This window comes from Heteronotia binoei, chromosome 4, assembly GCF_032191835.1.
Source record: "Heteronotia binoei isolate CCM8104 ecotype False Entrance Well chromosome 4, APGP_CSIRO_Hbin_v1, whole genome shotgun sequence".
Classification (NCBI taxonomy): Eukaryota; Metazoa; Chordata; class Lepidosauria; order Squamata; family Gekkonidae; genus Heteronotia; species Heteronotia binoei.
The window spans coordinates 39,521,701-39,665,879 of NC_083226.1; the positions used below are offsets into that span (position 1 = coordinate 39,521,701).

General features: G+C 41.9%; 1 protein-coding gene across 1 annotated transcript; it reads right to left on the reverse strand.

Annotated features, from left to right (window-relative positions):
- Positions 1-37,648: 37,648 nt before the first annotated feature.
- On the reverse strand, positions 37,649-90,649 carry UGCG (UDP-glucose ceramide glucosyltransferase). The gene is made up of 9 exons (XM_060237157.1): positions 90,091-90,649; positions 57,736-57,877; positions 50,348-50,450; positions 47,520-47,621; positions 46,496-46,608; positions 44,269-44,447; positions 43,227-43,313; positions 41,357-41,546; positions 37,649-40,306 (listed from the first exon to the last, which is right to left on the reverse strand). The coding sequence occupies exons 1-9, from the start codon at positions 90,186-90,188 to the stop codon at positions 40,136-40,138; spliced, it is 1,185 nt and encodes a 394-aa protein (XP_060093140.1). The 5' UTR covers positions 90,189-90,649; the 3' UTR covers positions 37,649-40,135.
- Between the last annotated feature and the right edge of the window lie 53,530 nt (positions 90,650-144,179).

Consider the following 144,179-nt stretch of genomic DNA (forward strand, 5'->3'; position numbering starts at 1 on the left):
GTTGTGAAGTCTGCCAAGTCAGTTCCTCATAACAACATTTATATGGTCTGAGTGTTCTTTCTAATGGATCTGTATTTGCCGATCTAGATAAGATTATTTTCATGTTGATATATATGGCAGGTAAGAGAACCAGTGCCAATTAAATTCGGACAGATTTTGGGGTAACTGATGTCTGCGTAAGTTCAAAATCTTAAGGTGACTCCAGGAAACACATATATATTCAAATTCAAATGGAAGATATTATAGCACACTATGTGAAATTGTGCAGCTTGGCAACTGATCCTTTTCAAAAGAACAATTAATGGATATTAAAAAATCTAGTTCTACTCTTGCTTTGTAGAAAGGGAAGAGAACACAGGTTCTTTGCCAGAAGAATGGGTGTAGGAAGCTGGGAGTGAAAGAATGGTATAAGGAGAAAACTGGGAAAGAAAAGGAATTTCCATGCAGGAAAGTCCCTTTTCCACAATTCATCTTGATCCCACAGAGTTACACATTCCAGAACTCACACGCCTCTTCAGCTGATCCACTTGCTCGACCACAAGCAGGAAGGAAAGGATTTTCTTGAGTAGGCTAATCTCTTTCTGTTCTAGTATTGTTTCTCCATTCCAAGGCATGTTTTCTAGCTTGGCTTCTGCACACTCCCCATTGGTCTGTGAGGGATGGGATTTGGATCATGTCCATTTTTTAAAAAGATGGGGATGGCAAGAATCCAGCCTTGGTTATAGAGTCACTTATGTATGACTAGTTGCACCATAATAGATAATGTGTTCCTTTCGGCTGCACATTTTATTTTCAGCCATAGTTCTTGATCCAGAAACAATACATTCATGCCTGGATTATTTTACCTGGTCCAGACATTCAGGAAAGCCTTGATCCAAAAGTTGGGCAACCCTGGAAACACTTAATGAACCAATACCACATAATCTGAACTTCTTTTAGCACCATGAACAAACCCCAAAGCTACACCATAGTATTCTCTGCAGTATCATTAGATTTCCATAATCAGATCCAACAGCTGTGGCACAACTGGCCACTCCTCTCTGCTCTCTCATGGGTAACCTGGGTGGAGTTTAGCAGACTCACCACTGTTGGCTGCAAAATGGGCCATCACACCTCACACCAACCATCCTATATGTTGGGCAAAGCAGTGTAAGGAAAATGTATTACTTCTGGCATCTCTGTACTACTGATGTGCTGTCCTGCGGCATTCCTTCGCCATATTTGTCTGACTGATGGGATGACATGGATCCAGTCATCAGCTTCCTAATTAGAATCATATTTCTCCACAAGCAGCCTTAGTTATTCAGTAGCAACTTTGGTACTATTAGAAACATCTAGCCCCCCACCCCCATCCCCTTTTTGGCTTGTTTTTGTTTGCTTGCTTTGTCCTATCATTTTACAGAACACATTTGTTTGTTTATTTTTGCTGAATAATGCCTCCCTCCTGCCTCATGAGGTTCTGAAAAATAAATCCCCACTGGGATTTACTAAGCTTGCTCTCAACAGTTTCCAGTGATGTATTCAGTGCCCATGTTGATTTTTATTTATTTATTTTGTTACTTATACCCTGCTTTCCTCCTCAATGGGAACCCAAAGCACCTTACAACATTCTCCTGTCCTCCTCCATTTTATCCTCATTACAACTACTCAGTGAAGTAGATTGGGCTGAAAAAAGTGACTGGCCCACAATCACCCAGTAAGCTTCTATGGTAGAATGGGAACTGGAACCTGGGACTCTCAGAGCCTAATCCAGCATTATAGCATGAGGAAGACGGAGGAGGAGGAGAAGAAAAAGATGATGATATTGGATTTGTATCCCGCCCTTCACTCTGAACCTCAGAGTCTCAGAGTGGCTCACAATCTCCTTTACCCTCCTCCCCCACAACGAACACCCTGTGAAGTAGGTGGGGCTGACAGAGCTCTCCTGAGAGAGCTATGGCTGACTCAGGGCCGTTCCAGCAGCTGCAAGTGGAAGAGTGGGGAATCAAACCCGGTTCTCCCAGATAAGAATCCACACACTTAACCACTACACCAAACTGGCTTCCCACCAAAATGGCTCAACATACATACAGATATAATACAGAAACATATACAAATATAATAGAGTCTTCCATAAGAGCTGGGCAAAACAAGATATAAGCAATGGACTGGAAGCAACATCATATACACAAAGTATGTGTCCTGCATGCCCACAGACCTCTTCGATAGCAATTAGACACCAGCTACCTAGTTGCACCTTTTCTAGGCAATGGTATTCATGAACGTTAGCACTAATTATTATCGCCACATGATGAGAGTTCTGTGACTTCTAAACGACTATAATTATCACTTTATACTTATGAAACACTTCCAGTCCTTAAAGGATTGCTTCAAGTAACGCTCATAAATTGAATTAACAAGGGTGTTACTCACAGCTCCAAATGCCACTACAAAAAGGGAATGTACATGGCACTGGGACATTTTCACTACAGCATGTGCTGAGCTCTGCAACTCTGCCCAAGAGTGTAACTCTGTATTTTAAAATACAGAACGTTTTGCCTGTTCCTAAAATGGTGGTTGAAAACCAACCCAGAACCCCTAAAGAAGACTGATAGCATTCATCTGATAATATTAGTCTGAGGAACTTCACTCTGTGAGTAATGGTGCAGATAGTTTTAAAAGGGGATTAGACAGATTTATGGAGTCCAACAGTGGCTACTAGCCAAGACAAGTAGCTGTGTCCAAAGGCTATAAACTTTCCAAGTACAGGTTTTACAGGCAACATCAGCAGAAGGCCTTGGCTTCTGTGTCCTGTTTGTTCACCCTTCAAAACAACTGACTGGCCACTGGGAGAAAGAGAATGCTGGACTAGGTATACAGTACTGATTTGGTCCCATAGGACACTCCTTGAAATTTGTTTTCTCCTCTCAGTGCTGACAGGGATTCACTAGGTGAATTTGGCAGGAGTAATCAACTCTCAACCAGCTCTGCAATATAGCAGGCCCCCTCCAGTGCTGAAGTGTCCCAGCTCCAGTGACTAAGTGTGTGGAACAAGGGAATAGACAGGCAAATATTTCATGAAACAAAAAAGTGAATTGCTTGAAAGGCTCCAAGAGTTTGTGGCTGAAGCCAGCAATTAAGTTCCAAAGGAAGCCATAACACTCCACACAGACAAAGAGGGAATATGCATGTAAAAAAGTGGAGTGCTACCTAAAGGATCAGGGTATAGAGCACCAGACAACCTTGCCATACACACCTGAACAAAATGGAACAGCTGAAAGGAAGAATACCTTAGTTGAAATGGCCAGATGCATGCTTCTGGATGCTGGATTGCCAAATAAATACTGGGGTGAAGTAATTATATCTATAAAATAGATTGCCATCAAATGCAATTGATAGCACTGCATATAAATTATAGCATGGATCAAAATGAGCAAGAGAAAACAAGACCAAACAAAGTAGAGGTGGAATTCAACACATACTTGTCAGCAGGGCTTTTTTTGAGCAGGAACGCACAGGAACACAGTCCCAGCTGGCTTGATGTCAGGGTGTGTGGCCTAATATGCAAATGAGTTCCTGCTGGGCTTTTTCTATCAAAAAGGCCCTGCTTGTCAGGATTTCAAGAAGAAACAGAACCAAGCAAAGTTGCAACCCTCAGGTGCTCAGCCCAAGCAGTTAAGTGTATACCACTCTGCAGACTATTGAAACAATAAATAAAATGAAGTGTTCACCAAGAAGGATTCATGAGAGGCAAAGCAGATCCATGTTTGTACACCAGAAGGCAAGATAACCAATGGGCATACATCCTGATTTATGTGGATGACATAATACTTTGTTTTGAACAAGATGAGGACTGTGATGAGATAATACAACATTTGAATCAAAATTCTAAAGTGAAACAACTGGGATATATCACATATTATCTTGGTATTTAAGTACAAAGAGAAGCTGACAGGACCTATCACCTTAGTCAGAAACAGGGGTGGAATTCTAGCAGGAGCTCCTTTGCATAATAGGCCATACACCCCTGATGTAGCCAATCCTCCAAGAGTTTACATCAGGGGTGTGTGGCCTAATATAATGACAGCAGTCAAGAACCATTGTCAAACAATAATCAATCTCATGAGGCAATTGGAAAACTATTGTATTTAGCCACAGGGGTCATTTCATAGAAAAAGAGGTGCTGAAGCTCATTAGCACAACTTATTTGCATAATTTCATTTGCATATGCCACACACCCCTGACATCACCGGAAGGTGTACTAAATTATATCAGCTCAGCATCTACCTTAAAATGCTTCTTGAATTATAATTGTCATAATAAAACCTTACCCCCATCATACTTTTTATATTACTTTCTCCTATGTGGCCACAATGGCATGATAAAGATTTCCATCTGTATATGTTTTGCTTTTTATGTTTTGGTTATTTTCCCATTTTTTTGTGGGGGAAAATATTTGCAACTGTGTCAAATCTTCAGCAAAATTCTCAGGGGGTTTGAACATTGGAGCTCAGAAGCAAGTATTTGGGAGGGGGGTTAAGAAAGAGAGAGCACAATAAATTTTCGAGGTTCCAGAGCTCCGTTCCTGTGAATGTCCACCCAAAATGAGGCCTGAGTTTCAGTACAGAGAAGGAACCATTAGTTGAAAAAGTCAAAAACAGACAATTGTAGTACTTTCTGCAACAGAAGCAGAATATCTTGCAGCTGCACAAGCACAGATGCACAAGTACACATCCAGATGGCCAGTGTGGCACAGTGGTTGAACAACTAGTGTGGGGGAGCTGAGTTTAAATCCCTCATTCTGCCATGGAGCTCACTATGTTGTCTGGCCAGTCCCTGTCTTCTCAACATAACTTAGATGAAAACCATGCTGCTACCCTGGAAGAAATGTGGGATCAGGGCTTTTTTTGTAGCAGGAACTTCTTTAGGTAGGGTTACCAAGTCCAATTCAAGAAATATCTGAGGACTTTGGGAGTGGAGCCAGGAGACTTTGGGAGTGGAGCCATAAGCAAAGTTGTGACAAGCACAATTGAACTCCAAAGGAAGTTCTCCAAAGGAAGTAAGGGGACCACATACCTTTTTAATGCCTTCCCTACATTTGAAATAATGGATAGGGGCACCTTCTTTGGGGGCTCATAAAATTGGACTCCCTGGTCCAATCCTTTTGAAACTTGGAGAGCATTTTGAGGAGACTCATCAGATGCTATGCTGAAAATCTGGTAGATCTACCTAAAAAAACTGCCCCTCCAGAGCCCCAGATACCCCGGGATTAATTCTCCATTATACCCTATGGTCCAGCAGACATTTCCCTCTTTCCCCTCCCCCCCATTTCTAATGACCCTGAAGTTCTGGAGGGCCTTCAAACCGGGGCTCCCCTGCCCCCACCTGGGGATTGGCACCTCTATTCATGAGTTGCTGAACTTTCAAGTTTTTCACAGTAACACAGGGCAACCAAAGGTTCAAGTTTACCTTCACACTATGCAAATGACCTCTGCAAGGACTGTGCAATGAATGGACGGTCTGGGCTCCTTTCATAGCCATGTTGTTCAGCCTCCCCCCCACCCCCGCCCCGCTCCCTTTCAGCCTTAAAGATGCAGACACACCATCCAAAGAGGAAAGCTTTCCAAGTAGAGTCTGAAGCCTCCGAAAGGGGAAAAGCACATGACTGCTGTGGGGGCGGGAAGGAACCTGGGAAAGCGAGAGAACCCTCGCTGGGACCCGGGGATTGGCAAGCCTAATATTAGGCCATGCACCCCTGATGTAGCCAATCCTCCTGGAGCTTACAGTAGGCCCTGTACTAAGAGCCTAGTAAGCTCTTGGAGGATTGGCTACATCAGGGGTGTGTGGCTTAATATGCCAAGAAGTTCCTGACACAAAAAAAGCCCTGGGTGGGATTAAAATCAGATTGTACGTAAAAAACATTTGGCTCAACATAGTTGTGTAAATGAAGGCAGATTAGAAATAACAGCAACTATGAATGTAGGCCCAGAGTGTTAAAGATGCAGTACTGCAGTCCTAAGCTCTGCTCATGACCTGAGTTCGATCCCCAGCAGAAGCTGGGTTTTCAGATAGCCAGCTCGAGGTTGACTCAGCCTTCCATCCTTCCGAGGTCAGTAAAATGAGGACCTAGCTTGCTGGGGGGGAAGTGTAGATGACTGGGGAAGGCAATGGCAAACCACCCCGTAAAAAGTCTGCCGTGAAAACGTTGTGAAAGCAACGTCACCCCAGAGTTGGAAATGACTGGTGCTTGCACAAGGGACCTTTCCTTTTCTTTGTTTCCAGCAGTGGGGAGAAAGAAGCCTTTGAGCGTGCACAGGTACATCATTATGGTGAAGATCTTCCCCAACATTTGTTCCCTGGCTCTGGTATTCAGAGGTAAACTTACTGCCTCTGTCTATGGAGTCAGAGTTTTGTCAAGTGATGGAGGCCTCATCTGTCCTTTCAGATCTTGAGAAAGATAGCAAACGAAAACAACTCCTCCATAATCATTAGCAGTCTGGTGTTGCACAATGGAAAGGGTGAGTCTGAAACAGTATTGGTTCCCTGCCCAAAACTCATGGATACAATCAAGTTTTATTCTCTGTACTTACTGATATCAAATGCTGTCAATGATTGTTCAACCGAGCAAACTGTTAATTTACAGCTCTAAAAGATAAAAGACAGAATCTGAATTCAAAGTACATGCAGCTGGAAAGCTGCCTAAATCTATGCATGAAGCAAAACAAACTCTCTTTGTGGAACAGAGAGGTCTCCCTTGTATTCTATCAGGTAACTGCTTCCTTGCTCCCTTTCTGGAACAGATGCTCCTTATCCCAAGTGAATAATTGGGATTTAAGCCAGTGAACTTTACTCTTTTACTTAAGGGCATATTACATGTAATTCATGTAGTTCCAAATAAGTCCCACAGCTGCTGTACATGAACTACTGTACACCCTGGAACTCATCTAATGCTTAAATGTTGAAAAGGAAAACATAATAACAGTGTGCAAGGTGACATCTTTCAGGGAAAGTTTGGCCACCACTAGAAAGCTCTGTTTCAGGATCCCTGATACGCTTAGGGTTCCCAACGCTGCCTCAGCAAATGCTGGGAGATTTGGAAACAGTGTCAGGGGAGGATGAAATTTGGGGAGGATGTGATGTCACTTCTGGTCAGGGCTTCTTTTGTAGCATGAACTCCTTTGCATATTAGGCTACATCCCCCTGATGTAGCCAATCCTCGAAGAGTTTACAGGGCTCTTTTTACAGAGCATACTGTAAGCTCTTGGAGGATTGCTTACATCAGGGGAGTGTAGCCTAATATGCAAAGGAATTCCTGCTTCAAAAAAAGCCCTACTTCTGGGTGACAATCCAGGCTGCCTCTCCTAATCTCTATGGTCTTTACTCGGAGAAATTTCTATCACATTACTATGTGGAGACCATTTTTTCTCCCAATGAGGGCTGGTAGTTGTGTCCTGTGGGTGGATAAATGGGAGGCCTAAATGTACTGGTCCTTTAATCCAGTTTGAGAGTTAATTTCCTGTTTGCTTAAGTAAAACAAAAATGAAGCTTACTCTGGCAGTGTCTAAAACAGTTTCCAAAACAGGTTACTTGGAATATATTCGGGGGGGGGGGGGGAGATGCCAAACCACTGAGATATATTAAATATGGCTATATTGGGTACATGGATCCTGACTTCATGAAGATCAGACCATCCCTGTGCTAAGAGTAATGTACATTTTATAGAGTAATGGGCAGCTAAAACAAAGCTGAAGATATCAGGAGAACTTGTTCCATATGACAACAGAAACAACCTGGGAAAACATATGTTTCTGCTTTGGAATGTTACCGACAATAAGTCACTGTTGGAAAACATCCTTAGAATGCACACTGTTTTGTTTAAATTAAGCATTCTTTTTTTTTGCTTCAGATAACAGAAAAATAGCTGAGAGACAGGCTGAAGTACTGGCTCTTGCATTTTTGATACCATATGAGGTTTGTTTTGTTCTGATTTTTTGTTTAACACTGGAGACACATGAAACGTTCCGGGGGGGGGGGGGCGGCGGGGAGGAGCCTGCTTCTGCAACTGAAAAGGTACAAGGGGGAACAAGAGCTCCTTATCTGGATTGAGGCCTCACGGCAATTTTAAAGAACTACAAATGCTTTTTAAAATGGTGGCAGTGGCCCACAGGATGAACCGATGGCCTCTATCACTTGCATTTTGGTCCACACTTCTGCTCAAAAAGACGCATATCATCCATATCCATCAGATGCAAAGAATGTGGGCAAGTGTCCTCTTTGTACCTGTGAGATAGCCCAATTAATACTGCATCTCACTACCCCCTTTCCCAGCCATTTGGGACTCAGAGTGAGACTAGGAGCTTTCTGGGCAATATATATGAAGCTGCCTTATACCAGCTCAGAACTTTGGTCTTTCCAGGGTCCAATGCAGTGAAATCTTCCCAGTCCTGTTACCTGAGATCAGGGCCAGCCCTGCCATGAGGCAAACTAGGCAACTGCCTAGGGAGCTAGCCTTATGGGGGTACCAAATTGGGCACCCCCATGTGACTCTGTGGCGTTATCAGTGCAGGGGGTGCCAGAAGTTAGCCTTGTCTAGGGTGCCAGACAGTCTATGGCTGGCCCTGCCTGAGATCTTTTAATGGAAATTTGAGGAACGGAACTTGGGACCTCCTGCATGCACTGAACTAGCACCGAGCTGTGGATCCCTCACTGATAAGGCTGTCATTCCCCAGTGCCTATCAATTGTAGTGTAAGAACATAAGAGAAGCCATGTTGGATCAGGCCAATGGCCCATCCAGTCCAACACTCTGTATCACACAGGGGGCAATATATACACACACACATACATTGTGGCTAATAGCCACTGATGGACCTGTGCTCCATATTTTTATCCAATCCCCTCTTGAAGCTGGCTATGCTTGTAGCCGCCACCACCTCCTGTGGCAGTGAATTCCACATGTTAATCACCCTTAGGGTGTAGAAGTACTTCCTTTTATCTGTTTTAACCTGACTGCTCAGCAATTTCATTGAATGCCCAAGAGTTCTTGTATTGTGAGAAAGGGAGAAAAGGACTTCTTTCTCTGCTTTCTCCATCCCATGCATAATATTGTAAACCTCTATCATGTCACCCCGCAGTCGACGTTTCTCCAAGCTAAAGAGCCCCAAGAGTTTTAACCTTTCTTCATAGGGAAAGTGTTCCAAACCTTTAATCATTCTAGTTGCCCTTTTCTGGACTTTTTCCAATGCTATAATATCCTTTTTGAGGTGCGGTGACCAGAATTGCACACAGTACTTCAAATGAGACCACACCATCGATTTATACAGGGGCATTATGATACTGGCTGATTTGTTTTCAATTCCCTTCCTAATAATTCCCAGCATGGCATTGGCCTTTTTTATTGCAATCGCACACTGTTTTGACATTTTCATTGAGTTATCTACCATGACCCCAAGATCTCTCTCTTGGTCAGTCTCTGCCAATTCACACCCCATCAACTTGTATTTGTAGCTGGGATTCTTGGCCCCAATGTGCATTACTTTGCACTTGGCCACATTGAACCGCATCTGCCACGTTGACGCCCACTCACCCAGCCTCAACACATCCCTTTGGAGTGCCTCATAATCTCTCTGGTTCTCACCACCCTGAACAATTTAATGTAGTGTAGATTTCTTCAGGGAGTCCCTGGCCCTCCAGTTAACATCCCTGGCCACGTATTTCCAGAAAGAAGCAGAAGGAAGGTTACAAGGGGCTTCCACTTGATTTCTGAGCACACTTTAGTGCCTCTCCCAGCACATTAGTGGGCTCTAGGACACAATTATGGAAGCAGGACCAAGTTTGGAAATGCATGGTTTGGAAATACTGATTTGGATGAACAGAGAATTCTCCCCTTTTACATATATTAGTATGTGGTATGGGAAAAGGGCTGCCGGCTTCCAGATGGCACCTGGAGATCTCCTGCTTTACAGTTGCTCTCCAGACAACCCAGATATCTCCACCTGGAGAAATTGGCTGCTTTGGAAGGTGGACTCTATGGCATTATACCCTGGTGATGTCCCTCCTTCCCCAAACCCCACCCTCCCTAGGCTCCACCCCTCAAATCTCCAGGTATTTCCCACCCCAGACCTGGCAGCCTACATGGAAGCAGCTGCTCTGCTTTGCAGGCCTATGTTCTTCTGATAACCATGTGGGTGGGACCAATATTGCAGTTTCTTAAGAAAGCATTTATACAGCAATGTGGAGTGTTTTATTTACCTGTAACATTTATGAGTCGCTTCATGCAGCCCCAAATGAGCACTCAAATCAACTTGTGACACAATAAAATACTCAAATCCACATTCATAATTGAAAACATATAACCCAGTAAAGCAACTTTTTAAGATTCAAGAAGCAGCAGAGGGACAAACTTAATTCCCATGACACCTCAGCAGTTACCAGCTCTGAGGGAACAGTATTTTCATTTGCCAGCAAAAGGCACCTACCAGAGAGCTCTTGAATGCACACTTAAACTGAGTCAGCTCATTGGTCTATCAAAATTCTTGATTCTATCAGTGGTTCTCTGGAGTCTTAGATCAAGAATTTCACATCATCTACTACCAGCTCATATTAAGTGGAGATGCTGTGGATAGGGTTGCCAACTCTCAGATAGGAAATTCCTTGAGTTTTGGGGGTGGAGCTTGGGATGGATGGGGATTAGGTAGGGGAGGGACCTCAGTGTAGGAGGACGAGGAGATTGGATCTGCCCTTCACTCAGAGTCTCAGAGCTGCTTACAATCTCCTTTCCCTTTCTCTCCCTACAACACCCTGTGAGGTAGGTGGGGCTGAGAGAGCTCCCAAAGAACTACTACTCTTGAGAGAACAGCTCTGTTGAGAACTTGTGGCTAACCCAAGGTCACGCCAGCCAGAGCATGTGGAGGACTCCACCCTTCAAAGCTGCCATTTTCTTCAGGGGAATTGTTCTTTGCTGTGTGGAGATCAGTTGTAATTCTAGAAGTTCTCCAGAGACACCAGCTGGAGATTGGCAACCCTAGCTGGGAACTGTGTGTAAAGCAGAGATTTTCAGTCACCCTCACAAAAACCTATAAGGTAGGTAGCATAGTTGGTATCTGTGGCTGTGAGAATCATTGCTGACCTGAGGCTCACCTACTGGGTTCAAGTAGGGTTGATCATTTTTGCTTACAAGAATAATGGCCCTCCTAATGCTATTGCATCTCTGGGTGATTCATCCACAGCAGAAAGGTCTATGGCAGGGCTTGGAGTAGTCTAATTAGTCAATGATGCCGTCAGGAAAATTGAGAGAGTTAGGGCTTGGCCAAGTTAGGAAAGAGGCAGGTTGGAGAAGATCCAGAAGTAAATATGGTAAAGGTTGGCAGAGAGTTTGCCAACCCACTTTGCTCTCATGATTTATTCTGTGAACTGATTACGTTCAGGAGCTATCTTCTATAGCCTGTTCATGGTGCTGCATCACTCTCTGTGCTTGTGCATGCAGGAGAGAAAAGTAATGGGAGCAGGCTGGTGCTCATTGTGACCCAGCAATCATTAATATGCATCCCTCACCCCCCCATGACCAAATCAACTATATATCTTTTCCTGATTCTATAATACAATATTAGCCCAATCGTGGACTGAAGGCTGTTTTCTATACCTATTTTTGGCCCTCTGAAAAATGCTTTTATGTATTGACTGCCTTTCTGTACTTGGGCCTTTTCATTCCTCTCTCTCCTGCTGCTTTTCTACAACCTTCTGCTTATACTCTGCAATTACCATGTACTCTTTAGAGTGCTAAACCAGAACTGAGCATAGGAAACTTCAGAGACGGGCTTGCAACACCAGCTAATTGACTTGCTTACGTATGTTCATATTCAGACACACAATAATTCAGCTTTTTTTGTTGTGGTTTATTTTGAGAACTTCAGTAGAGCTATGGCTATTTATAAGACCAATTCCCTCTCTATTAATATTTTCATAATTGCAGAACATGATGGGAAATTTGAGCATGAGATAAGTTAGACCAGATGTCACAGACATGGGGAGACAGTTTCATGTCATGAGTGTTTATCCAGCAGGGCAAAAAGTGGACAGTTTCAGCACATGAAAATGGCATGAAAGGGGAATGGAAGCCCTTTCTCCACCCGTGTTGCGGGGCCATAATCAGGTGGTGTGTGTGTGAAAATAGAGGAGAACCCACAACTTCCATTTGACTGTTCCATAGGGTGAAGACCCTGGACAAAACCTGTGTATCCCTGTGATGTATAAATGTGTCTTTAGGTGTCATGCCCTGTCAGATTGTCCTTCTTCATGGGGAATACCTGCACTATAAACTCGAACTGATTTTATTCCAGTTCAACTGCCATGGTCCGGCTGCTCTGAATACTGAAAACTGTTGTTTGCTGAGGGTGCTGAAACAGCTCAGCTAAAAGATCTCTAGCTTCCTTCACCAAACTACAGTTCTCAGGAATGGCAGGCAGACAGGCACAATATATTGTTTCAAGGAGCAGTTCCAACGGCTGTGACTACCTTGTGTAAACAAGTTTGGCAGCTTGGGTTGTATCCAGGGCTGTATCCAGCAGGGGGGGGGTAGGTTTCCCAATCCCCAGGTCCCAGCAGGGGATCCCCCAATTTTACAGGCTTCCCCCCGCCCCCAGCCAGCTGGCCGGTGGAGGAAGCCCCTCCCTCACAGTCACCATGTACTTCTAGAGCTCCGGCAGGACCTGCAAACAGGTCCCATTTTAAAATGTGTGTGTGCCTTTAAATTGGAGTAGGAAGTACTTCATGGGGAAGGGTTAGCAACAGCAGACCTCATCAGAGTGCAGCCCCTTCGTTTGGTTTGCTTTCGTTTCTGACAAGTGAGTGTGTGTATAAAAGAGAGCAGCGTAGCCCCTGTACTTTCCAGACCTTATTGTGAAGGCACCAGAGACAGTTAAGAGTGTGTGAGTGAGAGAGAAAGCGGGGGGAGGGGAGGGAACTCTGTATTCCCTATGGAGACTTATTCTCATAGGAAATAATGGAGAATTGATCTGTGGGTATCTGGGGCTCTGGGGGGGCTGTTTTTTTGAGGTAGAGGCACCACATTTGCAGCATAGCATCCAGTACCTCTCCCCCAAATACCTCAAGTTTCAAAAAGATTGGACCAGGGGGTCCAATTCTATGAGCCCCAAAAGAAGGTGCCCCTAGCCTTCATTATTTCCTATGGAGGGAAGGGATTTAAAAGATGTGCGGTCCCTTTAAATGTGGCCAGAACTCCCTTGAAGTTCAATTATGCTTGTCACACCCTTGCTCCTGGCTCTGCCCCCAATGTCTCCTGGCTCCGCCCCCAAAGTCACCAGATATTTCTTGAATTGGACTTGCCAACCCTACAGGGGGGTGGTGCTCCCTATAGAATCTGCCAACATTCCTTATCAGGATAGAGTCTGCCCATGTAGTGGAAGGCACCTTGAAACGGTTGCCCATGTCTTACTTCACTGTGACTTTTATGGGGAACTGCGGGAATGTATAGTCAAACCTATTCTAATTTTTATGGATTACCTGAAGCGAAGTTAGTATTTTTTTCTACTATCTGATCAATGTTCCCATATCACAAGCCTAGTTGCAAAGTACCTTTTGGCTGCCATAACAATCAGGGAACAAAAGACTAGCTCCCCTGCTTAATGTTTGACTGGTTTTTATAGCTGAAACTCCATGTAAATTTGCTATGCTGTACTTTTTATTTCTATGCCAATAAAGGTATTTGGAAATGAAATTGGGCGAAACTGGGTAGGGGTGCTGCAAATTCTAAAGGGGGCACCATCCCTGCATCCCTCCTGCTGGCTATGGCCCTGTTTGTATGGCTTTCTGGTCAAAAGCTGTGTCAGCTTTCAGTCTTGCCTTTGTTCTTGTGCTTCAGGCAAATCAGGGATTTTTTTTTCTCCCTTTGATGGCAGATGTGCTTTTATTTGATTCTATATCCAGGGGTAATTTTGTAGAAAAATAGGTGGTGGAGCTCATCCAGGGATTGTTATGCAGCTGCACTGACTATTCAATGGACAAGGAGGTGGAACTTTCAGAAGGAGGTAGAACTCTCAGAAAGGTTCAGGAGTTGTGCTCCTGTGAGCTCCCACTGAATCTGAGGCCTGTCTATATCCATTTTTCCCCCTTAACAACAACAAAACCCCACAGACTTAAAAAAAATTGCATAGTGGTTCCAGGTGTTGTGGAAGAAATATGTTGAATATATCAATAGGTGGGGCTTTTTGTAGCAGGAACTCCTTTGCATATTAGACCGCACACCCCTGATGTAGCCAATCCTCTAAGAGCTTACAGTAGGCCTTGAAATAAGAGCCCTGTAAATTCTTGGAGGATTGGCTACATCAGGGGTGTGTGGCCTAATATGCAAAGGAGTTCCTGCTACAAAAAAAGCCCTGTCAATAGGTAACATCATACCTGGGTCACCCCATCCCAGCTCTCTAGAAATGTGAAGACCTCACTCTGGAACAGAAGAATGTTTGTTTTAAGGCAGTGAAGAAGTGTCCAAAGCCCCTTTGCTACTCTTAAAATGGAATAACTGTCTTCATTCACTTCACTCACTTCTATGCTGGTTTAAATACCAAGACGTATCTTTTATTGAAACCGAATTTTACAACTTTTACAACATTTCAACAAGAACAATATGAACTGCAAACTTCAAGGAGTTCCTAGATAATAGCTAATGATGTTCAGTATGCCCAAGGGAGACTTTCCCAGACTGCTGACAAAAATAGAAGACTTGTACTTATCCAGGTATAACTGTGTTGGTATTCTGTGGTCCTACTTTAGATTCTTTCTGCCATTTGAGTAATTTACATTGGTCGCTTCAGCCAGCAGTGGCCAAAGATCCAGGAAACCCAAGTTTGAGTGTTGGCCTAAGGTCCAGGAATCCCAAGCTTGACCCCACTCTGCCACAGAAGTTTCTGGGTGACCCTGGACATACTCTCAGCCTAACCGAGCTCACAGTGTTGTTCGTGAGGATAAAATAGAGAACAGGAGTAAGATGTAAGCCACTTTGGATTCCCATTGTGGAGAGAGGTGGTATACATTAAGTAAACAAATCAAATTCTTGTAAGAGAAGGTAATGGGAAGCTTTCAGAATGGAGCAATTGTGCATGTACACAGAACTCGCTTCTGGATATATGTACTTCCATACCCCCCTGTCTTGCACATCCAGGTTCAGGAAGGTTTCCCATGCAACGAAAACTGTTCCTATGCACAGATTGCCTTTTGATGCATTAGAATGTAAACCTTTATTTTTCATCCTGCTACAGCAGTGGGAAACTGTGTGCAAAAGCATCCTTCCTCATTAGAGGCCATAAGTTGCATGTAAGTAGAGGGGAATTGGGACCATTTTGTTTCAGCAGAAGTTTCAACCCACATTATTTATCCTGAGCAGGACTCTCAAAGTATAACAAGCTCTGCTACACTTGCAGAATGGAACTTTTCATCAGTGAAAAAGTGCTGGATCTAACCCTTTGTAAAAAAAAAAAATTAGCATCGTCAGTTGAAAGTTCTTGAGGTATGGATGGGCCTTGTCAGATCTTGGAAGCTAAGTGGGGTCAGATCTGGTTAGAACTTCGATGGGAGACCACCAAGAAAGACAAGGGGTAGCTATGCAGAAGCAGACAATGGTAAACCACCTCTGTCTCTTGCCCCGAGAATTCTGTTAGGTTTCTATAAGTCAGGCGAGTCTTGATGGCAAAAAAGAAAGAAACTATTTTGCCATCAAAACAGAATTCTGTCAAATTTGCCTCTATGTAGGCACTATGATTTTGATAGTTAGAGACCACAACCAGTTAGGTGTGTGTGAAGTCCTATTTATTTCCATTATGCATAACCACACACTGAATTGTGGCCATAGAGCAAATGCAATATGAATGTTGAGTTGCTTAAGTCATTAATCCAGTTAAGGTGAAAATTCTGTAACTCCATCTAGCATTAAGAATGTTTTGTTTTCCATTCAGGGCATGTGTAATTTGATAATCATTTGACTACATGACCAAGTATGAGTTGAATAAGATGACCTGCAGGAACCTTCCAACCCACAAATCCCAGGATTCTGTAGATTATAGCCTTATTATTTCAGGGTGGCTCTTAATGCCCACAGTATACTGCACACTATTGTACAGGAGACCCCCATGTAATTGAGATCATGAAACTTTAGGAATTTTGATAATAGAGAGTGGCTACCTCCATAAAATGGCTCCCATGAAGTCTGAGGCCAGTCACAAAATGGCTGCTCTGGAGTACTGCTTCCAGTCACAAAGTGTTGGGAGGTTGTAAGTCAAGCATTCTCTGATGATGGGAGGCAGTTGTTTCCAAATAAGGGCTCCCTGCAGACACAAAGAACCTTATGGGTTCTTTAGCACCTTCTGCTTCAGTGAGATGGAGGAAAGCCATCTATTTGTTTTAGGGGAAAGATGCTTTGGGAAAGAAGCAAATGGGTGCCAGGAAGCCCATAAATGGGCACCATGGTGCTTTGTTTGGGATGACAGCTTTAGTGTGATTGTGTACTGAATTTTTGTCTGGGGCTTAGCTGGTGGCTAGAGTTCTCAACACTACCTCAGCGAATGTCAGTTTTTTTCAGTGGTAGGGTGCCTGGGTAGGGCAGAGTTTGGGAAGAATGTGATGTCACTTCCAGGTGATATTCTAAACTGCTTCCCTTAGTCTCTATGGTCTTGATTCCTAGAGTATTGCTGTGTGGAGGCCACTTTTTTCCTCCTGCTCCTCCATTCCTTGGGGTAGGGACATGGAGTTGGTTGCTGGTAAGGTATTTTCCTTTACCAGAAAGGGGAGGCAGATAAAGGGAAGGCCTCTTGCCAACCTTTAGCAGTTTTGGTTGGCACATTAATACCTACCCAGGGAAGAGGATCTTACGGACTTGTCAGAATGCAGCAACCTTAAATTTATGATCCTTAGCATTCTCTGTTTGCTTGCTATAAGCATAATCCTGCTATAAACACAATCAGTTTCACCTCTTGGGCAGATCCCATATGAGTGGAGAAAGAACATTGCACAAGAACCCTTTCAAAGGAATGGTGATGAAAGTATGTCACCCTGGTACACAACACAGCCCACATTGACATAATAACGCACTATCCCCCAATACTTTATGGCAGACAGAAGCCTATATTGTCAAATAAGCAAAACAAAACCCAACTCAGTTTCTATGATACATATAAAGACCATAAACTCCACCCTAGAAATCAGCTGTAGTAGTGGAGGATTTTTACTGGGGCTGTGATAGAGATGGAGGTGGAAGTTAGCTCTTTCTCCATGCCATTTGCCAGCTTGGAAACCCCACTCCCTGGGATGCTGTTAAGTCCAGCAGGGAAAAGTCAGGGATTCATAATGAGACTATTTCCCCACACTGGGCTAATGAGGTGCTAAGGCTCAGTGACAGAGCATCTTCCTTCCTTCCTTCCTTCCTTCCTTCCTTCCTTCCTTCCTTGCTTCCTTCCTTCCTTCCTTCCTTCCTTCCTTCCTTCCTTCCTTCCTTCCTTCCTTCCTTTCTATAAATTTCTATTCCGCCCATTTCACTTAGGGCTCAGGGCAGAGTATGACATATAATAATACAATAAAAACATTTATATGCAGCAGTTCCAGGTTCAATCTTTGGTGAGTCCAGTATAAAAGCATTGAGTCATTAGGTGATACCCAATATCTGCCGCCAGTCATAATAGACAACAATAAGGTCTCCTCCTGGCCTTGACCCCCATTCCCCACTGCTGCTCAAAAGGGGGGAAATGGCCAACATGCAATGTTATTTCTGGTGCAAAACCAGAAGTGCCATCATCACAACAGCATAAGACTGTAGGATTCAGCCACGAATTTGGGATGAATCCTTAGCACATCCTAACACATAGAGTTTTGTGTCAGACATGATACTGAAAGTTGGTGTGACGCCAAATCCCTCATCCCCCACCTCCAATTTCTTCCACTGTGGTGCCAACTAGGAAATACTGACCAGGACTGACCAATGGTCTGACTTAATAGAACAGTTTCAGGTGTTCATTTTCAAAGAGAGAAAGATGGAATTTTTTTTTTTTTTTTAAGAACCCTTCTGTAGTGCCACAACACTGATTCATACTGGGTGCAGCACTTTAGGGTCAAAAGTTCCAGTCATGGATCTCTAGTTTCACATACAATATTATTTTTAGTTAAAGGGAACAATAAAAACAATAAGAGAGGCAGGAGACTTTGCCTGCTCAAGCTCATAAGATTTTAAAATAGCTTGAAGGGGAAGGGGTTCTTGTCCCAAGACCGTGGTCTCTCAAGGTTTGCAGAAAATTGTTAGTTTATACTTTTAAAAAAGATCACCTCCCCAAATACAATTTGAGGATTGCATGCACTCACTGTTGTTGGAATAAAAATGGGATGTTCTCTCAATACAACAAAACTGGAGAACCACCAATGGTATGCTATTAACAATTCTCTGCAAGACTGTGTGTTAATTATTTGCAGCCATCACGTTGGCAAAGACTTTTGTAAAGCACTTTCCTGAAAGACATTATAGAGGAGAATTCATAATTTATCAGCAGTTTTCTTCATTTGCCATTTTTTTTTACTAATTAAGTTCTTATGGTCCTTGGTGGTACTGTAACATTTTTGTGACCACAGGAAAAATGGGATGCATAAACCTCTCATTATCAAGGACTATCAAGAGCCAAAACATTCCTGGGAAACAATCACACACCAGATCTTGAGCTTTCATGTGGAAAGTGGCCATCCTGCCTGGGAAGATGAACAAGGAGGGAAGAAGAACATGGGGAATGAGGTTTCATTACATTTTGTGAGTTCAGATGCCTGAGTGGATTTATGCATTTATCTCCTTGCTTTATTACAGTCTTCTAACAAATAAAACTGCTCACTCAATGATGAAAAGGATGGAGACAACTAGATATCTAGGTCATGGTTTTAAAAGAGATGTTCAAAAGATCAGAGGCCCAGACTGGATGGCGTAGCGGTTAGGCCGCTGGACTAGAGCCATAGAAAGCCAAGCTTCAATGTCCTCTCACTGAGGGATAGTATGTTACCCAAAGTGGCAGACTCCTAATTAGTTGAGGGAATTAGAGCGAGAGGGCGTAACTGGGATTCTCCACCTATGTATACCAGGATTTTTCCCTTAAGAGAACTCTCAAATAAACCTGGCAAATGTTTAACCATTAAGGTTTTTATTACAAAAAAGAAAAATAGTAAAAACAAAATGTACACAATAAACACACATAAAAGAGATAACTAAGAGAAACAGGGAGGAGAGGGGAAGGGTGATAATTACCGATCTTGAAGAGGTCCATGGAATCAGTAAAACATCCAGAATTTCAAGAGAGAAGAGAGTCCAACAATGTGGGGTGTATGTGGAGGATCCAAGGCATATATACACACACACTGCTGGGAAGCAGGGTGCTCCTGATATACATACCCTTAAGCAGGTATGACATATTTGCCACAAAAACAATAACTTAATGGGTTTTTCTGAGGTGGACAATGATGTGTGAGAGGTTTGATGACCCTACAGGTACTGGACAGGAAAGGCTAATGGTTTAGGTGAAAAGAATTAAGCGTTGCTTAATTTACTTAAATGATATTGCTTTAACAGCCAACTGGTTGTTGTTTAATTAAGGTAAATGGCAGCAGCAATAGTCCAAGGGTGAGTTAATAAGTTTTTAGGAGTCCCATTGTCTTAAATTATGCATCTTTCTGAGGTGTGGAGAGGGCAGTAGACTGTCAGCTGCTCTTATACTTCTAAGCTACTTGTGCAGGCTTGTTCCTGGCTGGCATCCATTTTGTGTCATTTTCGGCCAGGCAATGTCTTGCACTTACGAATTTTGGGGTGATATTTTAAGAAGGGTGTTCATGGCTTATGGTTATTCTAGCTATAAACTGTCCCTCTGCAAAAGGAGGAGTCTGACTGCTAACAAGTGGGCATGCTACCTTCTCTCAGCCTAACATGCCTCACAGAATTATAAGGAGAAAATTGAAGACTGAGGAAGCCACATACACTGTCTGAGTTCCACAGAGGAAGGGTAAGATAAAACAATGAGTTGATCACTTGAAAGAGGACCCATATTTTGAATTGAATAAGGGATCAAGAACCAGAAGTAGAAGAGCCACTGAATCCCATACAAAGGGAGCTAGCTGTTTAACACATTTAGAAATACACACATGGTAGTCCTGTATGCACACTGCAGTGAACTTGTGCAGTCTGTACACACATGAGCCCTGTCCAGTAGTTACATTTTTGGTGCTTTGGCTTCACATACTGAGAGAGTGCACCACACCTGATCCTTTCATTACAGGTAATTGCTGTTTTGTGTGAATAGGGCAATACAAGTAGTGCTGGAGGAGAGTTTAACAAATACTATGCACTGCCAAAAAAGACAAAAAGTGGGTTGTAAATCAATTAATGCCTGAACTCTCCCTAGAAGAGAGATTCTTTAGAAGAGAGACTCAGTTTAGAAGACTAAATGAAGGCTATTGTACTTATGTACTTTGGTCATATTGGCTGGTTCCAGACCGGCAGCTTGGGGTGCATGGGAGGCATTTGGAAATTAGCCAGCTCAAAAAGGAGTGGCCAAATCCCCCCCACACACATTCTCCCACCTGCAGAGTGCCTTGGCATGGTCAGATGGCCGTAGTGCACCATTGCCTTGGCATGGTTTGGGTTTCTTTTTCCCCGTACATTTTTAGCGGTCATGTGCTCACGTGCTCCGTGCAGTTTTTTAAAAAAAAGAATAGCGGTGAGTGCCTAGAGTGGATTGGCAGGTTCACACCACCAATCTGCCTCGCTTGCGTGCTTCTGTGTCCAGACACTAAAGAGGTGACTGGCGTGCAGCTCAGAAATTTGCTACCACTTCAAAAGTGGTAGCTTTTTGAGCTGCTTTGAGGACGTTGGAGGATGGGGTGAGTACAGGACCAGGGTGGGTGGCAGATGTGCACATTTGGGCACACTTTTCTGATTGTTTCCAAAGCGCCCTGGGTCACCTTAAACTGCTGGCCTAGAACCAGCCATTATGAGAAGACCAGAATCGCTGGAAAAAACAATAATGCTGGGGGAAGTTGAAGGCGTCAAGAAATGAGGGAAAACCAACATGAGATGGATTGACTCAATAAAGGAAGCCACAGACCTCAGTTTGCAAGACCCGTGAAAGGCTGTTAACAAGAGGATGTTTTGGAGATTATTCATTCATAGGGTCACTTGGAAGTGACTTGACAGCATTTCGCAGACATACCCACATGTATTTTCCAACTTGGGTACATGTAATCTCAAGTTTTGTTGTACATACTGGAGCTTGAACATAAACACAGTGATGTATTCACAAAATGGTGATTGCACACATCAGGAGGATTCTGGGTTGCACGTATTCCCAGTCTTCAAAGTAGGAGCACCCAAAATGTAACAGATGATTTTCTTTGTACGACCTAGAATTTAAGGTGTCACCGGTTCTGGATGCGATTGCACTCTCCTTGCAGGAACAGGTCTGTAAACAGGCTGTTCTTGGATCCAGGCCTACTGATAGACAAGCAGATAGCAGCTGTGGCCAAGAGTGCCTTTTATCAGCTTTAACTAGTTAGTCAACTGCCATATTTCTGAGGAAGAAAATATTTAGTCCCTGTGGCACATGCCCTGGTTACAGCCAGACTAGATGACTGCAATGCACTTTATGTGGGGCTGCCCTTAAAACTGTTTGGAAGCTTCAACTGGTGTAGAATGCTGCAGCCAGGATGTTGGCTGGAATGGATTGTAGGGACTATATCAAGTCCTTCTACCCTGTTTCCTGGTTTGTTTTGAAACACAATTTAAGGCAGGGGTCAAACATACAACCTGCAGGCCTGTAGGGGCTCCAATCAGGTCTGCCAACAAGTAGCCGCCCTCTGCTTCCTTCTCCCTCTCTTCTTCCTTCAGTCACCATTTTTAAAATTCCTTTGGTGTGATGCAGTCAAGCAAAGCAGCCTCTTCCTCCTCCTTCTTCTCCAAGGGAGAGGAAACCCCAGGCAGTGGGGGAGCTTGGCTCTGTAGCTCTGCTGTGCAATTGAGAGCCTAACACAGCTAGAGCTCTCTCAATCAAAGCTAGAGCTGTGCCAGGCTCTCTTAATCAAACAACAGAGCTACAGAGCCAAGCTCCTCCTTTGGCTAAAGCTCCTCTTCGCTTGGAGATGAGAGGGGGGGAAGAAGGAAAAAGCGAGAGTCTGCTTTGCTGGACTGTCTCAATAGCAAGGGAGAAATGCAAAAAGCACCTTTAAAACCAACACAGTTTTATTCAAGGAAAGAGCTTTTTGCCCTGCTACCTTGTGTGTTTGCTTTATTAAGCTCATTTTGCACTCTCCTGGGTGCAACTGGGTTTGTTCCACCCTCATGATCCAGTCTTTCTCAGTAGGAAAGCAAGGTGAATTATTTAGATGAGGAGTAACAAGAAGATGGATTAGGCTGAGAGCGTATGTCCAGCTCATTTCCTTTGAAGACGGGATTTTGAACCTAGGCTTCTCAGATCGTAGGCTGATATTGACCACTCTACATTGCTGTCTCTCTAGTCTTGCACTGCCTTATAGGAGCTGCAGTTCTTTTTCTATGGAAGACTATAGTTTTATAGATAAACACATAGCCCTCAGTCTGTGCCATGGTGCCTTCACATGTTCTTGACCAACACACAAAGCAACTTATGTAAAAAAGCTTGCAATGCCCAGTCATTTCATGTTTCCCCCTGGGTCCTATGGCAATAAATCAAAAGTAGGTTTGCAACTTACAGATACACACCTGAAGAACACCTGAACAGCATACTCTACAGTATAGTACAGCACATTGTCTCTAGATTTTGATGCAATAATTCAGAGCAAGAGGTGTCAGTTATTAAGAGACTGTTAAACAAAATATTGCAAGTGTGCTTATGTTTTAAACATGTTTTATTTTAAGTAAAAAAAAATTATTTAGTTGTGTTTGTCTGTGCCCTATAAAGTTTATATCTCCGCTACCTGGCATTACATTTTATGACACATATGGCCCAGCTCGAAAAGGTCTCATTTAAGTCAGATCCGTCCCTCATAACAAATGAGTTCAACATCCCTGATTTAAAGTGCTGGTATTGACTTTAAAAGCCTGATGTGGCTTGGGACCAGCATATCTCAAGGACTGCCTACTCCCTTACAAACCACTAGAGTCATCTTCCAAGGGCCTGCTTCAGGTGCCCTGCCTTCTGATATTAGGTAGATAACAACCAATGTTCCTTTTAAACTGTGGAGTTTTGTGCGCAAAAATTCTACTTCGTGAGCTACCGGAATTAAAGTTGTGAGAGACTGCATACATTAGTTTGCTCTGGGGCCATTTTCCGTGAGCTAAGACAAAAATGTGTGAGCCAAGGGCTACAAAACTGTGAGCTAGCTCACACTAACTCAGCTTAGAGGGAACACTGGTAACAATGCAGGAGAAGACCTTCTCAGACATGGCACTCAAACTCTGGAATTCTATCCCCAGAGAGACATGCCTGTCCCCATCTGTTACCATCTAATATCAGCAAATGAAGACTTTTTGTTTCATTGAGTATTCCTTTGTTAGTTTTATGTTTTTTGCATGTGTATTTGAGCTTGATTTTTGTTTGGTTTAAGTGCTGAAATGTTTTTATCGTGTGTGTTTTAAATCTTTTGCCCACATTGTTGGATCTGATGAGGGCAGACAGGCAGGGTATAAACATTTGTAAAATAGTCAACAATGGACATTTTCTTAAATTCTCATCTTAGATGCTTTGGCAAACTGTATTGCTATTCCAAGATGAGGAAGAACACTTTGCTTCTCAGCTTGTATGGGAGGCTGATATATCAAAACAAAGAGGGGTTCTTGAGCTGAAGGCTAGGTCAACATGGTGTCCTAATGTGGGTAGCCCAGGCTGGCCCAGCTTCATCAGATCTCAGAAGCTAATCAGGGTCAGCCATGGTAAGTACTTGGATGGGAGATTACCAAGGAAGTCCAGGGCTATTACACAGAGGCAGGCAGTGCCAAACCATCTGTCTGTCTCTTGCCTTGAAAACCCCATGATGGGGATTGCTATAAGTTGGCTGTGACTTCCTGATGCTTTCCACCACTACTTTGTCAAGTACCATGCAAAAGTTAATATCTAGGTGAACACAACAGGAATTGACGTTTTATGGAATCTTCATAACTGAGCAGAAATATATTTTTACAGGAAAGTATAAATAAGCTTCTGCCCACTCTTGAAATATCTCCCCTAGCCCCTGTGAAAAAGCAAAACATTAGCTGAGGGTTTAACACTGAGCTGCTGCACCTTCTCTCCTGGAAGGGCCATCCCGAGGGGCATTAGCTGCAGAGGAAAGTATAATAATGCCAGCTCCACAGCCAGCTTCTGCCCTTTCTAAGGAAAAGAGCTTGCTCAGCTGCAGAAACCAAGAGGAGGAAGGGAAGGCAGAGGGAGGCAAAATGTGACAAAGACAGAGAGGGGCAAAAGATGACAAAATGGGAGAGTGAACATGGCAGCCAAGACAGATAATCGTTTTCACCCATACTTTCAAAATATATGGCCCACACACACTGCAGCACATTTCTTAATTTCCCCACACATTATTACTGTAAACATATGTGGAACTTGAACAGGTGAACCGACTCCAAGTTACACATAATCATTTGTAAGCAGTGTCAAAGTTCTATCTTCGATGATAATTCACACATGGAAGTCAGTAAGTGATTATTCTCTGTGTGCGAACAAGTCCTGTAAAAGATAGAAGACCCTATGAAACATCAGTTTTTATAGTACACATGTCTCAGAAGCAAGAGGCAGTTACAAAGTCACAGGGCAGGAGCCTTTCTGTGCGATACTCAGCAGCCAATGACACCTATGCATTTTCTCCAATTGGTCCTACTGGTTCAAGTGGTATATAAGCCATAACTGATTGTTGATAGAAAACAGGAACCATACTTTCTAAATTCCATGTCAACAGGATATGGTAGGGCACATGAATTTTGTTGACGCTCCACAGATCTGGACCTGGTCACTGTCTAGATAGAAAAAGTTCTTCTGCGAACCTTAGGTAAGCCTCCTTGAATTCAAGGATAAAAGAAAGGCAAGATTTAAATGAAATAATGCTGGAGTCTCAAAACATCTAGCTACTAGGTTCCCAATTGTCCAGTGGCCAGAAGGGAACTCCCCAGTCCCAATCTCCCACCTTTTAGCAGTGGCAGAAAAAATGGCCTCCATAATGACAGTAGGAACTTCCCCTAGTGTATATGGTCTTGACCACAGAGGCCAGGGGAAGTCCTATAATGTTATCCAAAAGCAATTTTACATCCTTGCCAAATTTCACCATCCAGACACCACCCCCAGATCTCCTGATATTTTCCTAGGCAGGGTTGAGAGCATTACTAGCCACCTGTCTGAGCCCTTGCTCTTTTTCTCTGCAGCTGTAAAGATTGCTCTCACTGTGTACTTTGCCAACAGAAAATGCCAACTTGTCTTTATGACCTCTAATCCCACTGAGTAATTCTAAGCTTCCACAATGATTTAAGCAGTTTTGCACTGCAATTGTTTGGCGCATATCTAGTTGAGCAGTCTAGTTGCTTTCCCTGCTGCTTGTTTAAGAGAAAGTTGATTGTTACAAATGCCGTTGAAATAGGCTATTCTGATACATCCTATGTCAAACCGAATTCTCAGCTCAGCTGCCATAATAATACAAAAGCAAAAACAGATTTTGGGCCTTAACTATCTTTCGCTGTCCTGACAGCTAAGGACCTAACACTGCAAATCTCATATATGTACTCTAATATAAGTCCATAATAGCTTTTCGTAGGATTGCACGGTAACATTCCCAGAAATAACCACAATTTATCTTCTCTGTACATTTTTTTTTACAAAACTGTTCCCTATATTATGTTCCATTCACCAAAAGAAAGGGACAAATTAAGTTTTCCTAATGGTGCTGAATACTTCCCCCCATGTCAGAAAATGCTTATAATTTACTCTTGTGAGGAGAAGTAAAAGCACTGAATTTGGGAATGGCATCACTGCAAGCAGGGTCACTGAGGGCCAAACGCAATGTGATGGCATCCTAGTGTCTGTCATGGGGCTGCCACTGCCATTTTAAAGCCTAATATGAGCAATTTAAAGAATGCTTCAAGTGCTAATCCTGATCAGGCCTGCAATGCACTTGGGATGAGACACTTTGCTTCAGCCACTGGTGGGGGGGGGGGAGCACCTTGTCCCACAGCACTGCAGGCCCAATCCAGATCAGGGCTGCACAACAGTTTTAAATCTCCTGTTTTAGGTGTTAAGATGGCGGCGATGGCCCCATGATGGACATAAGGATGCCATCATGTCTAGTTTTGCTCTGAGAGGAGGGTAGGAGGGGCAGAATCCCAGAGGCCCTGGAGCTGGGCAAGTCTTGTAGTTGAGTTTCATATGATGTTGGTTAGTTCTGGGAGATGAGATGATGGCAATGTGAAACTTTCTTGGCTTGAGGCCCATGAGGACCCTCAAGAGACCTGACTGCCAACATCACATTGATGGTAGGTAGGTGGCTCAGCTGTGTAGCATCTGTCTACATCTCCTGTGAGTTCTTACTCATTTTTTTAAAAAAATATGACTCAGTGTTCCCTCTAAGCTGAGTTAGTGTGAGTTAGCTCACTGTTTTTTAGCCTCTGGCTCATACATTTTTGTCTTAGCTCAGGAAAAATGGCCCCAGAACAAACTTATTTTATGCACTAGGTCACAACTTTAATTCCAGTAGCACACAAAGTAGAATCTTTGCTCACAAGATTTCACAGTTTAGAGGGAATATTGGACTCATTGTCTCTTTCCTTCCAAGTGGTTTATACAATCTAAATTAAAATACTGCAGTACATTATGTATTGCAATACATAAAAACAAAACAGAAAAAGTCATGGACTAACAACCCTACTTAGTATTTCAGTTTATAATCTTGAGGCGCCACAGATTAAAATCTTAAAAACATAATCATGCTTAAAAGGCCCTACAAAATAGCACAGGCCCTATGAAAGGCTGCTATTGAGGGAACCCTCCTCACCTTCTTTGGCAGCCCATAACACCAGTGCCACAACCCCCAAATCACTAAAGGAGTCTGCTGACAGAATTGAAGCTGGGAGCATGGCTTCATAGAGGGACACGCAAGCCCTCTCTCCCAAACATAAACACCACTTATCATAATAATGACCCCCTTGCTAGTAACAAATTTTGTTTTAGTTTGACGTCTACAGAGCATTTTACTTGTTATTACAAAGAGGCTGTTCTTGGAGTAAGTACTGACGTGGTTATCCTTTGCCCTGCCCTTTTAGGGTACCTCATTTAACAGTTAAATTAATACTTGATAGTTGCCCAGGAATTTCAAGGTCATAGCTCCATCCTCTCTGCCACTCATAAACTTTATCGTCAAAGACTCCATTGTGAAAGGTAGTTCACCACTGTTGACCTGTCTCAGATAGCATCAGTTCTGAAGCTGGTGTTCTCAGTTACCTAAGATTTACTTTGTGTGTGCGATAAAAGCAAACAGCAGAGGAGAGATAACTATTCAGGTTTTAATACCTTCCATTAAATTTGTCATTTAAAAGGTGCTGGCACAAAAAGGCTGCTATGATAACAGTCCTCACCCCTGTTTGCCATGAGTCATTTTGTTTGCATATTCTTGCATATTCTTTAAATCAGGTTTGTAGTATCACTGGGATTAACTATTTTTCACATGTATTTACAGTGCAAAAGAGCAGAAGTCCAGTAACGCCTTAAAGACTAACAAAATTTGTGGCAGAGTAGGAACGTTTGCAAGTCACTGCTCACTTCTTCAGACACCTTGAGTCACAAAAGCTCATCTTCTGCCATAAGTTTTGTTAAGTCTTTAAAGTGCTACTGGACTCTCGCTCTTTTCTACTGCTACAGACAAGACTAACACGGCTACCCATCTTGATCTATCTCTGTGTATTTACAGAACTAAACACGGAAAAGAGGGCATAGGGAACCATGATGTGAGAAAGATCCCTTTTGGCCAATATATTATGGGTCCTGAAATCCAGCCCTCTCCTCTTTTTAATACATCTCCATGCTCTCTTTAGCCATGCCCTCTACTTTAAAGGCATAGCTATAAGTCCTATCATAATATGGGTAGGGAATAGCCTGGGATCAAGCTGTGGAGGCTTGTGAGCAAAAATTCTACTTTGTAAGCTACTAGCATTAAAGTTATGAGCTACTGCATAAGTTACTTTGCTCTGGGGCTATTTTTCCTGAGTTAAAGCAAAATTGTGCGAGCTGGAATCTAAAAAACTGTGAGCTAGCTCACACTAACAGCTTAGAGGGAACATTGCCTGGGATTACTATTCGTTTGACTCAATCATTGCAGATGATCACAGAAATCTTTCAGGTGTCCCCCTCCCTCACATTTGTATTTAATATTAAAATAAGGGTAGCATTAACCACAACAGTAATGCAAAGCCAGGAATTAAAAATAAAATACACAGCATTCCTACTCTCTCTTACAGGCTTCTATTCCCCAGGCATCTCACAACCTTTTGGGCTGAGGAAAAAAGCGTACCCTTGAAAGCTTTCAATGTTTCTGAAAATAAATGCATCTCAACAGCTGGCAAGCATAGGAGCCAGATGTGACATTCAAAGTCACACAAATCTAGAAAGGGAGAGCGCCAGCAAGGTTTCAAGCTCTCTCCAGAAGGCATTTAAGGCCACTCAGCAAACCTACAGTATGAAAACTGCCCAGAAGAGCATTTTTTGAAAACCCTCAATAATGGTAGCATCTTGCTTCATTTCAGAGCTCAAGGGAAATGTTTCTTCTGACAGTTCTTCCAGTAAGCTTATTCAGCTAACTGAATAGCAATGGACACCTGACCTCTGTGAGCAGAGGAGATTCTTCCTTAGCAGTTGCTAGAATGGAGGGTAGGGAGGGAGGTCTTAGAACTGTATTTTGCTCTTGATTACTAGCATGGGATAAAACCTCCCTTTGCCAGGGAAGGGGAAGTTTGCAGGGGAAGAGAGAGGCACATTTAGCAGCCCAAAATGTTGAAGATCTCATCAAGCTGCTTTTCTGATTTCCTTTCAGTAACATGAGAAGTTCTTTTCCTGATTAATGATGCTGATTTTACCGTTCCTAATTGGATTCCTTTCATGTGCCATCTATAGCTGTGAGTAGTTAGTGGCAAAGACTTGTTTTAAATATTCTACAAACGCTTTTGGATTTTCTGTCCTTTTCTGTTGTTTGCGATTATTTTAATACTACTGATGTCACTGATCTGCTTTTATGATTGGACATTCCTAGTTTTGTGCAGCTTTTCCGGCCCTTCAAAGCAGGCCTCTTTTGACTACCCGAAAAGAAATCTTCACTACCTCATCTGTGTGTGGAAATTCTTTCCCTTTGCTCACAGCATTTCTGTATTTAGATAGTCTATCTCACTTTTCTCCTCACTAGGGGACTCCGTAAAGCTTACATCGAAACAGAGATACAAGATTCACAAAGGAAAAAATACATATTAGCTCCAACTCCTGAGATGATTCTGGAGCTTTTGGGTTGGCTCATTCAAACCCACCGATTAGAATCATGGTCCAAGAACCTGTTAGCTCTTGCCATCAGCCCAGTCCAATGGCCCACACTTCTGGCCCGACCCAGAGTAAAATATCTGCAATGGAGGAGGAACAGAACCTCAGCCAAGATCTCACTCAGCTGGCACGAAGATTTCCCCTCTTTTCTCCCCCTCCCCTTCAAACTGTTACTAAACTTATTCCCTGCTTTTCTCCACAAAGAGGACCAAAGCAACTTATATCATTCTCCCTTCCTCCACTTTATCCTGGCAGGTAGGTTAGGCTGGGAGGAGACAGCGCCATGTTTACCCAGAAAGCTTTCACAGCAGAGCTGGGAACTGAATCAAGGTGGCCAAGATGCTAATCCAACATTCTAGCCCTTATGCCATGCTGACTCTCTCCTCCTTGGCATCCTGCTAGAGGTTTATCTTTCACTTTTTAATCTCAGGACTTTTATATTTTTAGGGTGGCAGAGTGATTTAAACTGCTGCTTAGTTCTCTTTTCACTTGTTCCATTTTTTATTTCCCTCAGAGGAAGTGCCAAATAAAAAAAAATCACAGAAAGATTCAGTGTGCAGGTTTGATAAGACGGGCAGGGCAGTCCAAAGGGCAGAGTTAGAGTTGAAAGACTGGTTCTCCTCTATGCCTTGACAGATACTGCCTTTCCAGTTTCCCCGATGGAAAATGAGTTCAGCAGTAACAAATGTCTCAACATCCCTTCAGAGGTGCCAAGCAGTTAACTGTTAAGTTTAATAGCCAAGGCCAACCCTCCACATACTAGCCAACTGTTCTGCCAACAGAACTGGAACCCAAGTATTCTCCACCCAGTCACTGCAAGCGTCTACTGTGGTAGGTAGCAGCTCCCCATCTACCCCATCCTCCCTCCCCATCTACACTGGTGAGACACCCCCTCTACCAATGCTATACTAACGAAGCCCGTACAATGATTTTTTCCCCCATCCATCAAACCCGCAAGCAACTTCTTTGCTGAGATGTAAGAAGGGGCACTATCTTGAAATTACTACTGATGACAGATTTGAGCTTTGGGTAGAGTGACAAAAGTTAACTGATAAACAGGGACATATTTTAGAAAGTGAACGTTTTGGGTCACTGTTGAACTTTGGTACAAACAAAAAAAAGTACACATAGAAGAAAATATTTGCATTTCTGGAACATTTCTGCCATGATTTCAGTTTTAAAAGGGATAGATGCTTTTGGGAAGGAGAGATAGGATTGCAAAGTATGCATTGCTGAATGCAAACTGAAAGTAACCATACCAGAAGATACTGAGAGAATTCTTCTGCCAGCTCACAGAATCATAGAGCTGGAAGGGACAGGAAACAGTTTGAAGGGGAGGGTCATTTAGTCCTGCACATTGCAAGAAATTCACAAATATCTCTCCCCCCCACACACACACACATACATCCCCAGTGACCCCTGCTCCATGTCCAGAAGATGGTAAAAACCTCCAGGGTCCCTGGAGAAAAATTGCTGACTGACCCCAAAGTGTCAACCAGCATTTCCATGGGCATGCAAGAAAGGGCCACGAAAACTATGCACTGATGCAACCCTTCCTGCCCTCCTTCTCATTATCTGCTTAATTCACAGCAGCAGCATTGCTGTCAGATGGCTGTCTAGCCTCTGCTTGAAAACCTCCAAAGAAGGAGAGCCCGCCATCTCCTGAGGAAGCCTGTTCCACTGAGGAACCACTCTGTCTGGAAGTTTTTCCTAATGTTTAGCTCGAAACTTTTAATTTAATTTCAACCCACTGGTTCTGATTCAACCTTCTTGAGCAACAGAAAATGATTTTGCAGCATCCTCTATATGACAGCCCTTCAAGTACTTTAAGATGATGATCATATCACCTCTCAGTCATCTCCTCTCCAGGATAAACATACCCAGATCCTTCAACCTTTGCTCATAGGACTCGGTCTCCGGACCCCTCACCATCTTCATTGCCCTTCTCTGGACATATTCCAGCTTGTCTATATCTTTCCTAAAACTGAACACAATATTCTAGGTGAGGTCTAACCAGAGCAGAGTAAAGCAATACCATCACTTCACGTGATCTGAACGCTATACTTCTGTTCAATTCAATTTTGGGCTGTATCAACAGAAGCAGGGCTTTTTTTGTAGCAGGAGCTCCTTTGCATATTAGGCCACACACCCCTGATGTGGCCAATCCTCCTACAGTAGGCACTGTACTAAGAGCCCTGTAAGCTCTTGGAGGATTGGCTGGATCAGGGGTGTGTGGCCTAATACACAAAGGAGTTCCTGCTACAAAAAAAGCCCTGCTTCTGTTGATACAGCTCAAAATTGAATTTTTCTTTTTAGCCAATCCTCATGTTCACTGTATAGTCCACCAAGACCCTAGATCCTTTTTGCACATAATAGTGGCAAGACAAGTCTCCTCCATCCTATAATGATGCACTGGATTTTTCCTACCTAAGTGCAGAACATATTTATTCCCATTAAAATTAATTTTATTGGTTTTAGCCCAGTTTTCCAGCCTGTCAAGATCATCCTGTATCCTCTCTGTGGTCGTTTTCGCACTCACCTCCAGCCGGCGCGACCCCCCTCTTCACCGCGCAGGATCTGCGCGGATTTCGCACTAAATGCCACGGAGCAGCCTTTTGCGCCGGAAACTCCCATCGCAAAAGCCGCTCAAACGTAAATCGCCAAAAAGCAGTTTGGCGTTTGCGCGGCTTTTGCGACGGGAGTTTCCGGCGCAAAAGGCTGCTCTGCGGCATTTAGTGCGAAATCCGCGCAGATCCTGCGCGGTGAAGAAGGGGGTCGCGCCGGCTGGAGGTGAGTGCGAAAACAACCTGTGTCTTCTACTGTATTTGCTATCCATCCCAATTTAGTATCATCTGCAAATTTAATAAGCATTCCCCCTATTCCTTCATCCAAATCATTTATGAAGATGTTGAATGAAACAGGTCCCAGAACAGATCCTTGAGGCACTCCACTTTTCACTCCTCTCCAAAAGGATGAGGTACCGTTAATGGGGTGTGATCTGTCAACCAGTTACAGATCCACCAGTAACAGGATCTGTAATCAACCATAGCAGCTTGATTCTGAGAGCCCACAGACTTTGTTCAGATGTCTTTTGGTCTTTCTCTTCCAAAATTAATACCCTCCTATATGTACTATCTTACCATTCCACAATATTGCACAGCTTTCCTGTTTGCAATATTTAATATTATACCTACAATAGTTTTACATGGGGGATTTTTAAATAGGCCCTATTTCAACAAAATTTACTGTTGTGGATTGATACATCCTTTCATGTGTTGCTTGAATGTAGGTTTTTCAAAAATATAAGGGATCACTATGTTAAGCCTTTAATTAACCAGCTGTCCCCTTATACTCCAGAAACCCTGGCTCTTCTGCTTAGTGATAAGGATCCTAAATTTACCTTAGAAATTGCAAAATATGCCTCAGTTCTTTTAGGCATCCAAAAAATAAGGAATAAGTATTGCCTGGTGTTCAAGGTTTATCAATCCATGAGATTGTAAGGGAATAAAAGGAAAGGAAAGGTCGCTGTAGCCTGTTGTTGAAAGCACTGTGTGTGTGTGTGTGTGTGTGTACTTTCTTGCCTTGCCACCTTGGGCGGACTCATTGGGGACGCCAGATCAAGCCTACTGTGAATTCTGTTGGCTCCACTAAAACCTCCACAGTCTCCAGTAACAAGAAGGGCACAGTGTTCCTCAGCAAATAGGAAGCCACCACTTTCTAATTCATGGGTCATCATGTTGTGAACGAAAAGAAAGTCTCACTATTAATAAAGTAGGGTATCAAAATGGCCACAGCTAAGGGAAAGGCTCTGAAGGCTTTGATGTGCTCCCTGGGAGACTTAAGGATTAGTAGGAGAAAAATATAGAGTAAAGTAGAATAGATGAGAATACAGATGTCAGAATAGATGCTAGAAATATGAATAATCAAAAGAAATAGATACTAGACGTAGGCAAAGCCTAATTTACATTGTTCTCCCTGTGAGGCAGGGAAAAAACTGAGAGGAAGAGTGACTCCTATGCAGGGGACAGAAAATTAGTTCCTGCCTCCCTGATTGGATGGTCGGAATCACCCAGCAAGATGCAAAGAATAGCAAAGTACCTTTCTCCAAAATGCCCAAGCAACTTATTTTACTCCCATTAGAGTTTACAGCAGACAACTTAAAAAGCTATCAATAAATTCAACAAAAATAGTGTGTGATAGCTTGCGCAGTCAAGGTTGGCAGTCAACACAAAGACTAAGTTGAACAATGGGAAATATCACAGGTATAGAAGTCCCTCCCAGGCTAGCGTTGATCAAGTCTTCTTCTAAACATAGTAACATTTAAGAGTAGTAATTAGTCCTATGCATCCAAACATAAAATACAGGAGGGCAGATCAGAGTAAAAAGCTACTGCAATGTAGCTCATTTCATGTTCTTTCTTCTTCAAATATACCCAGATTGACTGAAAACTCTACTAAAATCATTGGATGACTTTAGGCAAGTCAGTGTGAGAACAACCACAGTACAGTGACAAGTGTGTAAGACTAGGATTGGAGAGATCCAAGTGCAAAACAAAAACAAACAAACAAAAAACCTGAAGAATTATTCTCTTTCAGATGTAGTAAATTGGAGAAGCACTGAAGAGCCCTATTTATATGAGGTTAAGATAATTGCATAATTTTCTTCAGCCTTTAGTCAAATAGACTTTTGATATAGTACTTTTAAAACTAAATTTGGTTTTGTTCCTTTGAATCAAACCCATAACCAGATAAGTCTCACACTATTTCTATGGAGGCCTATTCAGGCTATAGTAATTCTAGATTTTGGAATTAGGAATGTACAAAAATATTACTATGCTATGACTGTAAGGCACTTTAAGAACAGAATTATGCAAAACACCCAGCTTTGATCCTATTATGTGCAGGCATACATTTACAATCAGTGGGTATATTAAGATAACCATATATTTCCATACCAGGCCATCAACTCTACAGATGTAATAATATACCAGGTTCAACTAGATATAACATTCTGAGCCTCCTGGATCAGACCAATGGTCCATTTAGTCTATCATCCTGTCTCACAAAGTGTTCAGACACTCTCAACACTTAGTTTATGAGGTGTTTTACAGATATAGGAATGTCTTGGTGTGGTGGTAAGTGCTGTCAAGTTGCAGCCAACTTAAAGTGCCCCATAGGGTTTTCAAGGCAAGAGATGTTCAGAGGTGGTTTGCCATTGTCTGTCCCTGTTTCATGACCCTGGACTTCCTTGGAGGTCTCCCATCCCATTACTGACCAGGGCTGTCCCTGGTGGGTAGCCATGTTGTCCTAAACAACAGAATGAAGTTTGAATCCTGTGGAACCTTTAAGACCAAGCAGATAATGAAAACGAAACTAGTGCAATATTATATTACCAAGTTGGAGTATACCAGGTATTGAATGGTTGGTTTAATAGTGTGATTACTCAGTGCTCCATCTTGATTGGTCTGAGGCTCCTGCAAAGGCCACCGATGTCAGATGACTGAGCTGGGGATCCCGGTGCTCCTGGGGAGGGGAAAGTATAGCGGTGGGAACAGGCGTTTATGTATGGGAAGGAGGCCGAGATGCATGAATGCTTGACCTCCTTCCAGCCTGCGTCCCATCCCAACGATTGCAAGCAGTGGGTCCAAGTTAAAGCATCCACCTCTGTCATTGGTGCTGTGCAATGCCAGGTCTATTAATAATAAGACCTCTGTCCTGCGAGAATACCTGCAGGAGCAGAATATAGACCTGGCTTGCGTGACTGAGACCTGGGTGCCAGATGGGGAGACAGTTGCTCTCTCCCAAGTAGCTCCTCCTGGGTTCTCAGTCCTCCTCCAATCACAGACCAGTGGACAGGAGGGAGGCAGTTGCAATGTTCATTCAGGAGGCTTACTCCTTCCGGGCACTTCTAGCCCCAAGAATCACCAGTCTTGAATGTGTCGGCATGTTGGTTGATGCGCAAGAGGGTTTGGCTATTTGGCTGGTGTACCGACCGCCCTTTGCACCAGCCAATGCCCTGCTGGCCCTTGTGGAGGCTATAGCAGGCAGGGCATTGGAGCACCCTAGACTTCTGGTCCTGGGTGACTTCAATGTCCATGTCGATGATGTGGGCTCCACATTGGCTTCGGACCTGGTGTCCATGGCGGTGCTAGGATTCTCTCATTATGTAACAACTCCCACCCATCCAGCCCGTCACATCCTGGATTTGATCTTTGTGGCAGGAATGACGGTGGACTGAATTACTGCAGATGCAGTGCTGTGGTCAGACCACTATGCCCCGAAGGCTCGTCTGAATGTCCCGTTCCAACCCTGCTTGGGCGGTGAGTGTATTTTTGCTTGCCCACGGAGCCAAATGGATCCTATGCGGTTTCAGATGGCTCTTTGGAATCCTTGGCCCCCTGGCAATTCCCTAGATGAACTAGTGGAGACCTGGCTAAACAGCCTCACCACGGCCATCGATGAAATCAGTCCCAGGCGCCCTCTGCGCCCCCGTACAAAACTGGCACCCTGGTATACACTGGGGCTATGGCAAATGAAACGGAGGCTCAGACGACTAGAAAGGCAGTGGTGATGAGCCTGCAATGAAGTGACAAGAGCAGCTTATAGGGTATTTATGAGAATCTATGAGATGACGGTCAAGGCCACTAAGGAAGTATACTTTACGACCATGATTGCGTCTGTGAACTTGTGCCCAGCACAATTATTTAGAACAATTCGGTCTCTAACTACCCTACCGATGGGTATACCAAATGCTAGGGAATTGGATATCAGTTGCGAGGACTTTGTGAGCTTCTTTGCAGATAAAGTCCTGTCACTCCGCCGCGACCTCCCAGTCACTTTAGAAACAGCAACAGAACTTGAGGCTCCGAGCACATCTTCTAGTCCAGTTTTGGATTCTTTCACTCCATTCAGCCTGGAGGAAGTTGACAAAATACTCTCTACTGTACGCCCAACTACCTGTAGGCTGGACCCGTGCCCCTCTTGGCTAATAAAAGCTGGCCGTGAGGGGCTACAGGCTCCCCTAAGGGAAATTGTCAACCAGTCCCTTCTTGAGGGAACCTTTCTCTGGCCTCTTAAGGACGCTGTGGTTTGTCCTCTTCTAAAAAAGCTATCTTTGGACCCAGCTGAATTGGCAAACTATCAGCCTCCAACTTGCCGTTTTTAGGCAAGATTATTGAAAGGGCTGTGGCAGTGCTGCTTCAGAGTTTTCTGGATGACACTTCCGTGCTAAACCCACATCAATCCGGTTTCGGTACACTATCGTACACTGATAGTGTACCAAATTCGCTTCAAGGTGCTGGTTATCACCTTCAAAGCCCTATATGGCCAGGGTCCTGCATACCTTAGGGACCGTCTTTCCCCATATATGCCCCAGTGAGCACTTTGGTCCGGTTCTCAAAACTGGTTGATGGTCCCCAGCATCAAAGAAGCTAGGCTTGCATCAACAAGAGCCAGGGCCTTTTCCATCACTGCTCCTAGCTGGTGGAATGAGTTGCCGGAGGAGGTGCTCACACAGTTGCCGGAGGAGAGCTCACAGTTCCGCAGGGCCTGCAAAACGGCACTCTTCCACCACGCTTTTTCATAATGACATCTACAGCGATGGATTGGGCCCAGAAATGCCACCAATGGCTTGTCTGGGACCTCCAGAAGTTTAAAAAATTGACCAGTCTGATTACCACCACTAATATCTTGTTGTCTGGATACATCGAATTAGCACCAGATGTTTTAAATGTTTTAACATTTTTATATTTAATGTTGTTTGTATTTACTGTTAAATGGTTGGGCATGCTGTTGCTCACCCTCATGTTGTTAGTCGCCCTGAGCCTGCCTTGGCAAGATATAAATTAATTAAATAAATAATAAAATAAATAAATAAAAACAAGGCCAAGGCCGAAGGTGCAAAATCAGGTAAAAATTCACTTTATCATTCAATTAACTTTTTAAAAAAAAATCCCTATGCATTTCACCAACTTTGGTGGGGAATCTGTTCATGTTGCAGTACTTCAAAAAGACTTTTACTGATCTTTTATTCTTTTTGAAGAACTACTGCTATACCCATATATTGTCTATGTTTAAAGAAAGGTTATGGAGAAGGCAATAAACAGATCTACTTTCTCAAAATATTTGATTGTATTCAAAATTTATTTTTAAACAAAAACAAGACAATGATTTTAAATAAACATGGTATATTTGACATGTTGATAGACAATTTTATGTTAGCCATTTTGAGACTTCGCTCTGTTCTGCCGCAGTGGCTTCCTACAATATTTTCAAAGTGTTTATTTCCATTTCATAATCAACCTAGATTTCTTATATAAGAAATCAAGTTGCTGGCTTAAGTGAAGCATCAGTTTCCTTTATCATTAAAGGCTTCACTAATGCAGTCCCCCCCCCCAAACTCTAAAGTAATTCTCCATATCTACAAAACATTAAAAAAAACACACACACACACGCACACACATGTGCACAATGAAGTCTGTCCAGCCTTTTTGGTTTTTCAGTTCCACTGCCCTCGTGGTGATCAGCATTAAGCTAAGCTAGCCAAGCTTCACTTCAGCAGCGCAATGAATGGCATCAACCAAACTTCACAAAACACAAACATTTATCAGCAAAATTAAGCTGGATAACAGTGTTGACAACAATGAATATGGTTAAAAAAAAAAAGTTGAGTGGGTCATAACCAGACTGGTTTATGATGTGCAGTTTTCCTCAGGAAGCAGTTCTTCCCGATTCATATATAAAGACCAGCTGATGCATTAAAAGCCTTGTTTATGGGGGAAGATGCCCTTCAAAACAAGTTCTGTCATGTCATAAGGCAAATGAAAGAAAACAGGAATGAAGAAATTTGGTCAGAGGTACACATTTATAGGATGTCTGCACACACACATATGCACACAGCCCCCCCCACACACACACACCCAGCCACACACTCACAAATTACACCATGTGTATACCAGACAGTTAATGGACTGGCTCAGTAAATTGGAAAAAAAAAGTCCTTTTCTATAAATACTGTTATTGCTAATATGCTACACATTATGCTTTTTTTGTCACAGAAGTGTCATAACTCAGGATTTAAAGCTGCCATACTGGCAATATGCACTTAGCAATAGACTTTTATGGTGATAACATGCCATGCCCATTTGGAAGAGAAAGCAGCATAAATACAGTTATAAAAAACCCAAAAGGCTTATGCAGTGTCCTCTCTAAATGTTGCTTTGTGTTTTGAGTTTGTTTTTAAATGTGTTTCAAATAAGTCCAGCTCACCACAAGTTAACAGAGGCCCCACAGACGGGGCTGGAGAACAAGCTAATAGGAATAGAAAAGGTAAGACATCATGCATTTACAACTTGGTTATGATCTAGTCTTTTAGCCATTACAACTTGAATACAAAAACCAAACTGAAATACCAAGTTAACGGTAGAAAGAAAAAAGCCAAGAGTAGACCTACTTTGATAGTTAAAGCTTACAATTGAATATCAGTAACAGCAAACTCATATTGCCTATTTAATGTACTGACAAGTATCTATTGCAATTTGCTATTTAAGGATGACTAGTGAAGAGAGAGAGAGAGAGGCCTATGCCCACATAAAAAAGATATTAAATACCTGCATCATGAAATTACATTCTTAAGACATAGTTTATGAAAATAGCTTGTGTGAAATGTTTCTGAAATGCATTCCCCCTCCCCTATAACTATTGAACATTCATTCACACAGAACAAAAAACACCGTTTAAAAGTTCAAGAAGGGAATGAAGAAGGAGATTAGCTAGACTAACAGCACAGTGATTAAAAGTGGTTCAAGGCAGAACCAATGGGAGTTGGCCAAAAGATGCCCTCTAGGCATAGCTAATCATTAATTCTTCCCACCTGCCCCACCAAACTCTGCTCATTATTGGCTCACTGCAGTGAGACCAAAAATAATAATATGCTAATACACACACACACAGTCTCTCTCTCTCACACACACATAAATACAAATTTCCAGCTTTTTTTTTGTTTTGTTTAATAAGGCCTAGTTACCTATTAGTGTGTATTTGCTCTGCAGCATCTACAAGAGGTAGGCATAGATCATTTTAAAAGCTCTCCTCATTCCCTGCTACATGTGCTTTCCAAAAACAACTGCATTTCTATAAAAATGTTACCCTTTCAACGTGCACTCCTCAAAGCCATAATTCATAGCTGTGTTCTTGCACAAGTTCCATTCATTTTAAACAGATCAGTGTAGAAGATGATCAAAGGACATCATCCAATAGGAACAACAGCTCACAGGACACCATATGACAGAGAGAAAGAGCTTTTGCTATACTGAAAGATACTGTCTTTAGTGTTTGCTGCAGAACACTCCTAAGGAAAATAAATCCTGGAACCAATTCTCTTGATTTGATTTTGTACATTAAAAATGGTACCATTTGGCCAAGACTACAGATGTACTTTTTTCACAGATGCAAGTGCCATGCAAAATAAATTAAAGAACAGATACGAAAACATACAGGTAATAAAACTATTGAAGGTAGATCTTTTAAAAGCATTTATATAAACATAATTTATAATACTTTCTTTTTTTCTCCTTTTTCACTTTTCTTGAAAGACAGTCACAAAGCTGTGGCTATACATCAAGGATCTCCTCTGCAGTGCCTCCACAGCGTAACCTGTAGCGTCCTGTCCTCCAGCTAATAGTAGGATCCCACAAGGCAGAGAGGAAGATGTATATTGTCATAGACTCTCTGATGAACCACGCAACTGCATAGTCAAGTTTTGAAAAACCCAGAGCGCCACCCTGGAGATTGGACAAAACAGATGCTTACATTTAGTGACAATGCTAATAACTGAATTAAGTGTTTTATGGGTACATTATAACTGACTGGGACACTACTTAGCTTAAAAACTGTTAATATTTAAGTTATACAATACTACATTATCAATGTTCCGTGCAAAAAAGGGGACTCGTCAAACTATCTGTTGCTGGATCCTATCATGACTCAATCACATATAGTATACGAGCGTCTCAGAGTTTGTACTGACCCCAGAAGAATGTAAGAAAACTGCCTTACATTGTGAAACTATTGGTCAACTTAATCCAGTTATTGCCAACTGATAGTAGGACTAAAAAAAAGGGGGGGGGGGAGGAAATAGGTACACTTTACCAGGCCCTATGGTTAGCCCAGAAATTAATTACCATAGCAGTCTATTTAGGTCATTTTGGAAATAATTTTTTTTTTCAATCAATGTGATTGTGTAGTTTTTTTCTATGTATGCGATAAGATCAGGAGAGGTTTATTTTGCACAGGCCCTGTTTTCAAGCCCTGCCATAGGAGATCTTTATAACTGAGATTCAGCTTGATTCAATCTGAAACCTTGAGTATGCCTTCATATTACTGAGCTATGGCCCCTCTCAAAGCAGGTCATATCAGCTGAATTTCTCCTATCAGCTGAAAAAGAAACAGAAGGTTGACTGATGCTGCATTTTTTTATTTGTCCCTTTAAGGAGCACAAAAATAGGGACTAAGCAGCTCTGAAGACATCGGTTTTTACAGTTTGTGTGTCCACCTTAGGTCTAACTCTTCTGGAAAAGATTTCCCAGAGTTGAGTGTCCTGTAGCACTTTCTTTTACACCCTATATCCTGATATCTGTCTCAAAAGGCAAACAGAATTCCCGGAACAAAACCTCACAAAAGCAAAAGTGAACTGGGCAAAATTAATGTTACATACTATTTTCATTGATTTTACACAGATTATCTTAAAAAAACATTTCTCAATTTAAACTAATGCCATTTCAGTTAACTTAGAACAGAACACATTAAATAGGAAGTACTGAAATTCAACCTACATGAACACCCCTGAGTTGAATGTAGTCAAATATAAACCATGCCAGACAGTGACACATGAAAAACACCATTATGTCCCATCTGAACACATGGTGCACTGCCCATCCAATAATTAAGCTTGCAACAAAGCACTCTGAGATTGGCTCACAGATTATTGTTGCTGGAAGCATGTTGATCCGTAGCTTGGCCCATCTAGAATTAAAGAGAAAAAAAACTCACTTGAAACCAGACTATACTGTTAAATGTACAGTTAGCTGTTATTAAAAGGGGGCTGGATCCAAAGTACTTCAAGCAGAGCTTCTGAAACAGACACACAAACCTTTAGCCCTCAAGTTCTGTTTGTGGGACTCAGGGGTTCCCAGTCCCTATGGTAAAAAGTCCCAACCATCTGCAAACAGAAGTGCCATCATGTTTTTAATGGTTGTGAAGTTTTATTGTATTGTTTTAATTGTGAGACACTTCAAGCAGGTCTCTGAAGAGGCAGCATAAAAAAGGTTCTAAACAAAAAACTACAGACAGATATTAGATTGGATCTAGAACTGATGTTTCATTATGATATTAAAAATAATTTTTTTAAAAAAATCTGTAATTCTTGACCTAAAGATAAAAGTCACCAAAGTCTCACAAGTAGTACCATGTCTTGCTAGAACCAGAGGCATGAATTTTTGATACTTCAACCTGCAAATATTTGTTATTAGTGAGATTCTTCATGGACTGAAATTATGGGTGGTAACCCTGATATGCTTGAAATGATTTTCAATACATTTCTTTATAATTCCCTCATTTTACCATCAAAAAATTCTACTCGGCTGAATGAAAAAGTGGATCAATTTGTAATTTATACAAGAGTTTAAGGCATCCTTGGTTAAAGGTTATATCACTGGAAGCATACACTGCTATAGTGCTATTCCAACAATGTATAAGGAAAACAAAACCTTTCCAGATTCTGGATAATACTAACTTAAGCGATCTAAACATGGAGTGCTATTTGTGGGCTATCATAAAAAGATTTAGAGGCTAAAAACATAGCTGCAAATATGTCTAGATGAAAGCATACTATGTGACAAAAGAGCCAGCTGTGATGAATTCATCAAAATCCTCTCCATTGTTACCCAGTAGTATTTTAAAATGAAGAACAATAGTTCTCATTCACTCTAAACTTCTGTCTCCTCAGACAGCCTTTTTTCATGCATAGAGTCCTAAGCCATAGCTACAAAGATGTTTGAGGATGTTCTGAAATCTATGTGGGAGTGTTAATTATAGATGTAAGCTACACATGTGGCTCTTTGGTGGCCAAGGATCCGCCATATTATTTGCTATATCACTCACTATGCATACATGTAAACACCTTCTGGAAATTTGTGGGAAAACTGTTGAGATACCTATGTAATAAACAAAAGGGCAGAGTCTTTGTAGGCTGCATCTTGTACCTGTACACTAAAAATAATGGCCCAAAGGTTACAAAATGGCCATATATAGATTTAAATATGCTGGAACTGTATGTTATTTCAAATTGTTTTTATTACTTAGCTGATAACTGGCTATTACGTATATAAAATATACAGCAAATAATGTATGCTTTAATAAAAGTCTGAATATGTATTTATAAGAGAAAAACGACACTAGCGCAAAACCCACAATGCTTCATAATGAATTGGCTATAAATATTATTTAGATTGCTAGGTACATTCATTTTTGGTCACTTGTACTCTCAGTCTCTTATTTTTCTTTCTCCAGGAAAGTTGCATGACACAGAACAAGTACTTTAGTATTTCTAGTCCAATGGGTCAAACTCCTTGACTTTGAAACCAGATGCAACAGTGAAAGAAAACAAAGAGCATGGACAAAAGAGAATCAAGTTAGAACTTTCACCTGATCATTCTTGACTGAAACTGGGAAATGGAATAAGAACCAGAGTTCTGCACTGCAACTTGTGTGGCCATTGCAAATTTCCAGCCTCTGAAAACAAATATACATAATTAATAACCAAGATACATAACAGCAGGCAAAGATTTTTGCATCCAAGGATACTCATTAGTAATTCTCAGGATAACTGCTAAATACTTTTATTATGGACCTCTATTAGGAAAGGTCCCCTGTGAAAGCCCCAGTCGTTTCCGACTCTGGGGTGACATTGTTTTCACGTTTTCATGGCAGACTTTTTATGGGGTGGTTTGCCATTGCCTTTCCTAGTCATCTACACTTTCCCCCCAGCAAGCTGGGTACTCATTTTACTGACCTCGGAAGGATGGAAGGCTGAATCAACCTCGAGCCAGCTACCTGAAAACCCAGCTTCTATTGACAGTTTATTAAAATACTTATCAATGCCTTGGAACATAAATTGTTACCCTAAAAGTTAAGCAACACAATCAGAAGCCTGTGGTTTAGCTCTAGCTGGACAGCTCCAATTCTGCCTGCCGGTGCAAGTTTGCATTTCCACTGACTTTATCCATGAGGATACGTTAACACCTCAAGAAGATTAAAGTAGAATCCAAATCCCACACATCACTTTTCTACAAGCAAAAGAAAGTGTGTCACTAAGTATCTCTAGTCTAAAATAGTGTGTAACACAGCTAGATCTACTCCACAAGAGTCCTCTGTTAAGACAGCCTGGCCAGGCCCTTAAAGTTGCTATCAGATATGAACTGAGGTTTAATTTGATATTATACTTGATGGTTGCCCCCGAGCTTCAGTTTTAAAGAAGACACCATTAAGTGGAATTCAGAAAAACAGAAGTGCTGGGATGTAACAAAAGCTGCCTGGCTATTCTAGGGTTCTACTGGTAAGCTTTATAAATCAACAGACATGAACCACTGTCCCAGGGTTGGGGGAAGGAAAGGAGACTGCTTATGAAATATGTTTTATATACAAAATAAACTAAGCTTCCAAAAGTGTTCTCCAAGGAGGATTTTACCTGTCAGCTATTGCTTTGGCCATAAAGTAATCCTCAGCAATGTATTGTGCAAAGGCTATGAGTCCGCCAGCTTGGTCCAATACATCTTTTCTCATCAAGCAAGACATTCCTGTTACACATTTGAAGCCAGTTACATGGGCAGAAATATATGATCTTGGATGAGAAGTGCCAAAGTATACCTGTTAAGGAAAAAGATATGGTAATTATCCCGCAGCCTCCCACAATACTATATGAGTTTCTTTTACAAAAATTAAAAAAAACACTCATGTATGCTTTTCCACTGAATCCAACACCTGCTCAAATAATCAGAAGATATCATATGCATCATTTCCCAGGAAATATACAACTAGTATACTAGCCATCTGGGAATTTTAGAGACATCGTTTACTGTGTAAAACCAGACAAGAAGCTTTTTGCCCTTTGCCAGGAGCACTGACTATATTTTTTGCTAGCCATATAAAGGTCTGTGCAGGCCTTACAGCACCTTAAATGTGAATTCCTGCCTACAATCCATGAAAGTGAAACATCAAAGCTTACTTTGTTGCTAGTTTATTTACTTACTTTATTTATACCATGCCTTTCTCTCCAATTGGGGACAAACATCATTCCCTCCCCCATTTTATCCTTATGATAATCCTGGCACAAGGTCACCCTTGTGCTTCCATGATAAAAATGCTTCCATGATAAGAATGAAGATTTGAATTGTCTCCTGGACCTCAGTCTGATACTCTAACCATTATGTTGCACTGGCTCTCTTTTAGACTAATACTAGATTAATACTAGCATCTGATTGCATGCCACAGTCAAAGAGAGGGCAATGAACAATTTGTGAGCACATTCATATTGCCACTTTGGGGAGCATTTAAACTCCACAGATCCCAATGAGGCTGTGGAGTGCTACATTTAGATATGGCCAGAGCTGTGAGCACAGCAGTATTCCAAGGACATGTTCTAATAAAGATCGTTTTCTAGAAGGAAATGGGAAGAGTGGCAGTGAGGCATAGTCAATGAGGCAGGAAATAAAAGAGGAAAAGGAAGGTTTCAACCAAAATCCTGCTACAGAACAACTCTTCTAATATAGTAATATTCATCATCTGATAAACCCAGTTATAGCATACATGTGTAATTTAAAGTGGCAAAGCACAGAATTTCAGTAGCAAGTGCTCCACTCAGTGTTAAAGTGTTAATAAGAATATAGCATGACAAAAAAAGCAGCAAGAATGTCAAAGCACGCAACACCTCCCCAATGACCAGTTCAGCTGCTGGCTCAGGTGAACTCTGTTCCTTTACTACTCTGTGCCAGTCCACACAAATTTTAAAAACAGACTAGCATACATTCAGTGAGAAAAATGTGTTCATGACACCAGGCAAGTAAACTATACTGATTTTGCAACACCAATATTGCATTCAACTACCGATTAAGTGAACAACAATGGCCTTTCTGAACTCGGAACTAAAATGCAGGCACCCCCCCCCCAAAAAAAAAATTCCAACTCCATCCTTGCCAGTACCAGTACCAGCGAATTCAGAATTCACTTGCCAGTACCAGTACCAGTGAATTCAGAATTTACTTATATACTTCATTTATACCTCACCTTTCTCCCCAGTGGGGATCCAAAGTGGCTTACATAGTTCTCACCTCTTTCATTTTAACCTTACAATATAAAATGAGAGGTGGGCTGGGATAACAGGGTGTGACTGGCCCAAGATCACCCAGCAAGCTTCCATGGCAGAGTCGGAAGTCAAACCTGGTCTCCCATTTCTTAATCTGATTCTCTAACCCACTATATCACATTGACTGTAAGAAGCCCAGAAGAGGAGGCTGCTCCATATGACTGGCAAATTAAAAGTGCAATCCTAAGAACATGTTCCTGGGAGTAAATCCCACTGAGAACACTTTAATATGATTCTGAGTAAACCTCCTTAGGATTACTCCCACTGAGGACTTAGTATAGCTACTCTGAATTTATAGCTGTTACGATACAGAACGGTGAGAAAATACACTTAGTTTTATCTTATTAAAAGTGTGAAAATATTTTAGGGGGGAAAGAACAAAGAAAAAATCAATTCCAGATTTTTCTTGTTCCATTTTTTTCCTTCTTAAAATGGTTACACATCTCCTGTGCTTTTTTAAGCTTTAAATGTTGCAATTTTGAAGAATATACGTTTACAAAACAAGAGGGCAATTTCACTGGGGAAGAAAGGAAGAGAGCAAAATAGCACTCACCTGTTCTAGAGTGGCAGCAAAGCCCTGTCTATCTGCCACATAGGGCAGGCCATGAACCAGTCCAACTTTCTCTGTCATTTGATTGGCCAAGTCAGTTAGTGTATCTGGTGTTACTAAAAATAAAAACTGGACTGTGGTTAACATGGATCAACAGTTTAATCTCTGGGGAAATGTGATTTCACAATTTCAAACAAAAAGGGACTATTTTATATTGTTAACAAGAAAACACACATGCTCCTTGTAGAAGGCTGTAACATTCTAAGTTGGAGCTTTGGTTTGAAGACAATGGAAGTAGCATCAGAAGACAACTACTTCCCATTTTAAATATGAGGTAAACCCAAAGTCCACAAGCAACAACATGTGTCATTCACATGGATTACACCATGAAGTTTTTAGGTTCAATTAAGAAATGCAGTTCAATGTTGACACCTACAGTATTTCCCAATATTATGAACAAAGTGGGGAAGATACGCTTATTCAGAGTTCTACTGTTGCAGTAGTAACAGCAGCAGGAAAAGAAGAAGCTTGTCATATTGTCCTGATGCAACGTTTATTTATAAGGTATATCCTTCCTTCTACTTCAAAGAGCACTCAGGCTTGTGCTATGCTGAATGCTATAACATAACGATAAAAAACAAAGTCTTCTTTATTAACACCTACTCATCCACTAGCTACAATATCAGGAACAGCAAACATAAGGTGCATGTCTTTGCTTAAGAGCTGAAACAACTACCCAAGCTTCATCTAAGTGCAACATATACAGCAAAGCAGGTAGCGTAGTTACCCCATGCCAGGGTCTTGTGAATGTAAACATTACATTTTTGTCTGCATTTGGGCTGAACCTTGCCTTCTCTACTTGCATCACTTCGTGAAGATCTTTGATTAGTGATGGTATGAATGATATCACAATACCAACACCATTACATTTAACCCAAGAGACTGGTTGGTTTATTTTTTTAAAGAACGCCTATACAGATATAATAAAAAGGTTCTACTATCTCTGATCACACATACAGATGCTTACCTCTAATTCCACTATCGCATATCCATATTAAATCATATTTGGCAACTTCATACGCTGGCATTAAGTTGTTGATCTTTGGATTTATCCCAACCTTTTTGCCACCTTAAAGAACAATAGGTTATATGTAAAAAGGCATACCCCTCTATATAAAAAGAGGTTATATGTAAAAAGGCATACATTTTCAAAATGTACTATTTCTCAGCTAAAACTGAATGATATGAAGGGAAGCTTCTGGACACATAACATTCAGGTGCTTACTGGATTCTGAACCCACATTTAATTGAGAAGGCACAACAGTAGCACCAATTCTTGACCTCTGAACCCAGGATAAGAACAGCAACTGTAAGCTCAGCGACTCAAGAGTGGAGCTCTTGGATGCTGCCTGCAGCAAGGAGCTGAGATAGGGATGTACAAACAACAGAGCATCTTGCAGTTCTGCCCATTTAATTCCTGGAAGACAACACTTAGTAAAACTTTCATTTAGCCTGCTCTAGGAGGTAAATATTGCATTTTCCATTATCCAACCAATTCACTGCAATCTGATGGAGAAGGTTCAGCTAGATGCAGCAAATTCGGGTATATATTTTTACAAGCAACATCATTTGCCTTTGTACTTGCAGTCACTTCACAGATTACAGTTTGGTAACCCAGTACTTGACAAGTGTTCCAGTATATGGATGGGCATGAACCCCAAAAAGGCAGTTCAGTAGGGGGTCCAGGGTGGCTCCTGAACCAAACAGGCCCCACCTGAACTGAACCAGTCCAACAAGTTTGGTCCCTTCCCCCTTTCATTACCTGGGAAAGGACTTCTCTTCCACTTACTCCCATGGCCAGGAGAAAAGGGAAACCACATGGGAAAGGACTTCCTGACCCCCTTTTTCCTGGCAAGGCTGGCCATGGCTGGGAGAAAAGTGGCAGAGATCTCTCTGGAAGGGACTCCCTTCCACTTTTCTCCCAGCCACAGGTTGCCCTGGCCAGGACAACAGAGGAGGGAAAATCATCCTTGAAGGGACTCCCTTCTACCTTTCTCTCAACCGAGTCACCATGGCGAGGAGAAAGAGGGGGGTGGGAAATTGCACTTGAAGGGACTCCCTTCCATCTTTCTCCCAGCCATAACTTGCTGTGGCCAAGAGAAAGGTGGGGGGGATTGCACTGGAAAAGACTGTCTTCCACTTTTCTCCTGGCTGAGGCTTGCTCTGGCTGGGAAAAAGGGGGGGGGGAATTGCCCAGGAAGGGACTCCCACTTTTCTTTCAGCTGAGTCTCTCTCTGGCTGGAAGAAAGGGGGATTGCCTAGGAAGGGACTTCCTTTCTCCCTTTCTGCTGGACATGGCTTGCCATTGACAGGAGAATGGGGGCAGGGATTGCCTGAGAAGGGACTTCCATTCCACCCTTCTCCCAGTGGTAACTCATTACAGCCAGGAGAAAGAGGGAGGAGATTACCAGGGAAAGGACTTCTTTCCATTTGCTGCTGGCCATGGCTCACCATTGCCTGAGGAAAGGTGGCAGGAATGACTCTGGAAGGGACTTTTTGTTTATACCTTTCTCTCAGCAATGGCTCGCCATGGCCAGGATTAAGGGGGGACTGCCCTGGAAGGGACTTTTCTCCTTTTCTGCTGGCCACAGCTTGCCATCACTGGGAGAAAGGGTGTGGAGATTGTTTGGGAAAGGATTTCTTTTCTCCTTTCTGCTGGCCATGGCTCACTGCCACCAAGAAAAAGGGGGCAGGGATTGCCCAGAAAGGTATCTGTAGATACCAATGAACGTAGTGCTAAACAATTACTAATATCAATGACATCTTGGATTTTTAGGGACTGCAACTTGTATGACATGGTTTTTATTGTATATATTTTTAATTTCTACGTTGTTTTAAACAGTTGTTCAAAACTGAGCTCATCAGGGGAGGGTGGGATATAAATATGATAAAATAAATAAATTTACGGTAATCCTTCAGTTTTGCTCCCTGCCCCATCAAGGGTGGAGGAAGAGAGCAAAATTGAAGGGTTGAACGGCTGGCCCTGAACAGCCAAACGGAACCAGCCAAAAGTCCAGTAAATGTTCAGGGAATGTTCCTTCCATGAACATTAGTTCCCAAGTTTGGCCCGAATTTTGGCTCATGAATTGGTTCGTGCCCATCCCTATTGCAGTATACTACATGTAGTGAAACAAATGACATCACCTGCATACTCTCCAGCTTAACAGATGCACGTAAAAATATTCTGTGGGCATACGAAATGAGCTAGGTAGAGAAAAGACAGAAAGATCAAGCTTCAGCTGAGACAGCAGCTGTCATCCTCTATTAGGCCTCCATCCAGCCTGGGTCATAATTGTTGAGGCAGAGTTGTTATATTGAAATTTTAATCTTGTTTTTAATTGTTTCTCTGCCCTGAGCCTGCTTCATGGGAAGAGCAGGATATAAATTGAACAAAATAATAAATAAATGTCCTTTCCTTTGCACTTAAGAGAAAACAAGCTACAAGAAGTTAAAGCTGCAAGAGTCAATGCTCAGAAACTTTCAATAAACATCTGAGGACCTCATTTCACCAGAACAGCTGCATAGATAGTCTTCTGGAAGAGAAAAAACACCACACCCAATTTAGCCTGTTTCCATTTGGAGTCATTTATGTCAGAAATATGTTTTGAATTGTAGGAATCTAGAATTACCAGATTTCTACAGGTCAAGTATCATGGAGACACTTTATACTTCTGTGTATTTAAGAAAAATATCCATAAGGTGACCACCAGTAATCTGCAGTTTAATATATTAACCAGACTAATTTTTCATTTTTAAAAATTGATAATAGAAATAATAAAGTTGTTCTTCACTCACCTATAAATAGTCTTGCATCAATATTGGGATATTTGCCAAGGAGCTTTTTACATACATCAATGGCAGGATCATCATGGTCTTGTACACAAAGAAGCACTTCAAACTGAGGAAAAGATTTGCAGTGCAAATTGTTATGCAGTTTATAACATAGAATAGTTTTGGCCGAGGTTTGATTTACAAGAATCAAGGTGCAAACTGTTATTTATATAACACATGTCTTGTTGCAACCATAATCTGCAATTGTTTTCCAGCAACAAGGGTGTTTTGATAACACACAACTGGAACGCCAAAATTTTTTAAATAATATGTCAGGAGGACCATTTTCAACATGTGCCATCATAATCTGCTTAAACTAGTTTTTTTTTAAGGAATTAATTTGATTAAGTAGTTAAAGAGCAGTCATAAACATCTGTTTTACATGCCCAATGCATTGGAGATGTTCTGGACAAATAATATTCAAATCTCAGAAACCATCTGTTTTAGATGACACAAAGCTTTGCTGCCATTGGTTTCCTTTTCATAGAATCATAGAATCAAGAGTTGGAAGGGACCTCTAGGGTCATCTAGTCCAACCCCTGCACAATGCAGGAAACTCACAAACACCTCCCCCTAAATTCACAGGATCTTCATTGCTGTCAGATGGCCATCTAGCCTCTGTTTAAAAACCTCCAAGGAAGGAGAGCCCACCACCTCCCGAGGAAGCCTGTTCCACTGAGGAATAGCTCTAATGGTCAGGAAGTTCTTCCTAATGTTGAGCCGGAAACTCTTTTGATTTAATTTCAACCCACTGGTTCTGGTCCTACCTTCCAGGGCCACAGAAAAAAATTCAACACCATCCTCTATATGGCAGCCCTTCAAGTACTTGAAGATGGTGATCATATCTCTCAGCTGCCTCCTCTCCATGCTAAACATCCCCAGCTCCTTCAACCTTTCCTCACAGGACATGGTCTCTAGACCCCTCACCATCTTCGTTGCCTTCCTCTGGACCCATTCCAACTTGTCTATATCCTTCTTAAAATGTGGTGCCCAAAACTGAACACAATACTCCAGGTGAGGTCTTACCAGAGCAGAGAAAAGCGATACATGATCACATGATCTGGACACGATACTTCTGTTCATACAGCCCAAAATTGCATTTGCCTTTTTAGTCACCACATCACACTGTTAACTCGATGTTCAGCGAATGATCCACTAAGACCCCTAGATCCTTTTCACACATACTACTGCTAAGACAAGTCTCTCTCTACAAGCACTGGTGATTTGTTTATATTCATCCTTGGTTATAAGGCCCTCCTTCCAATTCCTAAAGGAGTCTTTTTTATTTCTCAAGACTTTAGAGAGCTGTTTATGGAGCCACTTTGGCTTCTTTAGGTTTTTTCCATTTTTTCTTCTCATAGGAATCGTCTGTGATTGTGCTTTCAGTATTTTGCTTTTAAGAAACTCCCATCCCTCCACTCCAAGGTAAAGTACCTAGGGGTGGAGATAACAATGAAAAATATTGATTTGTTTAAGAATAATTATGAGAAGTTATGGCGTAAAATGGAGGAAGATATGCTAAAATGGAACAAGCTCAATTTGTCATTGCTGGGTAGAATAGCTGCAATAAAAATGAATATTCTGCCAAGGATAATGTATTTGTTTCAAACTATTCCTATTGTGAAAGACGCTAAACAGTTTGATAAATGGCGAAGGAAAATCTCAGAATTTGTGTGGGCTGGGAAGAAACCAAGGATTAAAATGAAAATTTTGACAGATGCAAAAGAGAGAGGTGGATTCCAATTACCAGATCTAAAATTATATCATGAAGCAGTTTGTTTAGTATGGCTGAAAGAATGGAAAACGTTAAATAAAAAACTTTTAGTGTTGGAAGGCCACGGAAATAAATTTGGCTGGCATGCATACTTGTATTATGGTAAAAAGAGGATGGATGGTCTTTTCTCTCACCATTATATAAGAAGTAATCTATTAAATACATGGATAAAGTATAAGAAATATGGTGATGAGAGGAGACCTTTATGGATAGTGCCAGCCGAAGTGATAAAGATAACGGCTAAAACAGCCGAAGAAAAATGGCTATCATATAATCAGCTCTTAAAAATACAAAGTGGAAAAATAGAACTGAAAACTGCTGCAGAATTGAGTTACAAATATGATTGGTTTCAAATGCAACAAATAAAAAGTTTGTTGGAGAATGATATTAAAACCGAAGGAATAAGGAAAGAACAAACAGAAATGGACAGAGTTCTGCTCAGAGATAATGAGAAATTAATTTCAAAAGTATACAAATTACTTTTACAATGGTCTACAGAAGATGAAGTAGTGAAATCTCAAATGATAAAATGGGCAATTAATGTAAATAAATAAATAAAGATGGAATCTTGGGAATATTTGTGGAAGAACTCTATGAAACTCGCAACATGTCAAAGTATTAAAGAAAATTGTTTTAAGATGATGTATAGATGGAACATGACTCCAAAAAATGAGCAAAGATGAACAACAAGATGCCAGACAGGTGTTGGAAATGTAAAAAGCATGAAGGTTCTTTCTACCATATGTGGTGGACTTGTGAAAGAGCTAAAATGTTTTGGCAAATGATTCAGCAAGAGATTTCTAAGATTTTGGGATATGAATTTAACAAAGTTGCAGAGACTTTTCTGCTGGGATTACAAATGGAAAAATTTCCAAAAGAAGATAGAACTTTAATATGGTACTTGCTCTCAGCTGCTAGGACATTGTATGCGCAGCTGTGGAAGCAAGAAAAAATACCAGAGAAATGGGACTGGATTATAAAAGTTATGTCATGGAGTGAAATGGACAAATTAACAAGAAAATTAAGAGACTATGATTTGGAGCTTTTTAAGTTGGAGTGGAAGAAGTTCAGAAGATACGTAGAAAAAGAGTGGAAAATAAAAGGACATTGGACAATTTTTGATAATGATTAAGGTTTTCATTTTTTTAAACACAAAAGTATAATTTTTGGTTTTTTAATAGTTAAAGGTACCTTTAATATATGTTTTTTTAAGTAAATAACACTGGCGGGGGTCAAGTAACGGGGGGAGGGGAGGGGGAAAAGTAAGATATGGGGTAGAAGAATTTCTCTTTTTTAAGTTTTTATAAGATGTAGATATAGTTTTGCTACAATATGTTACTAATAAAAATTGTTTATTACCAGAAGAAACTCCCATCCCTCCTGAACCCCCTTCCTCTTAAGTATTTCTGACCATGAGATTTTACCCAGCACAGTTCTAAGTTTATTGAGGTTTGCCTTTCTGAAGTTCAACCTATAAGTCTGACTACGTATAGCTTTTCCCTTCCCTAAGACTGTAAATTCCAAAATCACATGGTCGCTACTGCCCAGGGTGCCCACTATTTCCACTTCTTCAATCAATTCTTCCTTGTTGGTAAGAATCAAATCCAAGATAGCAGATCCCCTTGTTTCCTTCTTCATTTTCTGGAAAAGCAAGTTGTCAGCAAGACAAGTCAGGAATCTATTTGACTTTTCATTTTTAGCAAAGTTGGACTTCCAACAGATGCCCGAGTAATTGAAATCTCCCATGATCTCTGTATCCCTTCTCTTGGAGAACTTTGCAATCTGCTGTAGAAGTATCTCATCCAAGTCCTCTGCCTGACTTGGTGGTCTAAAGCAGACCCCCACAATAATATCACTGTTATTCCTTACTCCTATTTTTACACCCAGAGACTCTCAACTGAGCTGCCATGCTCAGATTCACATATTTCCTCACAAGTAAGGTACTACCCAAAGTTTTTCAAAGGCAGGCACTATGCAGTTGCTGATGATGCCAATATTTAGTCCCTTATCCCTTGCTCTATGCAAGCCAACGGAATGAATTCATTTAGAATGGAAAAGAGGAGAGAGAAGGAACCACAAACAGAAATACAGTGGAGAGATTAGAGGAAAAACAAGACTTTTACCCAATCTCTTCTTTCATAAATAAAAGCAGGTTAACGTATGGGCCATTTAATCCAGAGTTCATATACACAGTTTCTAAAATGAGAAGGCTAAAGCTATCAAAATATCTAACTCTCAATATGGCCAAATGTGTGGATAGTTAAAATCCAAAAAACTGGAGCCATAAACAAACAAAACATATTTCTGCAAACTTGAAAAATGCCACACCTTTGCAGAAAAATCCCCCCCCCCCCCCCAGTAACAGAAGCAGCACCTGTAGGCTTTAAGAAACAAATGCCCAGTGGCCATTTTCTAGGCCACCACAACAGTACTCAAAATCCTTAGTTTCTCTCAACAAAAGGCAAGTGGAGATGACAGGGCCCTTTCCACTGTGTTTTGACCCTTGAGGGAGGGCTCATGGAGGCCAAGACTGTCAACAACCACTAGGTGACTTGCTACCATGCAACTTAGCATAGACTGGCTGCTTGCTGTTGTTCAAAAGCCAGTGTGATGTAACAGTTAGATTAGTTTCAGATTAGGATATCAGAGACCCATGTTCAAATCACTGCTCTGTTGAGCAAGCTCACTGGATAACCTAGGGTAAGTAATACATTCTCAACCTAACCTACTTCACAGGGTCATTGTGAGGAATCAATAGAGAAGAGAATGATATAAGCTGCTTTGGGTCCTCATTGTGGCAAAAACAGGGTATAAATGAAAGAGTAAATATAGCTAAAAACAGAGGGGAGGCAAATAAAAGTAGGCTTGCTGATGGGTGGGAAGGGCAGAAGAAAATGGGGAAGGGGAGAGGCTTTGGGGGCTTTCAGAGAAAGGAAAGAAGAAAAAGTGGGGAGAGAGATCCTCCCCTCCCCCCCCCCCCAGTCTTTGCAGGTCCCCTATTCATGTATACATATTCTAGGAAGATAGTTTACAGTATGCCTCTGATGGTGGTGGAACATGTCATCAAGTCACAGCTGACTTATGGTGACTTTGTAGGGTTTTTAAGGCAAAGGATGTTCAGAGGTGATATTCAATATTAAATTAAATGGAGCTTTTAAAACAATAATGGGATTACCAGAAAGTTAGGTTAGAATTAAATGTGAGATTTCTGTTGATGGGATGACAACCAGGGCAATCTCTCTGCATTTATTTATATACCACACTTCTGTTAAAATTATGAAAAATAAGGAGCAGGTTTTATGGTGGCAATAATGACAAAATATAGTCATTAATATGAGAAATTCTGAAAACTCAGTAATAAGTCTGGCTCCTAAACTTCTGGTCTGGTTTACAGAGCCAAATTTTTTTTGTCAAGGTCTGGGTTATACACAGTTGAATTAGGTCGAAGAAACAAAAAACTACAGTGTTTAGAACACCAGCCAGATGTTCCAGCATAATGGAAGGGCTGCCTGCCTTTCCTAGTACGAACCCATGCCATCATCTCAGATCTCCTCATCCTCATCCCCTCCTATTGGAGCCCTCCATCAGAGTCTGGTACTCTGGTTACTACAGAGATTTGCTCTTTTAAGGGGCAGCTAAGACTCTCAGGAATGGTTTGACAAAAAGAAGTGAGGTGGGCTCTTATTTTAAACCAACTCCGTAGCCAACATGAAGTCGCTTTACATTTTGTAAAAGTTTTAACTTTGCATGCTGCCTTGAGTTGCTGTTTATGACAAGACATGTGGGATAAAAATGTTTTAATTAAGTAAATATCTTGCCCATTTGTAAACATGGGCTTGTGTTCAGCACAAAATTTCTATTTGCACTACAGCAGAAATGCAGAAGAAACACTATGGCAGCTGCTTGCACTATCAAACTTATGGCATCTCATTTGTGTTTCTGCTTGCACAAGACATTGAGCAACAAATTCCCAGGCCCTATTAACATGTTTAGGGAGCAAAGCACTAGATGTTGCACAAGATTTTGTGCAAGCAGAACTGTGCCAAGTCCATCTATGTTTCCAGTTGCACATCACTGAATTCAAGGCACATTCTACATCAGCAAAACTATGTGTGAAAACCAAAAGAATTAAGTTTGGTAGTAAGGTTAAGGAAACAAATTTGTTTTTTTTTAAAGACACTTATTTCCTTAACCTTACTACCAAACAACACATTCAGATGTCCATAGAGTAGGATAGTGAAACAAGTTTTAAAATTAACATATTATTTGTCTTTACTACGGAGTTGGCTACAAATCATAAACTCTTTTTTTATCAACATCAGAAAATGGCTGAACACACAAATTATCAAGTCCATCTTAATCCTGTGCTCACTAATAGCTTCACATGAAAGTAAGAGTTAACCTAGATATTTTCTACTTCGCAACATGCTGGAAAGATGATTAAAACAGCAATTCATTCATTCCATCAACCAATCAATCAATCAATCTCTCTCTCTCACACACACACACACATTATAAAGAGTTCTCTTGTGGTTCAGCAGCACTCAGAAGTTCTATCTGAAAACTAAAACCTTTGGACTCTAAATAACAGTTTTGTGCCTGTTCTCAGTTAGTCTGGTTTCAATAGGAATTTCATTCTCAAATGTATTTCAGCAAAATATATTTCTTATGCGTCACCTTACATTCCATATTTTGGACTTGCCAAACCAAAGACTTATAGTAGATACACAGGCAATGCTTGTAAGCAACTGCTGCCAATTTGTCCCCTTCCACATTCATTAAGCCTAAATGCAAGCAAGAGAGTTTTGCCTATAGCGAGAAAAGGATCCTGTACAAAAAGTTGCCAAACCGGCAGCTCTCAGGTCTCCGTACATACTAAATTTTAAGGACACTAAAAGATTGTCTTCTCTAAGTAAGCAACCAATTGCTGCATCTATAATTCAAACGCAGGAAAGTTGACCAAGAATGCTACTGGCAAAAGAGTGCAGATGACACCAAGTGCGTATCTAGGTTACCACTTAGCAGCCTAGATGATGAATCACAAAAAAATCTAAGAAGGGTATTATTGCCATATCTGCTATAGAGCTTAATAAATCAGGGGAAATTCCTAATGACTGCAATTCACATGAATTCTAGCAACTAAGTGAAGAGTACCAATCAGTATAAGAATGCAACCAACAAGTTACAATTCAGCAGCTGCTTGGCAGGTTTGAAGTTATATACACCAGTTCCTTGCTAATGCTGTAGTCCCAAATGATCCTGAGATGTCCCACAGGAGCAGCTTTTCAGGGAACATTTGGGGCTGCAACAGGGAAGGAAGGAAAGAGTCACACTTCATTAGCGGAAGTCCTTCTGTAAGTTTCTCCACTGTACAGTAAGCAGGTGAGATGGACATTCAACTCCTGTGCTAAAAGCTATTTTAGATATTTTTTCTGTTTTTGCACAGTACCCAGGCAGTAAAAAAAATATAATAGTTTACATTTGTACCCTCTGCACCATCAGGCATTATAATACTCTGCTGGACAAGATACCCATTCAAGAGACTTGCTTTGATCCAAAATTAAAATTTAATACATACTTTTGGATAATCCAACTCAAAGAAAGTTTCCAAGTTGTTGATGAGGTTTGGATCAACACCTTTTAATGGTTTTAGAAGTGACACTCCTGGAAGCTTGCTATATGGCTGTTTGTCTGATGCTTTTTTGTTGAGGTGTAGACGCCTGAAAAACATAATGTCCTTTTATTAGTAACAGTGTCATAAACAGCCAGTCTATATTATGCAAGACAACAATAAAAAATTTCTTCATCTGGTTCTAACAGAAGTGACAAGCATGCTGGAACAGCACTCTCCAATCCTGTCTGGACAGAAGTACAAGATATTGCATGAGAAAGTCCTTATCCTCCTGCATGGTTTTTAGTAAGGTCTGTAGAAAGGCTGTCTTGGCAGCCTAGTCTGAAGCCCTTCACAGCCTTTGTCTAATAAGGGAGGCAAAGAAAGAGGGATGTGTGCAGAGGCTAAGTCTCAGTTGTGTTCCCCTAAGCTCAAGCCCAAGAACCAACCAGGATAACGTGAGGCATTTATGCTTCAGCCAAAATAGTTCTGCTGGGATGGAGAGCCTTTCATATGTTAGGGGGTCTGCTAGGACTATGCAGTACAAATTGTAAAGTATTTTGGCACACAGAAAGTGTATTTTAACAAAAAGATGTAATGACTGAAAAGTTAAATGTGGCTGTGAACAAGGTCAACCCAATACAGTAAAGATGTACCCTAACAGTGAAAGGCCAGAACTCCATGCAGGTAACAAACGCAGTATAATTGGGGGGGGGGGGGGGAGGAGTTCTCCATGTAGCTTTATGCAGACCAAAATGCTGTCAAATTCACACTGAACGCTGATCATTTATGTGCTTACTCAGAAAAAAAAAACTGTCCAGTTCAAGAGGGATTTACTCTCAAACAACTAAGCTTCAGCTTCACATTCAGAGGAACTTTGTATGACAATTTTGTAAATCAGTCACTTGTACTAAAACAAGGAGAACCAACTTGAGAATGACTGGACTATATTTACCATGAAGTTAGAGAGAAATGATGATGTGCTAACCGAATGGTTACAGGAGGGTTTATCTGAAATGCACACCCAATAAAGGTATTCTGGAAACATTTTAAAGAACCTGAATTACAGGGCCTTACAACAATAGTAATGCACCTTAGCTTCTAATTATTAGGTGCTTGCATAGCAAATTTCCCAAAAGATCTGATAGCAGAAAGTTTACCAGAACACAGAACTGTTTGATGAGGCTTGAAAATTATACTAGTAAGTTAATGAATAGATGCATTAAGATAAAGTGAAAAGAGACACATCCCTACATTAAAGGTATGTTTCATAAAACAATTTTGACATATTTTAGTAACTTTAAATATAGCTACAATAAAACATACTATAACTTATTTAACACTGATGAATTGTTGATTCAAGTGATATTCACAAAAAATCATCACAGCTTTAGATAACCTGCATGTAAAAAGCTCAAAATTCTGTCCCCTGTCAAGTCAGTCGTATTTTCCTACACTTATGCATTCTGCCTACTCAACTTCTGCTTTTTACTGGGAGCAGCAAAGATCAATGCAGGGCATTTCCGTAACGAATCGTATGCTATTCTTTCTGGATGACCAGAAACAGAAAGCTTCCACTTTTTAATAAACTTTGAGGTTTTCAGAACACAGATACTTGACTCCAGTGATAGAATCCACACTTACGCAATACAGTCGCAAAACTGTAGCATAGCACAACTCTGGATATAATCCACTGAAGGCCATTGTAGTCTATCTTGTTCTGCATCACTGCAACAAAATTTGCACAGCACTTTGAAACCAATGCAGATTGAGCACCATCTCTCTTTGGGGAACTGTTCCCTTTATGATCTACTTCAATGTATCATATTTTCCTGAAAAATTGCTTGTACAGTTAGGTAGGAGTGCATACTGTTGTATATTTTTAATTTCTTTGGAAATAATCATGGCACAAAACGGAGTTGCACTTAGCAGTAACTGTTGTTCATAAATGTCTTCTGGGCAGACACACACTGGGACTGCACCTGTGTAGGCCAGCTGTGGACAGCTTTTCTTCCAGTTAAAAACCCTCTGAGGGGTCAACCCCCCCCCCCAGAGCAGATGCAAATAGATTTTCCCGCCCCAAAAGTCACATGTTCTGGAGGCAGGCACCCCCTGCTAGGACACTACAAGCAAATGCACTACTAAGCACGATCATACAAGACCTCACAGAGGGGCAGGAGAGAGGGAATGTGTGTCTGCACAGAAGATGATGATGAACAATAGTTACAGGTGGGTGGGGGGGCGTGACGTCGCAGAAGAGAATGGATGCCTAAGGCTTTAGCTCTCCTAGATCCCGGCGAGAAAATACTCTAAAATAGTGATTCCTTTCAACAAATGGAAAATAAAACGAAAGAAAAAGCAACAGTACCAACCCAGAAGAAACCAGAGAAACAATAACGCCTGGTAAGCCATTATTTCACAAAAACACTGCCGATGGAGGTGGAGAGAGGAAGCCGCGGCAACACTAAAATGGCGGAGGGGAAAATGGAGACTCAGGAGACTCAAGAACAAAATGCTCCCTACTAAAACAGACTTATCTGAACTAGAAAATAGCTTATTACAACAGATTAAAGCTATGCTGAAGCCAATCGCAGTTAAATGAAATAAAAATGACACTAACAGAAGTTTAAAAAACTGCAGACATGGCTATGACGCTGGCAGAAACAGTTCAGGAAGAAAATCAAATTCTGCAAAATGAAAATGACTCTACTGCTCTTAAAATTCTTACCTTAGAAACAGAGCTCAGACAAAATAATCTGAAATTCAGAGGTTTTCCAGAAAAAGAGTCCGAAATGCAGGAATTACAAATGTTTATGGCCAATTTGTTGGCAAAGGAACTGAACTTTGAGGACGAAGTAGTGCCTATAGTAACAAAAGCGTACCGATTGGACTCTCTTTTCAATACAAAAAGGAAAGATCCTCGAGACATAGTGGCAACGCTTATGGACTACAGAGTCAAGACAAAAATAGTTCAGCAAAAAGGTGCCTTTCAATATAAGGAAATTAAAATCGTTTTCCCAGACCTACCTCTGAAGCAATCAACAAAAGACGTGACATAAAACCTATACTGCAACAACCGCAAGTAGTACGGCAAAAATATAAATGGTCTGGCCCAGCAACCCTACAAGCGATTTACAATGGAGCAAGACTTCAAGCAACTGCTATAAAGTCAGGACTGAAACTCTTGAATACTGGGACTTAAAGAACCATCGGACATGGCTAAGAAGATCACCCAAAAGGAAACTGTTTACTCAGTCTTCTCCCCCAAAGAATAAGAACAGCAGAATTCCTGTTTCTTCATCTCCAAGAACAACAATATTTAAACATTCTTTCTCAGAATGTACAAGGTTTGAATAATGTTGTTAAAAAGAAAAGGGTGTCAATTAACCTACACAAATTGAAACCTAATGTTTTATTGCTACAAGAGATGCATTTAAAAAATTCTGTTAATTTGATTTTTAAGAATTCATGGTTTCAACAGCAATTTCAAGCTTCAGGAATGTCAAAGTCATGGGGAGTGGCAATATTACTCTCTAGAAATGTAAGGTTTAATTTAATTGATACTATGAAAGACCCCCAAGGGAGGTATATGTTTATAAAAGGCCACTTGGAAAATAAGTTAACTACAATTGGTTCAATTTATGCACCGAATAAGGAACAAATTCATTTCTTAAAGGAAACTTTTCAAAAATTAGACCACTTCAAAGAAGGAGATGTTATTCTAGGAGGGGATTTGAATTTTATAATTGATTTCAACCTAGATAAAACTAAAACTAACAAATACATCTCAAAAAAGCAAGCAAAACATTTAACAGAACTAGATGCATTAATCAAGGAACATCAGTACTTAGATGCCTGGAGAGAGTCTCATCCACAGGAGAGAGATCATACCTTTTATTCCAATAGGCACAATGTATATACCTGTACAGACTACATACTGGTATCAACAAAAATAACGGAAATGATTATTTCATAGTATATTAAGCCAGATCAGGTAGGCTTCATGCCCAATAGGGATCTAATAGATAATACACAAAGTACTAAATATTCTGAAACTAACTGAAAAAACTAAAAAGCCACTTATATTGCTTTCCTTAGATATAGAAAAAGCATTTGACTCTGTTAGTATATCATATTTAAAAACGTTACTATATAAAATGGGTTTTGGAATGTATTTTTCAAATATTATTTCAGCACTATATGAAAATCCACAGGCAACCCTGAAAATAAATAATTTGTATTCCACAACATTCAATTTAAAAAGAGGCACAAGGCAAGGTTGACTGCTCTCCCCATTGTTATTCGCAATAGCAATAGAACCTCCAGCATCTATTATTAGAACTTCAAATTATATAAAAGGTGTTAATATGGGAGAGAAAGAAAATAAGCTTACCATGTTTGCAGACGATAGATTATTGTTTCTATCAGATCCCTACCAATCATTGCAAAAGTTAGAAAAGATACTTAAAGAATTTGGTGAGGTCTCTGGACTATTAATAAATCGAACAAAATCAAAATAGTTACCTATAAATTTTACCAGAACTCAAATACAGAATTTGCAAAAACATTTCAATTTTAATTGGATTACTTTGTCTCTAAAATACTTGAGAATACAAGTACCATCTAATCTTCAAGATACATTTTGGTTGAATCATTGTAAAATAGTGCAGGAAGTTAAAATACAACTTCAAAAATGGAATAAAGAAATATTTAATTTGATAGATCAATACCATTTAATAAAATCCTTTATTTTGCCTAAGTTTTTATTTTTATTTAGAACAATACTAATTTTTATCAAAAAATCTCAAATTTTAGAATGGCAAAATATGCTCTTGAATTTGTTGTGGAATAATAAAAAACATAAAATTAAGGCTAATACATTGTATAGGAAGTCCCACTTAGGAGGATTTCAATTCCCTAATCTATACAATTACTATATAGCAACCCATTTAACGAGAACATTATGTTAAAATTGTTTAATATACCAGATTGGGTTTTAGAACTTAACAAATTCACAGCACCTTACGAGATAAAGGAAGTAATATGGCAAAATAAAAATGATAGACCAAAAAATATCCAAAAAAATGACTTTTTACTCACTACACTAAAAATATGGGATTTATATAGAAAAAAACTTGTACCAGAAATAACCCGATTTCCTCTTTTTTAAGGACAGAAATGGTATGCTCCTGGACTAGACAGAAATTAATATAAAACTTGGAGAAAAGCCAATATAAATACATTAAGAGACTTAACATATAAAAATCAAATTACAGAAAAATTACATTTAAAAAAAAGATTAGGGAAAACTGTATCCTGGTATCAATATCTTCAAATACAAAATATGTGCAAGAAAATAAAACTACCAGAAATGAAACAACAATTAACAAGTTTTGAAATAATGATTAATTTGGTTGGTGAGAATAAACAAAGAAATATTTCTAAAATTTATCAAATATTGGATAATACTGCAAAGAATTCAGGTCTTACATATAAAGCTAAATGGAAAAAAATATGTACATCAATTACATCAGAAAACTGGGAGAAAATACAGCATAACAAGGAAAATGCAACTTCAATTATTTCTTTACGCCTACAAGCTTTTAAAATTCTATCTTTTTGGTATATGACTTCCAAGAAGTTAAAGCGTGCAATGTTATTCAAAAACGTATAATGTTACTTATATTTGCAGCTAGATCAGTAATAGCGAGTAATTGGAAAAATGAAAAAAACATTAACAATCAACCTCTGGTATAAAACCATTTGGAATATATATGTCATGGCTAAACTGAATGATCAAATGAAACCAATAACTAATGCGGAAAATCAATCTGATTTTATAGCAATCTGGTTACCAATATTAGAATATTTACATGTACGGACTGAGATACAAAATATTATAGAAGTATTACAGCTTTATTGAACTAAGTAATGAGATATTTGCTTAAGATATTTAGATTATATATTAATGCATGAAAACTACACCTCCTTAAGTCTCCTAGATATATTGTATTATAAATGTAACTGTAATTTTTAATTTTTAATTATATGTTAATAAAAGTATTTTGTACAAAAAAACACAATAGTTACAGGTAAGTGCAACTCTGTTTTCAACTTCCATCTTCCGTGCAACCCCACATTGGGACATTAGCAAACTACTCAATGAAGGAGGTGGGGTGAAGCTTTCATTGGAAAAGCGACTGGAGAACTTTCTTGCCCATGTTTTCCTTGCTTTCAGGTCCAATGTGTAATGCTTGAAAAAGTTTCTTCCACTGACCACATTGCAATTTTGCAGATGTCTACCAGTGGTATCTTCCAATGCAAACACCACCTTTTCATTGAAAAACTTCAGAAACAGTGGGGGTCCACCCTCAGAACTGCTAATTCACTCATTCTCCTAGCCAAACAAACCACTACCAGGAAAACTACTTTTCTGGAAAGCAAGGCCAGTGGGCACAAAGTCAAAGGCTTGAAGAGAGGCTTCATTAACTGAGACAGTACCAGGGAGAGAGACCACTGCAGAACAATGTGAGGAAGAGAGGAACACACTGAGCAGACCTTTGAGAAAACACTGTGACAGAGACACTGCAAACAGAGAAGAGCCCTCTACACTAAGTGGACCTTTACAAAAGATACAGCTAACCTTCATCAGATAGGGAAAGCAGGTATTCAAAAACTAACTCAGGGGAGGGACGGTTGCTCAGTGGTTAGAGCATCTGCTTGGTAAGCAGAAGGTCCCTGGTTCAATCCCCGCCATCTCCAACTAAAATGGGTCCAGGCAAATAGGTGTGAAAAACCTCAGCTTGAGACTCTGGAGAGCCGCTGCCAATCTGAGTAGACAATACTGACTTTGATGGACCAAGGGTCTGATTCAGTATAAGGCAGCTTCATATGTCCATAAAGGTAATGGGCATGTAAAGAGCAATAATTCCTTGCATTGGGCCCAGGACTCAATCTGAATCCACTTCCTAGAGTACCTGGTTGAAGATTCTAGCCTAAATTACGATATCACACACCTCAGGCAAGAACTGCAATTCTACAGGTGTATCCACCATGTCGTAAGGTGTAAGCGAGCTATATCATTGTGCAAAATAAGCTCCCTTATCAGCAAATCCAGGATTGGGGGAAGGGTGATGTACTCTGACCCTGCAAGGCAGAGGAGGTCAGAGAACCAAATATAATGAGGTCAAAAGGGAGCTATAAGAATACAGCCTTCTGCTATCAACTTCCTGGTAACCTTGCTCAGGAGAGAAAAGGGTTGGAAGATGTAGAACAGAGTCCCTACTCAAGGGATTTTGAATGCATCTCCCAATGAGGCCAGACCACTGCCTGTGAGGGAACAAAACTGTGGTGCCATTCTCATCTTGGATGTGGCAAAGAGGGGTCTCACACCTCTCAAAAACTCCCTGAAAATATTTTGGCTGAACTGACCACTTGTGGTTTGCTAAAACTCTGCTTAGGTTGTTGGCTATGATGTTCAGGATTCCCACTATGTGACTAGCCCTAGGGAAAACTGTGGTCCATGCAGCCACCTCCTAAACTACAATGGCTTCCATATACAACCTCTGAGAGCCAGTACCTCCCTGTTTGTTGAGGAAATATATGGTGGATGTGTTGTCCATTTGAACAAGAACCCTCTTGTCTTGGAGGATATCTGCAAAGAAGGTAAGGGTGAACCTGACTGCATGTAGCTCAAGAATATTAATGTGAAGGCCACTACTGTGTGCTGACCTCTTGCCCTGAACAGAGTACAGTGGGCACCAATGCTCCCTCTAAGCTGTGGAGTCTTATGAGCACAAATCTTACTTTGTGAGCTATTGGCATTAAAGCTGTGATCTACTGCATAAATTAGTTGCTCTGGGGCCATTTTTCCTGAGCTAAGACAAAAATGTGTAAGCCAGAGGCTAAAAAACTGTGAGCTAGCTCACACTAACTGAGCTTAAAGGGAACACTTAAAGGGCACCCCAGTCTGGATTATCCACTGCTGCTAATGTGGGGAGGCAAAGGGGGGAGTGAGGTGAACTCAAGACTATCACGAACAATCAACAAAACCCAAACATCAGAACAAACAGAACATCATGCACTGTAAAAAGAGGCTAACTTATCCCTGAATATGGGACCATCTGAGGACATCTGAATGGAGAGTCAGAACTTTGGGAACTGCTGACTCCGGTCCCTAAGAGGAGGTTGCTGGCCTACAGATTTATGTCTTGGGACACTCTTTCTCCTTTGGAAGGAGGGTGGCCGATATTGATGCTGAGGACACTGGTAAGGCACTTGTGAAGTGTTGCTTTGGGCTGGAAGGTGAAGAAAAAACACTAAGGGATTATGTTGTTTGACAATTCTTTTTGATTGTAGATAGGAACTCTCTTGAAGGCAAGGTCCTCAACCTTATACCATGTCTCTAAGAGAGAACAGTTGTACTCAGTCAAGAATGTTTTATCAGGACAACAGCTAATGTTATGGACCTTGGTGCCACGTTGGCTGCATGCATGCATGCATGCCTGTGTTTCTCTCCTGTTTTTAAAGCCTAACCACTTTATATGGTTAGTGTCCAGTTATTGTATTAAGAGTGTCCAGATATTGTGACAGGTTGTCCCACAGGAAAAGCTGGTTGCCATCAATGATGGTTTGGTAATTTGTGATCCTGAAGTTCAGAGCTGCAGAGGAATATGACTTTCTGCCTAACAAATCTAAAAGTCATCCCTCTCTATTAGATGAAGAGGAGAACTGATCAGGCTTCTGATGCACTTATATGCTCTCAGTAACCAACAAAGAAGGAGGCGGAAACTCACATGAGTCCTGCTTCATTTTCTATAGATTCTTTACCCTATGAGAAGTAACTGGAGCAGATACCAATTTCTGCCAAATTGGTATTGTCAAGTCAGCAACGTCCTCCAAAATAGGAAACACCACAATACCAGGTGAGTCAGGATAAAGGCAACTCAAAATCTTATCCCTTGACCTATTATCAAATGTGGAGACATCAATGTCAAGCATCTTCAACATCCTGACCATCTGCTCTCTCTAAAGTCTGAAATCTTAATTTGGAGAAAAAGGAGTTCATCTGGAAATGGTTCCAATGTGGTCTCCAAGTTACAATGGGGCATCACTGTCCCTACATACTCAGGGATATGCAGGAGAGCAAACATCCACGTACCCATGATCACCTCAGCCATGATCAAAAACCAGTACAGGGGGAGGTGGAATCTGAGATTACAGGGAAGGTGAAATCTGAGACCACAGGGGGAGGTAGAATCTGAGATCACTGCTGAAGATATGCTAGTGACATACAGTATGAGGGCCACTGAGATAGACCAGGTTGTTGCCATGACAAGGATGTGGTCAGTTAGATAATACTTGTTGCCTTACTGGCAGACTGGAGTGCTCCTCTTTGGATCCTGACAGAGATCTGACTGGGGAACCAAAATAAGGTGATGGGGTGTGCAGAGGCACCGATAACATCTTGCTCCTCAGAGGACTTCTTCCCAAACATTGTAGCCAGCCTTCTCTTTCTTCTGCCCCCATGGCTGGTGGTTCCAATGAGGAATGGGCTGGGATAAATTGGGATGACTGAAGACATCTCAGTTCTGAGGCAAGGATAACTGATGAGTGAAGCCTGGTTAGACGTCAGAGCCATTTGAACTGATTGCATGGACAGTGGTCTGGAATGGGACAGGGGCTGGAAAGAGGGCAGTTTCAGAGGTTCCAATCCTGGAACTGACCTGGATGGGCCTGGGGTCAAAAGCGCTTTTTCCATAGTGTGGCCTTCTAACTAGAGGCTCTGTCTAAAAGTGCCTTTGGGGTAAAGCCCTGACAAATTTTGAAAGCAACTACATTATGTGATTCTCCCAGACATATGAGACAAAGTTCGTGCTCAACACTGTGAGTCATTTTGGTCATGTATTTTATACATTTCTGTTAAAAGTGCATTGGACGCCATGCTAGGCAACAAAAATGAGAGTGGTGAGGGAATCCAAGGGTAGGCTGATAAGAGTCACCTCACCCACGACAAAATGATCCCTCACAAGGAAAAAATTCTGTCAAAAAGGAACGACCCTCAGAAAGCTGAAAACCCCCCATCAAGTTTGGTAAGCATACAATCAAAAACAGAACAGCTACGATAGGACGCTCCTATCCACATGGTGGCAAAAAAGAAGATTTTGGATTTATATCATAAGAACATAAGAGAAGCCATGTTGGATCAGGCCAACGGCCCATCCAGTCCAACACTCTGTGTCACACAGTGGCAAAAAAAATTTGATACACAAATATATATACACAAACACTGTGGCTAATAGCCACTGATGGACCTGTGCTCCATATTTTTATCTAAACCCCTCTTGAAGGTGGCTATACTTGTGGCCGCCACCACCTCCTGTGGCAGTGAATTCCACATGCTAATCACCCTTTGGGTGAAGAAGTACTTCCTTTTATCCGTTTTAACCTGTCTGCTCAGCAATTTCATCGAATGCCCACGAGTTCTTGTATTGTGAGAAAGGGAGAAAAGTACTTCTTTCTCTACTTTCTCCATCGCATGCATTATCTTGTAAACCTCTACCATGTCACCCCGCAGTCGACGTTTCTCCAAGCTAAAGAGTCCCAAGCGTTTCAACCTTTCTTCATAGGGAAAGTGCTCCAGCCCTTTAATCATTCTAGTTGCCCATTTCTGGACTTTCTCCAATGCTATAATATCCTTTTTGAGGTGCGGCGACCAGAACTGCACACAGTACTCCAAATGAGACCGCACCATCGATTTACACAGGGGCATTATAATACTGGCTGATTTGTTTTCAATTCCTGCCCCTATACTCTGAATCTCAGAGTGTCAAAGCGGTCACAATCTCCTCTACCTTCCCCCCCCACACACACACAACAAACACCCTGTGAGGTAGGTGGGGCTGAAAGTGCTTTTACAGCAGCTGCCCTTTCAAGGACAGCTTCTATGAAAGCTATGGCAGACCCAAGGCCATCTCAGCAGGTGCAAGTGGAGGAGTGGGGAATCAAACCCAGTTCTCCCAGATAAGAGTCCGCACACTTAACCACTACACCAAACTGGCTCTCATAAAAGGAACTGAAGGAAAGGGGACACCCTCCTCCGGACCACGTGATGGTTTGGGTGAGCGGTATCTATCCCTTATTTTCTTCCCCAGGTTTACAGGAAGGTTTGGATAATGAGGGAGGGAGGGAGGGAGGGGGAGAGAGAGAGAAAGAGAGAGAGAAAGAGAGAGAGAAAGAGAGAGAGAAAGAGAGAGAGAAAGAGAGAAAGAGAGAAGAGAGAGAAAGAGAGAAAGAGAGAAAGAGAGAAAGAAAGAGAGAAAGAAAGAGAGAAAGAAAGAGAGAAAGAAAGAGAGAGAGAAGAGAGAAGAAAGAAAGAAAGAAAGAAAGAAAGAAAGAAAGAAAGAAAGAAAGAAAGAAAGAAAGAAAGAAAGAAAGAAAGAAAGAAAGAAAGGAAGAAAGGAAGGAGTCTTTCACACTGTTGCCTGCTTCTTTCAATTTTAACATCATAAGAAATGTTATTTTTTTCTTAAAATGTGAAGCAGTTAGTAAGCAGTGAACTCAAAGGCAAATTTAACATATTTTATAATAATGTTTCCTCCACACCCTTTTTACAGCTAGCCTTAAGTTATTTACATTGTCTCGATCTACACTTGCTAACAGAGCCAGTGCTAGGTCATCTTTTCAAGAATTTCCCCGATACACTGGAGGTTCTTACCATTCAGAAGAATGCTTTACTCCAATAATGCATAGTACATTAATGTAATGCATTTTGGTTTTATGAAGAGCTAAAATAAAAGTAGAAAAATGGTATCTAAAGTTTAAGATGTGAATGCCAAAAAGTTTTCAAAAACAGTAATACTAATACTAGTGCAGTGCTAACGTTTATGGAACTTAAAACCATATGATTCTGTTCAAATCTGAACATGGTCTATTCAAAGAATTTTTAATTTGCAGTCAAGCCCCCAAGATAAACCACATGCATTTTACTAGCCTGCCTATCCACAATTTTCCTGTGCAACTTTATTTGTGGCCTAACAAAGAAAAATGCCTTTGCCTTGCTGCTCAGAGATTTACAAACAAACAAACACACAGGAATTCAGGTGAAATGGTTAGTTATGGGCCCAAATTCAGCATGAGCTTCATTTTAGCATTGGTATATGTTACTTCAGTCCTATGACAGAACATCTGATCATATCCGATCCAATGATTAAGTTCTCATTTGGACATGATGCTTTTCTTTAAAAGAGAAACTATGCAGTGCTTTTCAACGCTCTTAATAAACACCACTTGTGTATTCTTGTAGATTGACACCTCAGCCCAAAAGCTCTGCAGGGATCAAATGCCCATACAGAGATTAAATTCCTCCGTTCACTTGAACATTGGGAAATACTCTGCCTGTATCACCAATGCATGCCTAAAGCTTACAAGAGTGTGTAAGCCAATATATCAATGACAAAGCTCAACTCAGTGAAATAAAATGGGAGGTATCCAAGTTTATCATACATCTGCAACAGCACAATCAGAACAACTTACTTGGAAAGCCAGGTGCTTGGTGCCTATTATGATAACCACAGTAAAAAAATGAATACAGTTATTTCATGTGCATGACAGCAGACAATATAAACTTGAATAATCTCCTTTAATGAGCAAACTACTCACATATCTCGGTTTACTTGCATTTAAAATATAGTTTCTACATCTTATCTCAAGTGGAGAGGCACCCACAATATAAAGTGCCATATTCTCAGCAATATTTGAGGGTGTGAGTCAATATCCAGTAGATCTTTTAGGTGAAAAACCATATGGAAATCACAGGCTATATACATTTCATTAATTCCACTGTTTTGATCAGTTTCTTCTCCTCAAAATACATTAATTGCTTTAAGGAATTGAGATCATTACTTCTGGTCCAATTTTTTTTTTTTTAAATTGACTTCAAAATATCTACAATAATTACCTAAGAGATACCTCACACATCAAGTTGTCTAGTGCAATTGCCACAGGATCATCCCAAAAGGGCTGCTACCGCTGTCACCAAAATCTTGATTACATGGGTGCTGTCCATACAGAGGCGCTAATTCACATAAAAGGCACCTTGCCATAAGCGCAGTCCGATTAGAAACCTGGTGCCAGCCCACACATTCCTGAAACCAGTATATAGCAGTCGCAACATGCTAATCAGCCTCAAGGCAGAGAACTATGGGAATTTTAGTTCTTGTTTTAGTCCCATAATATTCTCCTGAGTGCACAGTTCTCAAACTCTCCTACCACACAAATATACACACCCTACCACCACCTGTTTTTGCGGTTTCACTGTCAATCACTACATTGTTCAGCACTTTTGCAACCAGATAACCAGGTCAGACTGTGAACATCTTTCCCCAAAGAATACTAATACAACATGCAGAAGATGCAAAAGAAAAGATTCAGCTTGTGCTTATGAAAAACTGTTCAATGTGAAAACAGGGCTGCACTTACCTGTAACTGCTGTTCAGTTATCTTCTGTGCAGGCACACATGGGGACTGTGCATGAGCAGCCCTGCCATTGGAGAGATACTACAGCTAAAAGCCTCCAGGAGTTGCTACATGCTACGTGCTGGATCCAGAAATTGTTCCTGCCCAGGGACCACATGTTACTGTGCAGCAGCACACCTATCCTCAGTACCTCTAGGGCCTCTGAAGCAGAGCATAAAATTTATCTTCTCTAGATAAATTATATTGACATCATTTACTCAATTGTTCTTCTAGCGCCTGAAGGTCTTTAAGTACTAATTTCTCAAACACTGATATTTCTGGAGCAAAATTATGGGCATAGAGCTATATTTGGGTTTAAATTGTTTATTGGTTACATTGTCAGAAGCACCAAAAATAAATGTAATTTAATCAGATGAGTCAACTTAAATAAATCTATACAAGATTGAAAGGCATTATAGTAAGGAACCGGAACTAAATTCAAGACTAAATTAAGTACATGGAGTTCAGTGGAGGACAAAGCATCCCCCCCCCCGCTTTTCTGGGTTTTTCTTTAACAAAATTTCCTTTTTTCATTATAATAAGTTTCCAAATGGAACAATATATAGCAGGTAGTTCTTTATATATATTGGTGTTATAATTTTGAGTTCCATACTGAACCGGTGGTCGGAGTATTTTCAGGCTCTCTTCAGTGCCAACCACGTAGTTCAAGATTCAGCAATCCACGTCACCCCACTTCAACCAGTGAAAACAGAGTTGGATGAGAACCCCACCCTAGAAGAGACTGTTAAAGCCATCAAGCAACTGAAAAGTGGCAAGGCAGCAGGAGTTGATGGAATCCCACCAGAGATCTGGAAGCATGGGGGCACAGTACTACATAGCACACTTCACAAAGTACTATCACCTGCTGGGAACAAGGCAAACTACCACAGGACTTTCGCGATGCAATCATCATCACTCTATACAAGAACAAAGGAGAAAAGTCAGACTGCTCCAACTACCGGGGGATAACCCTGCTCTCCATCGCAGGCAAAATCCTTGCCAGAATACTTCTGAACAGACTGGTGCCCACCATTGCAGAAGAACTCCTCCCAGGGAGTCAGTGCGGCTTCAGAGCTAACAGGAGCACCACCGACATGGTATTTGTTCTCAGGCAGCTCCAAGAGAAATGCAGGGAACAGAACAAGGGTCTATATGTGACTTTTGTCGACCTTACCAAAGCTTTCGATACCGTTAGCAGGAAAGGCCTGTGGCAAATCTTGGAACGTTTAGGATGTCCCCCGAGATTCCTCAGCTTGATCATCCAGCTACATGAAGACCAGCGAGGCCAAGTCAGACACTGCAACGACCTCTCAGAGCCCTTCCCAATAGGCACAGGTGTAAAGCAAGGCTGCGTTCTCGCACCAACTCTCTTTACGATCTTCTTTAGCATGATGCTTCAAAGAGCCACAGTAGATCTAGATGATGACGATGGTGTCTACATCCGCTATCGCACTGATGGCAGCCTGTTCAACCTGAGGTGACTAAAGGCTCACTCCAAGACAATGGAAAAACTCATCCGAGAGCTACTGTTTGCTGATGATGCTGCACTCGTCTCCCACTCGGTATCAGCTCTGCAGCATATGACGTCCTGCTTTGCAGAGGCTGCCAAGCTATTCGGCCTAGAAGTTAGTCTGAAGAAGACAGAAGTTCTCCACCAGCCTGCACCCCAGGAAGATTATCACCCTCCCTGCATCACTGTGGGTGAATCAGTACTGAAGACAGTCCAGCAGTTCAGCTACCTGGGGTGCATCATCTCCTCAGATGCCAAGATTGACAAGGAGATCGACAACAGGCTGGCAAAGGCAAACCGTGCATTTGGCCGACTGCACAAAAGAGTATGGAGCAACAAGCATCTGAAAAAAGGCACAAAGATCAATGTTTACAAAGCGGTTGTGTTGACAACCCTCATCTACGGCTCCGAATCGTGGGTTTTATACCGTCATCACCTGCGACTCCTTGAGCGCTTTCATCAGCGCTGCCTTCGCACCATCCTCAACATCCACTGGAGTGACTTTGTGACCAACACTGAAGTCCTCAAGAGGGCGGAGGTTACAAGCATCGAAGCACTGCTGTTGAAGACGCAGCTGCGCTGGGCAGGGCATATTTCTAGGATGGAAAACCACCGCCTTCCCAAGATTGCTCTGTATGGCGAACTTTCCACCGGCCATCGAAATAGAGGGGCACCAAAGAAGAGGTACAAGGACTCCTTGAAGAAATCCCTTGGCACCTGTCGCATCAACCATCACCAGTGGTCTGACCTAGCCTCAGATCGCAAAGCATGGAGGCACACCATCCACCAGGCTGTCTCTTCCTTTGAGAACGCACGCATAGCTGGTCTTGAGGACAAAAGAAGATTGAGGAAGAATCGCACTGCTACAGCACCAACCCCAAATCAGACTTTTCCCTGCAGCCACTGTGGCCGGATCTGCCTGTCCCGCATTGGTCTTGTCAGCCACCAGCGAGCCTGCAGCAGACGTGGACTACTGCACCCTTCTTAAATCTTCGTTCGCGAAGTCAAGCTGAGAATTTTGAGTTGTTATACAATGGCAGACTGCCCCATAAAAAGTCTGCCAAGAAAACATCACGATATGACATCACCCCATGGGTCAGTAACGACTCAGTGCTTGCACAGGGGACTACCTTTAGCTTTATACAATTTTTGCTGGGTGTATTATTTGTATATTGCATTTATTTATAGATGTGTGAAGCCTTTAGACCTGAACAGATGAACAGAAATGGGAACCAGTAGCAGCTCCTATAATCTGATAGGCTTCTAATTGTTATTCATCAATTGTATATAACTAAAATATTGCTGTGAAGACTATTGACTCAATCTTTCATTTGTGGATGGGAAGGTATATAATACAGTTGTAAACTCTTTAAGATGTGAGGTTTATTCCCTTTGTCCAAATCTTGAACGTATTAGTATTAATAACAAAATTTGTACTGAGAAGCAACTTTGTATGAAAACCTATATAAATAGGTAAAGTGGTACCAAATGACATTCTAGTGTATTTTCTAATATTGTTAGAACCAGTTTTTGCACACTGTGCTATTCTGTTCCAATCATATAAGTAGCTTGATGACATCATATATGGATGCGGCAGCCATCGTATATGTGGCTGAGGATGCGGCCATGGAACTGTAGCCACCAGTTCTGTTTTGGAGTCATGCTGTATTTGACCTGCAGGTAGGCCCACATCTACTTCTCCATCCAAACTGACACTGGAGGAGACCTTGGCTGGGGGACAGGGTGCCCTAGGTTTTTCCTGTAGAGCTGAGGTGGGCTCCAGAGTGCAGAAAGGAGTCCGCTGTTGTGATGCCAATTTGCATTTCTCCTCTTTAGGTTTGTTCTTCGCCCTCTGAGCAGGTAGCTTTGATGAGGCACACTGGGTTGGAGGGGACTGTGATCCATTGTGATATATATCTGGGAGGTGGCGCCAATCATGTTGGTTCAGTGGATGCTGTGACGGACAATTTTTCTGGACCTGATGTGGACAAAGGATCCAAGGTTTTGAGAGCTTTCTTCCACAATGTTGCTTTGACTTAAGACTCCCTATCCCCACAAGCCTTGGGGATGAAGTGTTGGCAGGCTTTACATGTGGGGATGTTGTGCCCTTCACCCAAATGGAACACACACAGATCATGGGTCATCTTCACCTCACAGCAGCTACATTTTTTGAAAAGGGCTTTTTGAGCTAAAACAAGACTCACAATTGAAGTAAACCAGATGAACCAGAAAACAATTCCTTCAACTCAAACAACAGGAGGCTCGAAAGAACTTCTTCGGCAGCAAAAGAGAAATTGAGAGTATGGGTACTGCAGTGCAGGATGTGTGGTCTCTGGGAAGGAACAAGTTTTGGTTCCAGTGCACAACGCCCCTGGAAGCTTTCAGCTGTAAAACCTCTCTGATGGCAGGCCTCCTCATGTGCAGACCCCCACGTGGAACTGCATTAAAAATAGATGATTAATTTCAAATTCACTTCAACTTTAGTACTTATCTGATGACTCCACATAACTGAAAATACAGACCAGAAGCTAAAGCAGCAGCTATACCAAGAAGATTACTGTGTGCTCATCACAGGAAATAATCAACAAAACCACCAAAATAATTACTATTTATAGAAGGCAGACCTAACTCCCCTACCAAATGCACAACTCCAAACAGAAAGGAGACAGTCATCTCTAAAACGGCTAGAATGCACTAACAAACACTTGTCATCTGAGTTTAACCTTAGCCTGCTTTACTAAATGGCTATATCCTACTACTGGGTTTAGCAAAGTGTGAATGCTTCCTCCAGTCTAGGAGCAGCAACTCTTCCATCTGAATAGATGGGGAAAGGCTTCAAACTCTGCTGAGTGGAGTGAAAAGACAATTGCCAGAATGTGATTATTTCTATTAAGAGGACAATGGTAAGAGCCTGTCACAACAATGATTTCCTCTTTAAAGCTTACATATATTAAATAATGAAAAGGTGTGAGAAGCAGGAAAAGAAATATCTTAGTACAAGTATCACTACCATTTACTACTGTAATTTAATTACTACTTTAATTTTATTAGGTGTGCCCCATTAAATTCCCTTAAGAACATCAGGGAAGCGCAAAGCAGCAATAGCCTCAGCTCTTTGCGACCATCTCCAGGACTGACAGTCCAAAATGCTATGTAGAGTTACTTCAATCTAACGCCATGGAAATAATGTGCTTAGATTGGAGTGACAATGCACAAGATGTGCATGAAGAAGCTGCCTTACAATGAATCAGACCTCTTGTCTATCAGGGTCAGTATTATCTACTCTAACTGGAAGCAGCTCTCCACGCTCTCGGGCAGAGATGTTTCACATTACCTGCTGCTGCCTGATCTTTAACTGGAGATGTTGGTAACTGAAACTGGGATCTTCTGCAAGTCAAGCAGATGCTTAACCACTGGACTACAACCTCTTCCAGAAGTGAAGTGGTGCATTATTTTCTTAGCTTGAGAAAGCAGTGCAAGTTTTATTTATTTGCCAACAATTAAGAAGCACAATAAGGCTTTGGGGATATTTGCATGTCTGATACAGTAAAAAATGTATTTAACATTGTTGCTTTTATTATCTTATTGTTAAGATTTGTCTTGTATGGGGAAAGAGGTGACTTTAGTCTTGTGGGGACCCTATTTCATTCACCCCTTGAACATACACAAATTTTGTACATTTTAGATCTTCAAGGAATTACTACTGTATAACCCAACAAATACATAAAGAGAGGATCCAGTTACAGATTTTCTTCATTCAGAAAAGTCTAGACCTACCGAACAAAACCACAGCCTTCAGGGCAAGTAATACAACATTATTACTTAAGGTTAGGTAGCTTGACTAAAGATACATAAGCTCCTTCTATTTACGAGAGGTCTCTGTACAATCCGTAGCAGGCAACTAATACTGCTAGAGGACCAGTTCGAGCAGTCAGACAGGAAAGACTTCAATCCTCAAAGCAGCCTACAGAGGGAAAAAAATACACCAGCCAGGCAAATTTAAAATATGCATGTAACATCTATCCCACCTTCTTATCCAGAAGAATCCACAAGCCTGTTTACACAATATAACTGTACAATTAAGTACATTAGCAATCTCACCCAATTCTTGATTATTTCCAGTGCCTTCAAACCATTCTCACTCTTAACTGCTGCCAACTAGGACATACCTCTGACTAAACAGGCATAGAATCACACTGCAATATAGCTCCACTTGGCACCTAATTCTCCGATATATCCAGAAAGCGACAATAAAAGGATAACCACTGATGCAGCAGTAATTTGCATTAGTTGGTACAAACTAATATTAATACATGCCAGCATCTCTTTAAGCACAGCACAGTGCTTCTTCCTAGCACAGCTGTATTTCCAGTCAATTTTCCACATTGGGCTCATAAGAGTGTTGTGTGATCACATCAATTTGAAAATTGTTTCTCATATAAACATGTGAGCTTTACTGTCTGTAATGAGATATGTATTTATTTGCTGCTTGGTTAATTTGAATTTCTCTCCTTGAACTTTCTGTAAGAAGCTGAAATACAGATGACATCTGCTCCCACAATACATACCTATACATTCCACAATATATCCCACAATACATACCATGCATGATGCATAGTTTGTAATCATAAGGAGACTGCAGCAGATTTTCTGTCCACTGTGCCCCATCTCCTGCCCTATGTCAGTAGATGATGCATGGATTTGTTTATTTTTAGATACTGATGCTTCTACAACTACAATTGAATTTACAACAGGATGTACAAAAAAGGAATTGGCAGTCTTCCTGTTGTATTCTATGCATGCCCTCCAACTGGTATGCCATAGGAGGTGCTGATACCAGCTTGTCCCATGCACCCTTTGTCATCCACAGTAACATTGGAAACACCGGTAAAGCCACTGGAGCCTGAGACTGGAGTCCACTCCAGTCTGCTGTACAGACTGTAACTTGTGTTGGTGATCTGTAAACTCAGGGAAATTCTGCTTAGATGGCTGAACTTCCAAATTTTTAGTCTAGCTTGTTTCAGATGCATTGTAAACACTACACCTTCATACAGTGCTCCAGCAAAATTATCCTCTCAATTTTGAGTGCAGCTGCCTCCTCAAGGCCAAGGAACAGAATTGCCTTGCCTCCTGGTCCCCCGAGCAAGACTCCCTGCAACACTGCAATCAACCTCTATCTCTTCAGTCTATCATGGCCTTCCATATATCTCTCTGCATGAGCTGGCCCTATCAAAGCTGTGATGACTGCACATCTCAGACTGTACAGTCAACTTCCTCACTGGGGAGTATGCCCAATACTGAGAAGAGATGCAGCTGCTGCCTCATTGCATGTCATGATATCAATTACTTCTCTGATACGGAGAAGTATCAGAGACTGTTCTTTATCCCAATGTGTAGGCACATCTATTGTTCTATCCTCAATCTGCCCCTCTGGAAAGAAATACTGCCAATGATCTTAACTTCTCCAGCAACTGACTCCTCATTTCCCAGTCCTTTTGGAAAACTTCCAGAACTGGTTTTATGACTTCTGTGCCCTGCATCAGCATTTATTTGTGAGGTTCCACTAAAGTGCGGGGGGGGGGGGGGGAATTTGATTTTTTTTATTCTCCCCCCACCTTTTTATGATCACTTACTAACTCACTGAAGCATGATATTCAGCAGCCTTTGATTTCTGCTTTTGTGCCTTAAGCTCAGCAGACTTTCTTGTCTGAAAGCTCTGTTTCTGCTGATTACATTGGCAATCATTAGTTGGTTTTGGATCACTCCATACCAATACCATGGAGTCTAATGTTGTGAGAACTGGCAATGTCAGGGCCGTGGGCGAGGATGCAGTCATTTATCTGTGGCATTCTCCCACAACAGTCTTTTGTCTGTTATCACAATTATGCCTAGCTTGTTTTGTAAACTTAAGGCAATGCTGGCATTAGTCCACTTTATGTTTTTCCCTCATATATTAAAAAAGCCTACGTCCATCTGTGGATGGGATGTTTTCCGCAAAGGAGAACAATTCTTAAATGTTGTGTGCTGCACCATAAGCATGCCACCCAACCTAAACAAATAAACTTATTTGCTCTTTTCTTTCATAGTATTTGAATAGTTGGAGAAACTGTCAAAGAGAAGGTTCATCTAGAGGCTGCTGTAGTGATTAAGGAGTAACTGATGGATGAATGCAGCTCCACTGTTGCAGATGGGAAAGCTCATGCCTAAGGTTTGATAGCTTTCTATAGGATCTGAGGTAGGCTCTTAGCAAACTCAATATCACATGTGTGAGATGCCCAAAGACCAAAAAAAGAAAACATGCCAGTACCTCTTTAAGCACAGGTTTTCCAGCCTTTTTTCCCCCAAATGGGCTCATAAAATGTTGAGTGATTGCATCAGTGGAAGAACCTCTGCTTGGCATGCAAAAGGTCTCAGATTCAATTTCCGGGACCTCCAGTGAAAAGGATTGGGTAGAAGGTAATGTAAAAAGGCCTCAGCCTCAAATGCTGGAGAGTGGTGCCAGTCTGAGTAGACAATACCATCCTTGGTGGACAAATGGTCTGATTCAATGCAAGGCAGCTTCATTTGTCTCTACGAGGGTCCAATCAGATAAATGGTTCTCATGCAGCCATCCTAAAGGCTTCTAATTTAAGGGAAAGTTTTGTGAAGATTTTATATGTTAACTATGTATTGTTATACCCTACAGTTATTGTATATTCCCTACCTGAGATATCCTTGGCATGATTCCATGAGCTCTTTGCCTAGGCTGAACAGGGAGGAGAGGCAGAAAATTTTCATATGCTTTATTTTTCCATGGAAAATTTTCCACCTCACGTAAGTAATCTAGTCCATGTTTATAATTGTCAGGCCTGTTGTTCTGCAAATCAATTATGTTAGACTAAATGTGAGAAAAGAGCCCCGTGGCGCAGTGGTAAAGCTGCAGTACTGCAGTTGGAGCCCTCTGCTCACGACCTGAGTTTGATTCCAGTGGAAGCTGGTTCAGGTAGCCGGCTCCAGGCTGACTCAGTCCTCCATCCTTCTGAGGTTGGTAAAATGAGTACCCAGCTTGCGGGGAGGAAAGTGTAGATGACTGGGGAAGGCAATGGCAAACCACACCGTAAAAAGTCTGCTGTGAAAACGTTGTGAAAGCAACATCACTCCAGAGTCGAAAACGACTGGTGCTTGCACAGGGGACTGCCATTACCTTTTTAAATGTGAGAAATAAAACATGGACAAACTCCAGTGACTTGTACATAGTTCAGGCTTTTTTACATGCTGTATTTGCCTTCTTTTTGCTAAAATGATCTAATTTTTTCAAAAAATTGTTTGAAAATTGTCCCAGAAATCCACATCACTGGCACTGGGTGGGGGGGGGGGGTGGAGAGGGTTTGAAAGATGCTAAATATATACACCTTCCCATGCCTCTCTGATGGACAGGAAGCTATCCTGTCCCTGAAGGAAAAACAGCCATTGACATCCAGTCACTTTTCAGAAGGTGGATGGATTGTTGGAGGGAAGCACAGAAGGAGGGAATTCAGATCCCTTTTGTTGTGCAGAACAAAACAGCAGCCAATTTTAAGGGTAGCTCTGCCTGGTATCAGCAATCCCAAAAGAGTCACATGGACTAGAGTGTAGAAGATAAGCTGTGAAGCTCCATGCCAAAAACTGAAGGAAGGACAATGGCCTGGCCAACCTTGTTCTGCCTCCATCTTAAGACTCAGAAGGCAGCATTAAGCTTCCATGTACCTTGACCTATGCAAGAATGCTGAGGGTCTCAGAATGTGGTGCCCTTTCACCTTCTTCCTGGAATCCACACTTGGGGTTACAAGCTTATGTAAACATTGGTCGTTTCATTCTGCACGTTGTTAGTCAATGATTGTGTACAGAGGAATGTATAAAATAAAGCAACGCAACCACTGTCAGAGAGACAAGACACAAGCAGCATGGACAGACTGGTGCGTGAACCTCATCTCTGAGTCGTGTGTCCATTACTACAAAAAAACACCTCTTGAGTTTGTTGTAACTTGTGCAAAGTTATTTATAATAAAGTTTCAAAATGTTGAAACAGTTTTTCACACACAAATCCAATTTGCTCACGGATATGAAACAAACTGGGAACCAGCAATCTTTGTATAGAACAAAGTCCACAAAATTTCTAAAGTTAATTAGCACTGGTCCCAGTGTGATGAGTTACACAGCTATATTACAGATCCACTTATCCCAATGCAGCAATAGGCAAAACCGGTATGCAGGTCCTGTTTTGCTGGCTGCTTTTTCCAAGATCAAATCCCAAGCAACTTCACCATTCAAAACCATGAATTCTCCATATTCTTCTGGGTTCAGCTGGTAGAAAAGGCCTGTCACATTCCAGAACACTTCAGACTGCTGGGGGCTACTGGGGTTCCTAAGGTAATGGAACAACTGTACAAATTCTTCCAACTCCCTTTTATTACAAGGCTACTGCGCTATATGACAAAAGAGAAGCAAAGAGCCATGCCTTCCACCTAGAAGGGCTGCAGAGTTCTTGCTGTGCCTTCTGGGGGCCTGAAGAGCTCCTTGAGAGCTGCCTGCTTGGAGCCCAGCTACCTCAGACATGAGACACAGGAAGAGATGAGAGGAGCGACAGAAAAAGACAAGTGTGTTGAAGGTAGACACAACTCGGTACACCCTCAAAAAACAGCAATCTTTGCAGTGCAGAGTATGCAGACTTCAAGATTTTTAAAGTTACCATCCACCTGACTGAGTGAAATGCTTTGCACTGACATCTAGAAGGCCTGCTGTGTTAATTTCTTATGGGTTTACTGTGGGTGATTTAGGCCAGAGCTGCACATTATTCAGCTGCCTTACATATGGAACCCCAGATGCATACCCTCCTTTAAATGAAGTGGAAAAGAGTCAAAAGGATGTGGCTTGCAGTGAAACAACAGCAGCAACCAGGGAGAGCACTGAACTCTCTTCCACATACTGCTTTCCCACTAGAAATGCTTGAAGAGTGGCAATCATAAGAACTGAAGAGTTAAGTGTTGCCATCACTATGAAAACATGTTCTAAATAAATGCAGCTCTTGGGAATTCAATTCAAAATTTAACTGAAAAGTAACCTTACTCAAAAGCCACTTATCTTCCTAGAAATGGTTGAAGAGTTGGTTAGGAAGAATTATCAGATTGGAAGAGAGCTAAACAGCTTTTATGCTGCTGTTCTTAAACAAATTCCATTTCCTTCCTTGTCTGGTAAACAGGTATATAATCAATAACGGCATGCACTTTCAGTCCACAGCTCCCCAGATTCACCTTGGATGGCGAAGACTTCCTGATCGCACCCTTAATCTTGTAAGCAAGGTTTCCTGAAAAGCACAGAGATTCAGGAGTAGGTAAAGAAATCCCATTACTTGTCTACTATCACAGGTTTGTTTTAGGATGAATGCACAAACAGATATTGTTTGCATCTTGAGTCTAACTGGTCGTTCCTGGCAACATCCTCCTCACTTACTACGTATATGTAATGGCTGGGTATTTCTTGTTCTACATACCTGAAGAATTGTGTGTGCACACAGAAGCTTATATCCAGAATAAATCCAACTTATATCCAACTTTGTTGGTCTTAAGAAAAAGACAGCAGATTTATACCCCACCCTTCTCTCTAAATCAGAGACTCAGAGCAGCTTATAATCTCCTATACCTTCTCCCCACCACAACAGACACTCTGTGAGCTGGGTGGGGCTGAGAGGGCTCTCACAGCAGCTACCCTTTCAAAGACAACTCCTGCGATAGCTATGGCTGACCCAAGGTCATTCCAGCAGCTGCAAGTGGAGGAGTGGGGAATCATACTCAGTTCTCCCAGATAAGAGTCTGCACACTTAACCACTACACCAAACTGGCTCTCTTAAAGGTGCCCACTAGACTCAAAGTTTGTTCTGTTGCTTCAGACCATCATGGCTATTTTCCTGAATCTTTGTATCCCTGTTACTTTTACCTAGTGTCACACTAAATAGCAGATGGGAGTTTCTTTCTAAAGCAGTCTACCAATAAATTCAGATGACAAATTTCCTATCTCCATTTTGCACTACCTCAAGAGAAAAAGACTACGAAGTACATTTCAGCTTCCCTTTAAGCAAGTTATCAAAGTAAGGACACAAGGGAAGAGAAAGTCTTGAGCTTAAAAGAATGTTCCAGCTATCTCAGGTCTGAGCTCTTCCTTATTTCAAGAAGCAATGGAAAGGGTGCAAGTAGTCTGCAAGCTGAATCCAGTCTTTTAAAGCTGCATTTCTCAGATTTTTGGCCCAAATTGGGTCACAAAACCTGTGAAAGTGAGCCCCAGGCTTTTGCAGTTTTACTGGTTTGTACACACTCTGTTTTTAAGTGGTCCAACATACCATACCAGAAAGGCCAGGAATGACTGCCTTAAAGTATAAGATAACTCACTAGTTTCTATTTTACACATTTGGAATAACCAAAGCCTAGACACCATACAACTACTGCTGCTTACCACCTTTAAGATAGTGTTGTCCAAAAGTAAACTTCCTATTAATATTCTCATGAGTTGCTCATAATTACAACAGGTATGTTTAAAACATTTTTCTAGCTGAAGCAGATAACTAGAGCAGACTAACGTACTTGGTGACAGGCTGTGGCTCAGTGATCGAGCATCTAATTTGCAAGCGGAAGTTCTCTGGCATCTGTTAAAAGGATCAGGTAGTAGGTGATGTGAAAGACCTCTGCCCAAGATCTTGGCATTCCACTGCTAATCGAAGCAGACAATATTGATCTAGATAGATCAATGGTCTGACTCAGTATAGGCCAGCTTCATGTACACAAAGAACAGCAAAGTCTTAACATTTAGAGGTATTAGGAGGTTAAACTTCTCCCTATAAACTTTAACTTTTAGAAAACTTTAGAAAAAAGATCTTAGCAACTGATCATAAAATAAGGAATTGTAAATTCATTAGAGTCCCAACCATATGTACCTATATGTCAAAAGGTTCTCATGGAAGAGCCAATATTGTGCCCCTTAAGGAGGGGAAAATAGGACAAACCCAGATTCAAAATGTCCATGTGTTGCAAATGTATATACTTTCTCCAATACTTTCCAAGGTATAAAAAAATCATATTAGTGAGAAAGCAGTCAATGTGATTCTATGAAGAACAAGGTATTTTAACTAATGGAGGAAGATTATTCAATTGGCTTTGAATCAAAAACCAACTTAGTAGATGTACATGAATTCCATCAAGTTTTTTTAAAACCTAGCTGCACTGATAGACTCATATGAAATCTTGGAAAACACAGACTTTTAAAAAAATGATGTAAAATAGGTCTAATGCACACATGATTGTAAACCATGCACTCTGCAAAGGTAACATCATTGCAACCCTGAAATGAATGAGAGTTGGTTGCCCAATCCTTGATCTACTCATCTGACTCTCCTCCAGTACTCTCCTCTCCTAAAGAGAGGCACTGAAACAACTGGCTTACAATTTTTTTAATTCGGCTTTAAGAGGTGTCTACCTCTTGAAACAAGCCAAAGGGGAGCTAGGAGGGAAAGTTAGTGAATAACTGATTTGGAGACTGAAGAGAAGATTTCATATTCTCTTTCAGATACAGCCAGAAAGCAAGCCCTAACCAGAATTTTTTTTTGTTCCTTTCAATATAGTAGAACAACAGAACCGCAGTAGTCAACTTTGCAGCATTTGCCAGGCAGATTAATATAGTATATGTGCTGCCGAAGATTAATATAGTGGGGATAGCTGCCTTGCCTTTCTGTTCATATTGTAGGAATAGAAAGATATGATATATCCAGCCAGTTGGCACACTGTTCTTGACAGAGCCCTGTGTAAGCGAAGGCTCTGTTCTGGAAACATTGTGTGGGACTATTCTATTTGTCCCAGAACTAAGAAAACATCAGCTCAGTGTACACCTTTCAGAACTGAGCTGTTTCATGCTTGCAAGGATGCAGAAATAGTAAAATGTACTAACAAATGAACACAGCTCTGTGTTACAAGACCCTAGGTGTTGTTTGTGCGTAGAATTCCACAATGGGCCATTCCCCCTTTTCTGAAAGAGGGTTATTGAGAGCCTTCACAGTGGAAGCTCTGCACATAACTGTCTCTCTTGAGTCAATTTTTACTCACCCCAGAAGACTAAATTATCTTTCCTACTTACATTTCCCGTCTCCACAGACATTTATTTTTCCTAATGGTAGCAATTACATTACAACACTGAATGTAAGAGATAATAGAAAGAGCAATCCATGTGACAAATAGCATTATAGCTAAACTACGTTACATCCAACTGGGTGTGATTTTTGCCCTCAAATTTTGGAGGCCACAGACTTGAGTGCCATTGAAGAAAAGAGGTGTTAAAGCTTTAACTCTAGCTCAAAATCCTTCCCCATCCCCCTGGGTGCTTCCCCCCCAAGGGCCCGTGTCTTCTCTCCTGTAGAAGAGGTATCAATTTTGTGCAGAAAAATTGCTGGAAAGGGTACCACCAGAGTTCCACTCAATAAGGTGCTTTGCAAAAGGTATTCTTGAAAGAAAAGTCAAGGTATGCTCAAGAATTCTCAGTGGATCAGATAAACATTCATATATACCAAAGGCTATAACCATATTGTAGCCCTAGAAATAAATCTGGTATATAATGAATGACTGAAAATGTCCCCCCACCCCTGTGAAGAATCATGTTAACTTGCCGTCAGGACCTCTTAGGGTCAATTTTAAAATCAGCATAAAACAGGTGTATCTTAATAATTGGTTTATTGACCTTCATTAAATTTATAATTTAGAAACAACTGCTCCCTAAATTATTCAGAACTGAATGCACCTAAGGGATGCTCAAGTGCCTCTGTTTAAACAAGATGCTGTGTGAGTGCAGAGTCCCATTGGAGAGTGCATTTGCCTTGCCAGCATCACATTTAAACCAAGCGTCAGTCAGCACTGGGATGTGGAGTCGTCAACCACTGCTGACATGATTGCCTTAGCTTCCCTGAGAACTAAAGTGCCAGAAACAGGCCATGTGGGGAAGTCACAGAGTTACCAGCTCTTTCTTTCCTAGGCTTGGATACCAGATACCCTAGGGCTTAACTTCTCTATGTTTCCATATGTTGCATCTGTCTGGGATGAGCTCAGACACAGAATAATCTGAAACCCTGTTTCTTTTTCTCTCCCATTCAAGATCCCTTAAATTCTACCAAGATTTAAGCAGCAAGTGAGTACCAGAAGACAAACTGGTGAATGCCACTGGCACTAAGGCTACCATTTGTACACAATGTGCATTTTTAGTTCCTCTTAGTGACACAGAATAAATGCTGTATAAGTAGAGGTCTAGTTCGGACTACACAAAAGCTGACATCACAACACATACATGCACCCCAATAAGCAAAATTGGTCTTGTTAGACATGGTTTCTACTAATCATTAGTTGCTGTAAAGTCTGAATTCACAAATCACAGTTTGTAAGGTAGCACTGCCTCTTGCAGTCACTTGGTCATAAAGACAACAGTACAGGAAAGATGCTCCTTCTCCTAGGACAGGAGGCAAGAGGCAGACAAATTCTACAAACACACGAGTTCTACAAAGAAACTGAGCTCTGCCTCTTGAGTCTGGCTTATATAGATTCACAAACAACAATCTGACTGCACTCACTAGTAGCTTTTTTTTAAAAGGACAATAAGGCCTATACATAGCATTACATCAGCTACAAATATAGTCTCCTATCATGCCATTTAACAAATCCATGCACACTTGCAAAATGCAGTATCAAACCCATAAAAGAGGATACCTTAAAGGATCAAAATTACTGCCAACTTTCTTAGTGGGCCACAAAACAAAGATATATGTTTTAAAAGTATTTAAAGAGAGTATTTTAAAACCCCAAGTGGCCCTATGTGGTTTAGAAAGCAATCATGTCCATTTTATAGCACAGAGCCATTAAACATTAAAGAAGTTTTACTTTCTAATTCTAGGGTGTAGTAGACCAGGAATTATCCTGAAACCATACAAATTACATATGAGATACAATCTGGCTCTGTAAGGCAACAACTAGTGTGCTGTAAGAATTGTTGCAATAAGTATTGAATCCTGATTGAAACACTGTATGTATACAAGTTTCCTTCTTATGGAACTTAAAACACACAAGAATAGTGTTGTTTGCTTTTAAAGCTAGATGATAAATGCCATAAAGAAATTATCTGCAGAGCTTAACAAAATATTATTGAATGCATTAGTGGCAAGAATTCCGAACCAATACTGAGGTATACAATAAGATCTTCTATATCCCAATGCTTATTTTTTAGTCTTCGCTCCAGCTATGATGATAGCAACTATCAGTCCTCATGTAATAACCATGCATGGATTAAGTTGTTTTAGGTGTAGTGCTTAATGAAACTTCCAAGCAGGCACTTGTACTGCAAGAGGTGGAAGCAGCACACTCAATTTCCAGCAGCACAATGGTATGGCAGATGGTGATGACATCTCTTGTGGGCTACTTAATTCACCCAAAATGATTTCTCTTGTTCAGAGTACTATAGACTGTTGGGTTTCTCTCATCCTAGTAGTAAAGGAATTGGTTCCTGAATCTTGTTTGTTGCTTTTTTTAGTGATTAGCAAGTCTTGATAACACCTTACAGTCATTTTGTAGTTTCAAGAATTTCAAGATTTTGGTGTGCAAGAAATATTTCACAGGATGTTTATTACATAGCATGAAAGTATGCTCCTACTACATAATATTCAGACAAGAAAACAGTGGGGGGTGGCACACCTATCTTTGAAGAGTATAAGGGGGGAAGAGGGAGCTGTTAGAGCATTAAGTGTCAATCAAATTATTAAGACTCATAAATTGGCTCACATAACAACTGCTGCCACGCCATTCCTATCCCAAATTCATTAGTAGTTTTATTAGCTAAAAAGTCTACCTTGGTCCTATATACCTGCAAGCATAAGCAACTAAAATAATTGCCAGGACACAGGCTGCAAATGTTAAAGTAATTTTAAGAATGACACTGAATTCATTTTGTAACATGTTGTGCAGTATCTTTTGCAATATAGAGCAGTCATGAGAAATATGGGCACTAATTGAAGCAAGAAAATGTTAACACTATGTGAGAGAGAAGTTCCCTCTCCAAATCATTTTTTACTTTAGACGTCTTACTTTCTACAAACACACCACCCACTGTACCAGAGTGAAAAATATATTTACCTAAAACACTTTCCCATGAAACTGTCTTCTCCAACCCCAGGAGTTTAATTTCAGTATTTAAGAATACTTCAACAACCATTGCTGTCTTTTTATTGTACCATAGCTATGTACACAGTCTGCTTTTTAAAATGACTATTTTATATCCTACTTCAAACCACACTATTAGCAAAGTCTAAAACAGGAATAACAGGACAATGTACATTTGGGTTCCTGAGTGAGCCTTAAAAGCGATCACATTGAATCTACTTGAGGTTATACTTGATATTTATACATAAGCAACATAAGTAATTGTTGAAAGGTAATTTTTGGACTAGAAAATAATTTCAAGAGTGCCAATGAATTCATTTCAACTAAAGTTTACTTGAACACTAAAAATATTGTAGCTTTATCATAATTCAGAGCAAGGAAGATAAATAATTAGCATTAACACAAGCTATTAACATTAAGCCTGTAACAAGCCATTGCCTCGATATCATTTAACTACAGAATATGCATAACTACATTGTGGGGCATTAGGGCAAAGCTTGTACTTTAGCATCTATTGATAACATACCTTAACTGAGAGCATTTATCTTGTTTTATATATATATATATATATATATATATATATATATATATATATATATATATATATATATATATATATATATATATACACACACACACATATATATATATATATACACACACACACACATATATATATATATATATATATATATATATATATATATATATATATATATATATATATATATATATATATATATACTGCCTTTCCACAGTGCCCAAGTAATTACAGCAGGGGTGGTCAAACTGTGGCTCTTTCAGGTCCCATTACCCCATTGCCTGGCTTGGAGAAGGCACGTGTCTCTTTAAATCATTTTGCCAAGCCAGTGGCTTGGAGAATGCATTTAAAGTTGCTTTCTTTCTACCTCTACCTCCCCCATCTATTTGCCTTCCTTCCTTCAAGCTTTCAAACATCTGACATTCATGTCTTGCTGTTCTCAAACACTTGACATTTATTCTATGTGGCTCTTACATTAAGCAAGTTTGTCCATCCCTGGACTACAGAGTGGTCACTGGCCCAAAACATATAAGGTAGGTGCAGGAGGATTTCACATCAATTCAGAACCCACATAGGGAACTCTTGTATCCTGGTCCACATACACCAATTCTCCAGAAGAACAAAACACACTGTGCTGGAGGCAGGAATGTCTACAGGCATAAGGATGAATACTGTGAGGAACAGGTTCAAGAACAGCTGTACACTGAGACACCAAACTGAACTCCAAAAAAGGGAGCAGTTTCAAGCATGCAGATAATCCACAGAAAGCACTAGAGTGGATCTATGGGTTCAAGTACAATAATAGGTGTTCACAGATATTTTAAAACCCTGCCACTGTTAAAAAGTTGAGTCAAAATTTTCAGAAGTTGTAAGTTAATGGCATTTAGCTGTTGATATTTTATCCACATTTTTATTTACACACACACGTAAAATAAAAATACGGGTAAAATATCAACAGCTAAACGCCATTAACTTACAACTTCTGAAAATTTCGACTCATCTTTTTAACAATGGCAGTTGTTACTCTGTAGCTGCATACATATTTTATATATGTGTATATATATATATATATATATATATATATATATATATATATACACACACACACACACTTCATAGAGAGGAAGGAACAGAAAACCAAGCTAATGACACTAAGCTAAACTAATAAACAAGCTATACAGTCTCTGCAGTTTGGGGATGGGGAACACCCCAACTGCTGGATCGGGGAGGTTTGGGAGGAAGAGCTCAAGACTGGAGAGGCGGGGGCGGGAGCACGCCTACACCAGCACCAGGGCGTTGTGGCCCAGCCTTCGCGCCTCATCAATTCTGTGGACAGGGCAGGGCAGGGCACGGCAGGTGCCTCACCTATGCATGCCATTAAAGGGAAGGAGGAAGAAAGCAGGGGAGCTTATAACGGAGGTGGAGGTGGAAAAGCGTAATGAAGAAAGGGGGGGGAGTATCGCCTCCCTCCCCCCAAAAAATCGCATCTCTATGGAAAGAACGAGAGGCAAGGGACCGGGGGTGGGGGGGGGGAGGGAGAAAGCGAGCAAAGAGGCCTCACTTACGTGTAGATGATGGACATGAAGTGCATGAGCCACAGCACCAAGAAGAGGATGAGCCCGAAGATGGCGAGTCCCTCCAGGGCCAGATCCAGCACAGCCATCCCCGCCGGACCGAGGAAAAAGGGAGGAGGGAGCGAGGGGAGGAGGGGGGGTCCTCGCGGCGGCTATACACTGAGGCGCAGGCGAAGCCCCGCCCACTCGCCGGCTGCCCTCACGTAGCCCCTCACACTGGCGCCCGCCTTCTTGCTTCGCCCCCTCCGCTTCTCTCTCGCGCTCTCGCCTTCTTAGGCGCTCCTCCCCTGTCGAGCTCTCCGCTCTCGCGCTCGCCCTCTAGCTCGCTCGCTCTGTCTGTCTCTCTCTCTTTCTCTCTCTCCTGCCGCCGCCGCTACCTTCCCACTTGATTCTGCAGCGATGCCCGAGCTCACGCGCAACCGCTCTCTGGCACACTGCTGAGCCAAACCGACTCTCCTCGCGCTGAGAACCCCGTGGCCGCCCCGCCCCGTTGCTGTCACCTACCGAAGCCACGCCCCCTCCGCTCCCTTCTCCCTCCCGGCACCTTTTCTTTAGCTTCTGTTCTAGCCGCTTGACGACAAGCTTCCTGTTCTGGGAAGCCCCGCCCCAGGGGTGGCTGCCTGCATGCGTGGAGCGAAACACACGCACAAAGCCCGGGTGGGGGTGGTGGGAGTAGGAGGGAGGGATTGAGTCAGTCACGGTGGGCGGGAAGGCGAGCGGGGCGATGATGTCATTAATATAGGGAGGGGAGGTCAACCTCTCTGGCGTTCGTTGCCTCGTGAGGAGGCAGCAGTGCCCCTGTTGTACGGGAAGGGATGACCAGCATCTGAGGAGGGAGAGAAAAAATTTAAAGCTGTTGGCTAACTTTATGTCACAGGACTATTTTAACTCCATGTTGCATTTCCCCTCACAACCTTTTTCGTCACAGGAACTCCATAGCTACGTTTTTTTTAAACTGTAGCGACACCTTACAGACTCAGATTAATTCCCAAAATTCCATGCTTACTGGTTTTCTTATCTATGGCATTTATAGCCCACCTTTCTCCAGTCATAAGCTCCCAGTAACAGAAGTCTCGTTGACACTTAGCATTGGCCACTGAATCAGAAACTCCACAACACAAACTGCTGGGTCAAAATATCTGAAAAAGTATCTTGCATGAAAACTTGAATAAAATTTCGTTCTTAAAAGTCCACTGGACTAAAAACTTTATTCTGCTGCTTCAGACTAACATGGCTACCTGCCTGAATCTATCTGCAGTGGCAAAGTTGCCAGCTCTCTCCCAGTCACTGGCTGGGGTGGGGAGGGGGGTTGCCAAATCCAGGCTGGGAAACTGCTGGAGATTTCATAACGGAGCCTGGGGAAAACAGGGTACAATAGGATTTTGGGTACAATGCTGTGGAATCCATCCTCCAAAGCATCCTAGGGGATCCCCAGGTCCCACCTGGAGGCTGGCATCCCTAGGTTGCCATGGAGGGCCAACAAACAGAACATAGAGGCCAAGGTTTCCTCCTGATGTTGACTCCTAGGCTAGCACTGGTATTCAGAGTTTTACTACCTATGAATGAGGCTCCTTTTAGTCTTATTCACTAAAATTTTACTTTATTTATTTTGCCTTCTCTCTAGTCAGTACCCAAACAACTTACACCATTTTTTCCTCCAAAAGTCCTTCTAATTGGGTTTTGTAGGGTTGCCAACTGGCAGGAGTCAAGGGGCCGGGGACATGGGAGGGGGCAGTCTTGGCTACAATACACATCACTTTTGGGTTTTCCCAGTAAATGATGTAAAGCCATTGCCGGATGATCATTTTCCACCCTTCCCACCAGCTGTGGGTAAGCAATGGGAGCTGAGGCTACTTTTAAAGCCATCTGTGGTAATGGCCATTACTATTCCTCCCACTGTCATTTTGAGACAGATGTTGGAAATGTAAAAAGCATGAAGGTTCTTTCTACCATATGTGGTGGACTTGTGAAAGAGCTAAAATGTTTTGGCAGATGATTCAGCAAGAGATTTCTCAGATCTTGGGATATGAGTTTAATAATGTTGCAGAGACTTTTTTGTTGGGGTTACAAATGGAAAAATTTCCAAAAGGAGATAGAACTTTAATCTGGTACTTGCTCTCAGCTGCTAGGACATTGTATGCGCAGTTGTGGAAGCAAGAAAAAAATACCAGAGAAATGGGACTGGATTATAAAAGTTATGACATGGAGTGAAATGGACAAATTAACAAGAATATTAAGAGACTATGATTTGGAAGTTTTTAAGACAGAGTGGGAAAAGTTTAGAAGATATGTAGAAAAAGAGTGGAAAATAAAAGAACATTGGACAATTTTTGATAATGATTAAGTTTTAAAAAGAAGAAGAATATAAATTTTTGTTTTAATAGTTAAGGGTACCTTTAAATATTTGCTTTTTAAGTAAATAACACTGGCAGGGGTCAAGTAACGGGGGGAGGGGGGGTAGAAAGTAATATATGGGGTAGATATAATAATTTTTTAAAGATGTAAGATATAGATTTATTACCATATGTTACCAATAAAATTGTTTTAATAAAAAAAAACAATTCCTCCCACTGTCAATGAATTCCAAAATTTAATTTCTTGGTATGTAAGGAAGTACTTTAAAAACATGTTTTTTTTTTTAATTTAAGTTGCATGATAACCTTATGTTCTGAGTAAACATTATTACAAATAAAGTAATTACCATAGATGTTGATCAATGTGTTCTCTTAGTTATGTAATGTCCCTGTTCTGGGAGGCCACCTAAAATGAAACTGAAATTTTATCCTAGTGACACAAACACAATGGCAACTTCTACTAAAACTATAAGAACACAGAGATTCCAATTGGAGGATTCCTCCCATATTGGAACTAGAACTAGTTTCTGATACTTATTTCCAAAATATTAACCTCATGAGTATATTAACAAGTTGTAATATCCATTAGATGTTTCAAGAAAAATGCAATTAAAAATAGACAAACTATTAGGAGAAGGGGGGGACACTTCAGAAAGTGAAGCTGGTAGATCATTCTCTGCACTTTAGACCAGGGGTTAGCAACTGGGCTGCATAAGGAGGTGAGTGGCGGAGGAGCAAGCCCTTAGTTGCAGGAAAACAAGCTCACTGATTCTGCATTATGGTGAGTTGTACAATTATTACATTATATATTACAATGTAATAATAGAAATTAAAGTGCACAATTGTATCCTCCTGAAACCATCTCCCCCGCTCCCCGTCTGTGGAAAAATTGTCTTCCACGAAACTGGTCCCTGGTGCCAAAAAGGTTGAGGACCACTGCTCCAGATGATGGGTTGCACTGCAGAAATGCCACCATTGCTCAGCAGCCATGAATGGGGACACCATTGCAGAACTTTTAGTAACAGAAATCTTGCGAATTCATAGGACTTGTTACTGGGACAGAGGTTTATATGAAACTGACACCCCAATCTTAGCAAAATATATGGATGAAACATTTTTCTGAAACTGTAATTCTTCTCCCCTCTGTAAGTTGCCTGGTTCTGCTTGCTGTGTGTGTGTGTTTGTTTATTTTTGGGAGAAGAGGGTATTAAAGTTTTTCAAATAAAAAATATACTTTCTGCACCGATAAAAGTATGGTTCTATCCATCATCAAGGACATACTGAACTGCATACGAGTGCATAAACTTATTTACAGTAGTGCCATGCAGTTTCTCACTCACATAGCTAAACAGGTCACTACTACAGACAATCCATAATACCAAAGAATAAACCTTGCATGTAGGATGGTTAAAAAATAGGGGTGTGAATTTAATTCCAGATTGCCTTTTTTAAGCAATTAGCCAAAACAATGCTCAGAATTATGTTATTATTAGGGAATGAAATTGGATGATATGGTGCTGGAGGACTTCCCTTCTCAGGTAATTACTAAGGATGATGCAAACTTTGCAGTGAGTGTGATTGTCAAACAAACATACACTTTTCAGCTGCCGTAGCCACTCAGGACTGGTGGCTGTGTCTTCTGAAAACGCTATATTCACCTGTCTAACATGTTCATTACAAAGTATCCCTATTTGTGAGACAAACCTTGGATTTTCTCCAATTGCCACTGTTCCACTCAAATAACTGCCAAACAGCTTTGCTGCTATGCAGAAGGTGTGGTCTTCCTTGCAAGCTGCTTTTGCATCTGAACAACAGGTGAAACTGATTCTCAACCAGGAACTCGGATTGTTGGATGAGGTAATTAAATGACACAGGGAGGGACACCCAAAAGACTATGCAAAACTGCTCATGTGCAAAAAATAACATTATTATAAATGCATTCATATAGAAAAATCTTATGTTATCTCTCCAAGCTGCCGAGGCAGTTTACAAATAAAGCATAATGAAAACACAAAAAACATTAAAAGTTAATCTCCAGCATTAATAACCTAGACAGAGCATGAAAACAAACCATTGCACTGCTTAAAATTAATGTACCCATTTTTAAAGTTTAAAAGCACACTATAAAAATGATGTTTGGAGATCAACCACTTAATTAAAAGCCTAGTTACACAGAAATATTTTGGCCTGGCATCTGAAACAGACTAGCATGAGCAGCAGACAAGGCTCAAGAGGGAGGGTATTCATAGGTGAAGGGCTGCTTCTCTGGTTACCATCTGCCTCACCTCTGACAGCAGGAGAAAGATATTAGCTAGCAGCAGGGCTTTTTTTTTTTTGTAGGAACACACAGGAATGCAGTTCCGGCTGGCTTGGCATCAGGGTGTGTGTGGCCTAATATGCAAATGAGTTCCTGCTGGGCTTTTTCTACAAAAAGAAAGCCCTGACTAGCAGTCTGGACTGAATGGCAGGACACAGTCCTTCAGATGTTCTGGCCCCAAGCCATTTAAAGCTTGGGGGTGGGGGAGGGCAGCACTTTGAATCTAGCCTAGAAACAAATGGGCAGTCAGTGTACCACTGGACTGATATTATTTCTGTGTTCTACCACTGACAGTAGCCTGACTGCCACATTTTGAACCAGGTGAAATTTCCAGATAAGTTTTCAACATAAACAGCATTTTATTTATTTATTTTTATCCCACCCATTCCGTGAATGGGCTTAGGGTGGGTTACAATATTGTTTATAAAACATAAAAGCAGCATTAAAATTACAACTCCTAAACTCTAAAAGTAAAGACTATTTCATACTCTATCCCTGGTGTCCCAGTGTCAGTCTTGGTCACGTTCTGAGCAGGTTGTCAGCTCAGTCCTCAGGAGGTTACAGTTCTCATAGTTAGTTAGTAATAACAAATAATGACAGATAGTGGTAGATAATGAAAGAAGAAGCCAGATGCTTTTTGACATCCGCCACCTCATCCAAAAGTCTGGCAGAACAGTTCCATCTTGTAGGCTTCATAAGGACAAGATGGAACTCTGTGGGACCCCATAAGGCAAATGCCACAGGGCCAAACAGCATTCTCCCAGAACAACCTTCTGCAATATAAACAACTGGAGATAGGATGCCAGCCTCCAGGTGGGGCTTCGGGATCTCCTGAAATTACAGGTCATCTCCAAACTACAGAGATCAGTTCCTCTGGAGAAAATTAATTCTTTGGAGAGTGGACTATCTGGCATTGTACCCCATCAAAGTCCCTGTTCTCTCCAGGTTTCATCCCGAACCTGGATCTTGTAACCCAACACACACACACACCGCCAGTGGCCAGGGGAGACCTGGCTACTCTAATGGGGAGAGCAATGCTGGGAAAGGGATGATTAACCTTTTCCCAGAACAACTTCATGGATAGGAATTTGCTTTTTTCCCTACCAGAATGAATCAGATGAAGGAGAAAGGATTTTTGTCCAGTAAATAATGCTGGGGGACAGGATTAAGCCACTGGTGCCATAGCCTCAATCACATGAGCACATGAAGCTGTCTTATACCAAGTCAAACCATTGGTCTATCAAGGCCAATGCTGTCTTTTTTTACTGCCAGAAACTCTCAGGCAGTGGTCTTTTACTATAGATGTTGACGACAGAACCTGGGACCTTCTGTGTGCAACACTGATGCTGTGCCATTCAGTCACAGTTAAAATCAGGGGCCCATGGCTGCTTTTAAATAAAATATTTATTTTTTTAATCCATTATTTTTCTCTCTGGATTTTGTTAAGCATACAGTTTTTCACAGAACCTCCAGGACTGCACCAAGACATTAGGGGGATCACCTTATCCATTCATTTCCTAGTTAACACTGAGAGGATCTACTTATTGGTTTGGTTCCCCCTTTAAAAAAAATGCTGTTTAAAAAACAGTAGTTATATTTTCCCCTACCAAACATGCTTCAATAAATCATCCCCCCCCCCCCCCATTGCAGCTGCCATACCTACACAGTTTCTTTTGTTCTTGCGTTCCTCCTTGTACTGTTTTAGGTCTCTAGCATGTGAATCCATCTGCCCAAATATCTCGAAGAGTAAAGTGATTTCAGATGCCAAATGATAATAGCAGGCATTGGTAACAAGATATGAAGTCCAGGTCTCAATTCAGTCCAGGAGGATGCATTGTCTTGAGCTTCAGAATCAGTTGCAATTCAGCAAGCTCTCTAATTTCCCTTTGAATTTTTTTTGTAAGAGAACTGAAACTCTGAGGTCAGCAGCTGAATGTCCTGGAAGGTTAAAATGTCTCCCACTGGTTTTTTTTATGTTGTGGCTTCTAATAATAGTAGAAAGAACAAGAGTCCAGTAGCGCCTTAAAGACCAACATGATTTGTGGTATGGTATGTGCTTTCATGAGTAATTGGGTGGCATATAAATCTAAGATAAATAAAATAAATAACTGCTCACTTGTTCAGGCTTATTTCAATTTATTCTTTGCATCCTCCTGTACTGGTACTGGTACTTTCCTCCAGTACTGAAATGAGACCTAGGTTTCCCATCTCATTACCAGTGTGGATATCTCTACTCCTAGTACTCCTCTGCATATCACACCTTAACATGCCTGCTATTGTCATTCAGTATCTGAAATCATCTGTATAAAGTTTATATCTCTAGTAACTCATGTTACACTTTACGGCACACATGGCCTGTCTTGATAAAGTGACATTTATATCAGATCTGTTTGGTGTAGTGGTTAAGTGCACAGACTCTTATTTGGAAGAACTGGGTTTGATTCTCCATTCCTCCACATGCACCTGCTGATGTGACCTTGAGTCAGTCACAAGTTCTCACAGAGTTGTTCCTCTCAAGAGCAATTTCTGTAAGAGCTCTCTCAGCTCCATCTACCTCACAGGTTGTCTATTGTGGGGAGGGGAATGGAAAGGAAATTGTAAAACGCTCTGAGATTCCTTCAGGTAATGAAGAGTGGGCTATAAATCCAATCTCTTCTTCTTCTCTTTGTAACAAATAAGTTCGACACCTTTGCTTTATTTATTATATTTCTACCTTTCTTTTCAACAACAACAACAAAATTGGCTCCCAAGCTAGTTATCACAATTAAATAGAAGGACAAATTTTAGTTAAACCTTGGTTCAAGTATAATGGAAGATGACTAGGCTGCTGACAGCTAGGAAAAATCAGAACGATTATAACTTTTTTAATGCCCATGCTGTTTTACACCTACACTATCCCAACCTTTCTTTAGCTATACAGCCTATTTCTCCTGGTATCTCCTTTCCACATAAGGGTATTCCTCAGTTTCATAACAAGAGACCTATATTGGGTCCATCAAGTCCAACATTCTGCTTCACGAAGTAGTCAACCAGAGCAGAAGACTGGGACACTACCAGCCAGGGCTGCAAGGGCGGTTCCAGCATTGCTTCTTCTTACAAACTGACAGCTGTACAGGCCACAGTTGGTTAGCTGACACCAATTACCATTGCTGATTATCACAGCCAAGCAATCCCTGAGGCACTGGCAGAATTGCTGAGTCTTGCTGGTGCATATGTAGGTAGGGTTGCCAAGTCCAATTCACGAAATATCTGGGGACTTTGGGGATAGAGCCAGGAGACATTGGCAGTGGAGCCAAGATCAAGGCTGTGACAAGCATAATTGAACTCCAAAGGGAGTTCTGGCCATCACATTTAAAGGGACTGCACACCTTTTCAATGCCTTCCTTCCACAGGAAATAATGAAGGATAAGGACACCTTCTTTTGGGGCTCATAGAATTGGACCCCCTGGTCCAATATTTTTGAAACTTGGTGGGTATTTTGGGGAGAGACACTAGATGCTATACTGAAAATTTGGTGCCTCTACCCCAAAAAACAGCCCCCCCAGAGCCCCAGATACCCACGGATCAATTCTCCATGATTTTCTATGGGAATAAATCTCCATAGGGAATAACAGAGTTCCCAGCAGGCATTTCCCTCCCCGCCCCCCCCCCCCACTTTCTGACGACCCTGAAGCGGGGGAGGGCCTCCAAACCGAGGGATCCCCTGCTCCCACCTGGGGATTGGCAACCCTATATGTAGGTCACTAGAGGCCCATAGGTCAGTGACTCACCTGGAAATTTCCCTGTAAGTTAAATGGCTAGTCCATCCCTGCCATTTGTTTACCACTGGGGGGCCAGAACACAAGGCATAGAGGCCAAGCCCTTCCCCTGATGTTGCCCCTTACTATTGGTTTTCCAAGGCTTACTCCCTCTGAACATGGAGGTTCCCTTTATTCACCATAGTTAATAAGCATTGATGGACCTATCCTCCATGCTAGTGGCCATTGATGGACCTGTCCTCTATTAATCTGTTTTAAACCCTTTTCAAAGCCATCTGTGGTGATGGCCATCACCACATACACTTGCAGTGAACTCTATAATCTTGAATCTGCTTATTTGGGTGCTCCTGAGTTCTAGTATTATGGGTAGGCTTGCCAATCCCCAGGTGGGAGCAAGAGATCCCCCAGTTTGGAGGCCCTTCCCCCACTTCAGGATAATCAGAAAGCAGGTGGGGGAGGGAAATGTCTGCTGGGCACTCCATAATTCCCTATGGAGACCAATTCCCATAGGGTATAATGGAGAATTAATCCACAGGTATTAGGATGAGGATGTTGTTTTTTGAGGTAAAGGCTCCACATTTTCAGCATAGCATCCAGTGTCTCTCCCCAAAACACCCCCCAAGTTTTAAAAGGATTGGAGCAGGGGGTCCAATTCTATGAGCCCCAAAAGAAGGTGCCCCTATCCTTCATTATTTCAAATGGAAGGAAGGCATTTCAAAGGTGTGCAGTCCCTTTAAAAGTGATGGCCAGAACTCTCTTCAGAGTTGTTATGCTTGTCACAACCTTGCTCCCAACTCCACCCCCAAAGTCCCCAGATATTTCTTGAATTGGACTTGGCAACCCTAATTATGAGAGACGGAGAAGAGTTTTCTCTGTCCACATTCTCTATCCCATGCATAATTTTATAAACCATGATCATGTCCTCCCTCTTAGTCACCTTTTAAAAGTGAGTGATGTGGAATTCGGTGCCAGAGGATGTAGTGTTGGCCATAGGCACAGATGGTTTTTTAATGGGGACTGGACAGATTCATGGAGGTTAGGTCTATCAGTGGCTACTAGCCATTGGCGACTAAAGTGAATCTCCATGTTCAGAGGCAGTAAACCTCTGAATACCAGTGCCAAGAGGCAACATCAGGGGGAGGCCTTGACCTTTATGCCCTGTTGTTGGCCTTCCAGGGGAAAGGGTTAGCCATTGTGTGTGAGATAGGATGCTGGACTAGATGGACTGCTAGTCTGAGCCAGCAGGCTCTTATTTTATTTTTATTTTTACATTGTTACACTACATCCTCTTCTATATGGTCTCAGTAGGATGCCACACCTCCTGGTCCTGCAGGGGTCCTCTGGTTTTTGGAGCTCCTCTCTGCCATCAGCCAGTTGGCTGGTGGTGAGAATTACCCTCCCACAAAACAGGCAAGAAACTGGAAATAAACACAATGGGTCTACATCCCCAGGAAGTGACATAGGCACATCAGTGACATCAGGAGGGTGATGTTCTGTTTTTTGGGCTCTATGGTAGAAAATAATTCTACCACAGTGGTTTTGTCCATAAACCAGAGCATCGCTTTCAACATCAATGACATAGCTACATTACATCTACGTGATGTAGCTACACTGTGTTTATTTCTGGCTTCTGCCCTCCCCACTCGTGTTACGTTCACTCCCATCCCCTGCCAGCTGATCCAACAAACCTGGAAACCTACATCTCGGAGTGGTTTACAATAAAATATTCCACAATTAACATTCAATAAAACTTGTCTAAACATTAAATAGCATCAGCTAGTCAAATATAATAAATTAATAAACATGAATCAGTAAACCAATGCCAAGAGAGTAAACCATTTAAAAATTACCAGGTACAATTCCAGAAAATCTAGCCAAAGGGCTGATGAAATAGTGTGGCTTTACATGCCCTATGGAATGCAAGAAGATCTCTCATGTTCTTATATTCTTATCTTGCTTTCTAACTGAAAAGTCCCAGACCCTTAAAACTTTCTTCACAGGGAAGCTTCTTCAAACTCTTAGAAGTTTCCCTTTAATACTCCTTCCAAAATGCTTATATTTTCCCCATACATACCTTTCTAACTTCTTGTCTTTCTACTCCCATGTTAATTGGAGGAGGAGGGGTGTTGCCCTTTCATCCATTGTCTTTCAAACTCTTTCCCCTTTAAATTCTTTGCTTATTCCTATCTTAAAATACCAGTTTAAATTATTGAGGGGTAAGTTTTTACCTTACTATGGATCTAGGGGTGTTGCACTCATTTCCATTTCTTCTCTTCTCCCGCCATGTTTATTATTATTTTCTGAACTCCAACTTGTTCCATTCACCCATTATTCGAAGTCTGTACTGTTCAATAACATCTATTACTAACTTCCTAATTTTCTTCTGGTTTAACAAGGGTTTTAAAAAGATATTCCAAATCCAATAGATTACAGTTCAGAATACCCTATCAAAAGCTTCAAGCAGAAGTGAAGTTCAATCAAAACATCATTTCCTGCACAATGCTTGTGTTTTGTCAGAGATTTCTAATGTCATCCTAACCAGATGTATGTGGACTATGAAGCACTGAAACCCACTGAAACAAAGGCTTGCTAGCCCTGACCTGGATAGCCAAGCAAGCCAGATCTTGTCAGATTTCAGAAGCTAAGCAGGGCCTAGTCAAAAGCAAGTGAACCGATTGCGGAGTTAATAAGTGGCAGAATTAATCAGGGAGCAAAGCAAAATTATTCAACCGTACAGTTCATTAATTACAAAACAGACCTATTACAGAGGTTCTCTGTTACAGAGTCTATTGATTACCTAACAGACAGAGTAAGCAGCATCTTTTGATAGCAAAGGATATGAATCAATCCCACTATTCTCAGGTCAAAAGGAAAGATGTTCATCCAGCAATTACATATAAGACACAATACAGAAGAACCACCACACTGTTGTAATAACACAAACCAACATCCAGTCCAGAGGAAGATTAAAGACAGGCATAATATGGTTTGAGCATATGCCTTGTTAAACAGGATTCCCCAGTTTGAAATCCATGGGTATCATGGTCACTGCAGACAGTTCTCCAGGCACTCACACTGCTTCAGGAAAGTAGGTGGGGTCTTTGTGAAAGTAGAACCAGTGTCTACGGTAGCTGCCTCCATACAACTAAAGGGGCTTTTTACTTTTGGAAAAGGATCCTGTAAACAGGACCTGCAGATCAACTGTGAGTTGACGGGGGCTTTGTCACTGGTTGTCTATGTTTTTATATTCTCTATCCTCCTTCTTATGTTTGTATATGTGCTTGGCTCCACCTCCTGTGGCAGCCATTTTGCTCTTGGCTCCACCTCCTGTGGTGTCCATCACCCCACCTCAAAATTTCCGAGGTTTCCACAAGCTCAAAAATGCTGGGGGCCCCTGTTATACGTCCTTTCAGAAAAGCTGCATATGTAGGAGGAACGGGAGGAGTGTATCATAAGTGAATGGGACTTTATACAGGTCTCTAACACAAGGGTAGTTGGAGACAGGGATAATGGGAAGAACACTGTATGAAAATTAAAATATTTATTTTGACATTTATTTAAATAAAAATTCACATCAGAATACAACTATCAAAAGCTTCAAGCAGAAGTCAAGTCCAATCAAAACATCCTCTCCTGTACACTGCTTGCATTATGTCCGAGATTTGTAACATCATCCTATGGACTATTTAAGCACTGAAACCCACTGAAACTAACTAGCCTTGACCTGAATAGCCTAGGCAAGCCTAATCTTGTCAGATCTTAGAAGCTAAGAAGCTCTGTCAAGTACTTGGATGGAAGACCTCATTAGAATACTACAGCCAGGAGGCAGGGGCAAGTTTTATTCAGCCACCTGTCTGAAAATCCTACATGCCCCCCGTAGGGGTCAGTCACCAGAGGTTGCCATGACTTCCAGGTGCACACACACCACTCACAAGCACACACATACATGTACATAAAATACAAAACAGAGAGAAAGAAACAAAGGCTTGCTGTGCTGAATTGTAGCCGTTGTACAATGAAATCCCCAGATAATTACACTAGGAATATTTCTTTTATTAAACAAGGCTTCTCTTTTTCATTGTTTCCACTGTTACCATTTAACACATTCAGCATTACCATGTACCCTGTGCCGAGGGTTGTAGAGAACAATGAGATGACATAGGAATCTACATGGGGGGGGTAGGAGAAGAGATCAGGGTGGAAAGACAGCAGATGAAAGGAGGAGACCAAGGATTCCCATGACCGCATCACACATGAATACATGAAAAATGAAGTGAGAAAATTGAGATACCATAAAGGGAGCCATGAGAGTAGAAACAATCAGTGGCAAAGGCTTTGAGTTTGCTCACTTTTGAAGTGGAAATCATGAAATTTCTGAAATGCTGTATTGGCATACCCTGATTGCACAACTTGTATGCCATAATGACTTCCTCAAGCTACATTTGGCACATGCCTTAAAATAGAAACTCCTGCTTTAGCAGCTCCTTTTTCTCAACCTGCCTTTTTTCCATCATAAAGTTGGAAAGCCATCTGGAGCTGTCTGCCTGCCTCAGGGAAGGGCCATCTACCCATGAATCTCTTATAGAAGAGAATACAGGGTGTCAAAAGAAGACATGCAATTCAGAATGTTGCATCCTTGATTACTAAAGTGAGCCAATATATACAGCTATATGAAAGCAAGCTTCCCTCCTATTTAGCCTGGAGTATTAACACATTTCTTCTGGGGATTTTCCTTTCTCATTCACAAACATGGGAATCAACCAGTTTCCTAACTCTGATCCAAGTTCATCAAACATTAAACATGAATTTTGAAGGCACTTTAGTGATTAGCCATTTCTATTCCAGTGTAAATTTGTGTGCGTTTATAAAGAAAAAGAGGCCATGAAATGCAAGAGATTCAAACACCACTAAAGAAAAATGAGCAGAGACCATTCACTCTCTCTAGTTTTGTGACATTTAATGCATAAGGAATCCCAAATCTTTATTTAATATTTTTAATTAATTCAAATCCAGCAGTTTCAGACTGGAGTTATTTTTTTGAAGCTCATTTTGCAGAAGTATGAAGTCTCCCACATCCTCAAAGCACTAGCCCAGAGATGACCAAACTTGCGAACATAAGATCCACATAGAATAACCATCAGATGTTTCAGAGCCACAAGACATGAACGAATACTACACACATGCAGGACTTTTTTGTAGCAGGAACTCCTTTGCATATTAGGCCACACACACCCTGATGTAGCCAATCCTCCTAGAGCTTACAGTAGGCCCTGTAAGAAGAGCGCTGTAAACTCTTGGAAGATTGGCTACATCAGGAGTGTGTGGCCTAATATGCAAAGGAGTTTCTGCTACAAAAAAGCCCTGCACACATGGCTTTATTACATCTCTTAATACTTCCTTTGCACAGAAAGATAAAACATGTATGTATACACTTTACAACATGACCATGCTAAAAGAAAACTTCTTTTTAAAAGTTGGGAATAACAGTCCCCATAAAACCAGCATAAGGAAAGGTTAGGGCATTCGTTTTTGCACCAGTGAGAGAAAGAAACACAGGTACCATATGAATCACTGACCACCGCTTGCATCATTATGCTTCTCTCTTTGCCTTGTCACCAAGGTTAGTAAATATAGCCCCTACAAGAGCTATGAAACTAAGGAGGAACCTTGCACTGACGTATTTAAGAGAGCCGGTTTGGTGTAGTGGTTAAGTGTGCGGACTCTTATCTGGGAGAACCGGGTTTGATTCCCCACTCCTCCACTTGCACCTGCTAGCATGGCCTTGGGTCAGCCATAGCTCTGGCAGAGGTTGTCCTTGAAAGGGCAGCTGCTGTGAGAGCCCTCTCCAGCCCCACCCACCTCACAGGGTGTCTGTTGTGGGGGAGGAAGGTAAAGGAGATTGTGAGCCGCTCTGAGACTCTTCGGAGTGGAGGGCGGGATATAAATCCAATATCTTCTTCTTCTTCTTAATTCTGTCCCTCCTTCCAGTGGTTCCCTCAGCTCTTGCACTCTCTTTCCCAGCTCTAGGTCTCTGGGCAACCTCTGCGATGGAGAAGAGCTTGCAACCTTGCCTATTTCCCCCTCCTTCCCCACTTCACACATGGTGGAAATAGCTGCCTTCCTATGGGTCAGTGCTCAGAGGCTGACTGAGGTCCCATTGCTAACCATCGTTTAGAGTAAGCCTGCATTGTTCCTCTTTGACCTCCAGGACCTGCACAATATGTGTGAAAGAGCCACATGTGGCTCCCTGCACTTTTTTAAAGCAAAGGGAATAAACAGTTGATCTGAAATAGGGAAAGAAGAGCAAGAAGACTTGCAGTGGTCAGAAGACACACATTGAGGTGAAGTTATGACATGTGCATTATAGATTATAAAGAAGAGAGACAAGAGGCACAGGGTTACAGCAGCTATATCTTCCTTACTGCATCTGTTTTGCTCCTTAGTTAACAATCTGAATCCTCATAAGCAGCAATGGCCCATGACAAGAACTTCCTTAGGTGATATTATCTGAATAGTTCAATATACTGACAGTCTTTCCTTGAAAGACCATTTAGTCATGTTGTGCCTTTGCTTGTACATTAGCTGAGGAAGCAGGGATCCTTTTTGCATTTGTTTGTTTGAAGTTATTTATACAATAGTCACTCATTAGGCATCACTTTGAACTTGGATCTTTTCTGCAGTTTTATGCTTCCCTTCCTCCAAGATCTTCAAGATGGTATACCCCCTCCCATGTTGTTCTCATGACAGTCCTTCTGAATTAGAGAGTGAAAGAGTGAATGGTGCAAGAATTCCATTGCTGAAAACCTGGGTCTACTAGATCATAGCTCATCATTCTTATCTTGTGATCCACAACATGGTGCCCATGGAAAGCACTTAAGCATTACCTCCTTCTTCCTTCCTTCTTCCCCACCTCCTTTTTCCATTCTCATCTTCTTCTCCAAAGCAAAGACCCAACCATGTTGAGACTTAAGACTAGTTCCCATATTAATGTTCATCACTTGATGACTATAGTATTAAGTAACAAAACAAACATGTACTATAGGGGTTACATCAATGATCCCCAACATGTAGGCATCAAGGCACCAAACCTTGCTTTTCCTGGCACCCACTTCAATCTTCCCCAAAGCAAAAAGCCAACCATGATTTCTTCCACATCATTGGAACAGGATGTACTTCAGAAGCAGCAGCATCTTTTGGGTGCTACTTGGCTTGGAACCTCCCAGCATTTTGTCCAGAGTGGTACCTGGGGGTGCCTCGGTTCCAGCCAATTGGTGCCTATTTGCTTCTTTCCATAGCAAAGAGCCAAATCTGGCTTTCTACCATCTCATTGGAGCAGAATGTGTGTAGGAAGCACCCAGGAGAGCCAGTGTAATATAGTGGTAAGAGGAGCTGTCTCTAATTTGGAGAACCAGGTTTGGTTGCCCAGTCTTCCACATTAAACCTGCTGGGTGACCCTGGGCTAGTTACAGTCCTCTAAGAACTCTCTCAGCCCTTCCTATCTCACAAGGTGCCTGTTATGAGAGAGGAAGTGAATGCAATTATAAGCTGCTTTGAGACTCCTTAAGGTAGAGAAAAGTGGGATATACTTTATCTTGCGTGTGTGCAGGAAGCACCTATTTGGAAACAGCTATAATGTGAGGATTTTAGGCTTGGGACTTTTCACATTTTGTGTAATCTACCAACATTTTGTTGTTGGCCTCATTCTCCATAGCAGCCATTTTGTTGTGGTGCCTACTATTAGTTTCCATAAAGTCTCTAATAGGGTTGCCCGGTCTCCCCTGTTCACTGGTTGGAGATGTAGGGATGGAATTGCCAGATCCATGTTGGGAAACTACTGAAGACCTAATGATGGAGCCTAAAGAGGACAGGGTGGAGCCTAAAGAGGAAATGGGATACAGTGCCATAGAGTCCACCCTCCTAAGCATCCATTTCCTCCAGGAGAACTGATATCTGCAGTCTGGAGATAAACTGTAATTCCAGGGGATTCTCAGGTTTTACCTGGAGGCTGACATCACTATTGCAGTACTGATGATCTGTGATTAAGGAATGAAGTATGAAGCCCAGATATAATCTCTGACACATCGAATTAAAGTAGTGCTGGGTTGAAAATCTATTAAGACAATATTCAAAAATATTTTAACAAGGGGTCTATTGAATATTTTTGCATGTCAAAAATACATGGCAAGATCCAGGGTGGATTTAATTCAGATTTCATAAGACTTCTAGGATTGCATGTCTTTGCGATGTAATCTAAATATTATGTATTGATTTTGTCATATATTACTAAATTCGTGACACAGAGAGAGAGAGATCTTGCACATTATATTCTGTTTGTTTTGATGTGGAGAAACAGGGGTATCTTCTTGATTATATTTGGCTTTCAGGTTTCTAGTTTTATTTATTTGTTTATTTAACCTTAGATTTCTATCCTGCCCTCTCCACAAGCAGACTCAGGGTGGCTAGCAATCTTTTTAAAACAACAATTTCAGGTTACAATTTTAAAACAATAAAACTTAAACAATTAAACAATTAAAACTACTTATATGGTGCTACTTAGAAAATTTTGATATAGGCGGATCACAGCTTTCTTTCTTCGGCAGTCTAAATTATACTGGTGTCATCATTTCTTCTCTTTTTTTTTCTGACAGTGGCCCTTCTGATGGTCCTAGTTCCTCGTAACCAGTATTGCTCAGCAGCATGAAAGTGGCAGCCCTCTCCCATTTAGATATTATAGGCCAATCAGAAAATGATTACCGGCAGGCAGGCATAAGGTTATAGAAAAAGCATGGTGCACAGTCAGATACATTTACATGCAAGATCATAGACCAGGAACCTTTTCAGCTACAGTCCTTGATCTTGAGATGGAAATGAGTCCTGTTTATCCCACCTTTATATTTTGGCCTTTTCATTAGGTTTTGTTTTGCCTTATGTACAGAACTGTACATTTTTTCTCTAGACGATGATGATGATTTCAACTTAATGAATTGCTCCATCCCAGCTAATGCCGAGCCCTGGGCAATGTACAGCAATATATAAAAATACAAACAGTTGAAACCAATAAAACCAGTTAAACAAAAGCAATTGTAACGCCTGATGGTGTTCTAATAAAATTATTCTAATCCAGACTACCAGATGTTGCATTGGGGCAGAGGAGAGAGGTGCCAGCTCAGCAATCATCACTGTCCTTAATCAAAAGTTTGGCGGAACATCTCTGCCTTACAGGGTTAGTAGCTTTTGCTCCATTAAGCAAAGCCCTGAACTGCTGTTGGATTTACCAATGTTATGTCAATACAATGAAATGGTTTCGAGTGCTGAGCTACAATGGGAGAGACCCAGGTTCAAATCTCTGCTTGGCACGAAATTTACTGGTTAACAGTGGGGCAGTCATTCTTTACTAATGTGTTTAACAAGCTTATTATAAGAATAACACGAAGGAAGAGAGATCCATATGCACTGCCCTAAACTCCTTGGTGTCCTGAATGGGATCTTGTCAGATCTTAGAAGCTAAGCAGGGCTGGCACTGGCTAATAATTGGATGGGAGACCTCCTAGGAATATCAGGGTCATGATGTGGAGGCAATGGCAGGCCACCTCTGGATGTTTCTTGCCTTGAAAACCCTATGAAGTTGCCATGAGTCAGCTGTAACTTGTTGGCAACAACAATAACAAAGCTCCTTGGAGGACCAATGAAATCCAAAGAAGCTTGGGAAAATTAAGGTATGGTCAGTATTTTATAGGCCCTCCCAGTTTTTGCCCCAACACCCAGGGTGAGGCAAAATAGGGAAGGTATTCAAGGGAAAGATAAAGTTTCTTGGTGTTAAAACAATTTTATTTGGTAACATATGGTAACAAATTATATTTCTTGCATCATTAATAACTTCTTTTATCTATCCCATATATTATTTTCTACCCACCCCTCCCCCCACCCCGTTACTTGACCCCCGCCGGTGTTATTTACTTAAAGTACTAATGTTAAAAGGTACCCTTAACTACTAAAAACAAAAATTAATATTCTTCTTTTTTCTAAGACTTAATCATTATCAAAAATTGTCCAATGTCCTTTTATTTTCCACTCTTTTTCTACATATCTTCTGAACTTTTTCCACTCCATCTTAAAAACTTCTAAATCATAGTCTCTTAAAATTCTTGTTAATTTGTCCATTTCACTCCATGTCATAACTTTTACAATCCAATCCCATTTCTCTGGTATTTTTTCTTGCTTCCACAACTGGGCATATAATGTCCTAGCAGCTGAAAGCAAGTACCAAATTATAGTTCTATCTTCTTTTGGAAATTTTTCCATTTGTAATCCCAACAGAAAAATCTCTGCAATTTTCTTAAATTCATATCAAAAGATCCTAGAAATTTCTTGTTGAATCATCTGCCAATACTTTTTTGCTCTTTCACAAGTCCACTACATATGGTAGAAAAAACCTTCATGTTTTTTATATTTCCAGCATCTGTCTGGCATCTTATTATTCATCTTTGCCAATTTCTTAGGAGTCATATACCATCTATACATCATTTTAAAACAGTTCTCTTTAATACTATGACACGTCGAAAGCTTCATGGAGTTCTTCCACAAATATTCCCAAGTTTCCATCTGTATTTCTTTATTTACATTAATTGCCCACTTAATCATTTGAGATTTCACTACTTCATCGTCCGTAGACCATTTAAAAAGTAATTTATATAATTTTGAAATTAATTTTTCGTTGTCTCCAAGCAGAAGAAGTCTCTCTTTACCCCTATTTCACACAGGGCTCTATAGCGCCCCCTATTGGTGGAACCAACTGCCGGAAGAAGCAAGAGCCTTGCGGGACCTTGTTCAGTTCTGCAAGGCTTGCAAGACAGCTTTATTTCAACTTGCTTTTAATGGATAGCCACATATGAGGATACTCAAGAAAACTGAAATTACTGGAATGTATTATTATTATTAGCACCAAACTGTTTTTTAAATGTTTTAATTGTTTTATTGTAAGATTTTATTTAGTTAATGTTTAACCTGTAAATGCTTTTACTGCTGTGAGCTGCCCTGAGCCTGCTTCAGCAGGGAGGGCGGGATATAAATCCAATAAAATAAATAAATAAATAAAAGGTAAAGTTAGTCCTCTGTGCAAACACCAGTTGTTTCCAACTCTGGGGTGATGTCGCATCACAATGTTTTCATGGCAGACTTTTTATGCAGTGGTTTGCCATTGCCTTCCCCAGTCATTTACACTTCCCCCCCAGCAAGTTGGGTACTCGTTTTACCGACCTTGGAAGGATGGAAGGCTGAGTCAACCTTGAGCTGGCTACCTAAACTCAGCTTCTGCCAGGATCAAACTCAGGTCGTGCGCAGAGTTTGGACCGCAATACTGCAGCTTACCACTCTACACCACAGGGCTCCTTAACCTTTACCCCTCCTAGTACAGGCCAAAATGCTGCTCCTGGAATATGAGGAACTACAAGAACAGCAGGAAGGGAGATAGAGGGCTTCCATGGGAGGGGGGAGAGGAGAAAATTGCCCTCCTCCTGCATGGAGATGATGAAGAAGAAGAGAGAGCCAGTAGCAGAGACTTGAGCATGTACGCGTTGATCCGTGATTGAATTCTTTGTACTGTGGCTCCAGTTAAAACAGCATTGAGAGAAGACTGATGAAAGGTAAAACCAACGAAACCGTAGGAAATCCTGGAAATACGGTCTTTTGATCTCTTTGTGAGAAGTTGTGCAGAACGACGCCCCTGTCTCCACCCAGATTCTGAACTGCAATAAGCGGCTGAAGGCAGTGCCTCTAAGACGTGACTTTAGAAAACAGTCTGAGGGAGCGTACTGTGGGTGTTCATTTTATTATTTTGCTGTATGGACTTAATATAAACTGTGCACTACATTTTTGTTTACACACTTTTTGTGTGTGAGTGATAATTCAACCGGTGAGGTTTTGAAGGATATATTGAGAGAACTTGTGGCTGACCCAAGGTCAGATCAGCAGGTGTATGTGAAGGAGTGGGAAATCAAACCCAGTTCTCCCAAATAAGAGTTCACACACTTAACCACTACACCAAATTGGCTCTCCAAACCATGGGATCCAAACCAGCATTTGATACTGCTTCTTAACTGCTACAGGCATCGTCCTTCAATATGTGCCCTAATTGTTCAGAATGACTCTGACCAAGCAAATAAAGGACTGTAAATTACACCCTGCAATTGTGCCTCAGTGAGTCAGTGAGCTCCCAGAAACATCATGGCATCAAGTGCAGGGCTGCAATGAGAGGGGAAATTAACAAAAACCACTCTCTTCCTCTTTTTTCATAAGTGTGATCCATGTCCCCTTCCCCTACAGCCTCTCCAGTCCTGATCTCTACTCTAGAAATGACTGTTCCAGTTTTAAAAAGGGCACCAAGATAGTGTGGCATGCATCTAAGTGTGGCTGGCATAGCAGCATGGTCATAGAAGAAAGCACTAAGCAGAAGAAAAGTTGCAACCCACATCCTCTTGAAGCCAATGGCAAAACTACTATCAATGCATCTGGATCACTTCCAAGGCTATGGTCTGATCTGAACTCAGAAGTGTATTTTCCTCCAAACAAGTTGGGCGGCTGAACCTAGTCCATTACGTTTTACGGTCATGAGCTAGCTATATGGATGACTGTATATAATCTGAGTTTAATCTCACAATCTATGGACACAGTCTCTCCCTTGTTCTATTGGTGAAACTGCACTGATGGAAGAGAAAAAACAATTTTGCCCTCTTCTCTCTTTCCACTGCAGCCTCCCAACTCATGTGGCTAACTGACTATGTGGGTCCCAGGCCTCTGAGAATAAACCTTCCATGGATCAGAGAAGGAAGGCTGGAGGGGGGTGAAGGAAAGGTCCATGATTGTCAGCCCCTTCCACTGGCGCATCACTGGATCCATTGCATTGCCTTTCACTTACTTACTACAACAGTCATTTCAACACAAAGTACTATTTTTCTTGTGTCTTCCTTAATACTATATATGAAACTTCCTCTTTAATATAGGCCAATAGAGATAACTAAGTTCCTTCCTTTTACGATAGACATAGGATTACAACAGAATCTCTTGTCATTCTTCCGTGACTGTAGTATCAATGCTAATGGCTCAAGAGAGAAGAAAAAAACAGAAAAGGAAGAGGATGCAGATTTTAAAAGATTTCTAAAGAACAAAAAAAAATTGAATAGGAAACTGCTGTTGAACACAGAATTGCAATGTTGTTTTCTTCCTCCCATTCAACAGTGTGTAGTATCACTGACATACACTGTGTTGACCTGACATTGTCCATTTCCCTGTCTAATCTGTGATGGAACTAGTGGCAAGCACATACACAACACTCAGCCGCCCTGAGCCTGCCTCGGCGGGGAGGGCAGGGTATTAATAAAATTTTATTATTATGGTTATTAGTAGTAGTACAACAGCTGGTGGTGCTACACGTAAGAGAAGCGATGGGGAGAACTAAATGCAGAGATGCCACTTTTGATGGTGACTTCATGTCTCATAATATGGAGTTTCCACCTTATTAGGGTCTAAAGGAGGACATTTGCAGTGCTTTCCAAAGGCCTGCATCAAATAAATGTGGTCAATTAAAAAAAATCCCTTTGATCATTTTGTCTTTCTCCAGATCTGTTGTTGAAACAACTATTCAAACATGCATAGAAGGTCATTCCAGCTTACTGCTTTCCTGTGCTCTTTTTGAGGAACAAATTGTGTAATGAATCCCTTAATTAAGATGTCCTGACTGATGACTCCTTAATTGCGGCTATATTAAGACTTAAGTGCATAGGTAGATAAGTTACCATTTTTAAGAATTCCTTTGTAAAAGTGCGCACATTCTAATACAACATTCACGTTTCACGGGATTAAATGTTAATTGCAGCATGCAGTGTACAATATATTTTGACGTGAATAGAAATAATGTAATCAGTATTATCTATTCTCCCTCTCACTTTTCTCAGCCATCTGCCAGATAAACAGCAGATTGCAGGAAGCATAATTCCTTCTCTGCCAGAAGAAACTGTATCCATTGGCAGTTGCCATGAGGCTGCAGCAGTGGAGGGAAGGGCATGAAATAAGGAATAGTTGTACCAGTTTTCTCTAAGCAAGGCACTAACCAAGAAATAAGGAATAGTTGTACCAGTTTTCTCTAAGCAAGGCACTAACCAAGAAATAAGGAATAGTTGAACCAGTTTTCTCTAAGCAAGGCACTAACCAAGAAATAAGGAATAGTTGTACCAGTTTTCTCTAAGCAAGGCAACTCATGAGAGAAGATCAATCTGGCACAATCCTTATATCTAGGTATAGTTATATAATCTCAATTCTAGTATCTCAAAGGCCTGGCCTCTGTTATTTGCCCCTGTGCCAATAACAAAATTAGCATAATGGAACTGTGCATATGGAGGGTGCTTGCAAATCTGGAGAAGCCCTCAAGGAAGCAGAAAAATGAATCCCACCACCACTTATCCCTCTAAATAAAGGCCACAAGAAATCAAAAAGGCCTATGTCTATGTCTTTTGCTTCAGCAATGCTGCAGTCTCAGATACAGATCATTTCCCAGGTCTACAAAGAGCAGACTTGCTTTTCACTGCAGAATTTTACTCAAGTGATCCAAGACAAGGAGAAGGTTTTGCAACCATTCCTGTGGTGGTTCTGAGTGTACTGCCTGAATGTCTCTTTCATAAGTGAATGGCTGCAATTCATTTTCATGAGGGGAAAAAAGTAGTGAGCGACACTGCTGAAGTGAAGGGTAAATCGCAGTGACGGTAGGCCACAGAGGCTGGGTAGAGAACCCAAGCTCTCTGGTCAACCATACTAATACAAATATGTCAAACTTCTCTGTGCTTAAAATGTTTAAAAAAAAAAAAACAACAAATGGAGAAACCCCTCTGCCATTCCCAGTGTAGCAGGAAAACCCCTGCAGTAAGCAATGGATAGTTGGTTCAGTGACAGACGAGGCCTGAGGCAGGATTATGAAAACAACTTTCTCTTTATTGCAATAACATGCACATGGATCAGGCCCATGTGGCTCATGCCAAAAGCTGTGGGTCTGACCCCGATTACAGAAAGAACACAGGGTTTTATACTGCTTAAGGTTACACATCAGCAAAATCAAGCAAACTGGAAACATGTCACGACACAGGCGGGACACAATTGGGGTTTTTCGGTACTTTCCATACATGGCATTACATGGCAGCATTATTTGCAGTCATAACACAAGCTAAACCACAGCTTTCCAGTTTAGTAAACAACTTTCTTTGGGGTTCTTTATAGTTTTAATTATTGTAAATTATTGAATGTGTTTTAATATTTACTAATTTTTTATTGTTCTGGTATTTTATGTTGTGAACCGCCCTGAGCCCGCCTCGGTGGGGAGGGCGGGAAATAAATGAAATAAATAAATCATCTCTCGGGGTGCAATTACATATACTTCTGTTTCATCAAGCTGCATGTTGTAACATCAGTTTGCTAGCTAGCTAACCACCCCGCGTGCTCGCTCTGTTGCAACGTGCTCCTAATAAACTATGTTGCCCTACTCTCGTCTCCGCTTCGAGTACGTTACACCACAGTCCCATTTCCTGGGGCCCTTTGAGACTTTCCAAGCAAGGACAGCTTTTCGCAACACCACAAACATATTTAACATGACTTGAAGTGCCTTTTACCCTGCCCTGCAAGCCTATTTGCTTCCCTCTGGCCTAAACAGTTCTAATCTCAACCTTTTACCTATCAATAGCCAATTTTATTTTGATCCTTAATTAACACCTGCCACACCAACACCCAAACAAGTCCTTAAAGGTGAGTGTTGATAAGTCTGTACTTCAGTGACCTTTGAGGCAAGACCCTTAGTTTTGCCTCTGTTTGTGTGGCATAGTGTAGTCCAGAGGTGTAACTCATTTGTTACAATGGCTGAGTCTGACATAAATGTCACTTTGTTGGCCTGGCCGCGTGTACCATAAAATGTAATGTCAGGTACCACATTTACCACTGACTGTGTTACCCAAATAGGCTTCTTGCCTGGCATACCAATGCCCAATGAAGGACACAACAGGGAGATTCCAGAAGCAGGCAAACCTTAATGCAATAAAAAGGAACTCAGTAAGAAAGTTCTGAGAATTCTGTCAATAGGGCATTACCAAAACCTTTTATACAGATTTGACAGTTTTTCAGACATGCACAGATATAATTAGCAATTATATTTAACTTTCCTCCTACATAAAAACATAAGCACATTCATTACACATATACATCAACTATATTTGCCTTTCATCTCTTATTTGGAATATATATGGTTTTCTGCAGACCTATCAAAAACAAGATTAGAAAATGAGCCCACCTCGGTGGGGTAGGGCGGGATATAAATCGAATAAAGTAAAGTAAAGTAAAATTCCCCTTTATCCCCATATATTAGCCATTTCCACTTTATTCAGCTATACTTGCAGACATCTTGCCCTCTTACCCCCTTCACCATATCCTGCTTCCCAAAGCAGTCTTTCACACAACTCAGCTAAAGTTAAACTTATCTTTTAAGCTCAACCTATGCACTTTCAGAATGGTGTTAGTCTTGTTGGTCCTGCAACCCTGCCAATCAATTGTGACCCACACCTCTCCTCAGCACCTAACCAACCACCCTTTGCTTGATATGCACAAGAAGTTTTACAAAGAACAGAGAGCTCTTTCCTGACAATCAAGGTGCAACAACTAGACTAACACATTTCAGAAGCTTTTGATGAGCTGGAGCATGAAGTGCTGCATTCCATTACCACAGGTGCAGCAGCCAAATACAGGTGGCCAAGTGGTATTCATCAATGGAACCCAACAAGCCTTGCCTTAAAGAAACTATTATGGTCAACAGGCTTTGGAGATAGGAAGGGGGTGAGGCAGCCACACAAACCCACACCTCCCATAAGTGGAACTGCTTTGCTCTCTAGCATCACAAGCAATATTCAAGCATTGCCACTCTCCAAAAATGCCAGCTCCACTTTAATTGCCAACTTTTATTTCCTGCCAGCTCCACAGTATTATCCAGCCACCCAAAATATTATTCCCCATAAGCAAGCACACAGATGCACATCCAGTAACTGCCTCTGCCATATGCAAACCCAGTGCACTTTTCTAAATGTCTGCTCCTGTCCCTGACCTTTGCCTCACCCCCATCCCTCAATTCCATTCAGACTGTTACATAAGGCAGCACTTGCATGCAGGAAACCTGGGGAACATGCATGAGTTTCAGCTTTGTCTCTGATTTAATGCTCCCCATGTTGCCCTTAGCCAAGTGTGGCATAGTGGTTAAGAACAGCCGACTCTAATCTGGAGAAATGGGTTTGATTCCTCACTCTTTCACATTAAGCCAGCTGGGAAAGCTCTCTCAGAGTTCTCTCAGCTCCACCTACTTCACAGGGTGTCTGTTGTGGGAAGAGGAAAGGACGGCAATTGTAAGCTGCTTGAGACTCCTTCAGGTAGAGAAAAAGTGGAGTATAAAAACAGGCTCTTCCTCCTCCTCCTCCTCCTGCTGAGGGAAGAAGGCAAAACTGCACACATTTTGGCCAGGAAGCTAGCAGATGCTGCTCACCTGACATGGCAGGCCTCCTCCACCCCTGCCTCTCAGAGTTCTCCACACATTATGCCCCTTACATAAGCACTAGGCTATTCTCTCTTGCCTGTGCCTGGCCTAGCCAGTCTGTCCATTCACATAGTTACATATAAGCAGGCACATCTGGTGACCTGGGCAGTGCCTTTCCACAGGTATCTGTAACTGCAGGCATTTTCCCTGGGCTGCTTGCTAGAAGCAGCCTGCAGCAACTGAACTGCCCGCAGCAACTGAACTGCCAGACATATTTCCAGCAGCCCAGGTGGCAGAGGCAGCAGCCCAATGTGCTCTGTCCAGCAGAGGAGGCAGTGGCAAGCAATACATCCTAGCCCAGCGTCTTGGCTAAGGGCGGTAGGCAGGCACCAAGGGGACTGACTTCACATAGCTTGGGGCCAAACCAGCCTGCCTCACCCCTGATGGTTGCTGGCTCTGGGTTGGGCAATCCCTGGAGATCTGGGGGAAAATCCTGGGAAGGGCTTGCATTTGGAGAAGGAAGGCACCTCAGCAGGGGGTTTAATACCCTAATAGGCCCTTCTGGTCCGCATTCTTACTGGTTCCCTCCCCACAGTTGCTTGAGGGCTAGATAAAAGCCCTGAATCGGCTGGTTCAGCCCTGGATTGTATGTTTGATATGTCTGATGGTCTAAATTGGCACTTCCCACTGATTCTTCCTCCCCCCTGCAGATCTCTCTCATGCTGTGCCTCAGGGTTCCATATGCCCCAGTAACAGCATTTAATTGACATTAGTGGACTACTGTGTGAGGTGGAAAGAAGGAATGTTCTGTTCCACTGATGGAAAATTTAACCTGGATCCAAGCCTGTGGAAGGAATGGCAAATTACCAAGGAACAGTACTTACAATACCTACAGGTTGCTAAATGCTATAGGGTGATGGTTAGAGTTGTCAAAGCTTAGAAAGAGCTAAGATTGACCAGGGAAGCTCACAATAATAAAGGTTTTTTAAAAAAAAGTGATGTGAAGAGTAAACAGCAGGAAAGGAGATGATAGATCCACTACTGGGTGGAAATTGAGAAATTCTGATGGAGGATAAAGCAAAGACAGAGAGGCTTAATGCCTATGTTAATTCAGTCTTCCCTCTTGGAAGATGGAGTAGAAGCCCACTTGACATTTGGTGTGCAGGATTGTCATTTGCAGGTGGATATAAATACAGAAGTAGTTCAGAAGTATCAGGATTCTCTGGATGGGTAGTCTAAACGGTGCCCACTTGAGAGTGCTCTCCTTAGAGTGCTTGAAGAACTAGCTGGTTAGTTAGCAGAGCCATTATTCATTATCTTCAAGGCTTCTTGGAGGATGGTTGACAGATGATGACTAAAGATTGCATGTTCTGACAGATGACTAGAGAAGATTGCATGTTGTTCTGATTTTTAAAAAGGGGAGGATGATCTGGGAATTTACAGGCTGGTCAGTTTAACCCCTGTCCCAGGGGAAATCAATGGGTGGATTTTAAAAGAGCTGATTTGTAAACATCTAGAGGAGTTGATTTGTCTCCAGTGGGTCTTGTCAGACTAATCTCATTTCCTTTTTTGACTAGGGGACAAGTTTGGTCGATTGGGGGATGCCATGGATATTGTACATTTGGATTTTAGCAGGGCTTTTTTTGTAGCAGGAACTCCTTTGCATATTAGGACAAAAATCCCTGATGTAGCCAATCCTCCAAGAGCTTTCAGGGCTCTTAGTGCAGGGCCAAATATAAGCTCCAGGAGGATTGGTTACATCAGGGGGAGTGTAGCCTAATATGCAAAGGAGTTCCTGCTACAAAAAAACCTTGGATTTTAGTAAGGCATTTTATAAGGTTCCCCATGATGTTTTGAACAGCAACTTGTAAGGCTGTGTGGATAAGATTTTAGGACAGTTAAGTGGATATATATGCCCAGGAGGTCATTATGTTCGGCCTCCCAACATCGGTTGGCCATCCTCAGCCCAAGAGATGCCTGTCTTGCCTCAACTAGGACCAGGGCTTTTTTGGTCCTGGCCCCGACCTGGTGGAATAAGCTCCCTACAGAGATCCGGGCCCTACCAGGCTTATTAGCCTTCCGTAGGGCCAGTAAAACGGAGCTATTCTGCCAGGCTTTTAGTTGAGGCTGTGGGTGTCTATTCTTGATCTGGTTGGCCTCCTTTTGGCACTGTCACTTGTGTTACAAAATGGATTATCATTTGCCATCTCTATTAGCTATCATGATGGGAGACGGCCAGGCTGGGCAATATGTGATACGATAATCTTCTCTGTGGCAAGTCCTTAAAGGGATGGGAGTACCAGACCACCTCACATGTCTCCTGAGAAACCTGTATAAGGGTCAAGAAGCAACTGTCAGAACGGGATATGGTACAACTGATTGGTTTAGAATAGGAAAAGGAGTTCGACAAGGATGTATATTGTCACCCTGCTTATTTAATTTATATGCAGAGTACATCATGCGGAATGCTGGTCTGGATGAAGCACAAGCCAGAATTAAGATTGCTGGGAAAAACATCAACAACCTCAGATAAGCCGATGACACTACTCTAATGGCAGAAAGTGAGGAGGACCTAAAGAACCGCTTGTTGAGGGTGCAAGAGGAGAGCACAAAAGTAGGCTTGAAACTCAACATCAAAAAAAGCTAAGATCATGGCATCTGGTCCCATCACACCTTGGCAAATAGAAGGGGAAGACATGGAAGTAGTGACAGACTTCACATTTCTGGGATCTAAGATCACTGCAGATGGTGACTGTAGCCATGAAATTAGAAGACGTTTGCTCCTTGGGAGGACAGCTATGGTGAGCCTGGGCAGTATAATAAAAAGTAGAGACATCACCCTGCCAGCAAAAGTCCATATAATCAAAGCGATGGTATTCCCAGTAGTAATGTATGGCTGTGAGAGCTGGACCATAAGGAAGGCTGAGTGCAAAAGAATAGATGCTTTTGAGCTGTGGTGCTGGAGAAGAATCTTGAGAGTCCCTTGGACTGCAAAAAGATCCAATCAGTCAGTCCTAAGGGAAATCAACCCAGACTGTTCCCTGGAAGGTCAGATGCTGAAGCTGAAGCTCAAATACTTTGGCCACCAAATGAGAAGGAAGAACTCACTGGAGAAGATCCTGATGCTAGGAAAGTCAGAAGGAAAAAGAAGAAGGGGATGGCAAAAGATGAGATGGCTGGACAGCGTTACTGATGTAACAAACATGAATTTGATCATACTTTGGAGGATGGTGGAAGACAGGAGGACCTGGCATGACTTTGTCCATGGGTTCACAAAGAGTCGGACTCAACTGTGTGATTGAACAACAACAACAAATCTGGAATGTTCCCTTTTCCCATGGATGGTATCTACGTAACATCACTTGACAGTCATAAAACTGAATGCCTTTCAGTACAATCCTAACCAAGGACACAACTTTTGTTGTCAACTGAATGGGCTTAGAAAGTTGTAACTTGGTATAGGGTTTATTATTTATTTATTGAATTTATTAAGCACCCTCCCCAGCAGAACTGAGCTCAATTCCACTGTTATTGTTCCACAGTTCCATGGTGCTACATGCTAAGAAATTTCTCCTTGTTTATTTACTCTCTTTTTTTTGTCACCAGCCCCCCCCCCCCAATATTACATGCTATCTTCTCCAGTGCTCAAGCATGTAATCTCCAGCATTTTTTTAAAAAAACCACCAATAGCAAGGATCACTCAATCCTCTTCCAGTATATGGAGATAGAAGGTATCAGGTTTGGCACACCACCACAAGCACCTGGCAAAAGCTTAATTCTCTGCATAGCAGTAGTGAACACAATTTGGGTCAGGGGCTTTGTGAAGGAAAGGGCAACGATCTGGCAAACCGACCTTGTCCTGAATTCATCTATAGACTTAGAAGGCAGGCTTAAGCCTTTATGTACTTTGCTCTATGCAAGAATGCTGAGGGCCTCAGAATGTGCTGCCTTTTTACCTCCTTCCTGGAATACACATTTGGGGCAGACAGCTAAGGTAAACATCTGTTTCCGTATTCTGTATACTTCTAGTAAATGATTGTGTAGAGCAGAATGTATAAAATAAAACACCACCACTGTGAAGAAGGCAGCAGAGACAGACTGGTGCGATGAACATCAACCCTGAGTCGTGTGACATTCCTACAGCTTTGAGTTGAAGGCTAGCAGGGCTTTCTTTTTTTTTTTTTTCTGGAAAAAGAGGTGCTGGAACTCTCAAGAGGAACGTGAGGGAGAAACACACCAATGCCCCTCATGAATAAAAGGGTTTTTTTTAAAAAAAAAAATCGTTTCCACAAAGAGATTCCAGAACTCTGTTCTGCCATGTTCCCTAGGGGGGAAAAAAGCCCTGAAGGCTAGTCATTTTCATACAGCTGTTAGAAACCTACATTTTGAAAACTGACTTTCCCTTACTTGATTCCTGAGTTAATAGGGGCAGCTGTCAGGTTACCCCTCACTGAAATTGGCCACCACATTGTTATTCTCCCTCAAATATTTTCCAATATTCATATCATACTAGTATATTCTTAATAAGTTATGAGACCTGGAACATGAGGTTATGTTGGGGGGGGGGGGAATCCGGGATGCTCAGTCACCTGCCAGTCTGGTCTGTAGCCCATCTGCAATGTCAGACATTCAATAAACTGTTCATTTGTGTGGTTGTGTGGCTATGCACTTGCCTCTGTGGTGTGGAAAAAAGGGGTGCAGGGAATGTCTCTAGAAGAAGGCAGGTCACTCTTCAATAAGAATCCTGAACTGAAGTCATACGTTTCTACTGTACAGTATTTCCTCCATAGGTAACAAACATTACTTCATCCACATAACTGAACTGCATATTTGGTGATTCACAGTGATATACATTTTGCATCGCCACTGTGACTCCCTACAAGATCATGGAACAAACTGATGGTTTTGCTTTTCTGGTTGGCAACTCAGTTTTGACCTTTGATCAGCTGGCAGCATCAGCTTCACCTGTGCAGTCTTATGCCGAGACACAGACCTATCTACACAGTAAAAAAGGCAAAGGTAGTCCCCTGTGCAAGCACTGAGTCATTGCCATCCCATGGGATGTCACATCAGGACGTTTTCTTGGCAGACTTTTTATGAGGTAGTTTACCATTGTCTTTCCCAGTCATCTACACTTTACCCCCAGCTAGATGGGTACTAATTTTACCGACCTTGGAAGGATGGAAGGCTGAGTCAACCTTGAGCTGGCTACCGGAACCTAGCTTCCATCAGGATCGAACTCAGGTCATGAGCAGAGCTTCGACTGCAGTACTGCAGCTTACTACCCTGAGCCATGGGGCACATTGATCTACACAGAACATGCAAACATTTTTAAACATGAAAAGCTGCTTCAGGAGGATATATTTAACTCTTTCTCCACCCATTTTTCTTTCTTTATTGAAAATGTTCATATGCTTGTCTTCCTCCTGACCAACCCAGGAGTCAAGATGGGTTACAATATATAAATAGAATAACCACTGAAAAGCCCAATCCCAGGTCTTTGCAGAATGTGCTTTAGACTAAGGGTACTGATGGTAGACCTGGCTGGGAAGAATGACTCTGTCTCACAAGAACACACAGGGAGGGGTGGTCCTTCAAGTATGTGGGCCTCAGGTCATGAAGACCATTAAAAGTAAGCACTAGCAGACCCGTAGATACAGTGGGCCCCAGAGGGACCAGGCCCATCCTTTTAAAAACCCCTTCCAATTGTATGGCCCTTCCATTGGAGTGCCCCCAGTCTTTCCCCTTTGCTCACCACCACTCTGAACAAGTAGTAGCATTAGGGTTTGTAGAGTCTTTCGGGATCAAGTGCCGTGTTCTACTGGAGAAAGTTTTCCTTCCAGACGTTTCGTTCTCAGCTGCGGAGAACATCCTCAGTGGCTTTGCAGCCAGAGCAGGCGCTCAGACCTTCTTGGCTGCTGTGCATTGAGTGGGTCTAGGTTACTGTCTAGGTTACCCACTCAATGCACAGCAGCCAAGAAGGTCTGAGCGCCTGCTCCGGCTGCAAAGCCACTGAGGATGTTCTCCACAGCTGAGAACGAAACGTCTGGAAGGAAAACTTTCTCCAGTAGAACACGGCACTTGATCCCGAAAGACTCTACAAACCCTAATGATGTTACCAGCCGTGAAAACCTGAAATCTTTGATAAGTAGTAGCATTGCTGCAGGTCTCTCTGTGTTGCTCAAAACACTTCCTCAAAGCCTTTCCCTTTCACTGTCTTCTCTCCCCTTCCCTAACACAGTGTGCAGAGCAAGGCTAGGGGGGAGACTCTTCTTGCAGCCAGCCTTCTGAGCTCCCAAATTTGGTTTAAGAGGTCTCTGACTCTCTGAGAGAGGGGCACATAAGAAAGGGGTGGGGGAAGCAGAGCTGCTGTGACTGCCCAGGTGAAGGGAGGTTAGCTTGTGGAACTCCAGACAGCTTACAGTGTCAAGAGCCCAGGGACGCCAAACCAGGTAGCCCCTCACCGCCCCCCCCAAAAAACCAACAACAACAAATGCTGCTATGGTTCCCACCAAACATGAAATTCTGGCACTAGCACATTGAAATAACCCAGATATAAATACACAGCCAGTGATGAGATCTCAAAAGCAGAATATTATTGCCTCAAACACTGGCCACTGAATACAAACAGGCTACTACATTTTACCCAAGCCAAAGTTTCTGGCTCATCTTCAAGAGCAGCCTCATGTAGGGCACATTACGATAACCTAGACTTGAAGTTATTGAATTATGGATCACTGTGACCAGAGTGAGCATCCGCAAATGAGCAGCCAGCTTCCCCATCTGAAATGAAACTTGTTTCTCCAACAGGAGATCAGGATCCAACAAGAATTCCAGCTGCACGCCATCAGTCGTAGGAAGAACAATTCCATTTATAGCTTCCTTTCAGGCAACATCAATCATATCTGTCTTATCTGGATTAGAGTTCAGTTTTCTCTCCCGCAGGTATTAGGCCAGGCCAGGGCAGAGATAGCAGAAGCTGAAGGGTTAGTCAAAGTGATATGTATTGCTGAGTGTCTTCTGCATGTTAATGACACCAGCATATTGATAGCATCCCACACCAAAGCCTTCGACAATCTCATTGAGGGGACCTATACAGATATTAGAGATAGTACAGAACTCTGTGGAACTTCTTATGTCAGCTCCCAAGGGGATGATTCAACAGCCTTCACGGCAACTGTTTGCAGTCGGTCTGATTAAAAGGACCAGAAGCATTCCAACGACTTTCTTTACTCCAGATTGCCCTCTATGCAGCTTTCTTCTCCATTAAGATACAAGGAAATCCACCCAAGCAGAAATTGTTGGGGCTTTGGAACCCAAGGGCCACTAGAGCTGCCAACCTCATTATGCCACTTTGGACTGAATGCATTAATACTGCATGAGTCTCACCCTGGCATACTAGGCTGAATCAGCGCCACTGTGTTGCAAACAATAGCTGCTACCATGCCCTGTTTATTACAAGGAACAGGACAGACATGTCCCCATCTCCTGATGTGCAACTCTGGAGCTCTGGTATTTTTTGAACATGTTCCTACAGCTCACCATTAGATAGGCCAAGTGATTTCAAAAACTTGCAACAGCTCTTTTGAAAGGACTCTGATGCATCAGGGTGTGAACCATGATGTAGGGAAGGATGCTGCACAACCCTCCTCGCTTAAGCAATCGCAGGTAAATGAGTTGTAACCATTACTGCTTCATGTGCTCATTTGACAGAGGATTATCTGTTCTGGAGAAGATTCTCCCCAGCAGGTGCATGTGCAAAATGCAGCTGGGAACAGGAGCTATGGTTTAATTTGCCTGAGGCTGCAGCTCTGGGATCCAATTTCAGGGCCAGGGGGTTAGCCCTAGAATATAGAGGCAACTGGATAATCCCCCCTGGGAAATCAGGGGGAATTTGATCCCTTCAGGACTACAGGACAGAAACCTGGCTGGCTTCGTGATATGCCCTTTCTGTGCAGTATTTACTCTTTTAGTATGGTGCAAGGACCTTAGTTATACCCCTCCCATATACTGTGGCATTGCTGTTTTGCTCACCATTACCTGATTCTTTGTTTACAGAAGTAGACAAAAGAAGTAGCAGCTGAATGGGAGATTAGCAGAGCCCTTCTAAACAGAGTTACACCCTAATTCTGTTGACTTTAATAGACTTAGAAGGAGGTTAATTTGCTTCTGATTTTACCATAAAACAAATCCCTTGTTTGTATATAATTTAAAATGCCCCATGCATGCTCTGTTCGCTTTCTGTACTTGAAGATGGTGCCCCTGTTGTGTTTGTGTGTGCATATGAGCGCCACTCCTGTGAAATTTTTTAAAAAGTTATACATACCCCACACAATCCTCTCATCACACTACACAAGAATACAGACAACTTCAAAGATATCAAGGTACTATTTCACAGTTTCCGTCCAACTTCACCCCCCCTCCTTAAAATGACATCAATGCAAAAATGAACATAAAAACTCACAAAAATTACAAGTATTTAACATGTTGTAAGTTTGTGGTATTTTGAAGTTTAAAACTACAGAGGAAGAACTGGAAATACTGTAATAATTGTTTCACAAAAAACAGGAGGATGTATAGATTGAAGCAACATCTTCCAGACTCAATGTTATGACTCACAAATGACAAACCATGGGGTATTCAAATGGGGAAGCCCCCCATTTGATAAAGAACCCAGTATTTACTACATAAAAGATGTGTGGTCACTACAAGACCCCTGGGCCCCCCTCCACTGCAATTCCAACACAAGCATCATATGAAAGTAAAACACTGGCACAAATCCAGGTGTCTCCAGAGTGACCAGCATTCCTAGAATATTTATCCCCTTACTCCCCCCCACACACACACCTAGACCTGGATGAGGCAGAAAAAATTACTCTATATTTGTAGAAATATAGCCTACTAAGCAACCATTAATCCTACTGCATGTAGTACTAGTTATCCATATGCTGAGAATCTTTCTGAGTATATATTGAGTGATTTTCCACCACTTGAGCAACAACACACAGTTTGCAAACAACTAGTATGGAGGGAGGAATGAGTGCACAGGGCAAAGGCATGGATTCCTGGTTGGCCTAACAAGCATAATGTCAGGAGCCATAGCATGTCTCCTGTCATTTTTTGTTTTTCTTCCTGAGCGGTTTTACATATAACATAATAAGAACATAAAAGAAGCCATGTTGGATCAGGCCAATGGCCCATCCAGTCCAACACTCTGTGTCACACAGTGGCCAAAAAAATTGTATACACACACACACACACATTGGCTAACAACCACTGATGGACCTCTGCTCCATATTTTTATCTAACCCCCTCTTGAAGCTGTTTATGCTTGTAGCCTCCACCACCTCCTGTGGCAGTGAATTCCACATATTAATCACCCTTTGGGTGAAGAAGTACTTCCTTTTATCCGTTTTAACCTGATTGCTCAGCAATTTCATCGAATGCCCACGAGTTCTTGTATTGTCAGAAAGGGAGAAAGGACTTCTTTCTCTACTTTCTCCATCCCATGCATTATCTTGTAAACCTCTATCATGTCACCCCACAGTCGACATTTCTCCAAGCTATAGAGCCCCAAGCGTTTTAATCTTTCTTCATAGGGAAAGTGTTCCAACCCTTTAATCATTTCTGGACTTTTTCCAATGCTATAATATCTTTTTTGAGGTGCGGTAACCAGAATTGCACACAGTATTACAAATGAGACAGCACCATCGATTTATACAGGGGCATTATGATACTGGCTGATTTGTTTTCAGTTCCCTTCCTAATAATTCCCAGCGTGGTGTTGACCTTTTTTTATTGCAATCACACACTATCTTGACATTTTCAGTGAGTTATCTACCACGCCCCCAAGATCTCTCTCTTGGTCAGTCTCTGCCAGTTCACACCCCATCAACTTGTATTTGTAGCTGGGATTCTTGGCCCCAATATGCATTACTTTGCACTTGGCCACATTGAACCTCATCTGCCATGTTGACGCCCACTCACCCAGCCTCAACAGATCCCTTTGGAGTGCCTCACAATCCTCTCTGGTTCTCACCACCCTGAACAATTTAATGTCATCGGCAAACTTGGCCACTTCACTGCTCACTCCCAACTCCAAATAATTTATGAACAAGTTAAAGAGCATGGGACCCAGTACTGAGCCCTGTGGCACCCCACTGCGAAGACTGCCCATTTATACTCACTCTCTGCTTCCTATTAATTAGCCAGTTTTTGATCCACAAGAGGACCTGTCCTTTTACTCCATGACTCTCGAGCTTACTAAGGAGCCTTTGATGAGGAACTTTATCAAAAGCTTTCTGGAAGTCAAGGCAAACAACCTCTATTGGGTCTCCTTTGTCCACATGTTTGTTCACCCCCTCAAAGAAATGTAAGAGGTTAGTGAGGCAAGATCTTCCCTTACAGAACCCATGCTAAGTCTTCCTCAATAACCCGTGTTCATCAATGTGCCTACTTATTCTGTCCTTGATAATGGTTTCTACCAACTTTCCCGGTATTGAAGTCAGACTGACTGGCCTGTAATTTCCTGGATCTCCTGTGGAACTCTTTTTAAAGATGGGGGTGACATTTGCTACCTTCCAGTCCTCAGGAACGGAGGCAGATATCAATGAAAGATTACATATTTTTGTCAGGAGATTCACAAGTTCAACTTTGAGTTCTTTCAAAACTCTTGGATGTATGCCATCCGGACCTGGTGACTTATTAGTTTTTAATTTGTCTATCAGTTGTAGGACCTCCTCTCTTGTCACCTCAATCTGACTCAGGTCTTTCAACACCCCTTCCAAAATAAGTGGTTCTGGAGCGGGCAAACACTTCTCGTCTTCCACAGTGAAGACGAAGGAAAAAAATGCATTCAGCTTCTCAGCCATTTCCCTATCCTCCTTCAGTAATCCTTTGACCCCTTGGTCATCCAAGGGCCCCACTGCCTCCCTGGCTGGTTTCCTGCTTCTAATATATTTGAAGAAATTTTTATCATTGGTCTTTATGTTTTTTGCAATATGCTTCTCATAGGGTGCGGTCACACTCACCATTAAATCGATCTGCAACGCGCCTCTATTATAATCCGCACAACCAATTTCCCGATCAGACAACAGCTGGGCTCCTGTTCTATCCCATGGGGGTCCCACTGCTGGTTGATCAGAGTGCTCTACCAGACCTCGTTTCATGAGATGTCAATCTGCATTAGCGCAGGTGCAGTGATGCCCGCTGTCTGCACTATCGAGCAGATCCAGTGTCTCCTCCCTTCTCCACGAGAGACCTCGCACACCCACCATGACCTCGTTCTTGAGGGCGGGGATGCGCATCGCTTTTAAATGGGTCGGATCACTAACAGTTTTGCTAGTCCGTTGGCACTACTTTTCCAGCACGAGCACTATGCATGCAGAAAAAAACCCAAGAATTCAAATCAGTTCACATATAGTTCACATCTAGTTTCAAAAGTGAGTTTTGTTTCCGGACATAGGGGCGGGTAAATGATTTATCGAGCCAACATTTGCTCGCTCATTCACTGGCGCAGTGATATCACTTGCAGGGGGCTTTGGATGGGAAGTGGTGGTGCGCTTCCGACGAGTCGCCAATGATGGAGCGTTCAAACAAAGAAATTCTGCTCAGGAACCGTCAGAAGAATTTTGTTCCGGATTTAAAGCAGTATCAAATTAGTCCACGCCCCAGTCGTCTCAACGCAGGACTCGAACGAGCTAACCACCATTCGCAGATGCTGACGTTTGGACAACCGCTTAAAATCCGACATGCTTCCAGACTCCACTCATGCCCGTAGCGGGATTTTCTGAACGTCTGACCTCACCCATAGTCCCTTTTTGCCTGCCTGATCACAGTCTTGCATTTGATTTGCCACAGCCTGTGTTCCCTTTTATTAATCTCACTTGGACTAGCTTTCCACCGCTTAAAGGAGTCCTTCTTACCTTTTACAGCTTGCATTACTTTGTTTGTTAACCATGCAGGCTTTTTCTTATACCTGTTTGTGCCTTTCCTAACTTGTGGTATATATTTTATCTGAGCTTCTAGGATTGTAGTTTTAAATAGCCTCCAAGCTTCCCCAAGGGTTTTAACTATATTTACCTTTCCTTTCAGTTTCCTCTTCACATGCCTCCTCATCTCAGAGAATTTACCCCTTTTAAAGTTAAATGTGGCTGTGCTGGTCTTTTGGGGCAACTCTCTATTTATGCAAATGGTGAAATCAATAACGTTATGGTCACTGCTCCCAAGTGGTGCAATCACTTTTGCATCTCTCACCAAGTCTTGGGCATTACTTAGGACCAAATCCAGGATCGCCCCACCCCTAATAGGTTCTGAGACCATCTGCTCCATAGCACAGGTTCTGAGACCATCTGCTCCATAATAACAGCCACTGTCTTGCTATATGATATATCATGGGGTCACATGTACTGTTATTGGAATGGTTTGTGCAAGATTATTTTGTGAGGCCATTAGTGGCTGCTTGAGAACGTTGTCCCACCCCCCCTCTTTTTGTACAATCTGGAGACAGAGACTAGGAATGAGATAAGGAGATTGACTCACTGTGAATGGTTTCACGAAGAATTATATCTTTGAAGGTCAGGGGTGGCAAGCCTGCACTTTTCTAAAATTACTTAATGTAGTTTCGTTTCTGGCAAGACATCTGTATGGAAAGGTCTGAACTAGTAACATATCAATAAAGCTTTATCTATGTTTTCATAAACCAAAGTTTATTTGGGTGGCAAAATCTCACACCTGAAATGTTTCCTAAAATCCTTTTCTCAGGAAGTCACCACTCCCTTAGGAGCAGGATTTTGGGGAAACATTTTGGGCTGCTGTGAGAGGTCCTTGATTCCATGGAAGTCCTTGATCCCGTGGAGATGCTGCACTGGATCCATCACCTAGAGTCAGTCTCTCTTTTTCTGTCATTCTGGAGTCTAACATGGCTTTTAGAAATTAGTTGTGGCCTTACACTGCTTCAGTTCATCCCTTGATTTCCATAAGAATTTTGTGCCTTCAGTTTTTACTCCCCCCCCCCCCTTCGGTTTCTTTCTGTTTCTTTTGAGACCACTTTTACGTCTGGAAGCTGATTTTGATTGGCTTTTCCCTCATCCTTATTGTTTCATTGATTTTCTTTGTCTTGCTCATTCCCACTCACCTCCAGCCCACTTTTTGATGACTGGATACTGTTATCAAACCACTCCCTTTCCTCAGCACCAGGGCTCCAGGTTCTGCCACCTTAGGCCCTTAAAGGAAGCTAAAGAGAAATGTGGAGCCATGCTTGAACCCTGGAGATAAGCAGAGCAGAGCCAAATTGAAACTGTATCCCTTGGTGAGCTGCCTGAAGGATTCTCTGAAAGTGGACAGAACCAGCAGTCCAGCTTCAGCCACACCTGTTTGGGAACGACAATCACACCTGCATTGGTGAATTGGACTTCAGGAAGTCCTACAAACGAAGAAAAATATTATATATTGTAAAAGGGACTGTAAAATAATTTCAAATTAATGCTTAAATATTGTGATTTAAAATGTTGTTTAAAATATTGTTTTCAATATATATTAGTTAAAGCTCTCACGGAGTGTTCTCCTATATACCTTACTCATACCCGTGAGCTCTCTGGTTTCACCATCTGGAAGGTTGGCAACCCTACAACAGGCCCATTGTGAAAACAGGCCTTACTTGGTCAGTTGCCAACCATTGAGAGCTGTGAGGGGGCCCTCTCCAATTGCAGCTACTGCTAATGAGGGAGGGAGTCTCCCTACCTCCTCCCACCTCCTTTTCCATCTTTGCCAACAAGGGAAGGAGTTTCTCTTTCACACACCCCTCCAGCTTTCTCTTTGCAGTTTGCTTGATGCACAAATGTTCTGCAGACTCTGAAGCACATGGTCCAGTCCTTTTCATGCCTTGTTGATTGTACTATGTGTAATCTGCCTTGAGTCCATGTAAAAAAGGCAGACTATACATAACATACATAAAATAAATTTCTAAGGTTTTATTCTCTGAGGTGACACTGCTTCTGAAGACATTTTAGAAACATCAGCTGTTCCAGGACATGACAATCAGACCCCTTACTAGGAACACATAGCAAGGAATGTATTTCTCTAGTATGAAAAGAGTGTCACTAGTTTTCAAGTTTGTTTCTGGATGTAACTCAATGTGCTCGTTTTGACCTATAAAGCCCTACAGATTCTGGTACAAGGTTTACTCAAGGTTTACTCTCACATGAATCTGCCTAACAGCTCAGATCTGCATCATCAGCATGGCATGTACAGACCTTCAGAGATGAGACAGGAGACTGCTGGAACAAGGGAATTTTCTGCAGTGGTGCCTCACTGAGGAAACTTCCCTCCCTTCATCTAGTACTCACTTTATCATCCTTTGACATCAGTTGAAGCCTGCCCTGCTTACCTATGTTTTTAGTAACATTGATGCTGAAAGCGTTGCTTCTTATGTTGGTTCATAATGTTTAATTGGTGCCTGCCTGTGCTTTTTAAATTGGATGTCTTTGATGTCATGGTTTTAAAGTGTGTTGTGTTTTAGCAAAAAAAAATGCTGTAGTATTAGCTCATTTGTTTGCCTTGTGCAGCATGTGGAAGAAAAGAAACTGCCCATGCAAGCAGGACTTTTGGAGCATCTGGAAAGAATATGCATCTTTAATCTGTGTGGAAGGAGTTGGGTCCTATAGATTAAGTGCATCACAGTTTTCTGCCTAGGTAACTCACAGGTCAGCAAGCAAACCTCTATTTTTTCATATACAATAATGTATTTATAGGTCAAACTGGCATCTGCTTCTTTCACCTGTGATATATAAGTGTAGTAGTTGATTGGAAAGGAATGCCCATATGGTGTGTTATAGAACATGTGGCCCAGGTTCTTCTGAGCTCCTCAGTAACTTCTATTGCCATCCACTGTTCTGTAGAAGAGTTTGAGGAGGGCGTACAAGTTAGGTCTTCAGAGTGGGGTCTGCCAGACACTGGTTCTTGCTGTGGAAGCTGACTGGATGATTTTAGACCAGTCACAGACTTCCAGCCTAACCTGCCTCACGGGGTTGTTGTTTAGATCAAAGAGGGAAGAGGAGATTGATGTAAGCTGCTTTGGTCTCCCACAGACTATGAAGAAAGACTGTCATTTTCTTATGTAGAGGTTGTAGGGAGGGCGAAGGCGATGGAAATGTGAAGTCAGAGCGGCAGATAAAGAGGAGATAGGTTGCCAACTCCAGGTTAGGAAATTCCTGGAGATTTAAGGGATGGGGCCTGGAGAGGGTTGAGTTTGAGGAGGGATAGGATCTCAGACAGGTACAATGCCATTTCCTCCTGGGGAACCACTGGAGATCACTCACACTTACAACTGCTCTTTTAATTGTCATCATTATTATTTTTATAACGCTGTAGTTGTTGTTCATATATTTTAATAAATACAAACAAACAAACAAAACGACTCCACAGTTTAGAGGGAGTATTGCCTATTGGCCATGGGATTTTCACTGAACCTGATGTAATGCTGAATTCTTTGCTTAGCAAGTCAAGAGTAAAATCCGATCAAGTGACTTTAACAACTATAAAGAAGGTGATACTCCTAATCTCATCTGGTTAACTATCCTTTGATTTCACACATACATCCCAGGTTGCAATCTTATGCATATTTATTTGAGAGCAAGCCACACTGAACATTATGAGACTTCTATCAAGAGCAGGCATGCACAGGATCTGGCTGCAGTAATCCATGGGATACAGAATTGCATGGGTGCCATGTAAACACTTGGTGATTTTCTCCTCCCTTTTCACATTCCATGTTTTGTTCTGTATCAGTCGTTTCAAGTGTCTGCAGGGTGTTTTTATTGTATGAGTCCGTATTTGCTCTTTTCAAGTATACCTTGAGCACTTGTCAAATGAAGTTATACATAGCAATTTAAATCACAGTAGACTTGATCCAGTCAATGTCAAACACTTTAAAGACCCATTAATTTAAGTGATAGCGATTAAGAGGATATGTACATATTACCTGCAAATGCATATAATGCAGCCCTGAAGTTTTGAACTGAGAAGCCAAGGGACAGGCTTTCTTAACCTTACCTCCACTGGCCATTTTTCCTCACAAAAGCCCTTCCCAAGGTTATTTCCCCCTCCTGCAAGGTATCAGATGCATCATTATCCTTGAGAAAAAACAAATTTGAAACCCTGTGACTGGGGTTGGCGAAAGTTTCGGAGAGGACAACTTTGAGTAGGAAAATAGCTGGCGGGGAAGGGGTTTGGCATTCCTCTGTCATTCCTCAGATTAAGACCACAGCCACTCTGAAGTGCATAACAAAAAACAGCGCTGTGACTCAGTGGTAGAGCATGTGCTTGGCATGCAGAAGGTCCCAGGTTCAATTCTTGGCATCTCCAGTTAAAAAATATGGCAGTAGGTGATGTGAAAGACCTCTGCCTGAGAACCTGGAAAGCTGCTGCCAATTTGAGAAGACAATACGGACTTTGATGGACTGAGTCTGATTCAGTAAAAGGCAGTTTCATGCATTCATTTCCTGTAGAAAATTCCGGATCCCATCTAGTGTTGCCAGGTCTGTGTTGGAGTCTTTGGGGGTGGATTCAGGAGAGGGTGGGGTTTGGGGTGGGGAGGGGAGGGGCCTCAGCATGGTACAATGCCATATAGTCCACCCTTCAAAGCAGCCATTTTCTCCAGGAAAGCTTGTCTCTGCCAACTGGATATCAGTTGTAAAAGTGGGAGATCTCCAGGCCCCACCTGGAAGCTGGCAGCCCTACTTCCACCTCTCCACTCAGAACCACATGGCTGAAAACACGGAGTTAAAATGGGGACTCCCAAACCCCTCAGATCAGGTCAGCTGGATCTAATCATCACCTGCAGCAGATCAAAGTGGTAGGATCTTAATGTGGCAAATAGGCTGCAGATGGGGAGGTCACGTTTTCAATCCTTCCCCTTGTGACACTTCCCTGCAGACATCCGTTGAACACATCTGGAAAGAGCCAGGGCTGGCCCTAGGATAAATAGTGCCCTAGGCAAAGTGAGCTTTTGGTGTCCTCCATCTGCTTTGCAATATTGCCAACTTGTGTGGCTTGTGCAAGACTGTAAAACCTAGCAGAGTATTAGACTGTACAATGCCCCTCAGGTTTTTCCAGCAATGACTGTGAAAAAGACTCAGAACAAACTACCTACCCTTTGCTGCTTTTCTTTCTGTGCTCCCTCAGGCTATTCCTTCTTAGTTCTTCTTTCCTCTTTCTCCTCCCATCTCTTTTTAAAAACCAGCTTCATCCTCTAGAATGAGCCTGGAACCTCCAGGAGACTACTGAAAGCAGTCCTTCTGAAAAAATAAACACTGACCGATTCCCCACTAGCCTTACCCCACTTTCACTCTCCTCTTCTCCGTGGGGCTTCCGTCAGATTTTGCACAAGCTGCCCTGAGTCTGCAACTCGCTCCACCTCTTTCGCACAGCAAGCAAGATCCTCTAAAAACCGGTTTCTGTTTGCCACGCAAAAGAGGCGAAGCTAGTTGCAGCCCTGGGGCAGCTCGTGCAAAGTCTGAGGGAAGCCCCACAGAGAAGAGGAGAGTGAGAGCGGGGTAAGGCTAGTGGGGAATCGATCACTATCACACTATGGGAATTTCCAACATATCACTGTTGGGGGAAATGTAGGAATAGCTTTAGTCAAAATTAGCACCCCTGCTTCCCAATGGAAGAGCATTTCTTTTTCCAGGGCAATATGTCCTCCCAACAGTCTCTGAGTTCAAGCTAAATGGAATGTGTATCTAAATGCACATAACCACTGCAGATGGACTTCCAGTGGAATGTGCAATCCAGGTACACATTTCAGTGCACCTGGATTTGGACCCCCAAATGTGCACCTGCAATCCAGGTACACATTTGGGAGTCCAGGTGCACCCCCAAATGTTCCTGTAGTCATGACGGTAGTATATGCAGTTTCTAGAGTTGCCAAGTCCAATTCAAAATATACCTGGGGACTTTGAGGGTGGAGCCAGAAGACTTTGGGGGTGGAGCCAGGAGACATTGGGGATGGAGCCATAAGCAAAGTTGTGACAAGCACAACTGAACTCCAAAGAGAGTTCGGGCCATCATATTTAAAGGAAATGCACACCTTTTAAATGTCTTCCCTACATTAGAAATAATGAAGGATGGGGCACCTTCTTGTGGGGCTCATAGAATTGGACCCCCTGTCCAATTCTTTTGAAACTTGGAGAGCATTTTGAAGAGAGTCACCAGATGCTATGCTGAAAATTTGGTGCTTCTACCTCAAAACACAGCCTCTCCAGAGCCCCAGATACCCCCAGATCAATTCTCCATTATACCCTATGGGAATCCATCTCCATAGGGATGCAGTGCCCAGCAGACATTTCCCTCCCCCGCACCCTGTTTCTGATTACTCTGAAGCGGGGGAGGGCCTGCTCCCACCTGGGGATTGTCATCTCTACTCATGAGTTGCTGAACTTCCAACTTCTTCAAAGTAACACAGAACAACCAAAGGTTCAAGTTTACCTTTCCTATGCAAACAATCTCTGAAAAGATTGTGCAACCAATGGGTCTGGGCTGCTTTCACAGGCACTGTGAGCAGCCATATTGTTCTGCCTCCTCCTCCTGCCCCCATTCAGCCTTAAAGACACAGGCACACCATCCCAAAAGGAAGCCTTTCCAAGCAGAGTCTGAAACCTCCGGAGGTGGAAAGGCACATGACGGCTGTGGAGGCGGGGCTTCTCCCCACCAGCCAGCTGACTGGGAGTGGGAAGGAGTCTGGGAAAGCGGGTTTTTTTCCTTCTATGGTGGTGAATTTGGCCTATGAATGAATGCCACTTCAGACAAATTAAACCTATTCTGTGACCCTATTGTATCAGATAACTCTTAATTGTTATGCTTTGATTTCAACAACAAAAAGAATCCCCAAAAGTTGAGAATTACATTGATGTTTGATCATGTTTTTCCATTTAAATTTTTGTCATATTATTAAATATCAGAGAGAGAGCCCTATACTTGAGGATTTCATAAAAATATTTAACTGGTCACCATGATTCATTCATAGAAAAACAGAAGTGCCTTACAATGCCATTGTATTATTTACTGTATTTACCATCCTTTTAAGAGCCCTGTGGTGCAGAGTGGTAAAGCTGCAATACTGCAGTCCAAGCTCTCTGCTCACGACCTGAGTTCAATCCCGGCAGAAGCTGGGTTCAGGTAGCCATCTCAACGTTGACTCAGCCTTCCATCCTTCCGAGATTGGTAAAATTAATGCCCAACTTGCTGGGGGGGGGGGGAGTGTAGATGACTTGGGACGGCAATGGCAAACCACCCCGTAAAAAGTCTGCCGTGAAAACATCATGATGTGACATCACACCAGAGTTGGAAACAACTGGTGCTTGCACAGGGGACTACCTTTACCTTTTTACCATCCTTTTAGGTTTGCTCTGCTATTCTTGTTTGTAGGTTCCAATTGGAAGCAAGACAGTATTTTCATTCTCCAACTTCTTTTTACCAAAATTTCTCTTTGGATTTTTATGCTTCAAATGACATGTTCTAATTTCCAAAGTGAAATCAATCCACTAACATGCAGAGGATCTAAATGAACACACTGGGACAAAATACATATACTCTAATTACAGAATTAACTTCAGGAATTCTCCTGTGTAACACAAGAATTTAGGAGGAATGAATGAGCCAACGCCCTGTAATCCTGTAAGTTACATACTCCTTCTCCCTGGAATGGTTTCTTTTTATTTGCTTTGATAGCACTTCCGTCAGATATGCAAACAGGTAACACACCAAAGTGTTTCATACTGAGCATGCTTTCAATTCCAGGCCTATGAGATTCCATCTGGAAGATGTAAGAGGCAGATTTTTAAATGCTAGAGCCAGCTGGGGGCGGATCTTCCCATACCAGTCTCAATGGATGTAGAGGGACTCTGCAGCCCAGTGAAGTCAGGAAGCAAACAGCACAAGAGGGGGGCAGCTTCTCCCATACCATTCACAGCACAACGCAGAGGGACCCTGCAGCCAACCTTAAACCTAGTCTGGGAGTCAATTCAGAGACCAAACCTATTGCCTCCTCTACTCATGTACCACCCATGCTCAATTTATCACCCAAGAAATTGTTTGGATAGACAGAGCAGTGAATCAGCAAAGGACCAGCAGTGAGTTTTTAAAGAGCGCCTTCCCAAATCTGATAATCATGAACCTAAACCTGCAGTATGAAATGTTACAATCCATTCTGTCTATCACTTCAGGTCCCTGCCACCCTATTGCCACCTTATTCCCTTACATTTGTGAACCAGGATTAAGGTTTTCTTGACCAAGGATCTCCCAGATTCTGGAACCATACATAGAATGTAACTATATGTTTGAAACTACATGTTAAGTCATGGCTGGGTCCACCACAAGCACTTTCAATCAGACATGTGCTGCAAACAGCATGTTTAGACTCAGTTCCCAGGTATCAAAGAGTCCAATTCAAATTGGGGTCATGGAACATGGTAGAGGGAGTTTAAACTTCTGCCAAGTGCTGGTTTTCCACCATGAAATGACCCTGAAGAAGGCACTATTTTGCCCCATAGGGTATCCACAATATACCAATGCGGTACATGCTGCAAGAAATGAAAATATTGATACTGTGACTGAACTGTTTCTTTACATGTGTTGTTGTTTGAAGTGGATGTCTTTTTTTCTTGCACAATCAAAAATATATGAACTGCTGGAAGACAAGCAAACAGTTTGTCAAAGGTTTGATGTTGTTAATCACAACGTGCCTGACTGAACCAGTGGGTGGTAGAACATCTGTGAACTTACCCTGTGGTCAACACATTCATTTCAGTATGTATGAATGAATAAATAACAAAATAAAGAGTTTTCATTTGACTCTCTTTCCAAAACAGAGCATTTTAAAACTTTGGCAAGTACAAAGCCTGCCACAGGATCTACAAAGTTCTGTGAATCAGGTGACAAGAGGATGACAGGTTTCAAGAACGATGAGGAGGGAGATAGGAACACATTTGGCTGGAGATAAGCATCAGATGCTTAGTAGAAATGAAAAGGATTTGGCTGGAGATAACCATCAAATGCTTATCAACAGAAAAATTAGCTAGAGATCACAGTGGCAAGATATCACCCCCCCTCCCGAAACCATTAGATAAATCCATGGGTGGATTTGCAAACCCTTTTCTCACGCTATAAAGTGAATTTCAGTTGGGTTTTTTTTTTAATGGTAGGCACTGAAGTAAATATTTATCCTATTAATGTCAGCAGACATTCAGATCATAAATCATTTTATATGTGGACATGTTTAAAACTGGGCAAATAACATAGTGTAAGTAAATACAGCCAAGAGGGTAAGACATCCAATAAGTCAGGGATGTCAAATATGTGGCCCGGGGGGCAAATCAGGCCCCCATAAGGCTCCTATAAGGCCCCTGAGCAACTGACTGTCATCTGCTTCCTTCTCTCTCTCGCTTCCTTCTGCATCACAGCTTGCTTTGCCAGGCTCTCTGAATCACACAGCAGAGCTACTGAGCCAAGCCTCTTTTCCTTCTATTGGCTGAGGCTCTTTCCCCTCCTAGCCCCCTGAGGAAGGAAAGGTCACTGGATCCCATAGGAGAGATACAAGTAAAGCACCTTTAGGACCAACACATACTAATGTTTTAATCATGTTTTATTTTAAGTTTAAAAAAAATTAATTGTGTTTATCTGTGTCCTTTATAAAGTTTATATTTTTGCTACCTAGCATTACATTGTATGACACACATGGCCCAGCCCGACAAGGCCTCATTTATGTCAGATCCATCCCTCATAACAAATGAGTTCAACACCCCTGCAATAAGTAATGTAATAGAATTAGGATTACAGAAATCTGAAACCAAAAGAAATCTGAAACAAAGCATAAGTATTAACACAATATGTTAAACAATGCAGAAATTATACAGTAGGATAATACTAGGGTTGCCAGGTCTGACTCAAGAAATATCTGGGGACTTTGGGGGTGGAGCTAGGAGCAAGAGTGTGACAAGCACAATTGAACTCCAAAGGCAGTTCTGACAATCACATTTAAAGAGACTGCTTGCCTTTTAAAATACCTTCCCTCTATTGAAAAAAATGAAGGATAGGGACACTTTCTTCTGGGTGTCACAGAATTGGATCCGCTTGACAATCTTTTTGAAACTTGGGGAGCGTTTTGAGGAGAGGTACTTGATGTTATGCTGAAATTTTGGTGCCTCTGCCTCAAGAAAACAGCCCCCTAGAGCTTCAGATACCCACAAATCAATTCTCCATTATACCCTGTGGGAATCAATCTCTATAGGGTATAATGGAGTGCCCAGCAGACATTTCCGTCTCTCCTCCCCGCTTTCTGATAACCCTGAAGCAGGGGGAGGGCCTGCCCCCACCTGGGGATTGACAACCCTAGATAATACACTGGGAAACTGATAGTACATACTACACAAAGTAGTATAGTCTTTTCTTATTATTAAAATATTTTTTTCAACCATGCTGTTATAATGTAGCCCTGTTATAATATAGTGTAAAAATGTTCTCCTGAATTATTCAGTTTTCCATAGTAGGTAGAATGCCAGGAGCCTTCCTGACCTCAGCAGGGAGCCCAGCCTATAAGGCAGGGAGCACAACAGGAAATGCACACGTATGGGCAGTTGCTGATCTTGCCCATTTATGGAGTGGTGCCTGCAGAAGGCCCTGCTCAGATGAATGAAGCTGTCATGGCGAAACTTAGGGCAAGAAACAGTCATGCAAATATGAGAGCCCAAAACCATGAAATGTTTATATGTGATTGCCAATACCTTGAGCTGAATGGTGATGGTGTCCACTGCCATTTTACAGTCCTTTAAAAATGTTGTGAAGGCCTGATCCTGATCAGGCTCTCAGTGTGCTGACTTTGCACCCCAATGTCTTTCCAAGTGCTAAAACTGCCGTGGGTGGGGGAGTCATTTCAGCACTTGATAATTTGCAGGGGGGAAACACAAGTGCCTCAGCTCATTACACTGTGGTCCCAATCAGCAGTGAGCCAACATGGCATTTTAAAATGATTTTAAAACGGTGGAGGCAACCTTATGGCAGCCACAAGGAAGCCATCACATTTTTTTGGCTTTGATGGGCAGCCAAAGTAGCCACTGAAGAATGGAAGCAATATGCATACTCTGCATAGCTTCTGATAATAGATAAACTGCTGTATTCTGCAATAGCTGGAGTCATCAACCTGACCTTGAAGGAAGGCCTATGTATGTATGTATTTATTTACAAAATTCACACCTCACCTTCTAAGGCCGATAAAATGAGCACCCAGATTGCTAGAGGTAAAGTGTAGATGACTGGGGAAGGCAATGGCAAACCACTCCATAAAAAGTCTGCCAAGAAAACGTCATGATGTGACGTCACCCCATGGGTCAGTAACGACTAGGTGCTTACACAGGGGACTACCTTTACTTTTTTTTTTCTGCCCTCAATGGGCCCATCAAGGTGGCTAACAGATTTAAACATATGTAATAAATACATTCCTTAAAAGCCATAAAACCAAAGAAAAGGCACATTATTTAAACCAACACTTAAATACAAAAAGATAAAAACAATTAAGACATTTGGCAGGATGGATGAAACACTAAAAAAAAAAAAAGTCTTCTGTTTCCCTGAGGAGATAGTTCCAGAGTTTTAGACCCATGATGAAGGCCTTTTCCTGATTTTCTACCTACCTAATCTTGGAAGGTGGGGGCACCCAAAGCAGGGCATCAGAAGATGACTGGAGAGGTGCAGTAGGTTTGTAAGGGTGGCTCTGTGCTATGTGGAATGCATCATAGGAGTCTAGTCTCAATGGCATGGATCAGATGGGTCATTTTCTGGACTAAATTGAGTTGGAAGAAATCATTTCTTGCAACTGCATTAACTTGCTTCTCCAGCATTAATGCTGCATCCAGTATAACCCCAGTGCTCTCAACCGAGTTAGCAAAGGTCAACTGAACTCCACTGAAAGTGAAAATGAAGCGTCCTTCAACATCTCTGACTTCCCAACCAGCATTACCTCTGCATACCATCTATTCATCATCATCATCATCATCATCATCATCATCATCATCATCATCATCATCATCATCATCATCACCATCACTATTACTATTATTACTATTTTATTGTTGTTGTTATTATTATAATTAATTATTATGATTATTAACATTTGATGAATTGCCCTATCCCGGCTCAAGGAGATGTACATTTAAAAACACACACACATATATATAAAGTTACATAAAAAAAATTAAAAACCCTGATGGCGTCTTTAAAATGCTCTTATTCAGTCATTACATCACATCAGGGTGGGGGGACTGCCTCCAAGAGGGGGTGGAGAGGGAAAGGTGCCAGCCTGGCAACCATCACTGTCCTTATACAAAGGCTTGGCGGAACATCTCTGCCTTATATGCCCTGCAAAACTGTAAAAGATCCCACAGCGCCCTGATGTCTTCCTTTCTTTCTCTTCTTAAAAACAGCAACAACAAAAAGAACATTATGACTCTATGGGTGGTTTCACACAAGAGATTTGGCTGAACCTAGCCCCACCTCCCATTCAGATTAAATGTGCATGATTACATGAGTACATCTGACCTCTGAACCGCACCCGTTCTCATCCCATCTCCAGATGTCTCCCATCCAGATTAAAAAGCCACCTGGATCTTCCTGGTAGTTTCCCCCTGAATTGCATTTAGGTCGCTGTCTGAACACCTAGGTGCAACTCATAAGTGGAAGAGCTGTGTGATCACGCCAAGCCATTTCCTGCACAGTCGGGGTTTCCCCGCCCCCCATCCCTCTCTGAGGAGTGCTTGTGCACTTCTCTGCTTGAGTGCACACACCAGGGGGGGGGGGCTTTAAAAAAAACTCTTTCTGCAGTGGGTCCATGGTTGAGGTGCACTAGCAGTGTGAATAAACAACCATGGACCACTGCTGGGATCCTGGCACTTCAGCAGACAGTGTCTGATTCCTCTAAAACAGATCAAACTCAAGTGGGTTTTTTGCTGATGGGATAATATTGTGTAAGTTTCACAGTGTGAAGCCACTCTATGTCCCTGCCTTATGCTGAGGCATCCCATTGATCCATCTAGCTTTGTCAGTCAGCAGCTCACCAGGATCTCAGGCCTGGGATTTTCTGTGGGCACAACAGGTTCATTGCTATTGAGTCAAAGACACACACAACCCATGATGATGGTGCTGCAAATGTGACATTCCTTATGAAAAAGTGTGTATCACAGTCCACCAGTTGAAAACCATAGTTCATTTGCCTTGAGGTTGTCAGGAGGGTTGATAATATTATAGAACACTCCATCCAGATATGCAGTTGTAGGCAGGGCTTTTTTTTTTTTAGCAGGAATGTACAGGAACACAGTTCTGGCTGGTTTGGTGTCAGGGGGTGTGGCCTAATATGCAAATTAATTCCTGCTGGGCTTTTTCTACCAAAAAAGCCTTGGTTGAGGACTTCTGGGGGGCGGACCTTGGAGGCGGCTGCTTGTTCTCCGCTCTCCGTGAGATTTTATTTTGCCTTTTGCCTTTCTCTCTTTTACACTCCCTTAAGTTTGTTTTGGCAGGGAGTGGACTTGTTAAAGGTTAAATGGTTCTCTGCTTTTTGGTCTAATAAGATCCTCTGAAGCTTAGGAGCTGCTGTTTTCGCCTTATTTACTGAGCCCTAACCGTTTTACCCCACTTGGGGAGCATTCAGACCCACCAGAGAAAGAGGAGTGCGGTTGCTCACCTCAGCCAGTCGGAAGGGCAGCGGCTGTAGATGATTCTGGGGCGTGGCAGCTGCCCAGCAGGAATCTGACTGAGGGGGACTGTGTTGCATCAGCAGGCAGCAATCTGCTTGACTTAATTGCAAGAACTGTTGATTGTATTTTCCTAAGGTATGGAGGAGATTACGAATCAACTTAAATCTCTCATAGCAGCGATAGCAGGATTGTCCCCTCCAGAGAATAGTAACCAACATATGCCAATCAGATCATTAACTTTGCAAAATTTTGGCAGTGCATGGAGGTCTGGGCAATTCACACCCCAGAGAGAGAAAGATGAGAACCGCCAGCAATTGATCCTCCAGTCATGTAAGATCTGCTTGTTGGTATGTAAGTATAGGGGATCATACCCATACTGGGGAAATAAATTCATGGCTAAGAGCCGGCTTAGCGAACTTTTGAGGACTAATCCAGCTGCAATTGACCTTATATCAATAGAGCCGCTCAATCATCAGAGCCAAGCAAAGAAAGTTTTACTTTCCTTCCCCTAAGATCCCCACTTTACTCCTCAGACAAAAAACAAAATTGAGTACAAAAGGGGTTTTTCCGGTACGTGTATTTCAAGACAACGTTGTACGGGCCCTTTATCCCATGAGGCCTTGTGACAACACTTGTTCTAACAATAGACGTGGAACGCAGAATTTAGCTATTCCCCCAAATGCAGATCAGAGGAATCTTTCCTCTGCTGGTGTACCAGCCTTCTGTAAGCAAGTTGGGAGTGATTCCCACGATCTGAGGATGGAGTCCGAGGGTGTTTCATTGGGACGGACTATGGAGGATATTACTCCTCTGGCTTGTCAGATGGGAGATGGAAATGGTTGGCTTGAGAGCATTGAAGAAAAAACTCTGCTGCAAGATTTTGCATTCCTGCCAGCGGGGGATCAAACAGCCATACTGTTCAGACTGGGCGGGGTTTATAAAAGATTGGAAGAAGTTTACCAGGCCTGTCTGGAGAACGAGGCATCAGTGGACAAATCGGTAGCAAGAGCTGATAGCTCAGGGGAGATTAACCAGAGAACTGGGGCCGCAGGAGTGAATTCCTCCTTGCCCACAAACGCAGTCCAAATCTCAGGGAGGATAAATGAAGTGAGCCCCACCTTGGAAAAGGACTGCCATTATGGATCTTATCCCCATCTGTCAGATAATCCCGAGGTCATCAAGCAAAAGGTCAAAGAAGGACTGAAGAATCATAGCCACAATGGATGTGTATTCCAGGACGATAGTGGGGCCCTGGACGCAATAGAGACAGATTGACTGACCCCCAGCCAACAGAAAGAGGGTTTGACATTTCATTCTCTCTCTGTAATATCATGGAACATCATGGGATGGGCTGCTAGATCTAGGGAACCAGATGCCAAGAACTTCATGAAGAAATATGATGTTATACTCCTCCAGGAGACTTGGTCCTTAGATTCTATGACTCTGGATGGATATAACATATATGAAGCACAGGCTGAGCCGTCGGTGAGAGGCAGAGCCAAGGGAGGATTGGGGATGCTGATATCGACAGCTCTGAGAGTCCAAGTCATCCAACCACCTTTCAATACCCGAATGGCAATGGCTTTGATCCTCAAATTTAAAGAAATTGATTGTTTGATTTTGAATGTTTATATTCCCCCCACTAAAATCAAAGCCCACATAGAGCTTGCCTGGAGAGATTTGGAGGCTTATATGGAGGAGCTATTTAGGACATATCCGACAGCATATGTTATAGTGGGAGGTGATTTTAATGCTAGATTAGGGAAGGATGACAAGACTTTAAATAGGGGGACATGATGTTTGTCTCCAGTGTGCTGAGTTCCCCAAGTTGCCCCATGAAAGAATATCTAAAGATATAAAGTGCAATTACGCTGGCCATCTATTAGCCCGCATGGCCAGGGTCCTGGACCTAAAAATTTTAAATGGTTCCCACACTAATAATCATCCTGGGGAATACACTTACTGGTCTGGAACTAGGTTAAGTGTAATTGATTACATTCTTGTTTCAGGAAACCTAGTGCCATGTGTTGAAGCATTTGAGGTGGCCACTTACTGTGGCAGTGATCACATTCCTCTCACCTTGATTATTGCAATTCCCAGTCTTCACCCTCGCATAGAGGACCGTTTCTTGAGGAACAACGAATTTGGGGGGGCAACATGTTAGGATCAAATGGGACAACCAAAAGAGGAAATATATGCAGGAATTTCTTAAGCAAGAGCACATATCTAAATTAGCAAATGACATCAGGCTTTCGGAGGAGGAGGGAGAGATCATTAATTTATATGAGGATCTCATTTGGTATTTCCAATCCCCATTAGAAGGGCAGATATCTAGTTCAGCAAGGAGGGGAGGGAAGAACAACGGTT

Excerpts from the sequence above, each read along its gene's own strand:
- UGCG (XM_060237157.1), bottom strand. The coding sequence starts at position 90,188 with ATGGCTGTGCTGGATCTGGCCCTGGAGGGACTCGCCATCTTCGGGCTC. Across the intron at positions 46,609-47,519 it reads ATGCGATAGTGGAATTAGAG|TAACACCAGATACACTAACT; the intron begins GTAAGCATCTGT and ends TTTTATTTTTAG. Across the intron at positions 41,547-43,226 it reads TTTCAGTCAAGAATGATCAG|ATGGGCCAAGCTACGGATCA; the intron begins GTGAAAGTTCTA and ends CTTTAATTCTAG.